Source organism: Falco peregrinus, chromosome 9 (genome assembly GCF_023634155.1).
Source record: "Falco peregrinus isolate bFalPer1 chromosome 9, bFalPer1.pri, whole genome shotgun sequence".
NCBI classification, from domain to species: Eukaryota; Metazoa; Chordata; class Aves; order Falconiformes; family Falconidae; genus Falco; species Falco peregrinus.
This window is the reverse complement of record NC_073729.1, coordinates 30,365,505-30,476,709: the sequence shown is the minus strand read 5'-3', so window position 1 is coordinate 30,476,709 and position 111,205 is coordinate 30,365,505. Positions and strand designations below refer to the sequence as shown.

General features: G+C 44.6%; 2 protein-coding genes across 2 annotated transcripts; both read right to left on the bottom strand.

Annotated features, from left to right (window-relative positions):
• Window positions 1-9,500: 9,500 nt before the first annotated feature.
• ATP9A (ATPase phospholipid transporting 9A (putative)) lies at window positions 9,501-73,047 on the bottom strand. The gene is made up of 28 exons (XM_055814002.1): window positions 72,898-73,047; window positions 61,923-62,067; window positions 61,505-61,618; window positions 57,873-57,981; window positions 51,020-51,078; window positions 50,056-50,107; window positions 49,403-49,497; window positions 48,114-48,194; window positions 47,008-47,083; window positions 44,372-44,448; window positions 43,647-43,807; window positions 42,735-42,877; window positions 41,859-41,971; window positions 38,924-39,136; window positions 33,668-33,829; window positions 27,574-27,666; window positions 26,677-26,760; window positions 25,453-25,623; window positions 23,491-23,589; window positions 23,118-23,207; window positions 22,828-22,972; window positions 22,243-22,307; window positions 21,306-21,461; window positions 19,849-19,913; window positions 18,939-19,047; window positions 17,606-17,663; window positions 15,288-15,491; window positions 9,501-14,169 (listed from the first exon to the last, which is right to left on the bottom strand). Exons 1-28 carry the CDS (start codon window positions 72,963-72,965, stop codon window positions 14,033-14,035), a joined length of 3,144 nt encoding a protein of 1,047 aa, XP_055669977.1. The 5' UTR covers window positions 72,966-73,047; the 3' UTR covers window positions 9,501-14,032.
• An 11,547-nt stretch (window positions 73,048-84,594) lies between these two features.
• On the bottom strand, window positions 84,595-99,501 carry SALL4 (spalt like transcription factor 4). Its single transcript, XM_055814542.1, has 4 exons — window positions 99,299-99,501; window positions 88,779-91,313; window positions 87,827-88,134; window positions 84,595-86,744 (listed from the first exon to the last, which is right to left on the bottom strand). Exons 1-4 carry the CDS (start codon window positions 99,366-99,368, stop codon window positions 86,322-86,324), a joined length of 3,336 nt encoding a protein of 1,111 aa, XP_055670517.1. The 5' UTR covers window positions 99,369-99,501; the 3' UTR covers window positions 84,595-86,321.
• Between the last annotated feature and the right edge of the window lie 11,704 nt (window positions 99,502-111,205).

Here is a 111,205-nt window from a genome sequence, read left to right as displayed (position 1 = left end):
ATATGGCTGGGGAGCACTGGCAGCTGGCCCGGGGGCTCCGGGCAGCTGGATTCCTGGGGGGGGGGGGGGGGGGGGGGGGGGGCTGGCGTCGGGGGGGGACCCCTGGCAGCTGCCTGCACCATCGCCCCACCACTGGGCAGGGCAACTGCAGCTCCCGCCAGAGAATGAGTGCTCCCCAACGGCTCCATGCTGTTAATTGGCAATAAAGGTGATTTTACTACTATTATTATTATTTCAAATTTCACATGCTCTCCAGGAGATAAGGCATCAAGGCTTCCTGAGGATGTGCTCTCAGGCCATTGGGGCAGCTGCCCGGAGTTTATCATCATAGACTTCACGGAGACATCTCTGTTTTCCACTTGCAAAAGGTATTTCGGGCTCACAGCGACAATAAGTACTTTTGACAAAAGCTCCTCACTCTTCCAAAGTAAATACTGTTCTCCTCAAATCTGCCATCGCACACAATGCGCTCCCCGGCACAAACTCGCCATGTCCAAGACATTCAGCAGAGCAGTGCCCAGGCACCAGCGGTGCACCCTGCCCGTGCCCTCCCCACACCTATCCAGGGGTCCTGAGCCCCAGCCAGGACCACACTGTCCCGCGTCTCCAGTTCAACCCGCTGAGGTGATGCAGACCAGCACCCCCCCTCTGTTTCCATAACAGCTCTAGAGCATCAGGACTGCATGTTACCAACTCAGGCTTATTCCTGACAATGCACTTGTCTAAATAACATGTTCACTCACTTCATTAAGTTGCAAATGGAGTGTCTGATCTCGTAATGAGCTCCACGTGGCCCGGGGAATCCACCCACATACAGCTCTCTGAGACTGGAACTAGAACTGCTTGAATTTTTCCCATCAAAACATTTTTTCCAAATGAGAAATAGCTTTTCATCTACAATGAAAATTGGTTGAAATTTTCTGTTTTTTCAACAAAACTCAATAAACTGAAAGGCTATTTTTTGAGTTAAAGTATTTTTGCTTGGCTTTGGGGGTTTTGTTGTGTTGGGTGGTTTTTTTCCCCAAAGAACTGGCTTTTGGTAAATGGATGCTGTTTGTTAATATTAAAAAATAATTTTTAAAAGTGAAGAGTGATTTTTTTCTTTATTTTACTTTTTCTTCAACAAAGGCAACCTCAGAAAAAACCACCACAAATAAAAAAAGGTAGTGAAGAAAGTGTAGAGAGCACTCTTTCTCTTCCCTCTCCCCTCGAAAATTTCCTGTAAAGGAAAAAATAAATGTCTTTCAACTCATTCATAGAACAATAGGGCCCCACTCTCACTGTCTTCAGTCAGGCAGCTCTTGAATTAGAGTCCCCTTATGGGACCAGGAGGATGTAGTTAATCCAGCTGGCCTGATACAATACCATCCTAGGCTGCAATTTCCTGTTCTACCTATTGCTGTGTCTGCCTCCCAGAGACCTGCAGGATTGCAGACAGCAAAGCCCATTTGCAAAGCAGTCGCACACGTTCATAGCCGCTTGTATATGGAAATGTCTGACACCCTCACGTTGGGTTACACGTGAAAGCGTTACCAGATTGCACCTGCAGCTGTAGGAAAACCTGTTTGGAGCTTCAGCCTCCTCAAGAGCCTGGATTTTTTACTGGTTTTTTACCCAGGGAGAAGCCAAACGGCTGAGCCTGCAGCTGGGAGAGCTGCCCAGAGGCTGCCCAGACCCACAGCACCCAGAGTCCCACAGCACCCCCAGGGTCCCACAGCACCCCCAGGGTCCCACAGCACCCCGAGCTGACCTATGCTGTTACCCAAACATCAAACATCGTTTTCAGGGGACACTTAAGCCCTTCAGATTGGCACTACCTTACAAAATACTTCCACTGATGTGAGCAATAAAGAGGCGTTTTGCAAATGAGCGCGTAGGATAAAATTGAACTATAACCTTCTTTTAAAAGCAAGACTAATCAAACAAATAAGGACTTTGGATGAGGCTGTAAAGATGTTAGTTTCTTGCAAAAGATATTAGCTCTTTAAGATTATAAAACCATAGGTGGTTGGTTGTTTCTGTTGTTTGTTTGTTGGGGGTTTTTTTGTTTCATTTTCCAAGATTTTAAGCTAAGGTTCAGAAAAAGAGACAGCCAAACAGAGCAATTACTTGCTGGAATACTTCGGAAGAACATTAGTCACGTTGGGAGCTGGAGAGGTGCTTCTCCACGTGGGCAAGGCCAGTAAGGCACATGCTACCACTTACCTGTTTCTTGCAGAGCCTGGGTCACGGCAGCTGCAGTCACCAAGTCACGCCTGGGGACAAGGTCTCCAACCAATAGCCCTGCAGGGGACAGGCCAGTTCTTCTGCTTCTCAACCCTGGACTTTTAGCCCCATCGAAAGCTTCTGCCTGGGATAAACCCCATTATTGGTCATGTCAGAATTAGAACTGGCCTGTGAACATCCTTCCCGTGGCAGAGGCCGAGAGTGGGCAGCGGGGGCTTGTGGGCGCCTGCCAGCTCAGCCCGCAGCAGCCCTGGAGCTCTTCCCCAGGGCACGGGAGAGCCGGGAATCCTTCCCTGCCTGCTCTGGTCAGCGAAGCTGGTCACAACAGAGATCTTGTCCCCTGAATTACACTTGTTACAACAGTACAAAGAACTAGCTGGTTGCTTCTGCGCATTGTTCCCAGCTCACAGAATAATTTGTGGAGAATAGCATCATTAATTAATCCTTACTCCCAGCTATCCAACTCACCTTCCCCTTCTAAGGAGATACTGTAGAGAACCAAGGTATGAATTTGAGAAGATCCTTTGGACTTGCAGGTGGCTAGGAGCATTTTTCCCCTGCGGTGGGTTCCACATCCCCTAGGTACATGTCCACGCGTCAGTGGCTTCACAGTTCTCAGCACAGACCTTCCTCCAGGTCCCACGCAGCAGCCAGCACATCTCCAGGGGGGCTGGGGGGCTGTTTGGAAAGGGAAAGCATTCATGTTGAAAGCTAGTCCAGGAAGGACGTGGTGAACCTAGACCAAGACTATGAAACCCACCGTGCTCACAGCGTCCCTGGACTCAAGCGCCCACACTTACTGCCTCCTGCCTCAGCCGGAGAGCACAGCCGAGTGATTTTCTCACACAGGTTCAGAGTGAACTGCGGTTTAGAGTGATATTCTTGTACCTAAAAAGACAGACTGCCACCCACTATCAGGGTGCTGGCAAAAATACGTGTATAAATAGATAGCGTTAGTTTCAGTTATGTTAGGACATAAGATGGTTTATTAATAATAAAACCACAAACTAATCCAGTTGGACACTTGTACATCAGGTTCAGAATGGAAACGCCGATGCGGTCATCTGCTATACCATGTGATGGCAAAACTAAATAAAGATAATTAAAGAAAGGTTATAGCTGTTTTGAAAAGGTGGTTTTATTCCTTTAATATCACCGCCAGGCCAAGGGAATCTGATATTATATCCTGAACACAATTTACAATTCATTACTGGGGCTCTGGCCACACCCGGCAGCTAATCTAGAATTTCACACGTTTAATGAACTTCACACTTGAAATATGTGGTCTGTAAAATCTGATTTACACTGTTGTTAAAATAGTTGGTGTTTGAAAGAAAATATATTTTAAAGTATGTATTTGTGCACAAAGTTTGTTGTGTTTTTTTTTTTCCTTAAAAACCCATACCCGGTCATTAATTCACCCCAAAGCATATAAAATGTTCCCTACAGTGTAATTTCTAGTGCCGTATTTCTTTCAGCACCTCAGATTTACTCGTTACGTTTCTTCAGGAGCAACTGCATTCAGTTATGGCGAGGAGCAGAAAGCCCCCACAATGTAATTGCAGGTACTTCAGTGAGTAAGTTAACTTGACAAGTCAGTTGATGATGCAGTCCAGGGTCTGTAATTAGTCCTTACCTGCCACCACCATAAAACCTCTGCATTAGGTCAGTCCTTGCTCGGGCCGTACCAGGGGTACCTCGCCATCCCAGCTCATTCAAGCGTGTTAGCTTTTTATGGGATGTTAACACCTGATATTTCCTCCAGGCTCTGGTTTTACTGGAGGCTTCGTGGCATTAAGTCCTTCGGGCGCTGGAACGGCAACAGGAGCCGAAAGAAAGAAGAGTGGGAATGGGTGTAAATCACCGCCCCACGCAGTGTCCTGACGGTGAAAGATCACAAGAGACAGCGAGGCTGTTGGAGGAAATAGCTGTCGTTCACGTGTGAAATACAAGATGTTTCTGCTGACGGCTACTTATGGTGAATGCTGCACCTGTAAAAATCAGTTCCACACTTCAGTAACCAGGACGTGCAAGAATTCACCCGGGACTTGAACAAAACCTGAGGATTGTCAGGGCGCGGACGACCACCTCGTTTACACCAGCCGTGGGTCTTCCACCCAGACACCGACCCCAAGCACCTTTTTCCATCTGATTTTGGAAAGATTTTTCCTTATGGGTTAGTGTTGAAAACAGCAATTCCGTATAGAAAGTTTGTTTTCTGGCTTGTTTCTCCTTGTATATAGGAAAGATTGGATATCAAAATCTGATCAGCAGGAGACTTGAAACCTTTTCTAGAAGCAAAACTGGGCAGCTTTGAATCAAACTTCAGTTTATAGACAGCTGCCTGCGAAATTCTGGCACTAGTTTCAGCCTATAAACTGCCACTTTGGTTCGTTTATCTGGATCCAGCTAAAAGGCAGCAATGCATCTTTACAAATAAATAAATGGATACCAAAGACTGGGAAGGGGCATACCTGGAGAAAGCAGGATAGGTGAAGGACTGGTAACATCTACCCTTGGTGTTTTAGAAATTTCTTTTTAATTTTACAGCCCAGCTGTCAGGGTGAAGGTCCAAGTCCCTATGCTACACTGTGAACAATAATTGATAAATGCTTCTTTGGAGTAGCTCACAGCAGGCAGTGATGGGGTAGATCCCATTTAAAACCGGTCTTCCACTTCTGCAGGGATTTTACTTACCTTGGACACGGACAAATAGAGGTAAAGAGAAGAACCAGTGTTAGTTTCCAGCTCACACTTTGGGCAAAAAAAAATCATTGCTCTTATTTAATTTTATTCATCTTCAATGTTAAAATCACTTTTCTGTTTGTCATCAGGCTTGAAGTAAACTTCCAAGGCTAGAAAGTAGCCAAGATGGCATACTCCATAATTAAAGCTACTTAATAAACAGCAGGTTGTAACTGCTCCAGCTACTTTTAAAAATTAAATTCAGAAAAGGATCTTACATGCAAACCACGCAATTTGTAACTACATCTGCAGGCATGGGCAACACGTACACACACGCACGGCAATCGGGCACGAGGACTGCAAGGGCTGGCACCCACGGTGCTGCCTAGGGGCGCTGGGGTGGGCAGCCTTGGTGGGGCTGGGGGTCCCCGGGCAGCTCCGACGGCAAGAGGTCTGCCCGCTCACCCGGCTGCCCTGCGCCCAGCACGCCTTGGCGAGAGAGCGGTTAAAATGCTGGCTGCTCTTCACCACGGCTCTGAAATGTTACAGCTCCTGGTGCGCTGGTTGTCACACATCAGGGGAACAAGACGACGCTAACAGAGGTGCAGGTGGAGAGCAATAAACATTTCCAGCAACATCGCCGGGGCACAGATCCTACTTCGCCGGGGCCGAGGGGACTGCTGGCAGCGCTGCTGCCCTCGCCGCGAGGCGACAAGCTGCGTCACCGTCTGCTGCAGTCTAAAGGTCTCTCCTCCAAGGTCCTAGCCTTTAACTTCTGGAACAAGATCAAAGCCACAGGTAATAGGAACATGGTAAGTGTGACCCATTTGAGCTCCCAGTCCCAAACCCGCACCTGGGAAAGCCAATTCACGTGCGGGACCCTCCCATCCAGAGCGCCAGGATGTCTCTGCCTGTGCTGCTCCAGGAGGGCAGTCACAGCACCAGCAGATGCAGGATGCAGCGGCTCACTGCAAACCTCTGCGTCGGAGCAGAGACGCTGTCTGACAGAGGGAATGCCAATCCTTATAAACGTGCCTTTTATTCAAAACCTTAACCTCAAAGTTACAAAGGGTACAGAGGAATTCTGCCTCTGTGGGAATCATCCCTCGCCCTTCCCATAGGATCAGCACCGTGCGGTGTTGCTTTCCGCGGCAGTTACACCATTGCTGCTGGAGCAGGTAACATACTTCATCAAGACCATTACGTGGCTTTTTATATAATGGTACTGCTGACAAATGGTTTTGTTCTCATTTTAAATAGGAATCCTGATCAATAGCAATTTGTATCACTTTGACAAGTCACACGTTGGTGAAATGTGCCACTGGCCAAACTGAATGTGAAGGGACACGTCTTAAAAACAGAAGAGCCAGCACAGGACAGATCCGTGTCTAATGGCACAGAAATATACCGCCTACAGCAGAGCTACAACACAGCTTTTTCAGAGCAGATGTGAAACACATGAGCAAATATGCTGCCTGAGGAGATCTGGAGCACAGGAGATACCCGCTCCCCACATGCCCACCAAGGTGTGCTCCAGGAGCGCTCCGAGCTGCCCAAGCAGAAGCGCCCAGTACAATCAACTCACCTCTACCCATGCTCTTAATTTATATTATGGGTAATTCTACTTTTACCCTGGTAAACAAGTTTCTGGATATGGTTAAGCTACTCAGAGTGTACATTTAAAGTAAAATCTGTTTCACATAAAAGGACAAATGAGAATGACTATTACCCCCATCTTTAATGTGCTAAATTCTTTTGCACAGATTGTTCTTGTTACTACTTCTTTCTGTGAGAGAATCTGAACAGCACACAATATTCCTCCTTACGTGCACAATTACAGCAAGCCAAGAGAGGGAGGCTTTAAAGTGGGAATGCAATGATTTTAAAACCCTTTTTTGTAACCCACTCACCCCACAACAGTTAGGTCCTAGGCCACAAAGGGAGGAAGAGCAGCGGAGGGAAGGATATTCTTCTGAAGGCCAGATTCTGCAAGATGCTGATCATCTATAACTTTAACTACAAGCAGCAAAAATTCAAGAGATTCACCATGTAACCTAGAGAGCCCCACAGCACTCAGAGTTTTAAGGCCGTGAAATGCTAGCTCGTGGCCCAAAGACACCATAGCATCAGTTCTGATACCGACCAGGACTTCGTGCTGCTAGTAACTGCTGTTGCACTAAGCAAAGTTTTTCCTTGCATTACCTTTTTGTCGCTGCAGGGATGCTATTTCTGCAGCCAGCCGCTGCTCACGCTCTCTGAAACTCACAGCTTCCATAGGCGGTTGCAAAACATTTATCACAGGTGTAATTTGGATCTGCAGTTCTGGCTTTAAGGTGTGAGAACTCAGCAAAATTTTTGGATTGGGGTTTATCAGTACTCCAGGTATTGATAAATCCCAATCACACTTCCAATATAAAACCAGACATTTGAATACTCTGTGGAACAACTTTCCTAGGGGATTGATTCTGCTGTTTAAGGTGGGGGAAAAGTCCAATAATCAACAGAGGAATGTTGTTCTGCATTCCACGCTCTGCCATGGACTTCGGGTACAGCCTGGAGACCACAGGCTCTCTCTGCCCCCATCTCCTACCTATGAAACGGGAACAGGAGCAGTTACCTTCCTCTAGGGAAGATTCATCATGACACCGGTATTCCATGCCATGGGAATGCATCAGAGAAGAGGCAGAGTAGGTGCACAGCTGCCATGACCTGAGCCATCAGAAGGCAAAGACAGAGGACATCTCAACAAGGTTTTCTTCTCTCCAAATGGTTTAAGGTAAAGACAAACTTCTGTACATCTTCATACAGCGTGTAAGGCTCAGGGCCATAGTAAGATACCCAGTTACCAGCCAGCACCTATTCTTTTATTCTTTTTGTTAGAAGAAAAAAAAAAAAAAAAGACGACATACTAGTGTGTAACACAACCACAATTTGAAAAATAAGGCCACTGGCATTCTTTGGTAAAGCCTAGGCTGAAAACTTATCCCAGGATGCGTGATCTTCCAAAAATCTGCCAACCCCTGCAGTGTTCAAACTTCTTGTATGACCACAGCCACATGAAGAATGAAATTAAATCCCATGGAAATCTTTGACATTTCTACTATTACGCAATGTTTGGGTGAAAAAAAAAATTGCAGAAATTCTCCTTCCCTTTCCAGAGTGAGTTTAGAAAAACTATTTCTAGCTTTTTTTAATTACACATTTCACCATTAAAAAGAAACCGTCCATAAATTAAAAGAACCACTAACTAGGGCTTATGTAACCCATTTAGAGTGGGAAATTGGTAACACTTGGGAGTGGAGTCTGTTACTGTAATTCCTGGAGTCTATACCGCTCATTTGATGTGTGCAAACATCACAAAAATTGTTTCTTTAATATTTGCATTAACTATTTTACACAAAAAAGTTAATCACAAAAAAGGTTAAGATGCTGGCATCTGCATCCTATAGAATCTAAAAGAAAATCTTTAATATACGTTTAACGATCTGAGGAATAGTTTATCACTGCCTCAGTTAAAGTCTCTCAAGTTATAAATTTACTTTATCCAATTTATTTTTGGGGGGAAGGGTGGGGGGTTTTTTGTTTTCTTTTGGAGCGTTTATGGGTCTATTACATTTTTGGTAGAAAACTGTCATACTGTGTTCTTAATCAATGCTACTGAAGTTTCCCCCATGGAGAATATTCAGCATTAAACTACCTCTCCCCCCCATTCCTGACCCAGCAGTGGGGCAGCCAGCCCGAGCTATGGGACTGCTGTTGTGCTGAGCCAGTTGCTTCAAATGTTCAAGCAATGAGAACATTCCCAAAATAGCTGTTCCTAATGCTATTGCATCATTACTTTTCCAAAAGCAGCATATATGTTTCAAACGAAAGACTTTCTTCCTAATTCACAGCAGTGGATACCAGCAGGAGCAACCTTCTTCTCCCCAGTTGGGGCTGCACCAAAAATCACAGGACGATTTGATCAGAATCTTCCTGAACGAGCTGAGTCTCTTGACACTGAATTTACAAATTAACAGGGCTTGTTTCAGACCCTTGGGACAGCTGGGTGCTCTGGGAGTAACTGGTTGCAGGAAACGCAGCAGCAACGCGGCAGCCTGGGGCTGGAGCTCTGCCTGGCAGTCGGCGCAGCCGGGTCGAGCCGCAGCAGCCGGACACCCGCAGCAGCTTCTGTGCTCCACACCGAGCTGCTCCACACTGTGAAATTGCAATGACAACTTGCAGAAAGCAGTCTTGCAAGAAGGCACTAATAAAGGGCAGCAAAAGCTTACACCAATACTTAAATAAAAAAAAACCCAAACCACCAAAACAAAAAAAGCCAATAATCAACATTCCCCTCCCCTCCAAAAAAACCCCAAACCCCTTCCTGTTAAGACAGTTAGCAAACTGTTCATAGAAAAGAATTTAATGAAGTAGGTCTACACTCATCAGCAGAAAGTACTGATCATTCCGTGGATATTCATTTCCCACATAGACAAGTTAAAGGGCCACAATGTCACTCGACCTATATACTTACAATTCTGTCCAAACACATCTTGGACTGATCACACCAGGACCAACCCAGGTGCATCATACACTGTGTACATAGATGAAGTAAAGAAGTTGCATAAAATTTATTTTTCCACCTTGTTTTACAACATTCCCTTTTAAGTTCTTACACATCTGCAACATATAACTCCACAGAACAATAAATAATTGGCATTCATATTTCTCTTGAATCAAGAGTATTTACACACTGTTTAACTAGACGACAGGTACAAAACATTGGCATCACAGTAAATATCATTTTGACACCAGAATTCATTTCCCCGATTAAAAATTAAATTAACTTTAACATATTTTTTTAAACAATTTTAACAATTAAAAATGTTCTGAAAGGCATATAAGTACACAAGTTGTAGTAGGCAGTAGTAATGGACCATATTGGCAAAGCTGTAGAACCCAGGATTTCATGCGAAAGACACTAGTAATTAGGAAATAACTAAGAATAAACAAACAAACAAACAAAAAGAGCCCATCCAGCTCATGCTGAAGATTTTAGTGGGCACTGGACTATCCCCAGCAACTGCGGAGATGAGTCAAAACCCATCCAAACACTTGTGCACAGGGAGCTTGTGACGGTGAGCTGCGTGCAACAGTAGCTCACGTACCTGGCTCGGAGCACTGCTTGTACAAAGCAAGGATTTACGATGCATCAGATGGTGCAGCAGCTTTCTTCCGAAGATAAAGCCACACGACAAGCTTTAGGGATTCACACATTAACTGTGGGGCTCCCTGGCAAACTCAGCTCAACTATAGCAAAGCTCTCCTCAGCAGCTGCACGGGGCGAGAGAGGTTGTCATGGCGTTTAATTGTGAGAGTTCAGTAGATGACAGAAAAACAACACCTCAGGTGCTGCTCAGTTTGGTCCAGCCACAGCTGCAGCTTTCAGCACATAGCTCTCAAGGCAAGGATGATGTCATTCATCACTCCTCAGCCCAGTTGTGATAAGACCCTGCACAGATTTAAGCTGCTGCTGCTGCTGAATGCTGTGTTTCAACTGCACTATGAGTCGAGCAACACCAACATTTGCAATGATAAACAGGACAAGCTCTAGGGAGGAAATGAATAAAAAGGAAAAAAAAAAATAATGAGGAGGATTGCGACACACCTGTAATTACTGCAGAGTTGCGAGAAGAGAGCAGTGCCTGTCCCAAAACCTCCTCCACATTAACTAAGCACTGCAGCGGCACAGCGCGGAGCGTTGGCTTCCCCAAAAGCAGCCCTGGGAAGCAAGAGCACACCAGGAGATGGACACTGCTACCCTACAGCATCGCTCGGGGCATGGTCCCAAAGCACACAACTTGTATGAACTGCTACAGTACATAAACCGGAACTAAAAAACAGGAATAGGAAGAACACTAAGTAAGGCTACAAACAAGATACTACATAGAAGAAAGCAACGCTTCACTTCCAATAAGCACAAATTATCAGCATACTAGAGGAAAGGGATTAAATAAAATTTCCAGCAGAGAACCCATTTATTCAAATGTACAATAAATATGAACACATGTATTAAACTTTGCTTTTAGAAATTTTTTAAAATAATTTAAGAGAAATAGATTGCAGACATAAAGTGCTAAACTTGAAAAATACAACAATCATTCCACCTTCCTGCTGTTTGTTAAATGGCAGTTTTAATTTTCTGATCGCTTTGAAGAAATGCAGTGTCTACCCAGACAGAAATTACTTCCTGGATTTACAACCTTGTGCAAAGAAATTAGCTGCAAAGGAACATAATTTGCACCCCAAAACACAGCTACAGATTACTATCAATCCCATTAAATATGTGTTCCTTATTAAAGTTATGATTCAATAAATATAAATTAAATCACAATTCACACCCTTTCTTGGTGGAAGCTAATATTTTGCAAATATGGTCCACTCAGTGTAAACTGTATTGACTTCAGGAAACAGTGAATTCTACCATATATACGTCTCAAATATTTACATACAGTAGCATGGCACTGTTATTCTTGCAGGACATTTAACTACTAATACACACTAGAGAGGGACAGGGCTTTACAAAGCTGTGTACTGCGATGGGTTTGCCAATGGACAAGAGGGACTCGACTTCTCAGTCACAAGAACTGGCCAAAAGAAAGTCTCGATTTTTATATTTAAAGGTACTTAAATCAAATGCTGACCGGGGACTCCAGAACACCTGCACGGCTGACGCTATCCAGGAGCTGTAGCAAGTCACGATGAGGACAACATTAAGTATCTTTTTGGCAAAGTGGCATAATTCACAAAAGGCTGGTAGCCCCACTAGCACCCCACGGGCCGTTCAGGCACTGCTTTGCCTCTGCGACACACATCACTGAGAATGCTGAGCTACGAGGGCTTCTCCCATCATGAACGGGGCATGCCACGTAAGTAAAAATCTGTATTTATTTTTCCCCTAAGAATAAATCAGATGGGAAGGAAAAAGGGAAATTTTCAAAGTATTATGAAAAGGTGAATATAAGAATTAGTTTTCCTTAGCCCGACGGCTGTTTCTGAAGGTGGCTGCTATGTATTGGGACTGCAGATGAGCCCAGTCAGAAGGCTGGCACAAAAGAAAAACTGGTTAGATTAAAAGAGCATTTGCTGATCTTATTCCTGAAGGATTTTAACACACTTTTCTCATTTAAGAGGGTTTTCCCCACATGAATTAACTCCAAGGTCGTACAGACTTGCACCTTCCTCTCGCCCCGAGCCACACGCATTATGAAGCGCATCCAATTTTCCCCTGTATCTTCTGGAACTTGCATCCTCTGCTCTTTAATATTTACTCACAGGTTCTGAGAGCAAGGAAGGCAGGTCAGGTTGTGCAAAACATTCCCTGGAGCAATGACCACACATCAACCACGCAAGCCACGGCTATCTGAGACCTGAAAATTCAAGACGTACCACCATGGGTCAACACAGACTCCAGCTCTTTTAAAACAACACTCCCATTTTCCACTGATTTTCACATCAGACCTTCCAGCGCAGCATTGTGCTGCTTGCGACAGCGGAATGCCTGTAGCAATGGCAACAGAAGCTGGCAGTCCATTAAAGAGGTTCAGCATGGCACAGAGACGAGCAGGGACCTTCTGCTGGTCACCCCAAGTTGGAAGGGCTGCCTTGGGAGAGGAGAAGGGAGCCCAGGCTCGGGGCTCTGACGTTCCTGGTCCCTCTGCGCAGCCAAGCAACAACGGCGCCAAGCAATGCCAGCTCCGACAGTGGTTATTATGATGTGGGAATGAGACAGCAAGCAGCTAATTTAGCACAGACTAAACAGCCATTAGATGAGGACAGCTGCCACTAGAAGCTCATCCATGTTTGATGCACGGACCCAACCGTAAAAGATTCCTGCAACTCTCTGACCTTATCCTGAGCAGCCAAGTATGTGCTGCTTTCCTCACCGTGTTGTAACATGGGCCAATGCTTATTACAAAGCCAGAACTCGTTGAGTTTAATCTTTGAAAACTAAAAATAAATACATAAATTTGCTCTGCACGTGAGCCTAATGCCTTCATACAAACCCCACTCCTGCGATTCAAGTTTAGGTTTTAGAGCAAAGCCAGGGCAAGGTTCTGAAAAACTGCCTCTGCAGGGAGCATGTCATGAACAACATCCACCTCGGAGTGCCTCGGCTTCTTCGCAGCTCATCTTCGCAGCTTCATCCTAACAGGAACCAGATTTCGTGTAGCTGTGAGGAGCAGCAGCTCCGTGACCTCCCCTCTCAGTCTCCAAGGATTCAAGACACGTCTGCCACATTGTCTGCAGAACAGTACGAGTCTCTTCTCACGTTGTCGACACATTTCAAGTCTGATCAACTGCAAACTTCTTTTCCAAAGAGGATTTGCTTTAGTTTGGATATTTTTCTCCTATACAAATAAATACAGTTTGTCACCAGCCCCTTTTAACAGGAAGCACAAAAGCTAAACAAAAATGAATTTCTTCATTTTTTACTACCATTTCTCTGTATTTATCAATGACTGGACACCTCCAAAATCACTAGGGTGACCAAATCTCAAGCACGCTCAGATTCTCAAGTGTGTGTAGACCTGACACGCTGGAGCCCCATTATGGAAACAGCATGCCATAAACCAGAAATCAGCTGACAGCAGTGTAGTGCATCACCTACATTAAGGGATTTCCAAGATGTAAGAAGAATGATAGATAAATATAAATATCAAAGATAAATAATATAAAACAACATAACACGATCCAAGGAACAGCACAGTTACTTAAAAAAGCAACTTAAATTTGCCAACTGTAAATTCCAAGGTCAGTTAGCAGCTTTCAGATACTTTTAACCATGCGTGAGAAACCCACCATCATCACGCTTACACGCATTAGACCCCAGTTAATTTGAACAAAAGTGACAAGAGTTGAATGAACTAACAAGTGCTTCTACCCTCAGAAAACTCCCTTTTATCCTTAGGTTTCTGTTCATGGCAGCTGTGAAGTCTTTTTCAATAAAGCAGCATGTAATAGAGATTACCACATGATCCTTATGTAAGTATCGGACGTATTCATTATAGTAACAACTACATGATTTTTGTCTCTCAGCCATGTGCAGTATCTGTCTCTGGGTGCAATGAGAGCAGCCCTAGGACGTAAGCTTTGAATAGCTTGGGGGAGAAAACCTTCGTCTCAGGTACTTCAGGACGTAGAGGGGAAGGCAGCTCACCAGAGTGATGACAGTGACTTTCCACAAGAACGACAAAGTTGCAATGAAATAAACATCTGCACAAAGAGAAAAGCACAAATTCAACAAAGATGGGAAACACGTTCTGGGAAGAGGTACAGAAAAGCAATTCCATCTACCAACGCTTCTTAAAGTACCCTCATCTTCTCCATACTCAAGTTCAAAGCTCATACGGTACACCTGGCTCCCCAAACTCTTCTGCCCTTCTCTTCCACAAAAGGTACAGCTTTCTGCACAGCACATTGCAGCAAGACATGCAGCTCCCCACAGGCAAGTGCCCACACATACCCCATCCGAAACAGGGCTATCCATCTCCTGGCCATACTGAGCTTCTTTAAAGGGACTACTTGTCCTCTGACTCCAGGGGCTACCTTCTGCTACTTTGCTGGTAGCCCGGCAAATGCATCTCTCAACTGTTATAATACCTCAGAATCTTTGCAAAACATAGTTGAGGCATCGTTCAAAATGGAGCTGGTATACCCAAGTGCAAGAGATCAGATCTAGCCCACTGGGAAGTTATCCTCATCGACTTCAGAGTCAGCAAAGAGCTTTACGGAAGAAGTAGTGACATCTTGTGGTTCCTGAGCAAACACTGGAACAAACCCTACGGACCTGGTATTTGCAACTAGACAGCTACTGGGGGAATCTGGAATTCCTCACCCCTTTTTCCTTTAGCCAGGGAAAAGGATTAGCTCTGTTTCAGGCAACTAAAAAAAAAAAAAGATCCAACACCCAAACCCAGAAGAGAAGGGCCCCAGCGAAGCAGACAAGTTTTAGGAGGCAGCTCCTTCACCCAGTTAAAAGATGAAATCTTTCAAACCAACAGAGGCTTCAATCTGTAGTCTCAAGTTCAATTCCCATATGGAAATAAAAAGCCCTGCTACGTATGGTAGCATGGTGAAGTCTGACAGTGTGGACGGGATTCACTGGGCAGCCCGGAGGCTACTGACCACCTTTACCTCTTCTAGCACTTTGCTATGAGAAGGAACCATAAAATACCTTTCAAGTGTCTCCAAATCAAACAGAGCTTATTTTAGTTGGAACTACTGTCATTGTAATCATCGTTGGCTTCACCAACAGCCTTTGACCTCAATTCAGCTCCTGTTACTATTCGGGTCATAAACTAACTGATTGGAGAAAAGGCATTTAACCTTACCAATAAACTCATGTAAGAAGACCAGAGAAGCTATGTAGCAGGAGAGACTAAGCAGCTCAGCCACTATCATGAGCCAGTGCCACGTCTGGATCGTCAATGCCACCATCAGTAACTCTGTGAGGATCAAGGACGTGAAGGAAATGGCAACAATGTGGACAAATTCGGATTCAAAGAGGAGGAGTGCTCCGTACATGATGATGCTACCTGCAAGGGAACGGAACATTTGGGTATTTTATTCGAACACCAGTCTAAGCTCTAAAACCCACTGTTAGGTCTTGGAAAGGCTGAAACATTGTTATGTCTTGAGACTGTTTTTCATGAAACCCGATGAATGCAATGACAATAAATCAGTTACTATTTAGGAGAACTGATGAGAAGACAGGGAAAAGTTACAGCAGAGATGCCCAGACTTTTATAACAATCTATCATATTCGTAGACACATGGATATAGGAAACTAATACATGCTATTTTGGCAACCGGAGATTTCTAACATCACAAAACTCTATCCTCCCAGAAAAGCAGCTAGTCATTACTTAGAAGCTAAAAGATCAAATATTTGCAAAACCTACTGCATTGCCTTAGTGCCCAGATAGCAGCAAGGTGTTGAAGACCTCAGTGGCTACAAGTTAGCCTCTCTTTGTACTACTTCAGCCAAAATCTCTTCCCCTTTACAATTCCCCCTGAAAGGAGTACACATTAAAGAGCTGTTAATGATGCATTGTTTTGTGCTCCCATTCTGGCTAGCCAGGGAATGCTCACAATGTCCCGCACAGCCACCTGCACAAATAACTCATGTTAGCAGCATGAGTAATCTGCACCAACATCCATCACGCGAGGCTAGTTTCAGAAAGGAAAACCTGCAAGTGACTATAGCTTGAGCCACAAAGTTCAAATCCAGCTGTGAACCTTCCAAAATTTAGGACTGCTCAAGTTTTCAGTCAGGCTCATCTCTGCTAGCAACGAGCCCAATTGTTTGGCCTGCTGTTTTCTAGTTATTTAGCACATCAGAAGTGAAGTCACTTTAACCAAATATTGTAACCAGATAGCGGTCTTAGCTCAAGAAATCTTTCCCTCGATGCATCACCCTTCTGGCTTTAGCTTTCCACCCCTTGTGAGTTTTTTCATAAATGCCTTGGCTTTGGCATCATATTTATACAGTATCAGAAGACCATTATCCCTGTTGTAGGCTTCTACTGTATTAGATTTCAGAAGATAATGCTAACTGAGCTGTTACATTCTTGGATTCGCTCTCTGCTGAGGATGATAGTATCAATTAAATCAGTAAGAATTGTCTGCTTTTTTGGGCACATTTATTCTGACTTTTACTAATAAAAGGGCTTTGGAAAACAAGAATTTTTGTCACAGAATCATATTGCCATTTGAGCTTTATAGCTTCATATACATACATGTTTTCCACGACTCCCTGATTAACACTTCTAGAAAGTATTTGAGTCTGAGGTTACTTGATAAAAAAAGACAAAATGAAAGAAAATACCTTCTTAGACATATACCCCAATCCACTTTTGTAATTAAGGCATTTGCTTAACTGTTTTGGTAGCCTAATTACAGTGTACAAAATACGATCAAGAACGTGAGCTCTACTCTAGTCCTTCATTATAGATGGCTACGAAGTAACCAGAACTATTGCCACTTCTCTTGGACACTGTTTAGATAAAATACACAAAGCTACAGATTCTGTATTTTGCATCCTGGCTTAATATAACCTGTATAACCTACAGGTTTGAAAACCATTTTCAAAAGAAGGGAAAAAAGTCACAAGCTCTACTTTGCAGATGGAGTAATTAAAGCACTGAAAGGAACCGGCACATAATTACAAAGGATGGTCCCAATGGGAAAAGGTATGATGCTTTGAACTTCTACATCACTGCCTACGACAGGTTTGACCAGTTGTTACCAATATTTCATTTTAGATGATTTCTTCCTTTCATAAGGCTACCAACATTTTCCATGACAGAAAAAAAAAAGTACCGAATAGAAACACAGAATGGTTTGGGTTGGAAGGGACCCTAGAGATCACCGGGTTCCAACCCCCAGCCATGGGCAGGGACACCTTCCACTAGACCAGTTGCTCCCAGCCCCATCCAGCCTGGCCTTGAGCACTTCCAGGGATGGGGCAGCCACAGCTGCTCTGGGCAGCCTGTTCCAGGGTCTCACCACCCTCACATATTCATTCATTATCCCACGGATGAATTGCTACATTCACTTCATGCCTTACTTAACCTTCTGCAATACAAAAAATTGGATATTCTGTATTCATTATAACATCTAAAGGCACAAGCAGAAGCTGATTTCTTACCTTGATAGATGCTTATTAAGACCCATATTAAAAATGTTTTGTATGATAACGGTCGTCCCTAAGGGGGAAAGAAAAAAAACAGACCATTGGGGTTTTCTTCTATGAATGTTCACTTAGAGATCAACTCGGCAATTAATAAAAGAGAATTTGAAGGTGATTTGGAAGGAAAACAAAACAAATCAACCAACCCTGAGGCAGTGTCTCTTTATTCTCGTATATCATGGTGCCTGGAGGAGGCCTGGGACTGCGGAAGCTCAGTGCTCGCACAGTACAGTACAACCTCATCCTTACTGCACACATGATTAATTCAATGCAAAAAGATGTCTCATGAGTTTAGTCACTGTACTGTGAAATATAACATGTGTGTATACACATACATACGAATATATTAATATTATATTTCTAGACACACACACAAATCACCATCATATTGAAGGCAGAGAGGTTTAAAAAAAAAACAAACCACCAACAAAGCACCTCTAGCCAATAAAGCTATACCAGTACAAACCCCCTCTATGTTTAGACCAGGCCTAAGGATAGCTGGAGAATTAGTGGTTTATGACATAAGAGACAACATACAAGTGAAACCAGATGGAGACTTATTCAGGCTGTTGGAACAACAGGCTTTGCTTCTAAGAGTATCTGTTTAACAGAAATCCTTGAGGGAAAGGATCTGTTGAAGACTCAGTCCACCCTTTCCTTCAATTAAGAAAGATGTTCCCAGTCTGCATACCCCAGTTATTCAAAAAATTTTCCAAGGGAAAAAAAAGGAACCTAGGACAACATTTACCTTCCTGATATTTCTATGGCAAACATTAGAAATTGTCTCTGTCTAAGGAGAAGGACCCAACTTTCACGCTAAAGCCACAGAAGTGGTACAGTAGCCAAACCTTTAGGTCTTTTTAAATCACCCTCAAGGCAAATTTCTACTCAAGAAATTATGCGATCACTCACTCTCCACCAAATGAGCACATCCCTTTCCCCCATCCCCTCTTCTGGCTTCAGAAGACTGCCAAATCCCCGACGATTTCTCTTTCCCCTTTATTTTGGAACAAACTGGTAACATTAAATCCTTAGAATTTCCCACAGAATGGAACTTCTATTTCCCCAGCCATTTTTAATAAATTGTATTTCATGTAGCATTCAATAACAAACTGCCAGGAAATCTGGTTGTATCTGTTAATTCAAATTTGCCTTTAAAACAATTTTGCCTGAAAATGCATGATAAAAGTTCTGTATCTACTGATAATATATTTGACTTTACACATTTAGAAAGTTTCCAATCAGGATGAGGATCTTGCCTTAAACTGAAACAGACAAAAGTTTCCCACACCTTAAGAAGATCTTTGTAGAGCTCTGGGTACAACATTGCAACTTCAGATTTCACATCTTTGTCCAGGACCAGAGAGAACACTGGAAACATTGTGTAAATTGTGGAGTACCTGAGAAGAAGGTAGAAGACCAGTAAATTATCTAAAAGTGTAGAAACAGAAATGCTAGTCTTCAGGAAGGAAATAAAGAGTATCCTTGGAGTGCCAAGTGACATACATGTAATAACAACTTGCAAGTGGAACCCACCAGAGCTTTGCATATAGGAAAAACCTGCAGAACTTGCTTTTTGAATGGCTTTTGATTGCAAACACTCATACACAGATGACTGGTTCAAGTATTGCAACTGGTGTTACGGGGTTATTAGCGGAGCCAAGGACAAACCTGTCCCCAACCCGAAGTTTGCTCTACAGTTCAGGCTTGATGCTGTTTGCGTCAGAAGGCAATGGAGATGAATTTACTGTTTGGGTTTTTAATTACGTAGTCGAAAGCCTATAAAGCCATGGGATTTAAGACAGGAACCGATTCCCCCTGTTGAAGCGGTTGGGCTGTGCTCCCTTTCTGACACTGTCAGGAGCTGGGCACTGGCTTTCTCTGCTGCACAAGCACCACAGCGTAAGTACCATCCCTCTGCTTTTTACTGGGATTGAAGGAACAGTCCCTGGAGGATGGCTGGCATCTCATGTTCTGACTGCAACCAACTGTCCTTTTGGAAAGGTTTCTGTAAGCATTTGCATTGCCTCGGTGGCTTTGTTCAGTGCAGAGGAGCAGAAAGGGGACAAGGATCACATCCATCTTCTGAAGCAGTGTTGTGAAACACGCGGAGTGGAGATGTGCATGCCTTGCATGTTAATTAGCCCAAGACTATTCATTATGCACAGGTTTTCAACACTATCAGTAGAAAGAGCTCTTACCCAATGATGAGAAAGCCTTGGTAGAGAGGAACTGAAGCAAAGTAAAATACTGATGAGAAAACAGCCTAGAAAAGAAAAGAAATAAGCTTTTCAGGCATTAAGATACTGCAGTAAAAGTAACATCTTAAAAACATACTCTGTTCAAACTGAAGCACACTGGCAGTGGGTTCTCCAAATTCCTCAAATGAAAACAGAAGAATGTAGTATCAACCCTTTTTATTCCTATACAAACCTTAGATAAAAGCTATGTTTAACAGCAAAAACTGGAAAGCTGGGCTTGGAAAATTCTTTGTAACGTAATTCCACAGAAAAGAACATAAAGAGTTTCCTCCAAAGCCCACTGGTTTGATCAAAGCTATCCAGATGTTGAGAAGGTCAGGTGTGTACTTCCTGGATGTAAAAGCCTGGATGATGCTTTTGCAATGTAAAAAGAGGGAACACTCACTAACACAAACTCCAAAGAGTTCAAGATTAATTATTTTTTTTTTGTCAGAAGTTACAGGTTTGTTTTCTGTTCTTGTTTTTAGCTGCAGAGTAAGCTAGACTGTCCCTTGAGTCTGAACCTTTTGTCTCTGGTGCTATTATTCTAAACAAGGGCAGAGGGCAGAACCAGCCTTCTCAAAAATATTTTACCCAAAAAATACTTTGTGTTTTTAACGAATGTATCGGTACACTGTGGCATGGAAACACAACTCCCAGAAAGTAAACTCTGTCCTTAACTGTAACTTTCACTCAAGTCACCACAGCTAAGAACAGAATTTGGCTCATGAACTCTCAAAATCTTTTTCAACTCTCCTTGCCAACTGGCAATTGCATTTTTGTTACGCTGAGGCTCCGCACACAGGAGCGATGTAAGTTTTGTGAATACCAAAGCTGTTTCTAAGGTTCCTTTTGCAATGGAGAGGAACAGACGGCGTCCACGTTGCTGCAGCGAGCTGCTGAGTGCTTGGGAAGGTTCGTATGTGCTCCAGCAGCCTTCGTGGCACAGCTCCTGCGAACACTCTGCAACGTGCCAGACCCAGCTTTCGGTAACCTCATCAGGGAGTCAGCCAGGTCCTCCTCAGCTGCTTAAGCAAGGCCTTCAAATAGTGAGGCCAAAGTTAAAACACACCTGAAAATAAGTGCACTTACTCAGCAGTGGCCGTGAGAGTACTGCCCTGCTTCAGATTTTCAGTATTTCCTACCATTACCAAACAGCAGCGACGGCGTGCCGCGTGAGAGCAGTGTTTTCCAAGGTAGAACATTGTTTGTCCAGTTTTGGAGAAGTCGCTCATGTTTGTTCTATACCAGCAACTTTCTTATGTGTTTTCCTATCAGAGTAACAACCTCATGTTCCAACCTACCAACATTTTTATCAGAAGAAACAGTTGCATCCAAAAATGAAATATTGAACCTATACTTTTTGATTCAGCTTTTTCACCTGGCCGTGGGAAAAAGCCTCAGGCCAGCCCACCTACCTGCATGGTACTGATGCACAGGCTCCTGTGGATTACAAACTGACTGAGCGCCGCAGACCGCTTGTAACTGTTTCTTCCATGCACCATTAGTAAACGACCCAGATGTTTGAACTGAGTGATAGAGAAATCAGCTGCAAGCGATGCCTGTTTTCCTTCCTGTGTGCAACAGCAAGTAAAAGCATAATGAGATCATTTCATGATTGGAAACTAAATAATATTGTATTATTATTTAGTTATCACTGACAGAATTTCCAAGAAAATTTGCAATATATTAGGTGGGGGAGATTATTACTTCGGCACTTTCCCCTTCCACTGTGGCTTTTAAGCAAAGAGCAAAAATATGAGGAGAATTCCCATTTGAACCCTGGCCTCCAAGTCTAAGCAACCCTCTGGATTATGATTCACAACATGCATGTTAACGTGGACACTCATATCAAGTCAGTTTTGAACACAAATTTTCAGTCTCAAAAGTTCACTCGTTTTAGTGTTTTGGCTCACTGCAAGCAGTCTTTCCACTGCCGCCAAATCCAGCCTTGCCGCTCCAAGCAGCTCCACGTGCAGGAACCAGAGCTCTAACCCGGAGTTTGCTTTCTAAACAAATATAAACAGGTTTTAATTTTACATGTAGGGTATATGCTATCAGACTAATTATAACTCCAGCATTTGGAGCATCTACGTGTGATTAAAAAAAAACCAAATGAACCACAACGATCCAGATTCCAGGAATCTGCCAAGAACCAAATAAAGAACTCTATTAAACAGTAGAATCCATTACAGCCACATTATTTTTCATGGTAAGGGGCTATTGCTCTGATGATTATTCTTGTGGAAGCTTCTCACTTTTCCACACAAATTTCTGAGGATTCATTTAAGCGTTACTTGTGCACTAGCTTCTGAATTGCCATAGGAATTGTTATTAAACATGAGGTAATCTCACCTTCCCTTCGACTCCAACGCCGCAGTCAGCCTCCTGAATCATGCTCACATCATTCCCTCCATCACCTGCAGGTCAGAGCACAGACAAAAGACACGGGTAGTTAAGCAAAGGGGGCGACTTGCAACCCCACCAAAGGCATCTGCACCAGGCTAATATTAAAATAAACCTATCAACAAAAGCGGGATTTTGATTAGAAATCGTGGAATTAAATTCCTGAGAAGTTTTGTTCTGTTTCTAATAGACACCCCCCGGCCACGGATTGCTTTATCTGACTTGTATGTGTACCATTATACCTACAACGCTGAAACAAAGTCCATACCTTAACAACGGCACTTCACCTGACCAAGTTTTGCAAAGATACCACCCCAAATATTTCTGAGCAGTTTGCCATCGAAGTTCCCATATACAAAATCTCATTTTCTCGATCATCCCACAAATCCACTGTTCCCCTACCTCAGCATTTCCAGGTGTTATGAGATGACAGGGGATGTTCGAAACAGTCAGAAACTTTGTGTTCAAGTTTGAAAAGAAGAAACAGTCAAGGCACCATCCTAGATGGTCCCTCCTCCCTGGGTAGCCCCTTACCAACGGCGCAGGTGAGTCTGCCAGTCCGTTCCTGCAGCAACCGCACGATCTGCGCCTTCTGCGTTGGAGCGCATCGGCAGCACACGACGGCAGGGCACTGGCAAGCCAGCTCCATGAACTCATACTCGTAGTACTTCAGACACACCTGATTTACAGAGATCAGAAACATCACCTATGTTCGTGCTCTGAAAGTTTCTTAAAAAAAAAAAAAACAAAAAACAAAACAAAAAAACCCCCAAAAAACCAAAAACCCAACAGAATTCGGCCGCCGCGTTTTGCCCAGAGCCTACCTCCAGCGAGTCCCCAGAAATGACCAGAGCACAGTCGTGTTTCCGACGGAAGGCGTTCAGCTCCAGGTGGGCTTCTCCCCGGTTAGTCACCTGCGGGAAAAGATGGCAACTGAGGAAGGGTTTGCTCCGCTGGGATGAAAAACCAAATAAACAAGTCTCAGAGGGAGCAAAAGTAATACAGAGAGGGCAGCACACTGAGCTTTTCAGGGCATGCAGATAAACAAAACCTCAGGGGACAGAAAGGTGGGTCAAAAGAATAAAAATATTTTGGGTCTACTGCTGGAAAAAACAGCTGTGATCTCAGCACCACTCCTGTCCCAGAGTTTGGGGTCCTGAGCAAGTCTAGAGAGAGGGGTATGTGGGTGTTACTCACTAGTCTGAATATATGGATGTCCTGTGTCCGTGTCACCAAATGTGCATTCTTGGCCGTACACGTGGCTGTCTCTAATTTATCCCCTGTCAGCATCCACACCTAAAATCCAAATATTGAATGTATTAAATACAAAACTTAACAAGCACATCTGCAGCACATCTAGAAGTGCCACCTGCCAGTTCAGGCATATAAAAGGACTGTTAGAATACATACCCTAATATTCTTCTAAAAAAGCCCTATTTTAAAACATACATGAAAATTCTCACCCTGAAAGCAAGCAAAGCTTTTAAAGAGGCTTAAATGCAAAGAAGTTACAAACTACGTATAACTTTTTTTTTTCCCCCACCTGCAGTATATCAAGATTCTGCCGATAAACCCACAAAATGCAAGCTAAAGAATGCGTGTGCGTGTGCTCATGTGTCCCACCCCAGCCATTTCTTGTACGCTGAAAGCAGCAGGCCCTGCCGCAGAGATCCCTCATGGCCCTGCCTGAAATGTGGATGATGCAACTGGGGTTAGCTCACTGCTGATGTGTGCGTCTGGAACAGGCTAAGTTGGTCGGGGTTGGTTTTTTTGGGTTTTTTTTGTGTTGTTTTGTGTTGGGTTTTTATATTTTTATATTTTTTTTTAAATATACACTGCTCCTTTTATTTCGTGCTGGTGAGGGGGGGCATTAGAAAGCAGTGTCAGCAGCAATACCCTGTTATAATCTGGCAGGGAATTCCCTCAACAGTGTAAATATATCAGAGTTTTGTTTTTTCCACTGGTGTTTTTATTCTTTCAAGACACCGCCCAAGAATATTTAATGAAACTTTTTTTAAAAAAAGAAAACAACCAAAAAAACACACAAAGACTCACTTATTTGTTTAATAATCTGAGGCTGGAAAGAGATTTGATCTTAACAAGATGGTCCCTGTAATGAATTACAAGGCTGCCTTCACTCGTGATTTACTCCTTGCATGCAATACCCTAACGACTGTAGCATTGCAAGGAGGGCTCAGCAGTGCCACACTCGCTGTGCCACGACGTGCTCCACACCCCGACACCGACTCCAGCCAAGGTGAAGAGAAAACATGAAAGCGCTTTGCAGTAAGTGGCCAGGACTATGCTGCAAAGGGAGAAAGCCACAACGCTGCTAAGAGCTCGCTCTGATTCCGCTCGTCTTGCTTCTCTGCCCAAGTCCCTGCTGTTTCCTAACAGAAAAACACTTTCAGAAGCTTGTCCCAAGCCTTGAATTCCACTTCCCACCTAAATCCCAAACACACAGCCCTGCTTTGGATTCACAGCATGGCTAAAGGATTTTGCTCCTTTTGCTACTTAAAGCAGAAACACCACAACCAGAATCTTTTACCTACTTTTCTTGCCCAAAACCGAATGGTTAGTCCATTATTTTTTTCCTTTTGCAATTCCAGGATCTGACTGACAAGTTTTCAGAGAGACAGACTAAGCGCGCATCCCACCGGTTCCTACAGCCTCTGTGCTTAGCAGAGAGGTGTCCGAATCTTGGATGCGGGAGCCCAGCAAGCTGGAGAGGGGGAAAAAAACCCAACCAAACCAGTCCAGCCTCGATTCCCTTGGCTCAGCCCCCCTCTAGTGGCTACCGAAAACATAAATATCCACAGCTTCAACCCCAGCACAGGCGTTCCTGCATGAGGCACATCCAAAGTGGTCTTGTTTCACACAAGTATCCAAAATAAACAATTGCCCCCAAGTCTCCCGTAGCCATCCTTCTGCTTCTCTGCAGGAGCCAGAGCATGTTAGGGGAAGAAAGGCACAAAAGGTGACACGCTTCCATGTGTTTTGTTAGCATATACCACTTCCAGCGTGTTCTGTTCCTGAAGCGACATCTAAAATGCCTCAGCCAGCCCCGCCGTATCTTAATTCACCAGCTGTGGGACCATACACCACATACTCCAGAGGGTGCAAGTGCTCCTGCTAAGGATAACATCAGGTTAGGCAGACCTTGATACCAGCATTTCTCAGCGTCTCCAGAGTGGGTCTGACATCCGTCTGCAGCTGATCCTCCACGCCGGTGAGACACAGCAGCTCCATCTCCATCTCCAGGCTCTCGATGACCGTGGCCACCTTCAGGGAGCGGTCGTGCACGCTCAGCTTCGCCTGGACATAGCGTGCCTGAGGGCAGAGCAGAGGGCAGAGCAGACACAGCCGCGCTGACTCACACAGCAGCCTGCATTTTTATGGAACACAGTGTTGGCCAGCACGAGGGGTAACCAGCCAACCTGCCCCTGTTAATGGCAGACACTGCTAGAAAACCACAACAGCTACTCTTAATGGAGACACCAAAAGGTCAGTGTATGACATCAAAAGGGTTACAGAGAAACTGGTCAGGTTTATTTCTACTGATGGGTGTTAAGCTTAAAAATACCGAGTATACCTCTGGCAAGATAATTTTACTTATTTTATTCGGGGATGCCACCTGTAATGGCTGGCGAACAGAGCGTGTGTGTTACAGAATAAGGTGGACATTTCTCAAGCTGTTGTTCTGTCCCTGTCCTGTTCCAGCTGGGCAGGGCGACGCACAGCACGTCCCCGTGCACACAAATGCACGGCAGCTGCCAAAGTGACACCTGCAGAAAGCCTGGAAGCGAATCCCTCGCACCACAGGTAGCCACAGTTTCTGCAACGAAACCATCTACAAATGACAGCAATAGAGAATCCTAACCGTTTCTACTCTCATCTCTGCATCTAACTAAACAGTTCCTCACATTTTGCCTGCCTGGGGTAAGCAAATCAGTGCTGTGAGTAGAGACCTATCTCACAAACCGCACTCATGAAGCCTGTGTTTCCATGAAGCCCAGCCGGGTTATATCCTGGTGTTTGTAGTTTCCCTGGATGATGGAATGCAGCAATGAAAATGAAAAGCCAACACGTTTCCACACACAAACAACTTGTCTAACAAATGATGAACATTTGCAGAATTTATAACCATGAAAGATTATAAGGCAGGATTCAGGAACTGTTTTGGAGGGTCCTGGCTGGGATCCAGTTTCATACATATCACTTAAAAAGCAACTCTGATTAAAAGAACAGACAAGACATTGAAGAATGGCAATTCTAGCAGAAGGAGCAGGGAGATGAGAGGCAGCATTATCAATAAGAGGTCTGTGAGAATGGCTTCAGTGATGGTCTGTTTAAAAACAAACTAAAAAACAAATAAAAACTTACTTCAAAGTCTTGATACTGCTCTTCCGTCAGAGACTTCTTGGCTACGACGAGAACCCTCAGGCCTTCCCGAGCCATGTTACCACACTTGAAAGAAGCATCACATTGTAAACCATAAACTCAATCTCAAGTTAAGACGATTTATGCACAGCGTTGCAGAGATGGCAATATAAGATAGCAGGTTAAGAAAATAACCGTCCCATTTGAGCAGCCCCAGTGAGTATATGACATCTGATAAAGTGCATGATAAACCCGAGAGGAAAAAAAAGATCTGCAACGGTTTGTAATCTATCCCAGTGATCAGAAATGCCCTCTGTGCTATACCAGTGTGGCAAAAGCAAGCCCACTGATTTCATTTTCTCTGTCTCCAAGGAGACAAGCCTTTGATTTGTAGACTTCACATCTTTGGCCATCGACTCTTTAAAATAAGACCAAGGGAGTACTATTCCATTTAACACCAGGGTTTGGGGGTGGGGAAAATCAGTAACCAAAGCTACCGCTATGAACTCTGTGTCAAGGTTACTACTAACCTAACACACATATCCCAGTACAAAGCTGCCAAATGTAGTTTTGAAATTAGACCTTTTAGTCTTAAATCCAAACACAGGACCAAACTCTGGAGAAGTTCGGTCACCTTGAGTGGCAATCAGTTTTGAGCAAAATCCATTTATTTTACAGGATTTATTCTGCGCTAAGTATGTTGAACTTGCACCTGAACTTCCTTGTTACTGTGCATGTACTTGGCTGATGAATTGCCAAGATCAGTAACCTTCTGGCTCGCCCATGGTCTAGCAGTTATGGCCACTCTGCCACACTGACAAGCTTTGTCACGCGTTCCCCTGGAAGGAGAAAAGCAGTCGCGTAAGAAACCCTCCGCACGCAGGAGAGACAGCCCCGTACCTCCTCTTCCAGCCAGTCGTTGTACTGCACGATCCCAGCCATCACCACATCAGCCCCCTTCATGTAGAAGGTGATCTCTCCCGTTGATTCATCCTGCAGGTAAGAAACAGAAGAGTGTAAGCTGGGCCACTATTACCGTATCTGGAGTGGCCTCAGCAAGCGCAGCGCTGAGCTTTCTGCACAACAGTCACAAAGGGGTCTGCACCGGCTCAGGCTGAGGGTCCATCTGGCGCAGGATCTTGTCTCGGGGCCAAAAGGAGGTGCCGATTCAATCGCAACTACTCGCAGTAAGAATTAATGCTTTAGAAAAGGACGTTCAGCTTTTTAATCAGCAACAGGGCATCTCCATGCAGACAAGCCTCAATCCTGACTGTGCAACTTTGGAATAACTGCTAGCCCTCACCTTGAAAATTTATTTCATATTTACCTGAAACAATCACACAGATGCAGAAAACTTAACACAGTAAAAAAAAAAAATCACTCTAATTTACCCCCTCTGTTGCATTGTATGGCATTAAGCATAATTAAAGTTTATGCTTGCCACAGAAAGGTTAGATTGCTGCCTGCCTTGTCTGATACAAATAATTTGTAGGCTGCAAGCAAAGCATATTTACATTACCACAAATTAAAAAATCCCTTCTAACCAGGCAGATACTTAACGAGGTCACAGTTATTAGTACTACAAGCTAATGGAAACCCTGGCAATTTCCTCAAAGGAGACAAAACAATGAGTAAGGAACAAACTGCTCTGTAAACCAAGATAGCCACCAGGGATAGGAAGAAAATAAACTTAACATGCAAAAACAAAAAGCCCAGAAAAGACTGGAAATAGACAGCTGTGAATGAAGGGGGGAAAGCACTTTAGGAAAAAAAGAAATTAAAGAAAAGCACAGCGGATGCTTTTTCATTCTCACACGATTTTATATATGTATCAGTCTGTTCCACTGTTACAGAAAGTAGTGGCCAAGGTTCTCACACAAGAAGAGCTCGAGTCGGTAGGTAAAAACCTAACGTCCTGTGGCACTGGCAAACCAGAGTTTACATCCACAGCAAAAAAAAAGGCAAGCAGGACCTGCTGCAGGTAAACGTAGAGAAGAGAAGTAAGCGTCTTTGCTAGGGAAATTAAGAAGTAGTGAAAGATAACAAAGCTCCTTTACTGAACATTGTTGCCAAGCTCATAATGATATTTGCAAGGAATATTCTTATAATTAAGCTTAAGCATGGTTTTTCATGTCCCGAAACATCCAGCCGTCATTTACGGATACCAGATACCCACACATCCCACATCCCCAAAGCAAAACGCTTGTCACTACCAAAACAACTGGAATCTGCTTAAATAAAAGACAATGCTTTTGGCAGCCGCCAAAGGTAAAGGTTTATCTATTAAATTATTTGATTAAAAAGTGTCTAACAACATCTCTGTAGGAAACTGAATAAAGACTCCACTTCCCGTGCTGCAGAATTGGCTTAAGATAGTTTAGATTTTTTGTCCAATATAAATACTGTATCAGCTATCTCCTTGCATTAGTCATTTCCTCTCACCAAGTTCAATAGGAGGTTAGTGCGTTCTCATATTATGGTAAGATCACACTATAACTGGCAAATCTCTGTGCAGATTTACATTGTTTTGGAGAGGCATCTTTTTCCACTGTGGTCTGACTCTGGCCACAGTTCAAAGACTTCTTTCAATTCCAGATATGACAATAGCGCTATCTTTGCTTTACAACAAAGACCATTCCACACGGGTAAGGGGAAAAAAAAAAATGCGAAGAAAAAGAAAATGGAAAATATTGTGGTCAAACAAGGAGGCCTCCTTTTAAGAAGAGAAGTCAGTAAACAGTACGGTGAAGAGTGGCTGCTTTGGTAGAACAAGACTTCTTAGAATTCAAGTAATCAGCTACAGAAACGACAGTTGATCACAAGTAAACAAGCACATATTGCAAAAATATCCCAAACACAGCAACATCTGCTACTTGTTTTCAGCATTGACTACTACTTATTTACTAAAGTTATGTGTTGAAGATCTTTCTATAGAAGCCAGAGCAGACAAGATCAGCAGGGGAGGCAGGCGTCTCTGCCAGCAAGGGCTTCATAACAGCGTTACTGGGCTGGATGCAGGCATCGCTTGCTGGAACGCTACACCCAGATCGTACAGCAAGCCTGGCGAGGCAATTGCAATGGCTCCCACTAGCCAAAAAAAATTGCAGTTTATAAGAATGGGCAGTCCCTGTACAGATGAGCAGAAAACCATTTGAATTCTGCTCGCTCAGTCCTGAGTGCAGCTTCATTCTGCCGTTTCCCTCCCCTCCCCAGCTGCTCACTGTGCCTGTTGCCTTCTGGATACTTCACACGACTTTCCCTCCCCTTATTTCTGCTTTTTTAAACAAGCAGCACAGTTTTAGAAGGTTGACTGAAGAGGTAAACACCTTGCAAGTTGTGGATCAAAACCAGATGGAGTGCCTACACACGCATACATGTATGTGTAATAAAAGAAAATTGTATTTGACAATTACCTATTTATAAACTCTTCTTTTTTAAGATGAAAATGAAAACCCTGCTTGAAGTTATTGTTTTGGAGTATACAGGAATGTGGCAAAGTAACACCCGGGCAGCCAGCATCTGCTCCTCAAACCTTACTTCTGCACAGGTACATAAATCGGGAGCTGATCTCAGTGCCTTAGCAGCAGCTCAATGGTTGCAAAATAAAAGACAGACAATTAACAAGCACTGCAGAGAGGGGCCAGTGCTTCTATCAACAGTATTGACAGTCAGGCTCTGGGCTTGATGGTGCTCTCACTGACCACAAGTGGGAGTTTTGCTGGGTTTGGCAGCAGTAATACTCTTAAATACAGAAATGCAAAATAGAAACCGTTTTCTTCCTAATGGTGCAGAATGTAGATAACAGGTAATTTAAAAGGAATAGGCTTTAAACCAAAGAGGAAAACAAAAAGAGGAATCTTTTCCACTTACACGAGAAAACTTCAGGGCATCCACTTCTCTGTGGAGTGTATAAACACAATGTAATGAAGCATACCCTGGCTTCAATGCTTAGCCCACTTCTTACACCTTTGATAACACAGCATCTCATCAGAAGTTGCACTTACAGTACGCAATGGGGAGGGAGGTTGTGTATCCCTCCCTCTTATTGCTAATATTTTTATTCTAGGTCTTGAAAAGGTTGCCTGAAGTCTCCACATCATTTTCACTACAAAAATAATTAACCTGAAGTATTTACACTTGCTGTATTTAAATGGACATGCACTATACGTGTTGCAGCTATCCCCCATGGCACGAGATGTTTGCTCGTGGGAAGACTGATGACTGTTTTGACGTTCAGTGGCATTCGGTTGGATCTCTAGATTTGCAGATTGAACACACCGATTACTTTGTACATGCTCAGCCTATCAGCCCACTTCAACTAACATTCCTGCCCTTGGGCATGTTTTAATATTCCAAACCCTGGAACAACTTGAAATACAAATTTGCCCCCCCTGCACAGTACAGTGGTGTGTGATCCAGAACAGGAGATCCAGGTCCAAAATACTCAGGTAGGGTAACACAAATACAGTCATCTGCATGAGGTTTAATGATTTTCAATCTGCATTAAACACAGCTTGTCCTTCATGGGTTTGTGAAAGCAATGATATGTACGTATCACAGTTCCATTTTTATCACCAAATCTCTTGGTAACAGGAATATTGAAGCTCTCCATAATATTGGTTGTTGATGAACGCAACCCTGCATTGCTCCATTTCACATCATCCCCTCACGGCGCTGTTTCTGACAGGGACTGTGCTCTTCCAGGGGTCCAGAGAAGCTGAGACTTGTGAAGATACCAAACATCAGCCAACAAAGCAGACCAAATTAATCTGCTACCGATGAAGCAGGCGCACGTGTGTAGTACTGACCCCAACTGCTTCTAACTAAAACCAAAGGCTATTCCTCCTGCTGTCCTAACTTAAAATACACGACGCAGAAAGCATTTTTACACCCTATTTCCAGAGAACCCAAACCAAACATGCAGCAACCCAGTACCACAAAGTAAATGGGGGAATAGAAGGGGAAGAAAAAAAAAAAAGAAGAAGAAAAAAAAAGAAAAAAACCCACCTATCATACTTGTTCTCCCCACCCTAAATAACAAAGCTGCAGATCCCACGACATGATACAACAAATTGTATTTTGCCCTGGATTATAGGTTTCATACTCATGCTTTAGATTCCTGGTACCAATTATCTGTCTGTACTCTCATTAAAAAAAAAAACATAGCAAGGATGTTTTAATTATCTCCAAAAGAAGTATTCAGACTGCTTCACCTTGTTTGCTTCGCAGGGAAATGGAAGTGCCTCACCATGTCTACGTTTGTTTACCTTACTAAGGTTGATTGTCTAGCACTATCTCGAAAACTAATGATGATAATGGTGGCAGCTGATCTCAACTGTTTTAGCACCCACACTTTCTTCTTTTTAATGTGATTTTTTTTTCTAAGACTCCAACCTTATACTCTATTTGTATATAAAAACACAAAGTTACACATGCAATTTCAGCTGGGCATGTATTTAACGTGCACAGTGCCTGCTGATGATGATAAAGGTACTTGCACAAATGCACCCTTTTACCTTAACTCAGCTATTTCCAAACCCTGCTCACAAAACCATGTTCTCAGCACAGCTGCAGGCTCTGTTAAATAGATTTTTTTAAAAAATCTCCACAGTTCCGTGCAGCTACAAGCGTTTCGCCTGTAGTGCTGTACTTCTACAGGGTCTGAGAGGACTTTCAATGCCTGGGAGAGATCTGGGAGCTCTTTCACAAAACCACTAACAATATCCCAGTTATTTGTTGTGGGGATCCCCTCTGTCCTTCCCACTTGCTGCCACCTCCGTCACCCCCTGTTGTTCCACCACATTTGCGTTGGTGATGCAGTGTAAGCTGGACCCGTGAACCTGCTCGGATTCCTGCTCCTGGCTGACCCCGAGGTGGGGAAAGCACTTGTGACCCGGGTTGACTCACAGCCTCAGCGCATTGTATAGCCCCCCCCCAGCATGGGCATGACGGGAAGGGCAGGAGCTTTTGGACAGACAAAAAGAAAACCGCAGGGACACAGAGCAAGGTTTCAAAGTCAGCTCAAGATTCCCTGAGACGCTGCTGTGCCTGCTCCCCTGGAGAAAGCAGTCCTGCCCCTTCCGAGCTCCTCTTCCTCCTCGCTGTGTCAGCCACTGGGGGAAGGGACACAGAATTCGGGTCCTATGGGAGAGGGTAACCGTGACTATTTCTTTTGCTGTCAATGCTGCCTTCAAGATTTCCTGAAAAAAACAGCCTTACCTGAGAGGTAACATGGCACCTGTGCTGATTATCAAAGCTGCTGAGCCTTCGTTCAGCGCACACAGACAAAACACTCAGATTTTACTGCTCTTACACCCCACCAGTGCCTCCTACAGCTCCTTCTACCTTGCACACTTGCAGCAAAAATCCTCTCCCAACATCCCGCTGCATCCCCGGGGCCCTTGGCTTCACAGTCGGAGGGAAAGGCTCCAGCTCCCTCTTCTCTCCCAGCACCACCCCGGAGGCCCTGCTGCACTGGTGGCAAGGAGCCACTTCCACGGCTGGTGGCAGTGCTGGCTGGACACCTGTCCCCAACCTGCCACTGTCCCTGACGATGCAGGCACAAAACTACGCAGGCAGCTGTACAGCAGAAACCCACCCCCGAGTACATCGCAAATTATAACTGTGAGCAGGAAGGAGCAGCTGGAAGAAGCTAGAGCTGCAGGGGACAGACACAGACACACGCCCCAGTGCCCGAAGCCTGGGCTCCTTCATTATTTTGAGCAAGGGACCCAAGATTAATAAACTGAAGATGTCCCAGGGCGCTACAGCACTTACCGTCCAACACGGCCAAGGAAAAGGATGTATCGCTACCCAAACCCAGCAAGGAGATGCTATTAGCTCAAACCAGAGCACCAGCTTCCCGCCTGAGGCAGAAGAAGCAGCACATCTCAGGCGGGGCGCACAGCACAGCTGAGAGCCGGTGGTGGATGTGTTCCACGCTGCATTAGCAGGAGATTCACAAAGCCACGAGGGCTGACCCGAAGCCACTTACCCGCACGATGATCCCCATGCGCTTGCTCTCGTAAGTGAAGGGGAAGATCTGGAGGATGGTGAAGTTCAGGATGTGGCCACCCGGTGTCCTCAGCTGCACGGAGGACTGGTCCCTGCCCACCAGCGTCAAGCCCACGCTCTCGGTCCACTGCACCAGGGCCACCTGCCAGGAGAAGGCCACGGTGAGGGCAGCCAGCCCATGCCACACCACCCCGAGAAGCACCGGGGGAGGGGGAAGGATAGCAGGTGGGGGCTGCGAAGAAGTTCCTTAGGCATTCCTGGTGCTATAGTATGGATCTGTTCATAATGCTGGTGCTCCTAATAGGGCTCTTCCAAGCCAGCTTTTCCTCAAGTTAGAAGCTTACTAACCTTATTTTTGGGGTTTGGGCAGCCCAGCTCCTGTCCGATTCAGCTGCCAGGCTGTCCCAGACTCTCAGCAGGAGGTGCTCAGCTCCCTGCCTTCGTCTGCCGCATCCTGAAGGGATGCCCTCAGCAAGGGCAGGCACTGGTACCCTCTGTCCAGGCTGGGGTGCCCTAACCTCTACACCACGTAAATTTCTTCACAAACGCTTACTTTTTGGATGTGCTATTTCCCAGCTTGCTGTTTATGACATCAAGAATTCAAAACGATGCATTCACCCTGAGCTTACAATATCAAAGCCAAAAACACTAATGCAGGGCACATTAAAAATTCATATTAAAAAAGCAAGCAAACAAAATGAGCTGTGTTCTACTCTTATCTCTTCGGTAGCAACAGTGCATCGACAACTTCCAACCTCTGTACTCAGCAGCAAGACAGATGAAGGCTGGCTCAGATACTTTTTAGCAGAGAACCCCTTTTCCCCAAACATTAAAAAAACCCAAACAACAAACAAAAAACCTAAAACAAACCCCAGATTTTTCCAGGCACACACCAGAACTCCTTTAATTGAACTTCTGTGGGTATCATTTTGATGGCAGTTTCCAGTATTTAAGGACCTGCAACACCTAATTCTTTACAAGCTTTCACTAGATTACAACCAGAGTCATGACAGAAGACCAAAACCTTTAGTCTGCCTCCCTGACAGTCCCCCCAGAATCCCCACCTCAGCTGACACATCCATCTAAGACCGAGCCTGCTGAGATCCAGGGCTTTGACTCCAGAAGCTGTCTCAGCAGTAACGGATGGGAGCAGCAGCTGACATGAGCCCATGTATCACTGGCCTCCAGAAAGGATCAAGGGATATTTTCTCAAAACAGACATGAAATACTGTAAGTATTTTACAGTGACATTTTCAAAAGCATGAGAGTGCTGGGCACATGGTTGCTGCTGACTTCAAGGTTAATTATCCCTTGTGCCTTTCAGGTTCTGCCTTTACTGCCTTGAATGACCGCAAATACCTTAGAAAAGAAAATGGAATTTATTTTGGGAAATCACATATATGAGATACAAATAAAAACGGAACCTATAAATACTTGCACTGAGTCAAGATTTTACTAGATTAACTGATACAATAGGGTCTAATTGGAGAATCTTTTGTGAACTCAGCTTCCTTTCATCCACAATTAGGCTTAAAAGACAACATAAAATAAACTTTTCCTTCCATAAAGTAGACTTGAATCACCAGATAAGAAAAAAAAATTAGTTGAATTGGCTTTGCCTTGAAAGACCTTTAAATCAATTTGAATCAATATTTGGTTTAATATTAGCAAGTTTTTGCAAGCTTATTCACAAAGATTACAACAAATCAAAGGTTCTTTCAAGCTTATCTTTTGAAAAAGTTCCTTCAAGCCACCCTTGGCGCATTAAAGTGTGCAGTCAGATAATCCTCCTAACAACCTCCTCGAGCAGAGATGGAGCTTGGGTTTCTAATAGTTTGGTTAAAAAATAATTATCAATAATATTTCACAGCATGATGTTATGTGACATCCAGCGTGCACAGCACCGGCTGTTGATTCGCCCATGTTGGAGAGCTGCAAACGCCTGGAGATACAGCTCCCTGCTCCCATCTCAGCCCGTTATGGCATATCCTTTGCTATTTTCTTTCACAGACACCTCCTCCCTCCTTCCCTGCCAGCGTCTCACTCAAAGCCTATGTCAGGAAGCATTTAAACCTCCTGACAGAAGAGCCTTGCGCAGAGGAACAGCTGGATGAGCAGCACGTCAGAGGTGCTGCATCACGCACGTGACACGCTTCAAGCTAACGCAACGCCAGCCGAAACAGACCACAAAAAGGTTTGCCAATGGAAGGGGAAGGGTAACAAAAGAAAACCCCCTAGCTCTTGTGGCGGGTCTGGGCACCCCGGGATGGGGAGTACCTTCCCAGCCTGGTGCGAGATGGAAGAGGTTTACTCTGACTGTGCAAACAGATAACCAGAGGTGCTCTCAGTCAGAAACGTTAGAGGTGCAAAAATATGTTTGCAGCTTAAACTGAGGAGATTTAAAAGCAGGCTTGAAATCCCTCAAACACCTTCAAGGGAGCCCATGCTCACTGATGAGGGGGAAATCAATAAAGTCCCTGAGCGCACTCCAGGATTTTGCCGCTCCGTGCAGGCCAAGTCAGATACACATCTGCGCGTTCGCGAGCACGGCAGCCACAGCAGCTCAGCACGCCATCCCCCAAACTTTGCTCTTTCCGACAATTAAATTACCCAAGCCGCCACTGAAGTTTATATCGACTAATAAATTTCATTCTAAAGAGACAAATTGATCCTTCTGTGCCATGAGTTGCTCTACAAACGTCCCATTTAGGGTTGCCTAGGCAGACAGACAACAGGCAGAAACCAATTGATCGGTGCACCCTTTCATGTCCTGGCAGCTGCAGCGGGTTGTCGGGGTTAAAGACTGTTTGCCCAGGAATCCCAGGCACTCTTATCTCTGATCAGATTATATCTATTTCATTTCCCCTGTTAGTTACTGTAAGGCTACAACTGACAACTGGCTTGCAGAGCCCCAAGGCTGTAACCGATATCTGAATAAAGATACTTCAAGACTTCTAAATGGCAGTGCGCACAGGAAACAAATTTAGGAAATCCTGCTTTCTGTTACAGGAAATGAATCCTATGCCAACTGGTAGAAATTACCCTTGCTGTTAAAGTAAAGAGAATACAAGTTTTTGTACTCATTTCATAAACTGACCTTCCCTGCCATGGCAATATTTTATTGATATAGAATTTCAAAGGCTGGCTTTAACAGGAGTCCAAAGCCATTCCCCTACAGGGAATGTTATTTAACAGCATCGCTCCTCTCAAGGACTCGACTTGTGCTGATCGTGCATTTTGTACCATCTAGTATGACATACACAGAGCACGTCTAAACAATATTTGTATATCTAAGACCTACAGACAAGATTTCCTCCATGCAGCAAAGCATATCTGATTTCTGAACCCGCTGTAATTCTCTACTTAAGACACGACAAGAAAGGAAAAAAGAATTTAAACAATAATCTTGGAAGGATTAGTTATCGTGCTACAGCGAAACAAACAATAATCCCTTGGGTATTTGAGGCAAATTGCTGCATAAATATTTTAAAGACAGAACAGTATAAAGTGAAAAAGGAAAAGAAAACTCACTGATTTCACTATATACCAACAGTATATATGTAAATTCACAGAGGATCTGTGCAAAAATAGCCATTAAATGCTTTAGGAAGAAAAAAAAAAAAACCAACATGAACCAAACCCCAACTTAAACACAGATCACAAAAGTTACCATCTGGAAATCATTCAGAACTCATTTCAATTCAAAGGCAGTTGCTTTCTGTAAGCTGTCTTTACAGGGGAGAGCAACACATTAGAGGAGAAAAGCAGGTAAGGAAAGCAGTGACCTAGATGATGTGGTGGGAGAGGACACAGCACACTGCTCACCAGTGTAAGTGCTTGTTGTCACTGTAGGCACATCAGTGCTGGGGGGGGGGGGGGGGGGGGGGGAGGGGCAGAGGGGAGCAGAGATGCAGCTTTTGTATAGTACAGACAAGACCACATTACATGAAGTAAATGAATTGCCTAACTTTGGAAGAAAAGCACTATAGGGAATATTTTGAATGTACATTAAATATGGAAACTCATTCTGTGTGCCAGTCGTTCAGTAAGAGATGCAACAACCTCCAAATCCTCACACAGCTGGGCTTCTAACGAATAAATTGATTTCTATGCAAACAACTTCTCACCTCTAACAATGAGGAAAGCCAGCTTCTCTTCTGATGTCAAAGGAGAAAAGGTTATTATGAGAGGCAAATCTGTTTTATTTGGGGCAATAAATGAAAGAACCCTTCAAATGTAGTCAAATGGGCGATATGATCTCATACTGTTAACAGGATTCTTATGGGAAGTTTCAAACTCCAGACTCTTTCAATGGCACCGAGCAAGTATAATTGTACAAATCAATAGAAAACAAATTGTTTTACCTTGGTTGCACCAAAAAAGGTGTATCCAAGAAGTGTAACCAATACACAAAACCATATTTTATTCCTCCCGTCTTTCTCACAGAAGGAACCAACACCGCAACTAGATTTTACAAATTTTGCAGAGGGTGGCAAAGAGCACTTTAATCATAAGTCCTGTTTTAAACCTGCTCTCTCAAGTGTTCAGGAAAAGTCTCGAGCAGGTCTCCAGGGAGCCATAAAGTTTCTCTCTAGTTCACCACCCCGCGTAGCCCTGGCGGGCTGGGTGCTGGCAGAGGACCGGCAGGGCGCAGCTTTGCTCCCAGCCAAACTCTTGTGCAATTCGCTCCCTCGGCAGAACTAATCGGGGCTCTGGGTCTGTCCTGCATGGAGGGGACATGCCCAGGGTTAGCAGTACTACCCAGTGTGATTTACAACTTTTCACTTGGTCTGGAAGTTCGAACACCTTGCAGATCAGGGACAAGCTGACTTACGGGGGTGCTCTAACCCCCACCCACAATTCACCCCCCACACACCAAACAAGACCAGATTGCCTACGACTGACCAGTGTGGTCAAAGGGACTCAGGGCACTGAAGTGCAAAATATACCTTGGACAAAAGGTGCAGAAACACAAGCAAAACCCTGCGATGCAGGGGCTGATAAAACAGCCAGATCTCAGCCACCATGTGGCTCTGTAGCTTCAGGCAGATTTGGCTGAAGCCTATCAGCTGAGAGGGCACTTACACTCTGTTGATGGGTTATCGGTGCAATAAATGCATTAAAATATTATCCCCTTCACTAGACTGGAGTACTTTCACCAAATAATGATTTGATTTTGTTTTCAGTCACAAGCAAGGTCGTATTTATATTGTTATACACCCAAACAGATACCGACCTCATCAGGACTGGAGGCCTGGTAGACTCTGCAGGAGTCCTCATAGTGTCTCTCGGCTTCAGCCTGGTCCGTCACCCCGTTGGACTCGTAGACCGGCGTCACGTTGTGGCACAGCGCGATTGCCTTCACCGCCTCGTGCACTCGGCTGCTCATGGTTTTACGCACCTTGGTGGCCAAGGTAAGGCCCTTCACGGCAGGCGGGTCCTGAGATTGCTTAGAAAAAAGGAAAGCCAAATTAAATCTCACTGCAGAAGAGGGAGTTTTAAATCAAGTTTTCACTTCAGTGAAGACCATACATACAGCAGCTGTGCAGCCTCTTACGCCCCCAGGAGTGAGATGCACTCTTCCTACACCTTAACTCAGACCATCACAGGGAACACACCCCAGCATAATTCATCTTCTTTATTATTCTTACTGGTGAAGTGCCAAAACATTTACCTAAGCTGTTGGAACAGGACCCTTTGCCGCAGATCCACCGAACACTGATTTGTGAAAGACCAAAGTCAGAAGACTCAGTGAAACCACTTTTTGCTCCACAAAAGACCAGTGGCTTTGAAAATTGAAAGTCAATTAGTTTCATGTGCAACGGAATATAATTGCTGAAACCAGAAAACAGATGACTCGCATGGACCTCAAAAACCTTAATGACATTCATTTAATTTTTAATACTATTTTTAGTATCAGAATGGGAGTCTTGGGATAATTGCACAATTACTAAATTATCCTGGTTGAAGAAGGGACACACAGTGATCCAGTTTCCTGCTCTGTTAACCTTTAGTGTCAAGAGGACAAAAGTTTCGCTTCCAGGTCAAAGGCCACAACATGGTAAAAATAAGAGCAAAGAATAAGAACTACAGTTCAAAATGAATCATTGCCAGCAAATGCTTCTCATTATAAGGAACCTTACTTGGTAATTATACATGTTTTATGAGACATAACCTTTACCAGTGTAATTCCACATGCTTTTTTCCACACACTGTGGTTAGGATGCGTAAGATCTTCAAATTTAATATTGCTGTTCATCAGCACCGTTGCAACGGGTTTTAACCAAATCAACCAGCACAGACCCTTGGCAGAGGTGCAGACTGATGTGACGTACCAGCCACAAACTGGACCAGGTGGTCACCCAAACATTCTTGACAAATATTGAATACCTTGGCAAATAATTAACCAACAGTCAGGTTTTTTCTGGAGATTTGAGTACAAAATGAGGGAAAATGGATCTGAAGTCTGTTTTTTAAGTACAGTTCAGTCATTTAAGGGTCTCAACTCCAAGAGAAGAACCAGATGCCAAGAAGGCTGTGAAAGCAGAGGAGAGAAAAAGAGAGAGGTGGCCAAAGGAGTGACAAGTTACCTGAGACAGATGCCAGTGAAAAAGATAATTACTCAAAATACCAGGTATTTATCAACTACCATATGCTTAGTTAAAAGCACATTGCAGCCCGACAGTCTATGCAGGGAAGAGCTACACCACCAAATGGATCACTGAGGCCAAGAAAACCTGCTGTGCATCTTCAGACCACCACGAACAAAATCCAAAAATAAAGATCCCATTGACAGTAGATGGTGCCTTTTCCCAGGCCAGAATGCTGGCTTCACTTTCAGTTCATGGGGGTATAGAAAGCGTACTTCAGTCTAAAATCTCTAGAGCAAAGCAAAGACAATGTGACATGAAAACCCCAGTTCCTGCATGGGGTGTGCAGGCTCAAGGAAAAGCACGGGCACTTTGCAAAGTACTTCTGTGTTTTCCGTAGGAATGAAGCAATTCCACAACTATGGAGAAAGGAAAACGCTTGACACATGACACAGGAGTAGTAACCCATCACTAATGCCTGCAGACTGCATCTCCAGAATCACATATTACAAAAGAAAAAAAATTGTCAGTAGGTCACAAAGAAATTATTTCTAGCTGCAGTTGAGAGAATGGTTATTAACAGAAAATGAAAAATAATGCTCCCCTGACTACATAATTAGCGATGATTCCTAAATCTTTTGTAAGTATCATTTAGAGGGGTGGCTGGAATATCAGCCACAGACAGCTGACTTTTTTTTTTTCCCTAAAGGTAGTAATGTTACTAAGTAAAACCTCATCCCTTGTTCTACAAAGGAAGTGCACGTATCTATACAAGGTTTCAATGTATAAGCATCTTGCCCTCGGTAACACGCTAAACAGTTTGTTGACCCAGACAAGGCACACAGCATTACCTGGTTATCATACAAAGCTGAAATATAAGTCTTAAGAACAGAGATGAAGGCTTTTTAGATGCTGACGCATCCCATGATACTGAGAAGAGGAATGCAAGGGAGAGACTTCCCCAGACAGGATTTTCCTGTTCTATACTTAATGTCGACTTTGCTGCCGCCTTTAGGTGTAGATAGTTCTCAAAGCAGATGTCAGTTATGCACCACGTAAGATCGTGGGTGCATTAGTGAAAGTATCCCGCTTTTACCATTTTCTTTTTTAACCATCAGGCCTAAAGCAGCAATACTGGCACACTGCTCTCTATCCCTGCTTACCAAGTACTGACGGTGTCTCTTCCTTCATTATTGCCCCAGCACCCCGCATTTCCAACAGCAACTTAACCCACTAACCATTACCCAGTGTCAAGTTTGTACCAAAGCAGATGCCGTGGTCACTCCAAGTGATATATGCTATTTTACAGTCAGACCTGAGTAACAAGACACAGGCACATACACTCACACTTGCAGATGCGCACATGTGCTATGGCAGGTAAAGACCGGTGGATGTGAAACAATCTACGAATGTAATAAGCAATCATAACAATATTTATGTATTAAGCATCCGATGACCTTCAGGCTTTTCTAAAAAGTCATAATGAATAAGCAGATCCCTGCCATATCAATTCACCGTTAGACCGGTGACCGGGAAAACTGTTTTGTGAACGAAGAGTTACGTGATGCAATTTTATTTTACCTGTGTGTATATACTGAATATGTGGCTCTGCACTTCATCCATGGAGTCCAGGCCATAAGCTACCGTTCCAAGGTGAAGTCGCTTGAAGACCATCTCGTTCTGTGTAAGAGTTCCTGTAACAGAAGCAGCACCAGGCATGGAGCAGGAACCAACACGCCTATCCCCCAGCACACGTTCTCACCCTTGCTGTACCCCCAGGTCAAGACAAACGGCCAGAGGCTGAATCAGTCACTGCACCAGGCTCCCAGCAAAGGCTGAGGCCAGCAAAAAAGACAATGTTAACAAACCTGAGGCTGATTCTCCTGGGAAGTAGTGGTGCACATCACCATGCCAGTAAATAAGAATGAGATTCACCCCAAAGGCAATGCCAGCAAGAGCTGCAAGTGTAATTCTGGTTCTGTTGGAACCAAAGAAAACTGGAAACAACTTGAATGGGACCAGGATTTTATGTCAGACCAAGCTTCTCATTACAGCTTTGGTCTTCTGAATTCAAGCTCAACTTTAAAAGTATAAGGACAGCAGCAGAGTAAGCTTCTGCTTGCATGTGAGCTATCTTCACCCGGCTTTGAAAACTAACCCTGAAAGCTGCCTTGATTTTTACCCTCAGCTTTTGGTTTAATAGCACATTTTAAGACTTCTTTCAAACAGCCTAATATTCCTGTTCTACTTTACTTATAGTGAATTCAGAACAAACAAACAACAACAAAAAAAGTTTTTCTTTAAAACCTGATTATATCATATTGTTGAAGTGACAGAAAATGCCTATTTCTTCTAGCCCAAAGAAATCTTAAATTATACTCTCTGGCTGCCCAAAAATGTAACAAAATCGAAACAACAAGATACCACGACTCAAAACTGTATCTTCCACATAGATACCTGTTTTGTCTGTAAGCAAATACGATATCCTCCCCAGCTGCTCAGGAATAGTGCTGGACCGAACCACAGTCCCAGGGATTTTGGAATCTCTGCGGATCACCCAGCTGTAGACAATTTTTCCCATGTCCAGATTCACCCGCAAACTATGCAGGAGGAAGGGGAAAAAGAAAATGTATCACTAGTCAAATTTTGGAAGAAAATCATTGTGAACTGCCATGCTGCAATGAGAGGACACGTCTTCCATGCTGAATTTGAGCTGCCAAAGAGGGTGTTTCAGAAGAAGTATACTCGAAGTGGGTGGTCGGGTGGCAAATGGGGAGGGCTGTGCACTGCACTGCAGTGGTGCCGTAATTCAGAGACAGATGATAAAACTGTGCTGAGAACAACAGATATAATTTAAGGGGAAAATAGACACAGACAGACAAGTAAGGACAGAGTGATTGATATGCAGACAGCAAGTTAAAAATGGAAGTGAAATGAATCCCAGACCTACACCAAAAGTAACAATCTACTTATGAAGATAGTGCAATTTAATATTAGAAAGTTTCGGTCCCCTCTAAAAGGCAGTTGGGTCCTATTACACTCCATGCTGTATAAATAACCCTCCTTTTCCATTTTTTTGCTCTGCTCTTATCAAAGGAACCAAGTAGCCCAAACACTGAGAGAAGGGGCTTTAAATGACTAATCCACAGCCTGAGTTAGAGTCAATGAATGGGTGAGGATGTTGAACAAATTCAGCAGAAACAACAAAGCAATTCTTCTGTTTGAACAGTAATTTGGTTTCTGTTTCTAGATTTGCTTAGTTGTCAAGTGAGGAACAGATAAGAGCTTACGTGCTTGTTCCTACCAGAAGCATGGAGGAGGACACAAAGCAAGCAGTATTTTGCGGGGAAGAATTAGCAATCACTTTACCTAATGGGAATGATGTTTGAGAACAGAAGGAGAAATCTTATGATCTGGAGATACCAACGGCCAGCAAAGTGCTGAAGGGCCACCATGACAAGCGAGACCACCACAAGAGCCCCAAACAGGATCTTGGTAAGACAGTTCACTTCCAAATCAAAAAGACCAATCTAAAGAATTAAGAGAGACACGAGTTAACTCAATGCAATATTCACAAAGGGAATGAACTGCCATACCCAAAGAGCCATTCCCCACTAGTCGACAACTTCTCTTTTAAAACACTACAAACATATTTAAATGTATAAGCAATACTGTTGCCAGCTTATTAAGTAAGACTTCCATCCTTTGGAAGCTAAGCAATGCATGAAGAGGTGTGAGAGGATTTATGCTACCAAAAGCTGCAGACTACAGAAACATCCCCACACCTTGTCTTAGCTTTGCTGTAATAGAAGAATGCAGAAAATTAGCTTTCCTATTCTAACTGGGACTATTTCATAACAGCCATATAAAACCCAGTGGTTTTACCATTCTTCAAGTGAGAAGACACGTGTATAATAGGATCAAAAAATAAGGATAAACAGATTCTGCTACAAGAAATCTTAAATCATAGGCTGGAAGATATGAATCATTATTCCTATGAGGTTGTCCCTATAGTATGTACACATAGCATTTGGAAGTATTGGAAAATGATGCATTTCTGCTCTTTTTATTGTAAGACTGTTTCCTTACCATACCTTACTTCTTGGGTTTGAAGTATTCATCACACTGCGCAGTTCCCTTCCTGTGTAGAGGACAACTCCCACAACAGTACCTAAACAAAACAGAACGCCATCAGCTAAAGAAAAACAACCTCCATTTGTTTCCTTTATAAAAGCACTTGTTGGATCCAAAGACTTGACAGTTGGAAGGATTTTTAGCAGGGTAATTTCAAAAGCAATAGCAACCAGAAACTAAAGAAGCCAGTAGCTGAAACATAAAACTCATGAAAACACAGACTTTGAACAGAAGACATTCTACAAAAAGTCAGTAGTCTTTGACCACACTGCCTGTGCAGCTGGGACTTGATGCAGCATCACATCAGCTACTGTGCACGGGAAGAGAAGTCAGCTGCCTTGCTCTCTTGACTTTCCCTGACCCCCTTTTATTTATAGGGGGGAGAGACAAGCGAAAGTTGCTAAGGACAGAGAGTTTCTTGGTTTTTCTACCACCACTCTGAATCCCACTTAGGAGTGGGTGAAGTTTGCCTTACACCAGATAGTGGTCCTTCATTTTTGTCAAAACTAAATCCGTGCTCTGGGCTACGGTTCTTTATTGGTGAAGGTTGCCACAATCAGAGTAAAACCAAGGAACTTCAACAGCTTTCAAAGACAGAATTACCTTATTTTAAAATCTACAATTTACTTTAAGTATGTGTCTAATTGCTGTTCCTACCGAAAGGCAAATCGTACCAACTCCTACCTCACTGTAACAGATGGAGCTGCTGGGAGACTTATCAGTGTATTTTAATGCTATGTCCCACACTTGCTAAAGAGCTGAGAGCAAAGTTCTCCTTTTTCTTCTTGCAGAAACATAATACAGTTTAGCACCATAAATTACTGGTTTTCTACAACTTTCTCTTAAAGACTTTACAAAAAGCCATAAAGAAAGTTATCTACCGTCAAGAGTTTAAAAGCTGCTGTTGCCAAAGTCTGATTTTTTTACTAGAAAGTTTTAGGAGCCTGTAAGAAAACACCAAAAAAAGCACTACTGCAAATACATTGCTATTTTATACTCTGCTATTCCCCTGCTCCCATTAATGATCAGAGTTTTAACAAGCTGCAAGTGAATTATTTTTAACTAAGACTGATTCAAAAGAGGTGGTTTCTAAAATTATGCTGGGAAACATTCCTTTAAAAAAACCCAAAAAAACAACAACAAATCACTGAAGCCAGATGGCAGGTGGTGGTAAGATCATCACAATTCAAATCAGCAGATGGCCCAGCTACTCCAAATCAACCACAAATAGTCAGTCAGACCCATGCCTACTACAGCAGATGGAGAAAGTCACATTGCTCTGCTTTCTCTTACAAGCAAAGGCTGCCCCAGTGAGATGGCACCACCACAACCTGACAGCTTTGACTTACGGAAGAAGCAAAACAATATCCACTTCCCTAACAGAAATAACCTACAACATGCTATTTATTATTACCATAGGAGAAACAAAACTGAGTATTATATTGATCAAGTCAGTGAAAATGAGAGGAAAAACCTGCCAGGACTGGAAGCTTGAAGGCACACTGCTACGTATAAAAAGAGTGTTTTGTTTTACGGCCATTCGAAACAGGCTCAACTGCACAAACCATTTGAAATAATGAAAATATTTGCAAGCGTTCTTCCCATTAACCGCACTCAAAGGTGTCTATCTGCAAGTAACTTTGTTTGTATTCAGAAGGGAGGATGGATTCAAACAATAAGGTCGCTTGGGTAGAGAGGAGGTCACTGCATGCCCCGATACAGACACCAGGACCATCCAGGACTTCCAGACAGCACTGAAGTAGTGACCAGGCGGAGCAAAGTGTGCACTGTGCCCTCCTTTGGGGAAAAAAAAAACCGTTCACTTTTGACTTCAGCAGGACTCCACTGTAACGACCCCCGTGCTAGGCTCAGCCACGGCAGGGTGAGATCTGCAATGGCTGGAGAGCTGGTACAAATTAAAGCTTCCATACAAGAGGCAGGAAAGCCCCTCCATGTTCCTCCCTATTATTATTAATTCCATGTACTCCTTGGTACCACAACGTCAAGTTTCTCCATCTGACGTTTCTTCCAGAACTGTTCTACAGAATTTCACGCTCCTCCAGCCACCACCCTGCAAACTTTGCAAGCACGCTGGGCAGGGGAGGAACAAGGCTTTTACTTTGACAAGCCTCTACAAGAGGGCATTGATTAATCTCAGGCCTCGGGAGCTTATCATATGTATAAGCCAAAATCGGTCAAAGAATTTTTTTTTTTTTCCTCTTTAAAAGTATATAAGGCAAACTCAATGGGAGCACTTACCTGGAAATCTTTCATCTTAGCTTCTGTTACCAGAATCTATTTGACACCATTTCTGTTACAGATTAGGATGTCAATGTGGAGAGCAATTAAGTGCTATTCTGGTCCTAGATGCTAAAGAAGTGCCCAAAGGCCACTCCAATTCTTTCTCATCTAGGAATGTCCAACAGGCAATTAGATGTCAGCTTAGCTCCCCAGAGGTGTTAGGACAAGTGGGAAACCTCATTCCAACTGCTAATTTCTCCAACTGACAGAGATTATTATTCCATTACAAAAAGACCTTTAAAAATTGTTAACATATTCCCTTTTCAAAAAAAATTTACACATGCCTCCATCTTACCTGACGCAATCACCGTGCTGGCCCATAGGGTGTTTTCTATGCTTAAACTTTCATTTACTGGAGGGTCGCTGTCCTCCTACAACGGAATAAAAAGAAAAATAAATAAATTTGTCAGTAATACAGAAGACCGGTGGATGACAAGAGCCACACAGCGGTGTTGCGAGACGGATGCTGGCAGAGCTGTGGAGGACTGCGGACAGGCTGGGGGATTTCATACACCCTGGTAAATCTGTGGTTAGGTTAAAAACATGACTGCCTCGTTTCAGTGGAATAGAAATAAAGCTGTCGGGGGGTGAGGATGGGGGAGAAATCTATTAAAGATACCTCTGCCTGTCGAAGGGCCCTGGGAATCAGAAATGCAAAAGGGTTTTGTCAGGAGCTCTCCAGGGACTGCAGAAAAACGTTCCCTCACTTGGCTCGTGTGGATAAATAGCATTTCTCCTGCTACTGTAAGATGTCAGTGAGAACCCGTTTGGACTGCTCAGTGATGCCTGGAAAGTTGCCCAGTACGCACCGGAGAACAAGAGAGCACGATTCTTCTTAGGCACCAAAAGATTAATTCTATGTAATTGTACCTTCACATGAGAAAGTTAATGAACGTCTGTGCAGGTTTTAGACAAGAACTGCCTCCCCAAGCTGCTTAAACTCCTCTTTCATGCCAGCACTATTAAACCAGATTAAACATAGAAGGGCAAACCCTAGAATTTTGAACTCAAATACCAGCAAACAACTTCTAAAGAGCTCTGACTGTCTCCTACTTGTTACAAAACCATCTGTCTTCTGAAAGCTCCCCAAGGGTATTAGATGAAGCTCTCAAAATTTTCATAATCCCAGAGAGGAAAAAACCAACCTTTTCCCCCAGGAAGGCCATGCATCTTCCTAGCAAGTCAAAAGATATATGTATTTTTAAGGGCGATATTTCACAGAAGCTCTGAACTACTGCCCCCTGAAACAGGGTGCAGATATAACCAAGTTCACATAGCTGCATGCAGTTGAAGGCAAAAACTCAGCTGACTCAGAATTAAGACTTGGCATCCCGGTAGCATTCAGCAGATTTGCACAGCAAACACTACACACACGATTTCCAGCATGTCAGCAAGACTCACCCTTGTGAAGGTCCCCACGAAGTTATGTATATCAATATTGGGCTCTTCTGCATACACATAGGATCGGATTTGCAGTAGGTCCTATAAAAGTTGTGGTTTAGCAGACAGTTAGACAACCACATGTTAATAATGTGCAAATGTTTCTACCAAAATACTCTGAGCAAGAGTTACTTAACAAGTTAATTACTGAATCGTGTTACTTACTGGAGCCCAACTGTCTAAGACAAAAACTGGTGTACCAGCGTCTTGAAGAGCATTTCTTGAACTGATACCTGAGGGACTTCTGGGAGTTATTTAGATGTCGGTGCCCCATAAAAAAAATTTCAGCCTCAATAATCAAGACAGCCTAAGGCACTTATTACTTCACAGCGATGTTTGGAGGACTAGTCTTCCAAGCCAATCAAGGAACACCCCATCACTCAATATTTGGTACAGTATGCCAGTGTCACTAGAACAGCTCTGTGGTGGCAAGAAGATACACCAATTCTACACAGTGTTTTCACTGCTGATTCCTACACATGCATGAACTATTCACTCCATAGAGAACTGCTTCAAAGCCTTTGTATAAAATAAACTTCTTGCACTTTTTACAGATAGAACATGAATAAAGTAGGTACTCCGACTTCCCCTTCTTTTTCTTGTTTTCTTTAAAATAATAAAAAACCCAACCAAACAACAAAACAATACACAAACTACTTTAGCTAGAGATTTTGGGAACAGCATGTTTGATGGAGGTTATATGCTTATTTCAGATCACACAGCAGAGCTTCCATGGTGACACTCCTCCTTTCATAAAGGCGAGCGATGAAAACTTCACGGCTTCTGAAGCCATTTCATGAAAATGTATGAGCTGTGCCTCTGAGCATACTGCACTGCAAGGAACAAAGGGAAGCATTTGAGAAGTACCACCACCTTTGGTACCCTGCAATGGTCTCTGGAGAGGAACAAGAAAATAGGAGCATCCTACCATTAGGCACCTCCTGCTGCAAGCTCACTCCCTAGCTGCCAAGCCCGGTGCCCACCTGCACAGCGTTGCAGTGACAGCCATGTGGCACACAGACACCCAGCTTCACCAGCCTGAAACCTTGCCTGGAGCTAGGAAGAGCTGGTTTACCCTTAAGTTCTTTCTTGCCAAAGCCAATCTGTAGCATGCACCAAGCCCTGTGCAGCACAGTGCCGCACTAACCCGTTTCTCAGAACAGGCCATTAACTGAAGCACCTGACCATTTTTGGGGAGAAGCAGAGACGCGTGTTTACCAAGCACAGTGTTTTGTACGAAGGCAGCTTACAGAAGCAGTTGGCAGCCTCTGAGTGCAGGTAACGGGCAGCCGCAACTTCCAGTCTGTCTCACCATCCAGCTGGTCAGTGCGAAGGAAGCAGGACCCTGCGGATGTTCATCACCAGTCAGTGCTCTTCCCAGATCTGTCCTAGGTACATCTATAACTCATGAAATGGCCTCACATCTAGGACACCCTTCTTTCTTTGGAAACAGGATCCCATTTCAAGTAACATGTATTAATAATGTAAGAATGATATTCTTGCACCACACATTCATTTCCTCCCACTAGTCCAGAACACAGCGCGACTCTGCACTGTACCTTTAACATATCTGAAGTGTTCTCATTAGTTATGTTTTACAATCCTTCTGAACAAACATTTCGTTATCCCACACTTAACAAAACCAACCTGAATGGCATCTAAAATGCAAACTGTTATGCAACCAAATACATTTACCCTGGACTGAACCACCTACGTTCTTTGATTAGCAAACAAAACCAGAGCGTAACGTCCTGAGAAGTGGCGGCCCATAAAAGCATCTGAATTCTGTGTCTCACTGAAATTTTACTATTATCTATTTCTTGCACATTTCCAAAAGATAATTTTCTCTAAACAACCAGTGAAAGGTTAATGGCTCTCTGGACAATTGGTTCCAGATGTTTACCATTCTTCTCCGACGTCCTCAGGAAGATCATGTCAGCGGGGACTCGCTGGTTCTGTTAGGAGAAGAAAGGCCATTATTGTGCGCACACCCCTGCACGCGTGTGCAGCCGCCTTCCACCGCCCCACCGTGACAAGCAAAGGGGATACGGAGGAGAAAGAGGATTTCTTTGTCAAACTGAAGCTCAGTATTCATTTTGCTTTGAATCCTGAACTCACTTCCCTGTAGAATTCCAAGTGCAGAATAATAATCAGTGCCAGCTCCCACTACCCAGACCCACCAACGGCCGGGTTTATAAAAGGGCTACTGAGTAATTCTAGAAGTATGAAGAAATTTTAAACCAATGCTGGTTTCCTTTCAAGAAGTCCCATGCTACAAGAAAGCACGTATCTGGAATCTACAGCTACCATTCTTCTCTTTTTTTTATTTTTTATTGAATAATTTCATACTAATGGTTTTAGAGGTCATAGCTGCTTGCACAGAGAGTGTGTGGGTAAAAAAAAAAAATCAGCAGATAAACCCACCACACATAAACTTGCATAAAGGGGGAAATATACCTGTACATACCAGTGTCTACAAATGGATCGCTGTGTCTCCCAGTACTTGTGGTGTTTACACCCAAAGCAACATCTGGATGTTGCATTTGTATCAGGTATTTAACCTGTGTCCAACAGTCAGAGACAGGACCAGGGAGACTTTTTATCTTGCTGTAGTGTAAGTAAGTGAAAAAATCAGGTTATAGGTGCGTATCTACAGATTTGCTCTCATTTGTAAAGATAATGACGGTATTTTGGTGGGGTGGTGGCAGGGGAGGGGGAACCCTGCAAAATGATTAAACTTTGTAACTAGTGTTCAACACTTGACATTCTAAGCCTATCGCAAAACAAATACGACTTCAGAATATCTCATTTTCTATGGTCTTGCAAAAAAAGTACTTTACACAGAAAAGGTGCACATAAAGGCTAACCTTTTCAACAATGATGAGGTCGCCTACTTGTATATTAGAGCTCTTCACCTTCACAGTCCCTGCAAAGGAAAGATATCAGTGCATTAGAGCAACAGCAGGACAGGCCTCGTGGGTGCTCCGTGATGCTCCTTACCTCCCTCCCTCCCACTTCACTATTCCGCAGAAAACGGGTAACGTTTCTACCAGAAGGATTGGGCAGCGCTGCCCTGTAAAGACTTACCAAGCCCACTGCTCTCACTGGGTACAGCAGTAGGGCTCAATCTGTGAAAACAGCTGAAAGCCTCTTGTCTGAGAGCTCCAGACCTCAGCCCTGGCTGCGTGACCCCCTGCTCACTCTACTGACGACTCCCGAACAAGCCTGTAAACTCCTTCCTGTACTGCTTAACCCAGCAATTCAAAAATACTTCCAGCACCAGGCAGACAACAGAGCAAGAAGAGGAGAGTTACAACAGGGAACCATCAACTCTCGACTCCTTTTCCTTAGGTGGCTGCAAATTTAAAGCTCAACTCTCAAGCCAAGACCTGGAAGCCACAAGTACAATGGGCCCATCTTAAAAACCAGGCTCTTTCCATGCCACAGCTCAGCTCTACCACCTCTCCTTTGCCTCTCCATGGACACAGCCCGACCAAGCCCTGCAGAGCACGGGTTCTACAGAAAACGCATAAATATTTATTTCTTTGCAGCTGTCAAACATTTCCCAGTTGCTTTAAAACAGGGGATTAATTTAACAATTGACTAGTAATTTCAAATCATTAGCCAGCTCTAGATTTGGCTTCTCAGGTGAACTAGTGATTTATAATCAGTTAATTTGAACCCTGCCTCTGTGTGTCTGTCTGTTATATTTCAACAAAAGCCTCTTTAATCTGCTGTGATTTGAGTGGAAGTGGGGGAGGCACGTGGAGCTCACCCCGGCACGGACAACACCCCTACTGTACCTTGAAATTCACAGGCTAACTGGCCAGATAGCAGCTCAGGGGGAAAGCAGAAGGGGGAAGGGAGGGGGAATAGAAATTAGCACAAAGCACAAAGGTCACTAGGATTTTACTACTGGCAGTCCCTTCATTAGCATCCTTCTCAGGATATGCTTCACTGTTTCTGCTCCAAATTAACAATGAAAGCCATTCTGGGCTCCCGGCAGCCTGCTGCTTTGGTGACACACTGTGTGCTTAACAACATGCTTCATCACTGCTGCTAATAAATGCAGACTTCCTTACATGCTGTAATTATTCCTACAAATTATAAGCAGTCATGGCCCATTTCACAAATATCTTATAGGTCTTGCGCAGATTCTGGGGTTTGCCTTGTAAGAGTTTTAGTTTTTTTTTTTTAAAAAAAAAGGTAAACAAAATGAATGTTGGGCTAAAGACATCTCTACCAGGGCAGGAAGCATACCGGGGATTAAGAGTCCATTACGCGGAGGCTTGAAAAGAAAAGCCGCACTCCAAGAGGATCCAAAAAAGCATCCCTGGCAGTCTTCTGTATGGGCTATACAAAGTTAGGTACTATGACACTAAAAGGGTCTGACAGATAACATCTCTTCCTCCCCTTTTAATACGGTTATTCACAAAACAACAAAAAGTGCTTTTGAATATGCTCCTGTGCAAAGGAGGGGGGGGGTGAAAAAACCCCTGTGTGCTCTCCCCACACAGGCACAGCAATTCCTAAACCACTGTGCAAAAAAGCTCTTGCAAGGAGAGGTGGATTTGTTTAACCGTATTTCATGTATTTCTCTTAAAGATCACAAGGATTTATTTGGTGACTGTCAGGGTTGGAAGCACTACCCACACAGGGTTCAGGAATGGAAACTTATTTTTGTAGTGCTTTTCTTAACAATGTAAATTCAGGCTGGAAAAGAAAAATTAGCACCTGGGCAAAGCTACAACGTGATGATTTCCTATCATTGTGCACATAAAAGGCTTTGTAAATCATTATTCTGAAAACAGCATCATCTGCTTTAAAATTTTTCCAATCTGAGAAAAATCAAAGCAGCTGGAGCAGATTTGTCTTGTTCAATAAACCTCCCAACCTCAGCTGTTTTAAGGTAAAAGAAAGCGAGGACTTTTCTAACCAATACACATTTTTATAACTCCCATATAAATGAGATGCCCTTTATAGGTAGCAAAGCTAATTCTGCTTTTCCAGCCATACTCCTGGCCTCTCACGGATGACATCTCTGCAGTATGTACCACATGTCCTGCTAAGAAGGCGCGGGACCAGATGTTTCCTTTGACTCTGGACTCCCATAAAGCAACTTACTTGAATTAGTTTTATTTTGATCTAGGGAATTCTGTAATTCCTTTTTCTTTCTGTGGGGAAACTACCTCCTAAACATTAGATGTTTTCTCATGCATGATTAAGAAACTAGCTAATAACGCAACTGCTCCATTTCCCAGTATTGCTCTGCTATTAAACCATTTTTGTAAAAATAAAGTACTGCTTTTACAAATGCATCTAGAAGTGCTTCCTCTAAATACACGTTTCCTTAGCATTTACAATGATTCCACTTTATATTTTATGAAGTTAATCAGAACACAAGTTAGTAATTAACACAGTTTTAAAAAGTGACTAGTCTTGATATCTCATTAAAAGAAAAAATCTGTTCTTAAAATTTGATTGGTATTTGTTTCGTTCTTTGCTGCATCCCAATTTATTTTTTAAAGACAAAAAGGTAAACATACTAAAATGCAGACAGTTTGTTCCAACTTAAGCTCTGGTCTTTGAAATTATCACCAAATCTGCAGTGTGATGGATGCCCCGTAAAGCAAAGTATTTCTAGCATTAAGTATATTAGCCAGAAGAGATGCCTTTTTTCTACCATGTGAGCATTTAAGTCAAGATTTCACAATAGATCTGCAGAGCTTCACTAAAGTATAGATCAAAACACTTCATTTGGAATTAAAGATGAAGCCAGAGGTTTATTAAAACAAGTTAAATGCATCTGGGGAAAAAAAAAGGGGGGGGGGGTCATTTGGATGTGCTGCACCAAACTTTTGGCTTTTGCAGCCTTATGCTATATAAACTGTGGAGCAGGACTCAGAGGGTTTGGGAAAATATTGTTTTTATATGGCTGGTAAATGCCAATGATCTGTATCTTAAGTAGCACCCCTCAGTAGGAGGTCTCTTCCCATTTCTTTCTGTGGAGTTTCCCTCTATTATGCAGTGTTACCCAGGGAGGGGGGCTGTGCGAGAAGAAAAACAAACCAAGAATTTGCAAGCACAGTTCTAGCTTTCTATCAAGCAAAAAGTCAGCACACAGACTTCTGAACACAAGGAGGCTTGTAGGGTTATGAATAGGGGATTGAAATTTGATTATTTTTATTACAATCCAAACAACTGTCCTTTAAATGGAGAGCTTTCTATTAAAAAAAAAAAAAATGCTTTCCAGAAGTTTGCTCATTTCATCATTTTAGAGCACAGACGGATTGTATCAGTAGAAAGAGAAATGAGGTTTAAGGGGGGGGGGGGTGTTACGTAAAATAAAGGAACACAGAAAATACACTGCTGTCTACGCTGCCTCATGCTGCCCTTCAAAATGATTATAGTCCTTGGAATTCAGCAACTATATTCAAAATACAGTGTGATCCAAAGAGGATTCTTCCTTTTTCCCCACAAAGCAAGCAGCTTAGTGAATCTTAAAAAGCTTAACAAGGAAGAGTCCATGAAAAAAGTTTCATGTACAGGAGCCAAGGTGCAAATCCATCCCCCCAGCCGGGGTGGGGGCCAGGCTGCCAGGTGTATGGAGCTGGATGGATGGAGCTGGAGAGCTCCTGGCCGGCAGAGCCATGTCCGCACAGGGCGCCAGGAGCCGCACACAAAGGGGACAAGAAGGTCCCGATTCGGGAAAGCACTGAAGCCTGGGCTTACTTCTATCCCTATTCAAAACTGCACACAGGCATGTGCTTAAGTCTCCCTGACTTCATTCAGACTTAAGGATGTTTTTACATCTGTGGGGTTGTGCTGGGAGGCCCGCGTTGGAGGTGGGGAAAACCGTTCTCCAGCCACCTTAACTGCAGCTTAGCGCAAATGCTCTGAAGAAATAAAAACAGTTTGGAGAAAGTGCTCCATTAGATCCATCATATCCAATCTTCAAGACAGCAGTGCTCAGTGTCAAGCCTCACCTAACCCCCCCTCCCCCAAAACACTGGCTTTAGAGGGGCAACTGTTGTGAAGTTTTAAAAGAATTATATAGCAACATTTCAGGTGGCTTTTGTGCATCAGCACCCTCCTGCACTGCCGTTTCAGTACAGGGCTCTGCCAATATCCTGGAGCACGAACCACACTATTCAACAAACAAAAAACCTCCAGAACAGCACATAAACAATCCAATGCAAGCCCTACCTGGAGTTTTGTCAGCTACACTGAAAATTAATAGTTAAGATCAGCTTATTTTGGTATTTGCTGCTTCTGACCTGATGAAAGCTTGCCTACTTTTATTTAAATGTACTAACAGACACAATAACATAAACCCAACACTCGTCCATCCCCCAGCCATGGTGGCCTCCCAAGGTACCTCCCTGCTCCTAGGTGACTCTCAGAGGTGCTAAGGTTTTAATTGGTGGAAAAGTAGATGTTCTCCCGAAAAGCATGAGTACCGAGATTCAGTGAGACAGAGAAAATTACTTTTCTTCCCAAACCAAGAGACAAGCATAAATAATTTTGTGTGGTTTCCCTACTCTAAACTATTCTGCTAGAGAGTCTCATTTCTGTTTCTGCCCCAAATTTGTGTTAAATAAAGTGGCTTAAGATTTTCAGCTAGTGCCCAGCTGCCAATCCTCCTTGGTTTCTTTCACAAAATTAGAAAAGTTAAAGGACGGGGGGAAGGGAAATCATTCATGGGAAACATAATAGCAATATGAAAAGAACTAAAGGAGAGGTCAGGCCCCTTATAGATCATTGAATAGAATCCAGAAGGCAACTCTTTTATATCTTTAAATAGATGTAGTACACCCCTCTTGGATGGGGCTTTTGTTGGTTGCCAAGCATTTTAAGTGTTGTAGTAAGAACATGTTATTAAAAGGGGATTTAATATTCAGAAACTCAAAACTCCCTAGTTTGGAGTTCCCTCATAATTCCCAGCATGAGAAATATATACAGCCTTAAGCAATTACATTTATAAAGCAGCCTTATTCTCAAAAGTGCAAGTGTTGAAAGCAGCATATTTTTACTACACCTAGTTTGCTGCACCTTAATGCAGAGGTATAAACTTTTATAGCAAAGAAACTGGAAATTAAAAAAAAAAAAGAACTTGCGTAAATTCAGTTCAGTCCCTTTTTAAAAACAAAAGCCTGGCCTCACCATCATTGTCATGGTATTAGGAGTAACTCCATAGTGAGGCAGCATTCCATTTTTCAAACGAGAATTTAAATGTCTTTGTTAGGTAGGGCACAGCTGTAAACAATGGCCAGAGCCAGGGATCAGGCACAGCTGAGCTGCAGCCTGGGCTCGCTTACAAACGAGGTCTCCAAACTCCTCAGCAGTTGGAGAGAGGGGGTAAAGATGATGTATACAAAAAAATACAAGAGAAGATATTAGCACTATTGAGGAACTCCAGCAGTCACTGCTAACAGAAACAAACACAGGATGTGAAAACGTATCACAGTCTCTTTTAGCAAAGGATTTGTATGATGTAGGCTCCCTGCCTGGTACAACCCAGAAAAAACTATGAAACTCAACGGGTACTGCATATTCAGTAAGTGATGGAACACGTCAGTATGTCAAGCAAGTCCCCTTAAATTTAACACATGCACTCACAAGCTCCTTCGGTACAGAGTACTTGTGCTTACCTATGACTCGTGGTACCTGTGCTGACCGGGTCCCCAGTCCCAGGCACCAGAACACAGCCCACCTTCACCCTCATTAGCTGAATCTCCCTCTGCATAACCACCTTCTGACAATGTCACAGACCTAGATTTAATTCTTCTAATAAAGTCCTTTTGCAAATTACCTGCCTACGTGGATCCTCCTCCCTTTAAGCACACATTTGTTATTTCCATTAAAGAATATGAATTGGTAGCTTATAGGAATCCTTCTTACATCTGTCTCTCTTACAGACAGGGTGAACAAGCAAAAAACGCGTGCAAGGAGAAGACATGCACTATTACCAAAACTGGAAGAAAAATAAACGAAAAAAACCCTGAACAACACATCACATCTACTATAGCTCCATTCTTGTTTTCTTCTTACTATGCTGTTTGCTGTATTTGCCTCTCCCTTCCTGCACCTATGCAACATTACGGAGCGCTTCTCCCACGTCACAGCTCTGCAGGAAGGAAAACACATTTCCCTTCTGGAAATATCCACAACCTAGGGAAATTCAGATCCAGTTTTTCTTTGGCAACTCCAATGCACCAAGAAAGGATAATTGGGAAAGAAGTTCTGGTCTACCCCGGAGCTGAGAGCAAACAGGGTTTAGAAGCATCACATCAGCTGCTTGGCAGTTCACCCCTGCCTGGTGCTGGCTGCAGCAATTCCCAACCCACGACGCAGGCTCCTGTGCGTGTAAATGCCCCAGCCGCCTGCTTTCCATGCTTCCAGCCACCCAGATGATGCTCTGAGGTTATCTGAAGCAATTCAAACGCACACCCCTTGCATTAGCTACGCATCTCCCTAGCAAACCCTCAGCAAAGCCCAGCGAGGAGCCATCCATGAGAAGCCACCCCGACCCCCGAGGCCTCTGCAGTGGCAGGAGCAGCAGCGTGGCCACGAAGCCACGTGCCTGCGAGCCCATAACCCCCTCCCCATTCCTTGAACTCTGCTTCTCTGACTGTCAGCAGCATTTGATTGAGTTGCAACCCCCGGTGCTGCGGCGGCCGCGCCAGGATGCAGCAGGCGCGCTGGAGCCGCCGCGCCGACCTCTCGCTGTGAGCTTGCTGTAGATCTGCGAGTTCACTTCCTTGTCGCGCATGTAACATCTGATCTCCTCCGCGGCCTCTCGGATGACGGTAACGGCAAGCACAAATCCCTAAAAAGGGGCATGGAAAGGCGGGGAACAGAATGGATGAAAAGGTCAGGAAAAAATCACATCTGCCTCTAATAAGAACAATATTTATCAGTACCAACGCCAACAGTCTGCATTTCCTTACTCTGTCTTCTCTCGCTAAATCATTAGGGTGATGGTAGTCACTGCTGTGCACAACGCCCAACAGCAAATCGGCCACAGACTTGTTGCTTACAAAAATATGGTTGTTCCTCAGCTCTAATGTGATGCTCTGCCAGTACCTCCCCAAGCAAATCTTTGCAGTTTATCCACAGAGCGTAAACAACTTATTTCACCTCACTTCACAGGTGAGTAACCAAGACGGAGAGGGGTTACTCAAAGTCCAGTGTAAGACAGGACCCCTCAAATCTCAGTATTCCCTCCACCACTGAGCTATAAAAGTCAGCTCACCTAATCTGTGAGATTTCTTCATATAGAAATCTATATATAAATTTACATAACCCTTTTTTAAATATATAGATATATAATATGTGTGTACTGATGTGCACTTATACACACACTCAGCCTACACAAATGAGCATTCTAAATATATTTAATGTGAACTACTCATAGTATTACACATTTGTCTAATTAGGGTTTCAGTCCTGCTTTTCCGTGGGTATGAGCACTCATTTAACTTCCTCCTGTCATGAGGAAAATGCCTATATCATATCCTTCACTATACAAAAAAAAATAATTGCAAAACAATTCTTTACAGGGCTAGTATCACTAAGTCAATTTTTTTTACTAGGCACTATTCAGCTCAGACTCACTGAACAGTTAAAACACTCCTCATCCATTACAGAAGAAAAAAGAACTTTTTAAACCCTGCATTCTTGAAAATTTCAAGCATGTACTGATTCATCTCTGTCAATAAGAATTTTTTTTTTATTTTAGAAAGGGGGCAGGGTGATGTTAGAAACTAAGGGTTACATGAAAAGCACATTAAAATACCTGTAAATGCCCAAACAGGAGATTTTGCCAGTGGTTTGCAAGTTCCAACTTTAAGTAGCTTCATCTTTAGAAAGAACAGCTATGCACACACCTCCAAAAATTGTGTGCATGAGTCGTTAAGCTGGGCACAAAGAACTTGGGAACCTGAACTCCACAACCACCTCAGGAAAGCCTTGCTCTGGAGCATTGCTAACACTACCCAACACCACATATACATACCACAATAACAATTCACATCCCCACATTTTTTAAAAACAAAGAAAAATGATGAAGATTGAACTAAGAGCTACTAAGACTGAAGGACAGCAGGTTCTTTAATTATTAAATGCTGAGGTACACTTCATCTGCCAACTCTCACAATCCTATAATAAAACTGAACAGTCCCTAATTCTAGTACATACATATGCGTCTAAATGTATGATCTGGATTAATTAATATCAGTCTTGAAATGCTATTTAGTATGTTTCTGCAGTATTTAAACATGCAGACACATGAAGAGACCCAAGGACGGGCAATTACTTTTTTTAAAACCTGCCTGTATGCAATGCTGTACTTACTACCATTGAAAGTAAAAAGCCATTAATACAAAATTTTCAGAGAAGCATTTCATCCCACAGCGTTCAGGACCACAACCATCTGTTTTGCACCACTGTGGATGACCTCTTTCCCATAACCAACAAATCAAGAAAAGAATGAACGTTCCTCTTCTATTTACAAGTGGCATTTGTGCGTTTAGCTAGAAATTCCTGTCCCCTTTCCAAAACAAAATAAAAAAGCATCAGTTATTTTCAACTTATGTTTCAGCTGTTTGAAGAGTCTTCAGATAATCACCCCAAAATATTCCCACATGTGCCGACTCACTGTGTCATCTCACATGTCATTCCATCCCCAACACTCGTATTAGCAGCCAGTAATGAACAAAGACCTTTCTTATCCTGCTTTCTGGCAGCTCATATGCCAAATTCTAATTGCTCACCTGGCACAGACAAGTCACAACTGCCTATACAAAATGCAGAGAGAGAGATCCTCTGGGTGCTTTTTCTATAGGACAGGACCTTATGAAACCAGCATTAGATTCATACAGCACACGCAATGCAACACACACTTGAGAGAGAATTCAGTGCGGTCCAGGCTTTAATACAAACAGAATTTTAGCAGCAATGTCCCACAGCTGCCCCCTTCACTTCTTTCTGGCTTTTACCAGGGATTTCACTGTACTGAAAGGCTAAAAGGCAAGAAAAATGTCCTTTGCCCCTCTTCAGCTCCCTCAATAGAGCCACGCATTTTTACCACCACCATTTCTCAAATCAGTGCACAAGTAGAGTCTTAGAAAGAGCCCTGTGCGTTTAAAATCAATTTTCAGCTGGGTTTCCATCATTTCTTTGGAGTAAAGAGGATGTCTATCCTTGGGAGATTTTTAAAACTCATGTAGATGAGTAAAACCAACCTAAGTTTAAAGACAGCCCTGCTTTAAGCAGACAGTTGGACCAGACGTCCCTCTGAACCAAAATTATTCTACAATTCTATGAGCTGAAGTGCAGCAGAGAAGTTATTCACACAGAAAGAGAAATAAGAGTTTTACTTGCACAAAAGAAAAAATATATAGGTACCTACATTTAAGCATTTAAGCAGTTGTAACTGGCTCATGCAGTGCATTTTACAGATTTTAGAAGCCCATTCTATGCAACTATTCCCCTTTCTGTCCTTTGACAGCACTGGAGTTCCTGCTGCAAAACTGATTATTATCGATTTCCTTTGGTCTCAGGTGAAACACACAGCTATCAAAAAAAAAAAGGCAAATAGCTTACAAGAAGGAAGGAGTGCCCGCACCTTGGGCGAATGTGAATATGTCTCTCTCTATATATTTTTGCGTAGGAAGTTTGTGGAGGGGGGGTCCTCAGGGGTTTTTTTTGGTTGTTTGTTTTGGTTTTGGTTTTTTACAATGTAGTTAAGAGTATGAAGCAGCCCGCTGACCTATCCCAAGGCCACAGGTCAAACTGTTTGGCAGGGGAGCATAATTTGCTGTCATTGTGCATATGGCTGCTCATTAAGGTCACTTTTGAAAGGTGCCCTTCGGTCCTCTGCTGCAGATGCCAGGCTGGTCCAGGCTCCCTCGAGCACGGATCACGGCGGGAGGGCGCAGTGCCCCACACAGACCCTCCACGAGCACAGCCTAGGTTCAGAGGCAGCTGTGAACCACACACACATTGCCAGGGAAATATATTTGCACCAGCCTCCATTTGTTTTCTGCTGTTATTCACGGAGCCCTGCTGCCCTCGCAGCCCCTGTGGCCAGCAGCAAGAGCTCTGCGCCTGTTAGCATCCCGCAGATGAACAAGTTGGGGGCAGAGTCCTCTCACATCCCTGTCAAACCTCTACAAAATAAAGCTTGAGGCCAGAACAGACACATCTACGCTGCACCATGTACAGCGCGGGCCTGAAGGAAGCTAACGGAATTATTTAAGGTGCAAACCTATACCCTACAGAAAAGGCAGCACAAGAAATTTTGTCAAACACTGAGACTTTCTTGAATAAATAAACCTTAAATGACCTACCAGAGGAACCCAGTATGTGTAAAGTGCTCCAAGCCTCATTTCAACGACAAATTGAGAGCAGGCCAAAAGCAAGAAATAAAGGTTGAAGAAGTATTTGAACTGGTTAAACAACACCTAAAAAAAAAATAGAAAAAAAAAACCAGAGGGAGGAGATTAGCAGAATTCATAAGTTATGCATATTGACCTAAGCACCAGAAACATTTTTGCATGCTCCTCTAGTGTTTAGATGCCAACTTAGGTCAGTCTTAAAGTAGTCCTGGGCACTCAGGACAGACCCGTGCCTGTTTGCAGCTGCCCTAAGGCAGAGGCGCACCAAACACAACCCAAACATTAACTACTTCCTCCAGCTTCTGCACCCACTGAAATTGGGGAAAGCGCTGGGGCGGGGGTGATGAAAACCAACTTTCTTCACACTTACCCCAGGGAGAAATGTAAAGAAGTTGTATTTCTGGTTGTTGATCACATTGCGAGGGTATCTCTGGTCTCTCTTCTCTGGATGGCCAAGCCAAACCGTACGAGGCCTCGGGTCTCTCCTCCCACAGCATCTTAAGCACTCACAACACCTATAGTAGGAACATTAATTAATTGAGTTAATTTTTAATCACATTTCTCTGACTCGCACACGTGTACCCCAAACCTTCTCCACCTGCCAGGCAGAAGAGCTGAGCATCACTTCTTCACCTGTCACTCATCACCTCTCACCTGGCCCTTACCCACTGTACTACCAGCACATTAACACCCAGAGCCTGCCCTTCCAACACAGACACCCCGCCTGCTACAGCGAGCAAAACTCTCCTACGGTGTCGGAGCTGTTGGTAAAACATTGGACAAGCACACGTTCAGAGCTGGGCAGGACTGCGGCGACGCCAGAAACGTGCCTGCAGCAACACAGGCTGGGGTGGCACCTCCTTTGGATTTCAAGGAGCTGATGCGTAGAGAAGCACAGACTAAGCCCATCACTGCACCGAGTCAGTGCCAGCTGCTGGGAGAACTTCTGCCTCCTGCCAACAGAAGGGCTTTGGGAAGCAAGGAGGCGTGGGGTAGCAGTGCAAAGGTCCCTTCGCACCCAGCCTGGGTTGCAGGTTTTATGCCAGAAAGCTCCCAAGAAAAAAGTAGTAACAGGTGCTTTCTACGGGTTCTTGTTTCCTTGCTGGTGTATGGAACTCCAGGCTTTCCCATTTACAAACTGAACTTAAACCAGGAAGGCACATACATAGAGTGATCTCCTATGTCCTAAAGGAAAGAGATGGAGACAGAGATTCTCTCCTTCTTCCCTGCAACCCCTACTTCATAGAAATGCATACCCTTCTAACAGAAGGGTTCACTATTTGCATATTTGAATTTTTTTCACTTCAAAAGGGTCTTACCAAGGAATAATAATCTATAATCCTCTAAAAACGAAACCATAAGAGAAATCTGAAAATAGATACTAAGTGATTACTGATTTTACTTTTACACAGCATTACAGTCATTAGCTCTGTTTATGATAATGGCAAATTGTATGTTATCCACTAATGAATAACACACATTCTCATTGACTGAGGGCACGCACCGCAGATCCAGCTGCCTTGTCTCAATTAATTCAGCTGTAGTAATTCATATTTTCAGCTCCCAAGGTGGGAGTCCTGCCGTGGGGCCATGCATGCCGGCCAGTGCCCGGACCCGGTGCCACAAACCCAGGCTGCCAGCGAAACCGCTGCAGGAATTCAAGCTCATCCTGGTTTTAGACTAGTCCGATGTTACTTCCCTCTAACTTTTTTTCCCTGCATTTTTGTCTACTTTGTCAGCAGCATCTCTGTTGTTACTCTATTAAATATTGTCACGATTCCATTATAAGAAGTAATTGCTGAGCTGGACACCTTGTAATGCCAGTTTTCCAAAAACTGTTCATAAATAAATAAAATATGAGTGCATTGGTATGCTGGTTTTTTTACTTTTTCAACTTGGGCTTACATTAAATCCATTTATTTAACATCACTCCTGGCCTCTGCTAGAAGTTACATGGGAATTCAGGAAAACCACACCACATTCACTCGAACTGACAGGGTTACCAAAGCGGTCCCTCTTCTCCCCGGGAGGGCACAGGTGATGCTGATGCTGAAGCTGCTGAGCTAGCCCCTCCAGCCCCCAGCGTGTGTCACCTCTCTCGCACCATAGGGCCCCCACCTCTCCCCACTGCTGTTGGGGACCTCAGGACTCACCACAGTCAATAATAAATCCCAGCCACAGCAACGCGGTGCCCATATTTGAAATTACCCAAGGCAAAACCTCCCCCAGCACACAGCTGGGTGTCACACATCACCAAACGGTATGCCCTGTTTTGGAAACCACCATGTGGCCTACAAACTTCAGGGTAGACGGTGCTTTGCTCAACCAAAAGACGGCAGAGGGAGGTGACAGGGAATGTTTATTCTCTGGAAAAACACGGAGGATGAAGGTGCAGCGCGTTCAGCAACGGTTCGGCCAGGGGACCCCAGCTTGAGGCGCCTCACAGGGCCACCAGCCTGCTGCTGCGGCCACCAAATCCGCTGCGCTCACACAAATTTTAGCAAATAAAAACTGGGCACTGGTCGGTGCAACGAGTCCTCACTTGAGGCGATGAATCCGAGGGTTGGTTACTTCGTGGGAGATGCAAGGACTTATCAGCAGTCCCTCCTGTCCTTGGAAAAGCCCCTCTGCTCAGAACTGCAGTGCTGTCCCCTCCCAAGCCCCAGAAGGGTTATTTTTCTGTTGTCACTGCTTCTTACTGAAAGCCAGTCCCCCTCGTTCCCTTACAAACAGACCTACTGAATGTCACTGACATTCGGGAAAGCCAGCGTCAGACGGATTGATAACCAACAGCCTTGGAGCCCTTACAAACATCTTTCCAGCAACCGCTGCGAAGATCTGTTCTTGAATCACGGCATTCTCCCACAAAAGTTCAGTTAAATACACACCTAACCGATGGAAAGAGCTGTTTAAGGAAGCACACAAAGCTCCTGAATTCGCAGTCTTGCCCGAAGACACACGCATCACAACAAACGGGATTTACAACTCACCACACGGGAGGTGGTTTCCTACAAAGATACCATTTTTATGTTCTGTGCCCTGCTGGGTGCAAGTGAACAGAAAGCAGCGTTATCAGTTATGTCAGTTCCTTTGGTACAGAACAGGAATAAAAATCAACTTTGCTTCCAGAAGTATAGAAAAGGTGTTGCCATGTGATTCAGTGCTCCACAAGCAGATGTAGGCATTAACTTCACAAGGCTGACTTGCAAGATAATTTCTCACAGGCTCTTAAAACTAGATAAAAGGATTTTTGCATAATCAAATTACTCTGACGTTACTATATTTCATGAAGAGTGACAGACGAGCCTGAAAAGGTGGATTTTCTCCAGCCTGCACTCAAAAACACCCTAAGCCGTAAGTGTACAGATGCTACTCGAAAACAGGAGAGAAGATTTTCTCACCCAAAGCAGCTCTGAGACAGAAATACTGACAAGCCAGCAGAGCACTACACAGCACCCACACGTCGGTACCGAAGGAACATGAAACCACAAGTTTTGTCTGGTGCCAGATAGTCTCTTATCAGCTCCAGGTATCAAACCCTCCATTGCAAAAGCAGAGTCCTTGCAAGGTCCCCCGGTTCCGATAGCTGTCCTACTGCTTTCACCTACACACAGTTACCCCTGACTGCGTAGGGGGCAGCTTCATCAAAGCCTCTGCAAGTTGTCAGCTCTGACTTGTACACTGTTCATTTGCTGAAGAGGAGAAAATTAGGAGACTGCGAGAAAATCTGACAGAAATAAACACTGCGGGTAACGGGAACAGTTTAAAAACCTGATAGCAATGAACGCCTCAGTCAAATTACTGGAATAAAATAATTGGAGAGGCCTTACTGTTCAAGTATCTACAAGAGGCATCTGACTTCCTACAGCCTTGCAGCAGCGCTACCACCATCTCTGCTCATCGTCACACAGGGACATTGCCTGTTCTTCTGCTTTTGTAACATTTCCAAGGCAAAGGACTTCCATCTTTGACTGGTCCCTAGGCAGTAAATTGTATAGTTAAAGTATAATTAAAGTACCCTAAATGTAACCCACTTCAAAAAGTTACACTTGCCCCTGAAACTACGAATTTTTGTCAAATCTACACACTTCGTTTTTTCTTAAGAAAAACTAACTAGTAGATCTTCCTCCCCCTCACAGTTGTGTATAACACATCTAAAAGGCAGTCACTAACATGAGATAAGCAGCAAAGTTGGTGTTAAACACTCAAATTCCTAAATTCTACTTCAGAAGTATATTTTATTAGCTTGATACCTTTTAATTGCAGTTTTCTTTTGTGTTTGCAGATGAAGACCCAAGACAAATAATCACTTGTATCCCAAATATATTTTAATGGGAAATAGTGCAAATGGTAGTGTTTGGCTCACAACAGAAAACAGCTATGTTCTGGGGGTGGGGGGAAGGAAAAAGAAGTGGTTTTCCTTCTTTCATGATGGAGAAAACCACACAAGATTAGCCTTGATTCCATGTTTTAATGACTGCGAATTCAGAATGGCCTCTTTGATAAGGCTCCAAATAAAAGGCTGTGCCCAAGGGAGAAAACCTGGCGTGCACACCCCCCATTTCATCCCAGCGTGCTTCCCAGTTACAGAGGGTCAGTTGGTCCTTGTAATCAGACATCTGAAACCAGTTACCTTTGTTTATTTTTTAGGTTGGGCCTCTTCTAGGGATTGTAGTCAACAGCAAAAACAGCTACACACCTGTATCATAATATTTACAATAGGACATTGCTTAAAGAGGGTACTACTATAATTTAATAGGGTTTTTATTTTTGCTGGGAATTTTTTTTTTACAAAGTGAAATTCACTGATATGCTCCAAAGAACTTTCCAAATATCTGGGCAGATCTTCAAACCGATACCTAAATCTCCAAAGCAGACTTCCAGATATTTTAATAAGTTCAATGACTTACCAGCATTTTTTCCTTCATGAATATATCAGAAAATGGCAAATGAATGCCACAAACTAACCGGAACATTTTACCTTAAGAACAGTGTGCTCTGCCCAATGGTTTACATCTAATTATATTGCTTTTAGTCTTTCCTTTTCCAAATTGCTATGAATTCACTAGCCTGTGAATGCTAACAGCTAGCGCTGCAGAATTGCTTACACTTGCGTGGTTCTAAATGAGCCAGCAGCCCCTCATACCGACAGCACCTACAAAGGCAGCAAAGTAGAAGGCAATTGCACAAAAGTGAAATTACCCAAAATTTAGCAGACGTTCTGCAACCAAAGCCATGACCCCTCGTAGCATTCTCACCACAAAGACACTTGTTGCTGTAAGAATTTCACTTTACAAATGCTGTGTTACTATAAGGTTTGAGAATCAATCTAAAAATAACGCAGTTCCAAGTATAAGCAAGAAAGGGCATGGGAGAATCTGCTGTGTAAAAATAACAGGTTTTTGAAACTCCTGCCTAGCTAGAGCCACCGTTTTCACAACCTCCTGAATCACAGGGAAAGCAAACTGAAAACCTAATTAGACAAACAAAAGAAAAACTTCCTGCCTAGCAAGTTTTTGAAGGTGAGCACCAGCAGTATCGATGCTCAAGTAAAGATTATCCAGCATTTCTACTAAGAAGCCTCCCACATAGCCTTTTAGCGTGAGGTTTCTACGCAACATAAAGGAATTTAAAAAAAAAAAAAAAAAAGTCCAACCAACGAACAGAATACTACAACCAGCAATAACAGTTGCGCGTTGCAACACTAACCAGCGAGGTTCATCAGCGCTCAGGAATCCCATCACGTCATTGCCTCACTGCCTCCTCCAGCGCTCGTAGTGCTCAGCGAGGAACACACACCCGTACCTGAAAAGCCTGAACATCAGCAAATGCTGATTTTTATCCCATATCCATTCAAAGCTCCCCAAAGAGTTTTTGTTATGAAGGCACCTAGTCAACCCCAGCGCTGGCATTTAAATCTTCCCTCTTGCGTGACCTTGGTTTTTCCTCTCGCACCACAAGCCACCCACTATGCTGCCTGGGCTTTGCTGGGTGAGGGCAGAGCAGCAGCCCCCAGCCCCAACCCTGGGCTAGCGGGACTGTTACCTCTGCACACTGACTACACAAGTGCCAGCTCATGGGTTGTTGAAATAAGTTCGAAAAAGAGCGTCTGGTAAAAACGCAGGCATTTCTCAAGCACAGAACCACGTGCTCATTCTTACAGGCAGATGTTGATCACCCTCTCCCCAAGATACTCAACTGCCGTAGTTTTGTGGGTTTTTTTAATTTTTCAATGATGTCTTACACTTCATTAAGGAAGAAAACATTACTAAGCTCATTAGTTCTGCTTTAAAATCCTTATATGACATCCATGATCCTTACAAAGTGCTTTACACAAACAGGAGTAGCTGCAATGGCAGATCGTGCTTTACTAGAGGAATGGCAGGTTTCACTAACCCACCCAGGGTCACAGGCAGACAGGACGGTTTCACTACCTGAACCCTCTCTGCCTTACATGTGCCAGCGTTGCAACGCCAGCAAACACCGGTCTCCACAGCCGCTTTTATTACCGCCCCAGGTTGCGTTGGCACAACACACGGCACGACACTGGTGACAGCCCAGTGCTCGCCGGCACCACACAGTTGCTGCACGCTCACCGGAGCCAAAGCAAAAGCCTCTGAAGCTACCAAGGATTTGTCCTGGAGGGAGAGATGGTCACGCTCAGGGTGCAAAGTCCTGAGCCGTGCCGCTAAATATCTGACTTGGGATGCTCACATGCTGGGATGCCACCACACAATTCATACTGCGAGCAAAGTGGAAAGCAGAGGCAGAAGGATGGGTGGTGAATCTAACCAGGAACATTTCAGCCAGGCGCCTTTTCCTTGTCTCCTCTGGAAACTGAATAGTCTTCACCTTGGGGGAAAAAAAATTCTGGTACCCAACTGAATGGATTTGTCAGAAACAAAATACTCTGAGCACATACAGACAAGTACACAAACATGTTTCAGATTAGCCTGGTGCTCATTAAATAAAAAGTCCTTTTGAGTGGGGCTATCAGCTTTTTCCAGTTGGCCCACTTGTTCCTCCCTGAAATAATTTTACAGGCATTGCACTGTTCTGTGATCTCCTGTTTCTTCGGATACCATCCCTCGTTTTGGGTATCAAGCTTATCGAGCACAGGATGCTAAGTGAAGGGGCTGCTCAGGCTGTGACACTACTACAAAGTTTTCTGCTCGGGGCAAGGTCAGTGTCACTGGAAGAAGGTGACCATTTCTGGCAGAACTATTGGCATTATTAGGAATAATAAAATACTTTCCATCAGGAAATCAGAACACCATGTCCTTGAAAGGGAAAGAAAGATTGTCTAAAAATAAACAACTGAAAGTTTACATTGCTGCTTAGAGATCCTGATAAAATTAGCAAGTACTTTCCAGGAATGGGAATCACAAAGTTACAGAAATGTGAGCATTCTTCTGTAAAAGTTTAGAAATATACATTCCTAAACATTTCTTCTTCTTCTGTTCTGCAACTGAAGCACTGAGGAACGGTATTGCAATAGCCCCTGAGGTACAGTAAACTAGCAGGTCACTGTACACCATGAACTTTTCAAAACTATTATCTTACAGAAAGAACGGGAAAAAATATATGAAGACAGCTTATATGGGGAAACTTTATGCAGTGTTGTTAGTCACATTTTAAACCATAACTTGGCAAAAAGAACAACAAATAACTCACAAATCCCCAAATAAAGTCACAACCACTCAAAAGCATCTCTTTCAATGTGAACTGTATCCGAAACTTTGAGTCCTGGAAGTGACCTGGCCTTTAATCTGCCCAGGGATCTAAATGAATGGGAGGTGTTGAAGAACAGGTCTGCTGTGTACTTCATTTAGGATGTTATTTGTTTACAAAGACACATTCTTAGTGATGATGTAAGAAGCAGTAATAGGACAGATTGACCACCAGACGCCAGATTAACAGCTATTACCATGAAGCAGGTTTTATTTATAAATGCAGCGTGTTTTTTATGGAGAAGTATTTGAGAGAACAAATGAAAAATGCTTTTCATAAGCATTTTTCATGTAAAACAAACCTAATAGGAAAAAAAAGTGTCACATTTTTCTAATACTGGGGTAGTATTTGTCAAAATGGTGCTGAAGTTCTTCAACATATTTAATTACTTCTGCAACAAGCACATTTCTCCAATGATAATTCTATGTTTCTCACAGGCTGTGCTGTTCAGTCCTTGGCACCTTTAATATACAAATAACCTTTCACATTTCATTATTTTAAAAGCATATAAAGAATTTTCCATTGCTAAAAAAAAAAAAAAAAAAGGCAAAGCCATGCACAACTACCTAGCCTTTCCATACACCTTCACATGACTCAGTCCCCCTGTCTCTGAGGGTGCAACAGGACAGACGGGGGCTCAGGAAGGGGTCAGGAAGGGGTCCCGAGCCCACCCCTCCCCACCCAGCAAGCGCCGTGGTGCAGAACAGCTCAAGGGTGGGAACACAGCCCAGCTCCGCGGCACACCCACACGCAGGCAGATGGAGGGCAGGAGCTCCCGGCTCTCTCTGTTGACTCTGAAATGGAATTTGCCATTTTAAATAGAGCCAGAGTACACACGCACGTAGAATGGAATGGCCACGTGAAGTGTTGCTGTAAAGCTCCGCCGTCTCATTCTCCATTCTCCCCGCCACATTTCTGGATCGAGGCCTTTTTACATTCAGAGGCAGCATGAGCACAGCAGTCTGCCGGTTTTGAAAAATGCCTTGCAGGACTGTGGACTAAGACCATAAGCTATTTCGGGAAAAACTTGTGTCATGGCCTGAACAGAGCACCTGAGGTGCTTCAGGAGCTGGCAGCTCCCTTCTGGCAGAGCTCAGCTCCTGGGAAGCTGGCACTCGCTGGCCGTGCCGCCAACAGTCCCGCTGCAGCTAATGCGATCCTTCCCTCCCCACCGGCAGATCTCATCGTGGTTTCAGTGCTGCAAAGCATTTGGAAGAACATGGCTGAATTCAAGGCATACAGCTGCAGAATTTAGAGCTTAGCCTTTGATTGCAGCAAGGAAGAGCCACATTAAGGTTATGCTCAGAAACAATCACTTCACCCACTGGTTTATTAAGCACATGGTTTCTCTTCGACACAGATCTCAGCTGTCTGTGCCATCATTCATTTCTGCAAAGCCACTGTGTCAGTTCCTCCCTGGCATCTCTTCAAAGTATGCTAAAGGCTGAGGCTGTAATGAAAGCCCTGCTTGAATGACACCTGCCCTACATGAGAATTAGGCTTCTCTTACTTTTTGTTAACACACATGAAGGTTTCTATGAAGTACCTGAACAGAAACCAGTTCCCCACTCCAGAAGAAACTGAAAAAAAACACACAGAAAAATGTCTGGCTGAGAACTTGTCCCCACTGTGGGGGTAAAACCCCACAGCAGAAACTACGGTTAGGACTAGTCTAAGGTAAAGTCCTTCAAGACTTTCTTATCCCTGGGTTTTCATATGTATCAGGGAACATAACCTGGAAGGCAGCTAGCTGTCTGGGTTTCTCTCAGAGGGAACAGAAGAAAGGTGGTCTTGATTACGGCTTAGGATTGCCAGGACTCCATCCTGGATGTGACACCAGGGACCCTCCCTGACTTGCGGGCTGATTTCTTCTTTGGTTTATAATACTGGTTTGGATTTGCTCTACTTCAATGCTTTGCTCTCCACATCGTCATTGAATCAAAACACTAACATATCACAGGTTACTTCTCAGTAAAACAAGAGTTCCCAATATACAATAAGTTCCATCCCCAAACAGCGTTACCACACCAAATGGAAACGCCAAATCCAAGTTATTCAGACTGCTATTGAGAGAAATCCTAAGCAACCTTCCTTCACAACTTCACGGTGCCAGAATTTCTTGCTAAAACTGGAAACATTGTCCCCGCAACTGCTCATCAGGTAGTTGACAAGCAACGAACCACAGCTTAGGTTAGACAAGGGCAATTTCTGTTAGACACTACTAACCACACCGTAATACCCAAGAGGGTCTTGGTGGAGATTAGAGAACTTCAGGAAATGATTCAAGAAGCTCTGAGAAATTTCTGAGGCTTCCACCTCCTCCCTGATCCCTTTCAATCACATCACCAAGTTTAACACCACGGTGGTTGCACCTTGTGGAAGTTGCCCAGTGATGCATGTGACACAGGCGCTGGAGAATTACTTGCTGCATCACACACACCTCCCCGGTCGCATCAACTAGCACAGATATTGCTACATCAATTATTAGAAACAGCAGTGATAGTAAGGGATAATTCCAATAATGAATGTACTGTGAAGAACAATTTCAGTCAGAGGGATCTGAATCAAAGCTATCAACCAAAACCATAACAAACCAAGGGAAAAGTATCCATTTCTTCTTGTTCTAACAGTCAGGATTTCCTTTGATGTTTTGGTTTATTTTGCTAATATCACTCACCACATCTAAAGAACAAATTATCCAGAGACAGATGAAGCACCACAACTGACAGCCGGGTAACCTGCACACTCCGTACACACCAGCGCGTCTGGACAGTGGTGCAATTTCCTAACAAAACAGCGTTAAAGGGTCGATTTTCATATTGAACTTCCCGCATGGGGATACCAGTATAAATATATACGGACATTTCCTTAAGGGCCACATCCCACACCGGGGATATTGCAAACTCGCGCCCCCGGGATGCTGTATTGCTGGCAGGGCTGCAGTTGAGCAGAGCACAGACCTTTGTCACAGCCCCACCGACACCGCTCCCGGCCTGCTCCCCGGCGCGGGGCGAGCGGCCGCGGAGCGGACAGGATCGGATCGGGGCGGCGGGGATGGCGGCCGGGCCGGGCGGGGCGGGGGCCGCTCGCACACCGCCCCCCGCTGCGGGGATGCGCTGCGGCCGCGCTCGCCGCTGCCGGGCTCCGCTTTGTCTGCGCGGGGAGAGGGCGGTGAGGACAAGGGCCGGCCGGGCACGTCCCCCGCCCAGCCGAGGGGCTACCATCGCCGGCCGGTGGCTGGCCCCGCTCGCCCCACGCCCCCGGCCGCAGCGCAGCACCGCCCGGCAGGATCCTGCCCTCCGCCCGGGCGCGCCACGGCAATGGCGTCAGGAACAACCTGTCAGCGCCTGCCTGCCTGCTTGCCTGCCTGCCTCCCCGCCTGCCTCCCCCTCCTCCTCCTCCCCCTCCCCCCTCGGGCTCGGACCGCGGCCGCGCAGCGCAGGGCGCCGCGGCCCCCGCCTGCCTCCGCCGCGGCTCCGCGCCCCGCCCGCCCCGCGCATCCCGCAGAGCCCCCGCCGCCCCGAGGCCGGGGGTCGCGCCGCCCGCCCCCCGCGGTACAGGCGAGGAGCGAGGCCCCGGGGCCGCGGGCGCTGCCGCCCCGCCGAGCGGCTCACCCGCTGCGGTGCTTGCTGTCCATCCGCTTCTTCTGCCGGACCGGCTGCAGCGGGATGTTGTCGGTCATGGCCGCAGCTGCCGGGGCGGAGCGGGGCGGGATGCGCTTCCCAGCAGCGCCTCGGCCCGGCCCGCCGCCGTCTGGCGGCGCCGCCGAGGGGGCCGGGCTCGGCGCCGCCGGGCTCCCAGCACGCAGGTGCCGCGCCCGCTCCGCCCGCCCCGGTGCGCTCCGCCCTCCCGGCCCGGTCCGCTCCTCGCCTGCCGGCCCGGTGCGCGCCCCTCCGCTCCGCTCCGCCTGCCCGCACCTGCTCGGCTCGGCCCGCACCTGGCCCGCCCGCGCCCGCTGCCTTCGCCGCGCTCCCGGCCCCGCTCCCCACCCGCGCCGCTCCCGGGGCCCCGTGCCCGCATCGCCGCCCCCGGGGCTTCCCCGCCGGGGGGTCCGCGCCCCTCCGCGAGTCACAGCTGCCCTCCCGCAGCATCCCGCCCCGCGCGGGGCTGCTGCCCGCACCCTGCCCGCGCCGTGACCTGCACCCACCCCGCGGTGCGCGCCTCGGGTCCCGCATGCACATGTCCTCCGCAAAGGCAGGCGCAAATCGCTTCGGCGCTTCTGTTCTTATGACTTCAAGCTTTGCTTTACAATCACGGTGATGAAATCTTCATCAAAACGAAGCATGCAGATCAGATTCAAAAAAAGCACTGGGCTACAGAAGCTGAAATACGTGTGTGACCTGATAGAACTTTTATCAGAGAGGGTTCCTGGGTGCCACCACAGCCTTTCCCACCTTCGTGTTCCTGTCCCAGCTAAACTCTGCCCAACGTGACTTTGACACCTGTTGTCTTCTCCATCCGCTCATCTTGCTCCACTCCAGCTCTTCTACCTCCACGGCATTTTCCTCCTGCCATCTTCATATGCTTATGTTCTTCCTTGCCACGAACAAGAAAGCAAAGGAAAAAGCAAAAATTCTTTAAAGAACCTCCACTCTGCTCACCTCTCACTCGTGCACCTTTCATGCTGTTGACCTTATTCTTCATCCAAACCTGAAAAACAAAATTCCCTGTGGCAAAGATGTATTTCATAAGGAGGGTTAGAAACTGGTACTGCAATGGTTCTATTCAAATGAAGTACACTTTCCTGACAATACTATCATGAAAAAAAATGGTAAAGACAAATATTCATATAACGCATCCTTCTTAAAATGTGGAAGGTTAAATTACATCTAGAAAAACACAAATAGGGAAGTCTAATAGGGTTAGTGGTATCTGGTCAGTCAACAGAAACTGTGCTGGTAGCCGGGTGAGATCTTGGTTAAAGTCCGTGGAGAAAACCACCAAGTGATTGAAAAAATGTCGGTAACAGTAACAAAGAAAAAATTGCTTCAGACTGTGTAAATAGTTAGGGATGGCCCCGTGTCACAGCTGGGCGATGGGGATCCAGCCCAGCCCCTTGCAAATTGCTTCCTCCCGCTTCACTGTTCCCCTCTAACACTTTCCTCTCCGTGGGGCTGTGCTCTAAAGCAGCTCTGCAAAAGGAAAAAAACCATCTGTCTGGCAGCGTTCTTTTATTTATTTCACTCACATCCCATTAGAAACTGGATGCCTAGCGCAGCCTGCAAACAGCCAAGCAGCACCAGTGAGAGTGCCGCAGCCTCAGGGGGGCACGGGCTTGGACTGGGGCCTTCTCCAGCTGGATTTGGTCCAAGGGGAATCATAACATGGGGGTTAGACATTTTCTGCAACTGAAGCCTTGCCTGCGCCAAGCAGTAGCTGTGCCTGTTGCCGGCAGGTGCCCGTGCGTGCTGACAAGGTTACTGTTTTGGTAAGGATGCTCTAGCTGCCGTGGGCATTGCCCATCTCTCTCAGTTTGCTCCCACCACCTGCATCGCCACCCCGCCGAGGGCAGCAGACCTGCTGCGGGCTGCCATTCGTGCCAGCGTAACTTCTTCCTGTTTGAAACCAAGGTTTACAGGGTGCACCTAACACAGATGGGGGAAATGCCCAGTGCAGATAAAGATCACAGTCAGATCTACACATCCACCTCAGCGCCTAACACTGCAGCCCCGGTCACCAGAAAATCTGAATGCCGTTCTTGCGCACGGCCAGTTTATTTCTCACCCCCTTGCAGACAGTCTGCAAACCCCTTCATTTAGCAGATACCCTGCTTGGCAATGTTCACCAAACCCAGACTCGCTGTGCCTACTTACACACACAGCCGTATTTAGGCCACTTACAATGGGTGTCTCATTTAATTGTTGTAGCTATTCCCTACAGCTGCCTGCAGTCCCAGGATGCCAGGTCTCATCTGCCTGCACAGCCCATCTAAACTGCTCGCGGTTCTGCAGAACTAAAATACCACAGTCACAATGACCAAGAGCAGAGAATGGGTGGGTAAGCCCCGGTGTAAGTTCAAATCAGCATTTGCTTTAACATACTAAAAAGTAACATATACCAAACTGACTGGTTTTTTTTTCAAGATGAGGGACGTTTGAGTATATCTTAAAATGAGCTCAAGGTAATCTTAAATAACAGTACTTTCCCAGTGAAAAATAAAGGCTATTAAAAAAAGAAGAGCAAAGAATATATGTAACAGAAGAAGAGCAACGAAGAGTGAGTCCCCGGGTAGCACTCCTCTCCTGCCCTCGCTGCGTTCTAGCTCAGGTTACACCATGGATTACACCAGCACAGGAACTGCAACTGTCATTCAATTTTTTTGCTTTGCAGTTGAAGTAGAGTCATCCTGACATTTTGTAACGAGGACATTTCAGCAACGTAATTAATAGTTACACCAGTTTCAGGCACCAGTACCCAGAATGTTTAAGCAGATATTTTCAATGCCATTCTAAATAGAGCAGTGTTATTACAAAAACTGTTTGTAGAACTGACCTTTAGACTGTATTTCAATTTAGTAATACCATGTTCTAATTTCTTATGGCTTAATCTACTGTTCTTACCCACTCATAGGGACAATTGAAGTAGAAATAGAAATCTCTTCTCCTCCCACAAACATTTCAGCTTATGAAACATATTTGCTCCATTTTTTCTCGTATTCAACTGCAGAAGTATTTTTTTAAATGAGAGAAAGATAACTTCAAATGATAATTTACTAAAAGGAGCTACTGTAGAACCTAAACAGGATGTTGTACTTGACCAAAACCGTTGCAAGTGATAACACCATTGCTACAAAACAACTGGCCTAGTGCTATAACTTGGCTGAAATGACAATCCTAACCTCCAGCCTTGAGCCTCAATCTGTAATTAAAATAAAACTTATCAAATATCACTGTTTGCTCTCAGGTATAAGTGGCACTGGATTCTAAAACAGCCAACATTCTTTCAAGCACTACATTTTGGCCCTTGATATCTTTGTGTTTTAGACAGAAACGAACGACATCCCCCCTTACATGGAGCAGCTGAACTTCCTTCGTATCATTTCTGCACATTGCCCAGCTCCACCATCCAACACCATGGGAGGAGAAACAACTGACTGTTGTATGGGGACTCTCAATCCAGTAGTCCTAAAAGAGGAGCAAAGCAATGCACAGCCAGGTTTACATGTATCTGCATAATCAGGGATAATAAATTTGGCAAAGGGTGACAGAAATCAAGCAACAGTGAGGCTGCAGCCTGCAGGCTTACTCCTGCAGCATTTGAGGATTCAAACGTCCAAAGCCTCCCTTAAGGGCACTCTAATTTTTTGCCTTGCATTGTAACGTTTTTGATTTTCAGTTAGAAAATCACTGGGAAAGATCCAGACTAGGCTGTAGCCCAGTGGGCTAAACCCCCTCCCTGACATATTTCTTCCATAGCATTAGCTTTGCTGTAAAGATTTTACATGGGATCTCCCCATTCACAGCAGGTACATGCTCTCCTGATTTCCAAGCCTTTGATTTTCATTTGCGTGTTGAGAAGGAATGCCCAAAGGAAAACCTCCAGCCTCAGACTGAGAAGTTTGTTAAATCAAGTGAAATAAAACCTAATTTGTTTTTTCTGATGCCACGGACTTTTTCCTGTTATGCTCCATTTTTGCAAGCACAGAACCTGAGGCTCACAAAGGAACCCTGCAAGCTGCAGAATGCATACTGCACAACAGCTAATTAAAAGGAACTGATTTATTTTTCATAATTATAAATCATTATCTATGTTTTTTTCTCCCAGGGCCCAGGACTGGTGGTTAAATTATCACCAGAGCATGCAGAGTTTTATTCCCCTGCCCGCTCCCCCCCCAAATGATTTGTCCTAGAACCGATGCTGGACCACTTGGCCACCCCTGAGGCTGCCCTGTAGGGCAAGTTTATCGCATCCTGTCAGTGTTTTCATCACTGCATGTTATAGATCCCATTTCAAAACCAGAAATTGTTTATTGGCAAGTCCAAGGTTGAGCCCCCATTTTTAATGTAAAATGTTGTACAAAACTACCATGTTGCTGATTGGAATGATTTAATATTTTTTCCCAGCACAAGCACACTTGCTTTGCAAGCAGGATTACGTTTTATGCACTGAACAGTCATGAGCCTTATGGTCTGCCATTCATGTTTGCAAAGGCAAGTGAAAGTTCAGCCTGGCAAAGCACAGCCTATGGATGCAACTGGCTGGTGGGGTGTGCCTCCATCAAGCCAGAAATTTCTGTGTCCATGAGCCTTTGCCACAGTGGTGCCCAGCGGTCTGGAAGACGGCCTTCCTGCCCTTTTTTGTCTTTCTCCCCCCATTTCTCCATCCATCACGCCTCTGCGGTGGAGCACCGCCTCCTCCCTGCCTGTGACACCAGCTTCTGACCCACAGGTGATGCCTTCCAATGCTTTCACTGATCCTCAACTGCATCCAGGTCTCTAAGCTCCACTGATTAAAGAACATGTAAATAAACTCTGTTTTGGGGGTGTGCCGATATTCCCCCAAGGAGCCAGTCCTAGTGCCAGTTTCCCACTCAAACAATAGATGGTGGTTTTGACAATGCACTTGCAAATTGTACTCATTACCTTTTTAGCACAATACGCTATAAATTTTCTTCAGTTTCTTTCAGTTGTGCTACTAAATAAATGAGGTTTTTATGCATAGGACGCCAGTGGTTTTGCCTCATGAATGCTGCAGAAGGTCAGAATAATATTCTGTTTGACTTTTTATATGCTGGAAGATTAATTCAATTTTGAAACTACATTTGTTTTACCTCACCTTATTTATTTAAACCACCCCCCCAAAGATGAGTATCAAATTATAGATAATTCTGACATCTAAGGAGATATCTCAGGCTATAGGTGTGTAACTGGTTGCACAAAATGTTTATAACTCTGACAATTTGAGTTGTGACATTATTCTTTGTACCTGTTATTATCTGATTTCACAAGTGCACATTTTACAAACACCAAGGTGCAACTCCTTTGCACATGGTATTTTGAGCTTTGTTTCAGAGCTGTTTGCAGCTGCACCGTTTGTAAGGAAGACATCAGGCAGGAGTAGGGATTTGGTTGCTAAGGGCTTGCAAACTTGCAGTCATGCAGTAACTGTGCAGCAGGCAGCCTGGTACGCCACATTATGTCCCCATGCTACTGGCTCACTCCCACAAATGACAAGGAAAGAGGCAGGTTTGGTGCGGTGGAACATCACTTTTTCTCACAGCAGCACTGAAACAGGCTCAGACTATGACATTCAGTCTCTCAAAATAGGAGCAAATGTGCAAAAACTGCCTGTTCTTGGGGCTTGGTGGCCACTTGCACACGGAGTCATTGCTAGGAAGGAGCATTTCAGTAAGAGGAATGCAAACATGAACTGGGATGCCGAAGCAAGAATCATTAGCAATATGGAATCATGGTACGTCTGCCCTAAGCCTACACAAGATACATTCATCTTTTAAATTTATCTTTTAAACATCTGAACTCAGACAAGACTACTGCAATTAATTGGCAAGTTAAACACTACCAGATTATAATGCACTGTTAACACCTGCATCTCTGATCTGCGCGGATGGCTTTGATATTATTTTTTCTTTTGACAAGTGGGCGATAGCGGATATCCTTTAAGCCTATATTTAATGAAGCCCTCCATAAATCCATCAACACTTGCTAAGGGAAACAACAATAAAGCTCATACTGCCATAGGCTCTGTTATAGAGAGAACATTTGGTATTCTCATAATGAAGTTTCAGAGCCGATACTTCTCATGCTGATCTGAGGAAGTGCAGTATTTGTACAGGATCTTTTTCTTTCTTGCAGTTATATGTTGTGGATCAAGAAGAAAACAAACCTTCAGTACCCAATTTTCAATAAAATGATAGTCAAACTGTCATTCACCTAGGGCAGCTGCCAAATATAAGAAACGAAGAAAGAAAAAGGTGCAGATTTCTTGACAAATAAACTCATGTTTTTATTTTGCTAGCTCTTGAAATGATTTTGTTATTAGCTGTAGCTGTTTTGGGAATTCTCGCCATACTGGTTTTATTTGTGTTACACATCCTGTGGCTGTGACAAAAAATGCAAAGCTATAAACTGAGAATAAATTGGTATTTGTTACACATTTTGTATTTGCAAATTTTATAAAACCAAAACAACCACCTACATGAAGTGGTTATTTTGTCAGTTAAGAATGAAAGAATTGATGGGGGACCAGAAGAATAAGTAATAAGGAAATCTGACTTTTTCCAAACCTGGACATTATGAGTTGAGAGGGGTGGAGTACTTTCAATACATACAGAGATTTAGGTACCCCAAAGCAGCGAATCACCTGAATGTGTGCTGAACTTTAAGGACATAAGTAATCAAACTGGTGTGTTAGAAAAGGAAAAAAAACCAAGTTTGGTGTTCTGAACATCTAGACTGCATGGAGACAAATTTTTCTAAAACAAACTTTACAAAGTGGATCTACAGTACTGTAAAGGGCTGTTAAGCCAATTCAGTTAACTTGATTTAAAAGCATCCTCTGTCATCACATACATAGGACTGCAAAGCCATTGAGTATCTAGGAGGATAATAGGCATGAAAGGTTTCAGGACATTCTATATTACGGCTCTAAGAACACACATTATTTGTCAATCAGTTATTTACCCCATATGTTCCCCCTGCATCACCCTTCTGTTCACAACACACCACGTTTTGTGCACCAGCCCTCGCATTCTCATGTTTTCATGAACTGGGTGCTTTGACTTTTGGTTTGCTCACAGTTTGTTTTGGGGTTTTTCATTTGGATTTTTTTTTAAGGCCTAAATGAGCTGTTTGAAGATTAATGAAGATCATTATTAGTAAAAATGGTATCTTATTTATGCTTTGAATCATATCTGTCCCTAAACCTACATAAGCAGAAGCATAGGAACATCTCTACACAACAATTACCAAGCTGGTTTTAGAAAGGCTTTGTCGTGCTGTTCAATGTGTTCTGCTTAGCCAGATTAAGAAGGAACACAGAGACATCCTGACCCACCATGAAAACTCAGACGTGGTATCTGCCCACCAAAGCCAGCCTCTGGCATCAGAGAGGAGCTAGGGAAGAGAGGTTTCAGCTTCTCCTCTTTCCCTCCTGCTCCAGCAATTCCTTAGTGACGGGGAGGGTGACAGCACATTTCCAGCAGAGGTAGTTTTCATGCTTCCAAGCCTACAGAAGCTGTGTCCGAACTCCACTGTTAAAAAAGACACAAACACAGCAAGAGTGGATTTATATCCCTTACCCTACACGGATGCTCACTGCTGCTCGAGGTTGTGGTCTTTTTATTTCACCCTGTTCTTCCCTTTTGCCCTTGTCATTCTAGCTATTGTGTTGATATTAAGGACAGCACCTTTGCTCTTCTCTATATATTTAGATTCTATGTTTGACTAAAAAAATATTTAATTTGTGGGTTTTACTTGATTTGTTTTTTTTTTTAGTTTTCTTTAGAGAAACACTTTTACACAAATCTTTAGTGATGTCTGGGTTTTGCCTAAACCAAGCACTGGAAAATAAGGCACACAATGAGATCCACCTGTTCTAATTCTAATTGAAACATTTTCTTCATGAAGTAATTAAGTCAGAGAAGTTAATCTTTGGACTGCAAGATATGAAACCAAAGAAGCTAATAAGTTTGAAAGGAGAGAGACGCTGCTTACATGGGCTGGGATGTCCAGCACACAATTCAGTTACAATAGGCATTAACAAGCACACTTTCCAATAAATCAAAGACAGTAGGCATTAAAAAGCATGCTTTCCAATAAATCAAAGATAGCTTTGAGTATCAGTGGTATTAACAGCAATCAAAATGTTGTAAAAAACCCACTGCCCTTTATAAGCAATTAACTCAAAATGCAGAAAATAGAAGATACGATATTGAAATAGATAATACGATAATAGGCAGGAGCGTCTGACTGCCGGCTCTTTTCTCTGCTTTGGAGTTAGGTTTCCTGTCCAGCTGTGGCTGTGCAACGACAGACGCTTTTCTAGGTCAGTGATGAACGTGAGCTGAAGTCAAACACATGGGAGTCCAGTTCACCAGCTCACTCACACACCAGTATCGCAGAGCGCTCACCGGTGAGCACGAGCAGGGAGGCTGTGGGAGGTGCACGCAGGGAAGAGCCCTCTCATCTGAGCACACAACACAGAAAGAGACCCTGAAAGCCTCAGCAGCGTAGCAGTAACTTCATGGGACCACAGACACTAAAAAGGCTTTCTGCTGAAACTGTTATTTTGCAAATAGAAGGCATCATCTCTCCTGATTTCAAAGGTACTGCAAACCCTGCAGCAAGCACCACGGCTTTCAAAAGGAAAAACAAAAAATTAATGCAATACTCATCCCTTTTCCTTTGTTTCAGCCTCTCTGTCATTCCATTGGCTCAAACGCCTCAGCCAGGTAGGTCCTTTTCGCTCTGTGGATTCAACCTCGATAGTAATTTACACTTTGCTCCGTGCTGTATTTATCAGTAGCCCTGGGAAGGCTCCCACCTCCTCGCTGCCAGCTGTTGGAAAGGCAATCAGCCTCACTGAGCTCAGCCCAGAGAGCTTAATTACCAGAGAGCTAGATTACCTACAGCATCTTCAGACAAACTCACAAGTCTTGAATAGAAAGTGTAGGTCAAGAGAAATGTTTCTGTAGAGGAACAGAGCTAATACAGTAAGGTAAACCTAATGGATTTTTTCTTTTTTAAAGCAACTTTTAAGTTCAAACTTAACATTTTAAGTAAGCCAGCCTTTACCTTAGCTCATGCAAGTAGGTACGCTACTTACACAAAAGCAACAGCCTGGGCATTTGCGATGAGCAAAGTAAGCAGTAACAACTAACAGGAGAGTCCTTTAGGCAAGAAGAGAGGCTAATGAGCAGAGACAGCGCACATACCGTGCTCACTCCTGCTCTCACACCAATGTAGCTACATTAGCTCTGGTAAACCTGTTCCTAATCTTTATCAGCACAGGGCAGAAGAGAATCAGCTGTCTTTTGTAATTGTTAAGATGCAATGTTACTGTAAACTGCACACGCCGGTGTGGTGAGTTCCACCACCCTGAGTTTCAGAAGGTGTTGGTTCAGCTCGTGCACACAGGAGAGCAGGTAATTCCTAGTCCTGCTTGCTTTGGAAACACAGTCTGCCCCCCAGCTACCTCCAGCAGAAATATCCCTGTGGCACAGCCCGCTTCCTGCTGTGGGGACAGTGGTTGGATAGGTCTTACCCGTTCCTCAGGTTTTGTGATAAGACCCAAGACTCGCCCACAGTGGCTTAGCTGGGGATCCTGCTCCGCTCCAGCCTGGGGCTGCCTTGCCACTGAGCGGTGAGATACAGCTTTGGGCACCGCCAGCGCTTTGACACCGTGGCCTGGAGAGTAAAGCCTTGCAGCGCCTGCAGTGCCAAGCCACATCATTTCATCGTCACTGCTGTCCACCTGGCCAAGGCAGACCCTAACTGAATCCACCTGATTCCCCCCAGCAACCCTATGCTGCAGGATATCATACAACTATTTGCCAAAACCTCTTGTTGTCCTGGTTTCCCAGTGGTTTCCTGACATTTCTAGACCACAGTTCATGCTTGAATAACCTCCTTCTTCCTCCTCGTATCCCCTTAACTTCCAACCTGTTGACCGATACAGTTCAAGAAGGCAGAGATCTAAATACATAATTGCATTCTTACAGATGGTCATGAAAAGGCAGTCAGAGCCCCACAGCTTGGCACCTTGTGAGGTTAAGCTGCCATGTGAGCTCAGCCCCTGTAGGACAGGCTCAGCATCTACATTTAAGAGAGACCCCAAACTTCAGGAGCTGTTTGGATGAGGAGACATCAAACAGATACTACCAGGTTGCAAAGGCCCAAGACAGCAGGTTTTATTGGTTTTCTGCTAGCAAAACTGCTTGTTTCCTCCTGCTGCTGACATATTTTCATGGCATCATCACGGTACCACTTGGTACCAAGCGATCAGTGGAGAGCAGGCTTGTTATCAGAAGTCCTGTTGAAGCCAGACCAGTTTCACAGTTCCCACAGCTGGCCCATGCTGGAGAGCAGATTTCCCAGTTAGGGCAGGTTTTTAGATGTGATCCACTTCTCCCGTCAATCAAACACCTCTTGCATACCACATTGCTCCAAGTGCTGCTGCAGTTAGTCCTGCACAGGCAGCACGTCCTGCGTGGGGACCAGCAGTGTAAGCAGCCAGCCCGAAACCCAGCCCAAAGATGAAGGGACTGCGCAGCAGCTCTGGCAGCAGCCCAGGCACCCAGCACCACACTGCTCTCCAAGCAGGTTATAAGCTCTGTGGTGGAGAACAGTATCCACACTGCTACCATAAGCATACAGTTTATTTTCACTCATCGCCACTGAGACGCCTCTTGCTGTACTTTTCATCCACTGTGGTTCAGATCAGAATCCCTTGGTTTCCCTGAGCAGAGAAGGGTTGTGGCTTCTCTTGCATTAAATATTTTCCATCCTGGAACTACAGTGCTGCTTTTAAACAACTGCATGCTCTGTGTAGACTATCCAAGTGTTGCATGCTTTCTACCTTCCTGCACATCCACCACGTGTTACCTTCCCTCCTGCTCCTATGTTTATTTTACCCACCTTCCCAGACCACCTCACACCTGGATCCTGCCCTCCCCCCACCTTCTTTTTTCATTCTTCCAGAGCCTGGTGGTAGAGCCAAGAGAGCAAGTGTTTCCTTTCGGCTTTTTTTCCCCTCCACTCCCAAGTATGAGCCTTGTGCAAGGGCCACCATGATCAGGCAGCACCCACTGATGGTGGAAGTGTTGCACCTTATGGCTACACCAGTTCTGCACTATTTTCCTCCACTGTTAGCTCCTACGTAAAAAATCCATTTGCTACTTTCGGTTATGAGCATTAGAGCGTCAACACTTTTCCATTACCGTATTTCCCATATCAGGGCTGTTTTCAGAGCCATTGTCCTTTGCTTTTTAGGGGAAGTTATCATTTTTCTATGCACCCAGCACCTTCAGGCACTGGCAATTTGATAACTTAGTATTCATTTCCCTTTCTAGGGTGATCATAGTACAGGAATTACTGCACATATTACTGTCATTCTATTTTAGCATGGGAATCAACATCCCTGGCAAGTACCAATCCCTATATCAAACCCCAGCTGTTCTCAAGGAAGTGATCTAGATTCCTCCACTGCTACCTAGTTTCTGTTGTTTGAAGTAACGACCTAAAGCATAACCCTAGATCATGGATTTTAAAAGTCACTGGAGTGAGACAGCATGCTGCCTGTTGAACTTGCTCTTCGGGAGACAAATGCTTTACCAGAAAAATTTAAGCACTAAGTGTGAAAAAGCCATCCCAAAATTTATTCTCAAAACGTCAACAAAAACGCATCAGTAGATACTCAAAACTACAGAGTTCTTAATAATCATACATTCACAATGCAGAAACTTGACAATTGGGATGCCTTTTGCATGGTCTATGTAACAATATCCATTTTACAGTGTAAACAGGTACTGGTATGTTCTTACAAGTCCAGCAGGAAAGGCACAACTCGGCATACAGAGATCATAAGCAAGAATCAGGTGCAACAACATTACACAAACTTTTGGTAATCTGCATTTTTGGGGCCTTCCACAACAGAGACTGGACTTGAAGATCTCCTGCAGTCAACAACTAGACTTCTTTCCATCGTTCAGTCCTTCCATACCAAATGCTCACTTTCCAGTCTGGTTTAGATCCCATTACACATACAGTTCCAGCAGACATTAGAGGACTAGTGAAAGGTCAGTCCAGTAAGTCTTCAGGTGCTTCCACTAATACATCAGGTTTTGGTTTCAGATAGTGCATGGAAGCATCTGCTTGAATCTCAGTTCATTACAGTGGTCATTAATAGAAAAATAGACACTACAGCTACAAAAGGAAAAAATGAGGTAGATAACTTAGAATCCAGATGACTATCCCAGCAACCTTCATACAATACACATGGATCATTAATTACCATTTTGGTAGAATGTAAGTTCACAGACCACCAAGAAACTTAATGACCAGAGTAGGAATGCCATCCAAAAAACCCACGAAACATTTAACCTAAGCATGAATACTTCATATTTAAATACAGGTTTACACAGACTGATCTTCTAAATTACCCAAACGAAAAAAATAAACATAAAAAAGTCTCTTGCTAAGGAAACCAGTTCCCATGCCTAATTGCAACAGTCACCTGAGATTCCTTGCAGAGCTTTTAGACCTGACTTCCCAAGGCAAGTCTTCCCTTTCAAGAGAGGAAAAAAAAAAAGTATATACATACCCACCCATGCTTGTTTAGGGCTCTCGGTATTGAAATAAAACATCTAGGAAAAACTGCACATCTTTGGAAGTAGGAGTTTTGGCACTATTAACTGAAGGACTGTCCTAGTAGTAGTATTAAATAAGCAGCAGTCAACAATACAGAGGATTAATTCCTTAGGAGCAGTGATTAAAGAAAAACAGCAACTTTCTCTTCATAGAACTTCTGAGGCAAAAAAGGAATTTAAAAAAAAAATTTTTTTTGTAGTTTTCATAGCCATTATAGTAAAAAGTACATTCAGAAACCAACAGAGCCAAAAATCCAAACAGAAAAACTATTTCTAAGAGGGTGGCAGACATTCTAGGATATTTACCCGCATTAATAGTTTTCATTTCTCATCAGTAAATAGAAGCTTTTCTGTCAACAGTAGGTTGTTTCCACTCTATTCAAAACCCCCAAGTATTTCACTCTAAACAAAGAGGTAACTAAACTTTGGAATTTCAAGTTGTAGAAACTTCTGTAAGGCTGTACACTTTAAAGTCACACGTAAGAACTACTTTGCAAGACCCGCATCTTTCCAAATAGAAGGAAATCCTATTCTTTATTATTTACTATTTGCAAAGCAATATCATGATTGTACTCTGGGCAACTCTTACAAAGACAACCATAAAATCATTTGCACGTCAATAGGAAAATAGGAGGCTGAAGTGGAATCTCTTAAAAATATATGTTTGTGTATATATATATTTGTTCTTTCTGTACGTCAACATCACTAGAGTTTTTAACTAACAGCAATTTTGTTCTCCTCCATGAAGTGAGGGAACTGGTGTTTTGGCACATTGTCTGCAGCAGCACCACTGGCCTTCTCCACATCAGAACCAGTCCCAGACTGGGTCCCATCTATTTTGGAGACCGTAGCAGTATTTATTGCCGAACCACCCCCAATGGTGACTGGAAGGCTAGATAAGCCACCGCTCTGGATCACCGAGATCTCGTTAGTCTTCATTGCTATGCCATTGCTGAGTACCGCTGCGTACTGATTCCATACTGTGGGGTCAATGCTCACTGAAGGAGGCATTATATCCTTTGGAAACATTTCAGATACCTTCTTGGGATCATTCCCCAGCAGAGCCATGGGGTTATCAATAGAAAGCCTTCTTCCCCGTCTGGCAGAGTTATTCCACATGTGAGTTCCTACATGGACCTTGCAGAGGGGAAAAAGTAAAGACAATCATTAATACCGCAGTTCTTTTACGGTATAGCCAAGTTCTGCTTCGCTTACAGCCAAGTTGCTCAGTCACGCATGCTCCATTTTAAGTACTTAAGCTGGCTAGTTCTTGTCTTTGTTCTCTTCCTGGCACGTGTAAGAGAGATTCTACTGCCTGACACCACCATGGCTCTCTGAAGTTTACTGCCCAAGTGCTTGTAGGACTGGGTTTTCACACTTCTTGTAAGTGGTGTTGCCAAAAATTCTCCTCTCCCAACAAAAAAATTAAAGCCACGTTATTTGCTATGAACAGGCTACATTGAAAGAAAATAGTAGCTGATGCAAAAAATAAAAAAAAACACACCAGGGAATTGGAAGAGAGGCTACACCTAACCTAAAATCTTCCACTCCACAAACATACTGCTAGTGCTTCCAGCCAGCGACTGCTCACAAACTGCAGTGTTTTCCCTACCCACCAGCATTTACGCAAGAGGACTGAAGAGCCTGAAGAGGTTCACATGGCAAGTGAGAAGCCTCTGTGTGAGGGAGCTGCCAGTCCCTTCCAGGGCAAATAGATTAATGTGACAGTGAGGAGAGACTTGCAGCACTTCTGCAGCAAGTGCTCAGACACGGTCCCCAAGTACTTTGTGCCATCTCAGGATTATGCTCTCAGTTTTAGCCCTCTTTGTCCTGCATGGTGCTTCGAGCAGGCCAGTGTAATGCATGTATTCTGTAGGCATCATTTTGTACCACCGAGTCCATGAAATGTTTACGTCTTGACACATCCAAATCCAAACGAAAACAAAGCCATCTGCTTAGTAAAGGCTAAGCCTTCCCTCCCATCCAAAAAGGAAAGCCAAGGACAGTAGCAAAGATTTCTGTGGGTGGTCTTAGTAGAGTGCTTAGCAAGTTGTGTGGAGAATCGCAGGAAGGAGAGACAAGAGTCAAAGATAACCATTTGAGGAACTAAATGAAAACCAACGTCATCCTCAACAGCAGGACAAGTATTAGCAATAGTTTTACTCTCTCTGGTATGACTTTCCCCAACAAAGGGGATCACAACATAAGAGACAACTTACCTTCAGGTTTCCTTTTGTTGTAAAGGCTCTCCCACAGATGGTGCAGGCAAATGGCTTTTCACCAGTATGGGTCCGTTCGTGAATCTGAAGGGCACTGGCAGAGGAGAAGTTCTTCCCACACGTAGTGCAGATGTGCTGTTTGGCGGGACGGCAGAATTTTGGTCGTGGCACGAGGAGAGGGGCAACACCAGGGGAGAGAGCTGGTGGGCCAATGAAATGGCTAGTGCTAATGGGACGCTCGCCAGGCATCTCCATTTTGATGAGGGCTGGTGGGGCTCTAACAAAAGCAGCTGGAATACTACTTCGACCTGGAAAGAAAGCAAAGATAGACGTTTATCCTAACCTCTTCCTGCTTCCAAGCTTAAGTTTGGCTACGACACCAGAGGAGCTGCACGTGCCTGAGGAGCCTGCCTGCAAAGCCCTCCGAAGACACACGGCAGGGCTGCCTCTACACTTGCTAGGATGCTCTGAAAGAAATCCGTTCAATCTTATTTTTGTTGATGAGCTTAGGAGTTCGAAAGCCTCACTTTCAGGTCAAATTCAGATCATCATTAGCCTCAACGCTAAAGACCTCAAAACCCCTACAAAAGAGTCTAGAGTTTTAATGTCACATTCTTGGGTTAAGCAGTTTTCCATGAAACACAAAGGTGTATCTTTAGAGAGCTATAGGGAGGTTATCAGGTGAGCCCACGGAAGATACTAAGTGCACAACCCCTATTTTTTTAACGACCTCTATGCCACCCCTTGCAGGAGACAACAGCACTTAAGTCTTCAAATTATGTTGAATCTTGAGTCAGGAAAAATTTACAGGGCATACACCCCTATGCAAACAGAGGAGAAAGAAGAGGGGTAAGCTGAGGAGATTTTGGCTCCTGGGAGTTCTTTCAGAGATGGATTTCCTCCAGTCCTACCACCCCACCCCCAGTTATTACCAGCATTTCATATTACTCACCATATTCTCCGTTTGCAAAGTGTAACCCAGGTTCTTCTTTAATGACCTTTCGACCAATATTGCCGTAAGTTAAATCCAAAGCACCGACAACCCCTTCCATTTCTGCAGAAGCGTTCTCAGGACCCTCTGACTTATTTCCCGCGCCTGTATCTTCTTGATTGTTGAAGCTAGGTGACTTTGACCTTACGCTTTCAGCTTGGCTGTTGGCTGGGGACAGAGCCTGGAGCGATGCAGACTCGGAGGCAGCAGGACTCCTGCCATTCTGATAATCTGGATCTCCTGCCACGGAAGAAGAATCATTTGTCATACCATCGCTTTCTGCTGAGCCGTTGTCACTAGACTTCAAGCTGCTTTGCCGCTGCAAGTTCAAAGCGGAGTTGACGATCTTCATTTGATTCTCCAGCGCTGCAATCCCAGAAAAGGTGGCTGCTGTGGCTGGCGATTCTGATTGTGCATCATATGGAGTAGGAGGTTTTGAAGAACTCCTAGGGCCATCCTGAGCATCCAGCTCCTCTTCCATCTCTATGGTTTCCATGGTCTCATCTGGGCGGCTGATGTCTCCGTTCTTCTCAGCCGCAGTGGGATCCACGTCAGTATTGTCGCAGGTGTTTTCTGGCATTGGTGTATTGGGTATTTGTCCCCCCATATGCATGCGGATGTGCTGCTGCAACACAACCGCATTTGTAAACTTCTTCTGGCAAATAGGACACGAATGTTGCATCTTCAAAGGAGTATTGGCCCGGTGGACACCATAATGAGTTTTAAGGTTCCCTTTAGTGGAGAAGGCACGGCCACAGATTTTACACTTGAATGGCCTCTCTCCGGTGTGAGTACGATAATGCATTTTGAGCGAACTCTGGCAGCTCAGCACTCTGTGACAGATCAGGCACTCGTTGGGGTCAGCAGTGGATTTGTCGATATTTTCAACCAGTTGCTGAAGCTTTGATGTTTCTGAGCCTTGCTCGTTTGGCCCACTTGCATGGAAGATGCTCACGCTGCAGGCAGCTTGCGGCGAGCTCAGGCTCTGCTCCGCTCCCGATTCGTGACCAACCGCTCCCGACGAGGAAGAGCCACCCTCGCTTTCTGGAGAAGGCCGTGACTGCAGGTCACTTGGGAACGTACCAGGCAGAGCCTCCTTAACGCCTGCCAGGCTGGAGACTGCCTGAGGTGCGCTGGTGGCCGCAGAGGTAGGCAGAGTTGGTAGGACAGGTTTGCTATCCGCAATTAGGTTAGACTCATCCAGTGGCACAGACATCCCATACGGGATTCCAGTGCTAGTGGGAACATTGTCCAGGTGCTCAGGAACTGGGTAAGGATTCATCTTGATGTGGGGGTATTTGTCTTTGTGACGCTGAAAATGCACTTTAAGGTTTCCTTTGGTTGTAAAGCGGTTACCGCAAATGTTACATTTGTAGGGTCTTTCACCGGTGTGGGAACGGAGGTGAATCTGCAGGGCACTGTCATTGCCAAAGACCTTGCCGCAGAACTTACACTTGTGTTTGAAGAACGGCTCTTCCACGTTTGGTTTGCTTTCAGACACGCTGATGTTGGGAGGTTTTCCCTTCCCCTTCTTGGAGGAATCTATTACAGACGAAACAGCCGAAAGTGGATTTTGGAAGATGACGGAGTTGGAGGACTGAGGTAGCAAAGGATTCGGGAACTGAGAAATGGAGCCGGGGAGGCTTCTGCTTGCCTCCGGCTTCAGAGGGAAGGAGGAGGAAAGCCCAGCAGCCAGTGAGCTGGCGGCCGCAATGCCAGTGTTAGAATGAGGTAGTTTTCCTTGCTTCAAGGATTCCAGTGATAGGCTCTGGCTTCCAGCTTTTTGTCCGATTAAAGCAACAGCAGCCGACAGCTGCTGAGACATGTGAGCGCCCAGAGCTTTTAATGGATCAGCAGCAGCTGCTATAGAAGGATGCAGGGCATGAGGAGCCATCATGGCAATCTGAATGCGAATTTGCTCCGTCAACTGAATTTGCTGGAGTTGCTGCTGCTGCAAACACACAAGCTGCTCCAGGATCATGGGGATAGCATTAAAACTGGCCGCTGAAGAAGAGATGGCATCAGAGGTCCGCTGGTTCACAGCCACTTTAGTGCCACGTATCGTCTGCAAAGTCACGTTAGTGTTTGGTACTTTGGATTTTGGTAGATAGCTTAGCCCAGGAGCCGCAGGTGTGACGGGGGGTTCTATTTTAAGGTACATTCCTCCTACCGGTTCAGCATCCATTTTTCCTTCTCTCTTTTCCATAGAGCCAGCGCAGCCCTTTGCCTGAATGTCCTTGCGTGTCCTGCTATCCATTCGCTCACTCGGAAAGCTCCCTAGAGAAGCTTCAGAGAAGCTTTCAGGGGGTACTGTTCCCTCACTGTCATTCATGATTAGAACAGGTGGATTTTTAGTGCAATTTTTCTTATGCTCAAGGAATTCAGAGAGATCAAAGAATTCTGCACAGCATTTCTCACATATTTTCGTTTCCTCCGTGCGGCACCTTTTGGAACTCATTTCACCATCTCCGTCACCTGGGACGTCTTGTGGACTCCCTTAAAAGAAAAGAAAGTCAAGTTATTAGTAGCTAGATTTAGACTAAGTACTTCCTATTCTTAAGATCACAGACTTCATCCGAATTGCAGGTTAAAGACACGAGACACTGGAACCAAGTTTCCAAATTGATCCAAAGTCCTGCTCTTTTTGTTTTGCTGCCAAGTTATTTGCAGCCCCCAAAGAAATCTGCATCTCAATTCTGTTTAAGAAAAACAATAATATAAAAGGAATCTCATAAGGCTTAGCAGAAAGAGGTTTATCGCAAATCCCTTTTTACAGGTTAGAAGGGAACTGCAGCAAGGCAGCTAGCACCTGCAAAACAGCTTAAAAAGGAACACGACCCAAGGAAGGCAGAGAAAGCATCATAACACTGAGTGAAACACCACATAAGCTTATTTTGTGTTTGTACTTCAGTTTGTAACTCTTCATTAGCCACCTCTCAGAAATTCATGTAAGATTGTTAACACAGGAACTTCAGAGCAGTTCTATTACACAACTTTCACTCCGCCATGATGGAAGTAACTACTACCGAAGAGGGCTGACAAAAGCAAAATTCCAGTATTAGCTTTTAAATACTTCAAAAACACACTCTCATGAAAAAACCACCTCTAGAAAGTCAAAATTCTAAAGAAAATATTAACTTACAGAACCTCACACATGGGCACGAGCCTGCATCGATACTCATGATTAGTAGCAAAGCAACAAGCCCTGCTTGCAAAACACACAAAGTCGCTTCAGACCCGTGCACAACACCCTGTTTAGCTGCATCCACAACTCACCCGCTTTTAGGGAGGGAGGGGCAGGGAAAGCAAAGCTGGTCTGCAAGTCCACTCCTGTCCCGCTTCCACCAGTGCCCCACAGGTTAGACTGAATGTTATTTGCACACAGACAAAAAAAAAAAAAAGTATAAAAACAAAACCCCAAACATTCAAGGAAATATCAGAACGGGAAGAGAGGCTATGAGAAATTCTAAACCAAAACAGGATGTTTTTGCTCAGTCAAGCCATCCTTCAAACAACAAAGTAGCACCCAGCTCAAGGCAGGCAAGAATTTGGGGCGCAGGAGCATTCAGGAGGTAGAACTGTAGGCTCCTACAGCCGAGGGGAAAGCAGGAAGGACCGCAGATGCACTGCGGCCCCCGTCAAGTCAAATATCCTGTAACTCGCATCAATGGGTCCCGTTTTGATGGGTGCCAAGGGTACAATCACCAAGTACTTCACCTCCCATGCACCCAGTGGGGCACAGCACACTGCAGACCTCAACCACAACTGAGAACTTGTATTGCGAGATCTCTTCAATTCAGGTCTTGCATCTCCAGAAATTCACCTTGGGGCTCAGCTCCGGTTCCACGTTACTAGCCCACGCTGTTTTACAAGGGGAACCAAAGACTCTGCAAGCACAGGAGCTATTTGCGGCTTTCATTTTAAAGGTGTAACTGAACCACACATCTGATACATGTGTATATCCTGTACATGGCAGGGTGGAGGGGCAGCATGTCCAAACAACTGAAGCACGTTGACTTACTGTTTCGGGGTAGTGTAAAAGTTCTCTAGGGGAAGATATTGCAAACCTTGATGTTAGTTAGGCTAACAAGGGTATTACATGTATATTCAACAAATATACTTACTCAACTGTTTAACGTTGAGTGATGGAAAGTGCACATGAATGTTTAATTTTTAAAAAATAAACAACTTGATCAATTAAAAAAATGCAAGTATCAGAGGCCTGTTATGCTATAGTCTGCAGAGGAATAAATCCAAATCTACATGTACACAGCTCTGTTAGTCATGTACATTTCAGAGTTACAAGTCCTTGAACAGGGAGGAAAGGGGGTCTCAGCACAGCCATGATCAAAACCATTTGGATCCCTCATAGCTAAACAGGGAGAATTAAATACTTCGCTTTCCTCGCCTCCAGCCCAAACGATTCCACAAGTGAAGGAAACAAGTAAAAGCACAATAGTAGCATACATTTCCCACCCCAAATATCATTACATTAATGCCTCTAAAGTTGATTTAACTCTATGGAAAAATACACCGAGAAATCTAGTCTGCAGACAAGTACAAGTAGTATGCGATTCAGAACTCTGCCAATAAATAGGGTTAACCGAGGTCAAGAATGGATATTTTTAAACTCATCTTTTCAAGACTCTGCACAGATATAATAGGAAAGAAAGCACTGCAGTTAAAAAAAGTCAAGAACCTTCCGTAACTACTCTGTACACCGGTTCAAGGTCTTTACTCTACTACTTCCCTAGCTATTTCCATCCACCCAACAGGTATTTCATAGAATAGGCTAAACCATCAAAACCTCTCTTCCAAATCCTTTAGCATTTAAGGCTGCAACAGTCCAATCTCCCAGGCCCAACCACAGTCTCCCTGTAGAGCAGAACAAGCTCAGGTTTTAGTTCAGAGCACAAAGCTCTTCCTCCCAGTCTCCCCTCTGAGCACACGCATTTCATGCTGCAGCGTGCACCTCCGTGGCAGCCATGCAAAACATTTCACGTGGAGTAGCAATGTCTGCATGAAAGACTGTTGCCCACCCCAAGGAGATATTCCAGGATAACTACGTCTAGACAAGTCCTCAAACTTTTAACTGCTTCAAAGCATCTGATCATTTATCTCCCTTCCCTTGATAATACTTTATTTCTCCACTGATAAGCCCACACGGAATTCAAAGCCCCCATTTCCAGTCTCCAGCACAGCCCATGCCCTGAATTTTTATAATCCTGAGGAGCTCCAGGGGTAACTTTTCTGGTCCCAAGTACCAGTTGCCACCTCAAAGAAAGAAGCTCCAGTACACCGAAGGCACCGTGTTCAGCAGCAGCAGGCGGGTCAGTACCCTGCCTGCTCTTGCTGCCGCTGTCACATTTTGGTTTCCAGTTCCTCTATCTGACAGCAAGGCACTAGCTCAGGACTTCAAATAAATTCAATTCCCAGTTTGTACCAACTTGCTGCGTGGCAAGTAGGGAAGAGTTATGCCTTATTTTCCCTTCTGCCTCTGAAAAAGCCAGTATAATAGCTTCCCCTATGTCAAAAAGGGTTTAAAATACGGGCAGTAGAAGCAGTGTAGTCTCTAGGCTAACAATGGAGCAATTTACTGTTTCTTTAAAAACCCAACAGCTTCTGTGAAACTCTTCATCTTGATTTCTACCTACACCCTCTCCCCAGGCTCAAAGGAGCACCCAGCGCCTGCAATCAGGGCACCCCATTTGCCTCAGCCCCCACGCTGCCCTGCCCCCCCCCCCCCCCCCAGCAGTTATCACTGACATGAACTTAACCGTCTGAAATCGGGGGGTTTCTCTGCCAAGAAACCTCCCTGCGCAGCCAGCCCTATCCACATACTGTACCAGGATTTACCGAGGAGCCCTGCCACAACAATTGCTTGTGCACTTCACTTAACCCTCTCCAAAGGCTTCCCAGGGATAGGACTTCTACTGTTTTTTTTATCTCCCCACCCCCGAATTTCAGGAATGTTATCTCTCAGCATCTAGTTATCCAATAAGTTAGAAGAATGCAGTAAACCCAGCAGGGGGGTTAGATTGAATCACTGGCAAATGGATGGAAAAAATCCACTATTGTGTAGGACAAGGCGGTCATCGACAAGGAAGGCTGATAAAATCCACACAGCTCGAATTAATTTTTTTTTAAGGGAACTAGTAAAAGAGGAGTGAAATAATTCTTGTCTGGTTTGATGTGGTTTCAGAAAAAGTGCTGATTGTCTACCACTCATCTGAGCAATTAGTGATCTTGGGTGTTGGTTTTTTTCTGTGATAAAATTACATTTCACTTGAATTGGGAGGAAATGGAGCTCAAGCCTCCCCCTCCTCTGATATTATCCCAGCCCCACCCCCCCCCACCCCCGCGAAGAGTTTAATGTTTTTGGTGATCTTCGTTTTTCCATAACTACTTTAACATAACCATGCACTTCCCCAGTTAAAATTAACTCATGAAGGTTTAGCAAGTCTCCACTCCAGTCCTAGACGTGGAAAAACTCTGCCAGTTCCCTGCTACTCTCCAGCATCTTGCTTCCTTCGTTTTTTCTTTGGTTTGGTTTGTTGTTTGGTTGGTGGGGTTTTTTCTACCTCCCCTGTTCCCAGTTGAAAAGCTAGGACTTCCAAGAAGTTACACTATCCAAAGTTTCCCTTCTTCTCCCACTGTAAAACAGCATTTAAAGCATTTTAACTGTAATTATGACAAGATCACTTACTCCAGTAAGCAAGACACACAGCTGGTTACTTACAGAAATATTCCAAAGGCCTGGATGTTTCCTACACTGAATTTATCAGGATGTTCCTACCCTAGGACGAGCCGCACATGCGTTACACCTTCATCAGGGCTTCCCGTGCCTTCAGGTTCTCTCACGGCTTTAATTTTCCTGCCGTCTACCTGATTCGCCCTGCTGATTACCCACCTATTCGAGAGAAATATCCCGCTCAGAACAGAACCAACTATCGCGACTTGGCGCTTCCGAGGAACAAAACCGAAACGCGCCGCAGAAGTTCGGTGGGAGGCGGCGGCGCAGCACCGCGCTGGCCCCGCTCCCCGCGCCGCGGCCTGGGGCGAGTGGCCCGGTGTCCTGCCGGCCCGCTGCCCGCTGCCCTGCCCGGTGTCCTGCCGGCCCGCTGCCCTGCCCGGTGCCCGGCGCCGCCGCAGCCCGGTCGGTGGAGGGCACTCACGCCCTGCGCTGCCGCCCGCCCGGAGAACCGGCCGCCCCCGGGCGGGGCCAGCCGGCAGCGCGGCACCCCCGCATCCACCTGAGCCGGCCGGGCATGGCCCACGCCGCGGGCTGCGTTATTTATTTATTTTTAAAGCGTTGCTGGAGCTCGCTGCGAGGCAAAGCGGTAACAGCCACCAAAAAGTGGAGGTGTCCCCCCCCACCTCCGCCCGGTCCTACCTGCTCGGCGGCGCTGCCTCCGCGGTGGCCCGTCGAGGCTCCCACCGGCGCGGCCCCGGACCACACTTAACACTAATACAGTGTTTAAGACCGAGCTAAACGGCACAAACCCCGCTGCCAAGGTCAATTGCATGAGAGTCCTAATTGTAAGCCTGACATCAACTTACCACCCACAGCAAGCAGGAGGAGGCAAAGGTTAGAGCAGCAGCTCTGTCAAAACGTCACATGCCGCCGAGCCCAGCAAAAGGGCTTCATCACTACAACCAATATAATGTTTCACATACGTAAAAGGAAAAACAAGCCGGGCATCGCCCCCACCCCACCCACCCCCCGGCTCCCAGCACCCTCGCACCCTCCACGCCGCTGCAGCAGCCCGGGCCGCGCAGCCCAGGGCACGGCCGGGAGTGCTCCCCCACCCCGGCCAGCCTGCCCCGCCGGCAGGGGCTCCGGGTGGCCGAAAATAAAAATAAAATCAAGGAAACCACCGCAAAACTCGGCTTTCCTCGTTAAACACACACACCGACACCCCCCTCCATTTCTGCAGAGCTCAACGCACGAACTGGGGATTTAACTAAAAGAAATCTCCAATTTTACTCTCAGGAAAAAGTTGCAGTTTGATACTGTATTTTCACGAATCAATCAGATTTTTAATGGCAGCAACCCAGCACAATGGGCATTTTCAACCCCTTTGTGAAAATGCTAATTTTCAGTACGTAGCCTTATTCTCCAGTGACCACCTGCTGATTTTTTGACCTGTTAATTGATCACCAGGTTAGCAGAACCGCTTCTTAACTCGCTGCATTGTTCACAGAGGTGGGTCCCAAATCGCTTTGCAAAAATAAAAAACCAAAAACCACCAAAAAACAAAAAACCACAGAAAAAAAACACACCACACAAAAAAAACCCACTTGCAAAAGGGAATATAAGGGCTTGATTTTATTATTACTATTATGTATATACTCGATAATGTCCCAGACAAATCACTGCGGTATTTCGAGTTCGTTATGCAGCTTCATCACTTGTTATTTACGGGCACACCTGGAGCGGGGAGCAGCGAGTATTTTGGACGGGGGCGGCCGGCAGGAGGCAAGAGCCGCCGCCGCCTTCCCCCCCCCCCCCCCCCCCCCCAGCAGCAGAAGCGGGGATCGGGCTCCAGCGGGGGTACCCGCACCGGCCGCCCCCTCCCCGGGCCGCAGCGGAGGGTCCCGGCGGGGCACGGCCGCGGGGCGGCGCACGGCAGCCCCGGGCCCCGCTCCCCCCGCCACCCACGGGAGACAGCAGGAGACACCCCTCCAACCCCACGCAGAGCCAGAGCTCCGCCAGGTCCCCCCAGCCCGCGCCACCGCTGCCCCGGCTCCCGGAGGGATTTCCATCCAGGGTTTTGTTGTTAAAAGAGGAGGGGAAGGGGGGGGGGGAAGCCCCAATAACAACAACAAAAAAGCAGCTGGCCATTGCCCCGGAGAGCGCGGTGCGGAGCGGTCCTCCCCGCCCCGCACACCTCCCCCGCCCCGAGCGGGCCGCATCAGGAGTTATTAACCCTTTTGTTTCAGCCGAGCCGGAGGTGGCTTTCCAGCAGTGGGCAGAGACTTACATGTGGAAACATCACCTCCATCCCCCAACCTAACCATATGCACAAAGGAAAACAGTCATGCATTAAACATGGGATTTATTGCCTTCTGGCCAGCTTGCTGTTTCTTAAGTCACCATTAACCGGACCCAACAATTGCCCATTTCGACTCAAAGAAGAGAGGGGGGAGGAGGAAAAAAAAAAAAATTAAGAGTCCGAACCTCCTGCGGGCTGGGAATAACCAGCTCCCGTAACGTGCAGTTCTAGGAATGGAAAAAAACAAAACAAAAAACCACCCACAAACCCAGTCCCTTCGGAAGGCAAAGAACCCAAAGAAAGTTCCCTGGGGACGCACAAAGTGTTTGGGCACAACGGCCACAACAGCTCCTAACACGCGCAGCCCGGGTCAGCCCCCGCCAGCCGCCCCTTCCCCAGCCGGGACGTTCCTCGGCAGCCCCAAGGGTGTGAGTAGCGGGGGGCGAGCCCGCAGCGCAGCCCCCGCCGCAGGAAGATGCTGCTCGGTGGAGGAACGCCGGGCTCCGCAGCCCCGGCCCTTCGCCGCTCCCGCGGGGGGCACTGCCGGTGCCCCCTCCAGCCCTTCCCTGGCCGCCCACCCCCGCCGGCAGTTCAGAGCTGATCGGAGCGCAAATTTCTGCTTTTCCCGTAGCGAGGCGCGGGGCTGGAGCTCCCCTGAACGGGGGGACGGGGACCTGCGGCAGCAGCAGCCCCCCCCACCACCCAGATACAAAGCCCTCACGCACACCCCACATTAGCTCACCGGAGTTATTTTAGGAAGTCGGAAATCAAAGATGGCTGGAGGTCAAGCTACAAAAGGTCCAGGGCGATTGTGATCTCCAACAAATAGTCCCAGCGCTTTTTTTTGTTTGTTTTGTGTTTGGGCTTTTTTTTTTTTTTTTTTTTTTTAAGCCCTACAAAAATCCTCATATAACTACCGAGAAAGTGTTAAAACAGATCGGGGACACCAAACTCGAGCCATTTCCTACCCCCGCGAAGATTGTTCGCAATTCCTCCTCCCTCCCTCCCCCCCCCCCCCCAGTCCCCTCCGCCTTGGGGAGGCTTTGGGGCTCACCCCCCATGCGGCTGCACCCCGAGCGCAGCGGGGCTGCGCCGCCCACGCCGGGGGGGTGTGCGGGGCGCTGGGGGCCTCAGCCGGGCAGGGCGAGGGACCCCTCGGGGCAGCGCTGCCCTCGGGGGCGGCCCGACGCTGAACTCCCCCCCCTCCGCGTTCCACCCCCCTCCCGCGAAATAACGAGGTGCCCCGCTCAGCCCCGCGGAACTACACCGCGCCGGGGCTCCGCGGGGCTTTAAGCGCCCCAAAAAGCCCGCGGGGAGCCGGGGGTCGCGTCCGTGGGAGACCCCGCGGGGGGAAGCAGAGAGGCGGGAGAAGCCCGGGGATGGAAGGACCCCCCTGGTAAGCGCCCCTCGCCGCCCCGGCCGCCGCCTCCGCGCATCAGGAAAGTTGGGAGCCGCCGCGGCTCCGCGCCCGCCCTTGCGCCTTACCACTTGCAGCATCTGGGGGCTGCTCCTCGGAGTTGATGTGCTGGGGCTTCGCCTGCTTCCGTCGCGACATGGTGCACCAGCATCGGGAGCAAAATAGTAGCAATTATTTTCCTCTTCACAACAAATTCCTAGAGTTGGGAAATTACCCCCATTGGGCGGAATGCGCATGTCAGAGTAATTATGATTATCAATAATGCATTGCGATTTATCATGGGTCCCTGACAGCTGATTGGCCTGAGTCCAAGGGCTCACAGATTATTCAAATAAGGTCCATTGATCAGGGCGCAGCGGGGCACGCTGGGCGATGTAGTCCCGGCCCTCCCGGGCGGGTGACAAAGGCGGGGGGGGGGGGCGGCTGGGGCCGCCCCCGGGCAGCGGGGGTTGGGGGGGCGCAGGAGCCAGCTCTGAGAGTAAACAAACAAGCCGGTAGCCCGGCTTTCCAGGCTGGCGAGGGACAATACCTTTGTTATCTCACCTGCGCTTTTTATATTGTGCTTTAAAGACTTTATTTTTGGGCGGGTTTTGGGGTTTTTTGGGGGGTTTTTTTTGGTTTTTTTTCCTTCTCCCTAAAGCAAGCAGAAGCCCGGGACAATGCGAATTCATCCCTTTGTCCTTAGATAAGGTGGAAAAGAGCGCTGAGTGTCCTAGCGGACGAGCCCGGGGTCTCCGGGTGTTGTGGGCAAGTTTAGGGGCTTTAAAAGCGGATCTGGGCGGCGCGTAGTGATGCTTGGCGTGGGTTCAGTTGTTTAAAGACTTAACTTTTAAGTCTCACTTTCTGGGAAGCCGACAAAATCCAGCCAACAGTATTTTTTAACAGCAAATAAAAACGTTAGACATGTAAAAGGTTCATGTGAAAAACTTGAAGCAAGTGAAAAAACCACCACTTTGAAAGTGTTTTCCTGTACTAAGTTGGCTGTGTAAATACACGGTGGGATCACGTTCGATTTTACTCCTCTCTCCTGCTGTTGGGGTGCATGTGAAACCCTGCCACGGTGACCCCCACCCCGAGCCCCGGGGGGTGGCCCCTGGCCTTTGGTGGCCCGCTGGGGTAGAGCCCCTGCGGCCGGAGATGATGGCGGGACCCAGCTCAGCTGAGGCTCGGGTTGACTTTGCTGTAAAATCCCTCTGAGTGTCACAGAGCAGTCACGTCTCCCCCTCCCATCCCCACTGAAGCCAGCCGGACGTTGCATAAGCAAAAAATGTGAGGATCCTTGGATATCTGGAGATGTGGATTGCAAAACCTTTGTGGCAGACATCATCGCTCTTTGTTTTCACCTAGAGCAGTCCCCGCTCCCATCTATGCTGTCTCTCAAAAATGAAGTGGGTTGCTGGAAGATGTCGGAGAGAAAGAGTAATTTGGTGAAGAGATGATTTGGTTGATTTGGAGGAGTAGGGCACTGGGTACGGGTTCAGAAGATCTAGGTGCAGCTGAAGTTGGATTCAATGCGCACTTGCCATTGCATTCATCAGCAAACAATTTCCCAGGGTCTGTGCCTCAGTTTCCCACTTGTGACTGGAGCATGACTTTTCCCTAGCTGCAAAGCTGCTGTGAAAGTAAACATCCATCCGAGAGTTTATGGAGGTTCAGGTGGGTGCTGTGGAGTGGAAAACCCAAATCTTAAGAGACAGCAGGAAGATGGAGGGAGGAAGCAATGATACCTAATGAGGCCATGCAATTGCTACGGAACATTGCGCAACATAGCAGCCTCATTTTACCACTCAGATTACCAGCATTTTTACCTTGCAAAACCCCTAGTGTTTGTACAACATTTGTTCTAAAGTTTGTGCCTGTGCATGCAGTTATGCCGAGTGTCCATGGTACTGGTCAGGATGATCTCCCTTTTTTTATGTGTGATGCTTAAGGCGGGAGGAACTGTAGTGTGCATGGGACAAGCATGGAAAGATCTTAACTTTGTAGACCAAGGTAAACAGCGCGTCATGATCTAATTAGTTATATATCCTCTTGAGGTTTTGTTTTGTTTTTATAGTGTCTCATAAGATGTTTTATTTAGCTAAGGATAACACAAACCTTAGAAAAAATTTTGCACAGCAGAAACCATCACCCTCCTCCTCAGACAATTATTGAACATGGAGGTCAGGGGACAAATTTTGTTTTTCAGGCCACTTTCCTTGCCCTTTTCTATGCAATCAAATAATGGTTTTACAAACCCCCACTCTTGATGCACTTTAATGAACATGTTGCATCAAGAGAAACTCTTACTAATATAAAATAAAGAGATTAATGGGTATTTAAAATCACTGACCATTTTTATCTGGTGATTACTCCACCGCCACGTTGGCCAAAGAGCTTCTATATATTTGTTGGTTTAACCAGCAGTTTGAAATCTTCTTTGTTTCCAAAGTGTGTCCCAAGGAAACAGACTGTTAAACAAGATTGATACCAATTGATCCACAGATAGATATTTAGATGGATTAATTTTCTCCTTTTACACTTGATATGCTCAGTATAACTGAGAGATTTTCATTTATTACACATAATGCTACCAACCTACATCAGCAAATTTATTAAACACACTGGTTTATGTATCAAGCTGAGAGACAGACAACTCTGTACAGTAGATCCGTATTTAAAATATACAAGTCATGTGGAGCATTTGTACTGAATTTAAAAGAATATATTATATGAAATCAATGGAAGTTTTGGTATTGATTTCAGAGGACTAGGATTTCACTCGGTATGGCTGTGACACAGTGAAAGAATAGATGTGGAAAGCATTAGTTTAAAATGAAAAATAAAAAAAGCCAGGGATGTTGTTGTATTTAAGGCTGGGAAGACAGCCGAAGTAGGAGAAAGAGCACAACTGGCTGAAAAATATAGGGAGGAAGAGGAGGAACGTGACCAAGGAAAAGCTCTCCTGATTAATATTTTCCAGGGAAGGTGTTCCCAGCCAGTGGTGGTTATAAATAGGCTACACTGAATGATTACATCATATGCAAAAGGCATGTTGCTTGGCTTTAAGCACGATCATATGGATTAGCGTGATTACAGCTTCTGGATTTGAAAAATAGCAGGCTTCCTTTTCTGGCCTGACATTTATTTATTTTTTTAAGAAGAGTCCAGAGGAACAGTCTTCTACCACCAACAGAGCTGAGGCATCATTCTTGATAGGCATACTTCCACCAGCAGCCCAGCCCAGCCCCAGCCCCAGAGCTGGTGAAAAGGCAGCTTTTTTAACGCCGTATGCTATGAGCACGTGGAACTCATCGCCACAAGAAACTGCTGCCAGCGGCAGGAACCATGGCTCTGCCCAGCTTGGGAAATTCCTGTCTTCAGGAATGTCACTGCAAAATGATGACAAATATGAAAAATCTGATAGGTATGTTTGTGGGGAGATGTACATATATACATATATGTGTGTCTACACAAATAGGTGTATTCTATATCTCCATATGCAAACCTCATATGCATAGGTCTCACCAAGGTAAAGGGCATCGCCTTAAATCCTGTGCTGTCGTACTCTGATCAGCTTAGTTTATTGCTGGGAAGAATACACAAATTTAAAACTTAGTCTTTTTTTTTCTGTATTCAGCATCTAAGTGTAAATAAAAATGTCTTTTCCTAAGTTGCACTATGTATTACCCACATCTTTATAGTTTGGAGTGGGGGGGTGGCGTTGGGGAAGTCTTAATATACTTTGAGGCACACCAGTTCACTTTTCTCCTGTATTATTCTCTTCGGTACTGCAACTCATTGCAAGATAAAGGTCCCGCTATAGGCTCTCAGGGCTTATCTCTACTGCTTGGAAGATGTCTCGGATGTTACCCTGTTGAAACATGTTTAGGAAGCCTCAAGTTTGCTGATATGAAGTTGACCATAGCTCTGTAGGCAATGTAAATCAGAGCAAATGATGTTCATTGTTGGGCCAGTTAATCAAGATTGAATGCAGAGACCCAGACATTCAAATTCAGAAGTGATTAATAAGTATGTTAAATTGCATGTTAGTACTTATGACTCCTCCAGACCAGACTGAATCCAAAATCAGGAGACACTCTCGTTAAACAGTTTTTATACCATTAAAACTATGGTAGTTAAGGGACTTGTTTTCTTCCTACTTTATAGGAAAATGAGGATTACATTCATCCTAGGTTCATCCATCCATCCATCCATCCATCCATCCATCCATCCTTTTTCGAACCTGATGACCACTTCAGTCAAACCTAATAAGAGGGGAGCGATTTCAAGGACATAAGTTTGTGCAAATCATGTGAAAATCAACATCTAGACAGGGAAGAAAGATCCAAATTAATGTCCTCACTGAAAAAAAGAATTACAGTTCAAACCTTACCCACATGGCAGCCAGCAAGCCAGACGGCATGTACGTACTGCTGGCCCATCAGCCAAACCATTGCTCTAGATCCGCACATACGTGGCATTGGCACCAGCCACCCAAATGGGCTGTAGATATTGGACTGAGCAGGGAAAGCACCAAGGAGTGGGAAAATGATGGAACACAAACTATTAGAAACAGGCTTCCCTAGCCCGCTACTCAGGGAACAACTTGCTTCTTGACCTAGTGATGCCTTTTTAGTACAGCTGCAGTTAATATAGCCACAATACAGCCTAAGTACCTTCCGTGTGGGAATCGTTAATACAAATGCCCTCACTAGAGCAATGGTCGTACTTTATATGTATTTTCAGGACAATATAAGGAGTACACCTGTTCATAAATAAGCTTCAGGTTAAATTTAGAAACTCCGAGTTTGCTTCCAGTTTTTTTTATCACTGTGCTAAAATCTTTGATGCCAACTCTTTTGAATGTCCTGAAGGGATCTGGGCACTGAATTCCCTTGGACACTCAGTCCTAAATATTTAAAAGCCAAAATATCAAGTAAAACAGTAATGATGAGCTGCAACAAAGGTATTAACAGAGCTTCATATTTTCTTTCCATCATTAAACAAACACAGTGTCCATGTAACAGTATCACAGAACTATTATTAATTAATGAGTAGTTGTTAATATAATAAGTGTGAGCAGCCATTTATATTTTTTTAAAACTTTCTGAAGGCAGCAAGCCCTCCTGGTGGGGCAGTGACTCTATACAGTCATCTGGTTGCCCCACACCCACTGCTCACTCCACGGGGATTACTAGGAAGAGGTTACATTGTTTTGCATTATTGTGTTTTAGGAATAATGTTTAGACATTGATGATGAGACTGAAGATGGGAGAAGGAGTTCTGAGGTGGCAAGATTTTCACACCTCCATTACAGTATGGAAAGGTTAAGGAGAAAGAGGCAACGTGGGGGTGTAACAAGTAAAAAACCATGTTACTTCTTCTTGTAAGCACAGTCTCTTGTACTCAGGCTGACAATGCTGCCGATTCTAACATTTTATAGACACTATAGAAATGCCACCTCCGTAATGGTATTCCTAATGCAACTAACAGACTGCTGATTCCCATGGGATCTGGGCTGTTACATCTATAATGAATTTTACCAAAGATGCGTCTGACCGAAGATGCAGGAAGCAACTTAATTTCAGACTTTAGCTCTCCCAAGCAAGGGGAGGAATAACATAGGAATTGTAACTTTGAAAGAACCACCAACTGGCTTCCCCACCAGGAGGAATGAGAGGCATGTGGGCTAGGCAGGTAAACAAACAAATCTCTGGATGTTTGTTAAAATGCCCAACTGTTTCATCTACGCAAGAGTAAACATTATCAGCTCTGTTTCTCACAGCATGAAAAGCACCCTCGTGTAATATCTTGTATTAGACGGCAGATGCAATCTGGAGAATGAGAGATCCAGCTTTGCCCAAGAATACAGGCCAAGTGCTTCAAGGAATGGAGTAACTGTGTGTTAAGTGGGTAGCATTCCCCCTACTCTGCAATATTTGTTCATTTTCAAACACTTACTTGCTTCCGAATAAACGTGAGACCAGGGGTAAGTATAACTTGTCTTTGTGATGCTGTCTGCACTGAATTTCATGACCCAATGATACATCTCAGATAGTAACAGGAATCCTGTGAGATCCTTTCCTTCCAGACAAGGTACACAAACCTTTTTTTTAGCACTAAGCTGTAATGGAGCCTTTGGAGATGCCTAATTATTATCCCTTTTTACAAGGGGAATGTAGGGCCAGCAGTGGTGTAAGGGTCTCAGAATAAGTGCTGTGAGCTGGCAGCCCCTGCCTCCAGTGCATCAGTGCTGCCATTTGCCCATGGCAAATCCCCTTCATAATTAGCAACTAGGCTAATGGGGTTTGATTCTGAGGGATAATTTTTTCAGTGAACACCAAACCATATCTGAACATGATGGTGAAATATGTAATTAGATGGCAATGCTTAATACAACTTAGTAGGTAACAAATTAGGAGCATCTCCTCCTGTATCCTTATCATCTCAGGTACCATGATTGAATTCCACGGAGAACTGCTTTATAATCAATTTGCTGATACATTGTGCCATTATGTTATCCTAAAAAGCAGCTCATGAAGGGCCCATGGAACACACTGCCTGTCCTAGCAAAGGACTGAGCTGGGTTCCGCAAAGGTCTTTTCCCAGGTCTGTGTTCCTGGTGGTTGCAAAGGCAGTTTGCTAGCTGGGCTTGAATGGTCTGCGATCATCTGTGCGGAGACAGCTTGGGGAGAGAATTATGAATTTCCTTGTTCATGTCAGTGAAGCACCAAGATCGAAACTGAATTATTTTCAGATGTCAAAATACCACTTAGCAGGGGTCTTTTACTTAGTAAAATCAGCTCTCATTTTCTGCTTTTATGACTATGATTAATAAGATTATATTTTTTTAACATTGTAGACCTAATTCCATTTCTTTTGCTACAGCAGTTTTTCCAATTACTTTTATCAGTTATACCCCAGTCCTAAATTTGGCTAGTTTCCATGTGGGTGAATTTGGTTCATGCCATACCTAATTACAACCAATTATTAGTGGATATTCAGAGCATTAGCAAGTTTTGGAGGTGCCATCTGGTCTTTGATAACTCAGCTTTTAGTTAAAGAAATAACAAAAATTAACAACAATTGAAAAATCCTCAAGCCCCCTGTCTTCAGCTGTTATGGTTGGAAGGCAGTAGGAAAAAAACAAACCAAACACTAACGCTTAAAAACATGAATAGAAGAAAGTCAACACAAAATTATGCAAATGGAAGCCTGAAAGAAATAAGGACAAAAATCTATGAATTACACTTTTTTTTTTTGTGAAGTCTTAGCTTAGTTTCAGAATTATGACTTAAATATCTAAAATGATCAAGCTTAGTACTCTACTCTTTATGCCAGGAAGGTGGCGGAGGGGAGGAGAGTGGAGGGATATAATAGTATGATCGCTTTTGAACATCTGCACAATTCACCGTGAGTGATATCCTTTTTTTCACAATTTATAGACCTTGAACTGAGACTAAAGTTTGGAAGAAAATCCATCCCTTCCTTCTCCTCATTCCATCTTTCCTACAGATCAATTCTTGACCAAGACTTGACGATGGCAGTATGTTCTGTCTGCCATAAGTAATGTTATTTCAGGAAAGTCTGATTTAAATGCTTATCTCCAGTTCTGATGAAATTTCCAATGCTATTCTTTTAAATGAATGATTAAAAGGATTTTGTATGGCTTTTTGTAAAAATGCTGAGGTGCCACAGTGGAACGAGCCCATGGAAGTTAAGACTACACTTTTGATATTTTTCAGTATCTCTACTTAGATTGGATGACTCAAAAATTACCTTTGGATTTCTTTATACAAAAAGATTCATCATCAAAAATTCAAACTATGGGCATAATGCTGTAAATCCCAGAGCATTTATCCAGTCTGGATGCTGTATAGCCACGTAGATACATTACTGGATTTGAGAGAATGCATGTGTCTTTCTAAACAAGTCTTATGTCAGATCAGGGAGCTCAGGCCAAACTGGGGTAAATGGATATTTTCTGCAAGGTGTTCCTGCTGTCAGACACCACTTTCACCAAGAGACAGTATTGCTACTCAGTTTTCTTTTCAAAGGAAATGGTTGTTGAGTGTTAGTTCATATATTGTCTCCCAAAATGGGCAAAACAGACTTTAGTCTTCATCGAGACAGCTTAAACACAGCCCTTAAAACTGAAAGAGGGAGCCTAAAACTGGTGGACAAAGACATTGAAACCAAGCGACTGGTAGTTGGGACAGAACTAATTAAATTTAATAGCTGCCCCCAAGTATGATTAAACACAATAGGACATCTTTGATGTTTTGTTGGCCAAGGTTACTTCAGCCTATTCTGGTCTAAACTCACCAGCCAATTCTGGTATAAATTAAAAAAAAAACCCAACCAACCAAAAAAAAAAACCCCCACAACCCTAAAGCATTCCCACCTGTGAAGCTCGGTTGTTCCATTGTAACCCCATCCACACCAGCTGGCCAAACTGTTTTAAGACCTGCTGGTTTGAACATCGGTTAGTTAACCAGAGTGATGTGTTTTCTAAAGTCACCTTGATGCAGCGCCACTGGCTCACAGGGCTATTGCCACCTGTAACGACGCCTGACAGCTCTTTTACAATCTGTCTGCTTTTATACCTACAAGACCCTTAATGCTGTCTGATTATGCCCTGTAGTAGTGTAAATGATGCACCATAACCGACCTACGTCAGGCCCCTGCCTGCTGTCCCTCAACATGCACTGCACTGAACTCTTCAGGTAAAGCTTTTTCATGGAAATGCGCAGGTGAGGGTGGATTTGGGCAAGACCTGGGTGCCCGGGTGCTCCAGATGTGCCATGGCCACACAGTGAGCAGTAAGATGCCCAGCAGCTGCTAGGCCACTTGCTCCAAAGACCTGCAAGGCGATGCACATGTGAAAGCAGCACTGTTAGTGCTCCTGAGCCCGCTGCTGGGGAGCTGGGGTGAAGTGTTTGAGAAGAAGAAAACAACTAGGTAAAGTTGAAATAGCTGTTGTTTGTGTCTGACTCGGCAAAAGTATTTTTTAAGGCCCTTTATAATTAGAAGCTTGGCAGAGAGCTGGCTGCAAGGAGAACTGATGCCATGTTTGGACATCAAATGACGATCAGCCCAGTTTCCCTTGCAAACCTCCCACTTCCCAGCTAGTTCTGGCTGTAAGTTGGTTATCCCTGGTTGCGACTGTTCAACAGCTTGAATTTTAATTTAGTTATGTTAGCTAAGGTGCAGTCTACTCTACAGACTTTAACTAGATTAAGAGACAGATTAACTATAATTGGAGTCCCTGATTGAATTAGATTGGGATTACAAATATAATTGGATACTACCCTATCTGAGACACTTCAAAGGAAATACATCTTTGGAGCATGAAAGCTGAAAAATCAACAGACCTTTGGAAATCCTTGATCCTGTTTCCTGTGTGGACGTAACCAGCCCTGTGTCGCTCCAGTGCCTTCTGTGGAAAGATATTTTTGAAAAGACGATTGCAGTGGTGGAAACTATAAGCCAGACTTTTGACATACATAGACAAATCAAAGGCAACATAACCTTGCAGCTTCGTAATCTCACTGGTACTAGTGACACAGCCAGATTAGGTTAAAACTGCGCCTGAAAGGAGCTTTAAAACCTTAACAAGTAACAAGTCCTAAGTATGGACTAACAGGCCTCAGGTTTTATTGTAGGATATAAGCTAGGAGCCACAGTTTAAGCAAAGAATTCCTTTTGCTGGCATGGTTTTTGCAGACATTTCCATTTGAAAAGGGCAGTTGGTGGAACAATGGTCTCAGCCCTGGTTCAGTGCTTGACACCTTGCAGCATGTAAAGGACAAAAGCCTGAAAACTCGGTGGTTTTTTTTTTTTTTTCATATGATATCTTTTCCTGTTTGTGGCCTTTAGTCTTTGCAGTACTGTGAACCTCCAGCCACTGGTTAAGTAGGTCACACCATAAACAGGCTTATCAGAATAACAGCAGGCTCGTAACTCAAGTAGGAAAAAACCCTAGAGAATACATGCTGTGGAGAAACAAAAATCTAGCAGCCTCTTAACTGACCAGCCACATCACAGAAGGAACCCTCAAAATATCTAGTCCTAGTCAATGTAAGCCTCTGTAAACGTATCGACGCTATTGAGGGGGTGCTCTGTTCTGGTCCAGGCATGAAATGACTTTTAGGTCTCTTGAGCCTTCTATACCTCATTCAATCTCCTCATCCAGGCTCCTCAAAAGGCCCCAGACATTCACGTTTTTATAGGAATTAATAAATTGTTATGTCAGAGGTATTTTCAGGGCAACCACCCAACTTGGGTTGCTTTTTGTTCTTTGTTGGATGTTCCTTTTTTTTTTTTTTTTTTACCTTTTTCTTTGGCCTTCATTAAAAACTTTGCACTCCTGTGAAGAACACTGGTCCAGTTGTACACTGCTCACCCCTGGAGCCTCAAAGTGGCTTCCACGTGTGAAATATTGTTTAGAAGATAAAAATGGCCTCAGCAAATCTATAATCCATTTACCCATTCCTCATAACACTCAGTCCTGACTCCCTCCACAAAAACTCAAGAGCAGCAAAGCATCTTTACAGGATGCCCAAACAAGCTGGAATTACAGTTAATAAATTGTAACCTACATGCTTACGTTTCCCCACACTCTTTTTGCTGATTAATTGTTAACAGCATCGCTGTTTAAAGGTACTCCAGGACAAATTGGATCCTGATTTATTTTTTTGACATCCCACACTTAGGTATTTTCAGGAAAGAAGACAAACGCATTAAAGTAATTCTGTGTCCCAAAGTGAGACCTGTAACCATGGAAAAAAAAAAAAAAAAAAAAAAAAAGATGGGACTCTTGGCTCCTTTGTGTAACAGATCATGGATATCTAGGAGAGCTTTTATTTATGTCATTTGTATACACAAGATTTATGTTTGCAATTAAGTTTCAGTGTAAATTAGCCTAGCTTGTGTGTCTGTTTAATTGCAGGTGCAAATCAAGTCTGTAAAACAGCTTTTTCTGCCCCCTTGCATTTGTAAGCAGCTCACATCCGAGCTTCAAAACTCTGTGTATATTTTGCAGATGACAGTTGTGCCTTGAAAAAAGTAACACAGATTCTAGCTTTCTAAAGCTTCAGCTAGTAAATAGTCTCTTACATATTTTAATTAAAGTGGTTATTCGACAAGAAGCCCTTCTTGTTAGGTTTAGGTGCATAAATTCACTCGATTTTGCACATCAAGGGAGTAAATTGTATCCAAATATTGATATATGTTGAAACTATCGATACAGCCAAACAGGTATCTTCCTTTTATTTGAGATTTTCCAATTTCTAAGCCTGGTGTTATGTGACAACTTTAGCGTGAGCAATCTTTATCTCTGTGCTAGTTAATTGAGAGGGGTCAGATTACTGCAAGGAGCCAAGCACTTCGGGTGGGGGTTGCTGTAATTTAGAACATGAGGAATTTTGACTCCAAACTTTTCTTTTCATCTCCAAGATTAACTCTTGAATTTTCAGGGAGGAGGGGAGAATGGGGGGGACAGGACCCAAGGGATTGTTGGCAGTCACCTTGTGTCTGCTAAAGGGTGACCAAAGAGAAGAGAGAAAAAAATTGCAATTTCCTTTATTTACTAAGCTTGTTCCATTCCCAATTGTGTATGACTTGGCAACAATATATTGATTTTTCAGGAGTTTCTTTTCACAATTACAAAAGAAAACGAAATTACCGATTGAGAAGGAAAACTTCTTTGTTCTGTTTTGTAAAAGAAACAGGTTTTTGTGTGTTTGGAAGAAATAGAAATGCATGAAAAGAAGAAAAAGAGAAGGAAGAAGATGATGCCACAGAAATCAATACAGAGAATTAGGTGAAATGGAACATCTTGTATGTTTTTTAGAAAATCATTTTTCATACACTAAATACATTTGCAGACTTGTTTCCTACAAACCTTTTCAAGTTGCAATTTAAGTCTGAAGCTACAGACCTCCAGGTAGGTTTTAAGACGGCTGAGAAATCTTTTCTGTTATTTTGGGAAA

Bases quoted from the DNA above. Each gene is read 5' to 3' on its own strand.
- ATP9A (XM_055814002.1), bottom strand. From the start codon at position 72,965: ATGACCGACAACATCCCGCTGCAGCCGGTCCGGCAGAAGAAGCGGATG. The intron at 61,619-61,922 runs GTAAGTGTGAAG...TTTTTTTTTTAG, and splicing joins TCTTTACATTTCTCCCTGGG to GTGTTGTTTAACCAGTTCAA. The intron at 44,449-47,007 runs GTAAGATGGAGG...TGTTTTGTTTAG, and splicing joins CAGCACGGTGATTGCGTCAG to GTACTGTTGTGGGAGTTGTC.
- SALL4 (XM_055814542.1), bottom strand. From the start codon at position 99,368: ATGTCGCGACGGAAGCAGGCGAAGCCCCAGCACATCAACTCCGAGGAG. The intron at 88,135-88,778 runs GTGAGTAATATG...CTTTCTTTCCAG, and splicing joins CTTTGCAAACGGAGAATATG to GTCGAAGTAGTATTCCAGCT. The intron at 86,745-87,826 runs GTAAGTTGTCTC...CCCCTCTGCAAG, and splicing joins CAACAAAAGGAAACCTGAAG to GTCCATGTAGGAACTCACAT.